The 144,179-nt window shown below is 41.1% G+C and overlaps 6 protein-coding genes across 10 annotated transcripts; all 6 read left to right on the forward strand.

Moving 5' to 3' along the window:
- Positions 1–8,244: 8,244 nt before the first annotated feature.
- Positions 8,245–32,118, forward strand: cfap20dc (CFAP20 domain containing). Its single transcript, XM_030091053.1, has 16 exons — positions 8,245–8,265; positions 8,390–8,479; positions 9,228–9,321; positions 9,414–9,486; positions 10,523–10,637; positions 10,761–10,908; positions 11,134–11,280; positions 13,414–13,559; positions 13,709–13,799; positions 14,711–14,821; positions 16,479–16,801; positions 19,965–20,309; positions 21,826–22,059; positions 26,606–26,667; positions 30,961–31,055; positions 31,918–32,118. Exons 1-16 carry the CDS (start codon positions 8,245–8,247, stop codon positions 32,034–32,036), a joined length of 2,214 nt encoding a protein of 737 aa, XP_029946913.1. The 3' UTR covers positions 32,037–32,118.
- Positions 32,119–35,216: 3,098 nt separating this feature from the next.
- LOC115389223 (protein FAM3C-like) lies at positions 35,217–45,085 on the forward strand. 2 transcript variants are annotated; one of them, XM_030092696.1, is made up of 12 exons: positions 35,217–35,388; positions 38,165–38,271; positions 38,356–38,467; positions 38,600–42,817; positions 42,890–42,985; positions 43,073–43,105; positions 43,209–43,332; positions 43,425–43,483; positions 43,988–44,038; positions 44,126–44,210; positions 44,295–44,421; positions 44,573–45,085. In XM_030092696.1, the coding sequence occupies exons 4-12, from the start codon at positions 42,805–42,807 to the stop codon at positions 44,669–44,671; spliced, it is 687 nt and encodes a 228-aa protein (XP_029948556.1). In that variant the 5' UTR covers positions 35,217–35,388; positions 38,165–38,271; positions 38,356–38,467; positions 38,600–42,804; the 3' UTR covers positions 44,672–45,085. The 2 variants fall into 2 exon arrangements, with proteins under 2 accessions (XP_029948556.1, XP_029948557.1); XM_030092697.1 differs by having other exon boundaries at positions 38,600–38,661.
- A 1,910-nt stretch (positions 45,086–46,995) lies between these two features.
- Positions 46,996–54,028, forward strand: LOC115389332 (protein FAM107B-like). Its single transcript, XM_030092824.1, has 5 exons — positions 46,996–47,528; positions 48,838–48,889; positions 50,751–50,943; positions 51,047–51,203; positions 52,205–54,028. The coding sequence occupies exons 1-5, from the start codon at positions 47,505–47,507 to the stop codon at positions 52,307–52,309; spliced, it is 531 nt and encodes a 176-aa protein (XP_029948684.1). The 5' UTR covers positions 46,996–47,504; the 3' UTR covers positions 52,310–54,028.
- Positions 54,029–56,969: 2,941 nt separating this feature from the next.
- Positions 56,970–64,790, forward strand: LOC115389331 (protein shisa-5-like). Its single transcript, XM_030092823.1, has 5 exons — positions 56,970–57,105; positions 57,592–57,748; positions 57,840–57,994; positions 58,101–58,298; positions 63,664–64,790. The coding sequence occupies exons 1-5, from the start codon at positions 57,039–57,041 to the stop codon at positions 63,783–63,785; spliced, it is 699 nt and encodes a 232-aa protein (XP_029948683.1). The 5' UTR covers positions 56,970–57,038; the 3' UTR covers positions 63,786–64,790.
- A 31,244-nt stretch (positions 64,791–96,034) lies between these two features.
- Positions 96,035–131,388, forward strand: itga7 (integrin, alpha 7). Of its 4 annotated transcripts, XR_003931491.1 has the most exons (26): positions 96,035–96,498; positions 111,220–111,347; positions 112,271–112,350; positions 113,272–113,527; positions 114,705–114,836; positions 118,560–118,767; positions 118,940–119,136; positions 120,061–120,149; positions 120,301–120,428; positions 120,521–120,616; positions 120,736–120,797; positions 121,045–121,214; positions 121,396–121,542; positions 121,620–121,735; positions 123,043–123,229; positions 123,474–123,548; positions 123,784–123,863; positions 124,000–124,077; positions 124,429–124,531; positions 124,834–125,049; positions 125,823–125,939; positions 126,155–126,268; positions 127,482–127,580; positions 127,672–127,797; positions 128,705–128,875; positions 130,578–130,684. XR_003931491.1 is itself a non-coding variant. In XM_030091886.1 (25 exons), exons 1-25 carry the CDS (start codon positions 96,290–96,292, stop codon positions 130,731–130,733), a joined length of 3,369 nt encoding a protein of 1,122 aa, XP_029947746.1. In that variant the 5' UTR covers positions 96,035–96,289; the 3' UTR covers positions 130,734–131,388. The 4 variants fall into 4 exon arrangements, 3 of the variants coding, with proteins under 3 accessions (XP_029947746.1, XP_029947747.1, XP_029947748.1); XM_030091886.1 differs by lacking the exon at positions 128,705–128,875 and having other exon boundaries at positions 130,578–131,388; XM_030091887.1 differs by lacking the exons at positions 114,705–114,836; positions 128,705–128,875 and adding an exon at positions 115,511–115,618 and having other exon boundaries at positions 130,578–131,388.
- Positions 131,389–135,649: 4,261 nt separating this feature from the next.
- On the forward strand, positions 135,650–138,009 carry npffl (neuropeptide FF-amide peptide precursor like). The gene is made up of 3 exons (XM_030092226.1): positions 135,650–135,914; positions 136,717–136,832; positions 137,889–138,009. Exons 1-3 carry the CDS (start codon positions 135,765–135,767, stop codon positions 138,007–138,009), a joined length of 387 nt encoding a protein of 128 aa, XP_029948086.1. The 5' UTR covers positions 135,650–135,764.
- Positions 138,010–144,179: the final 6,170 nt, after the last annotated feature.

The raw sequence follows: 144,179 nt of genomic DNA on the forward strand, positions 1-144,179 counted from the left end.
ATCCCAAGCTGTGTTACCCAGGAAGAGATGAACAGCTGCTGCATTTTAGGTGCACCATTAGTTCAGACAGTGTATCGCCTCAAAACGTGAGAATAAAGAATGAGAAGGGCCGCCTCAATGCCGCACCAGCACAACCAGGGGATGTGGACCATACTTGAATTCACTGCTGAATTTGAGGGTTACGTGGTGACAAAGGTCCATGGTCAAGAGGAAGAGGAGGAGAGGGGGAAGGAGGAGGAAACATACCTCCTGAGGGTAGTATGCACTGTTTCCTCAGCAAAGAAGGGTTTAAGTTTATCTTGTTAATGTGTGGTGTTTATGAGATTTACTTGATTTATGTTCATAGTTGATCACAGTTCATGGTTGATCCATGATGTGATGTATGCATCAATTGCTTTACTAATCAAAGCTGTAATGACTTAATCACAAATAGTCCACGATGCACATCAATTTTGGAAAATATGACATATTTTTAGTTTTGGTAATGAATTTCTTTAAACAAAAGAATCTGCAAAAATCATATGCATGGTAATTTTAAAGGTGTCTAAAGGGTTAAGAAAAGTAAATGAAAAGGAATAAAAATACACTTGAAACTAGATTACCATGCTCTGTTTTTTTGTATTAACATACTGAAATTGTCAACTGTGTTCTGATAAAATAATGACTTTGGTTAACATTAAAAAAAAACTGATAGTGTATTCTTTGCACAATGACAGCTGCCCCCATCCCCGAAATAGATGATTAATAAGATTCTGTATAGTTTGACATATTTAATCATGCCTATTTAATCACTGTCCAATATGTGATTAAATTCTACACAATGCACAACATAAAAATATACAATCGAAATCTAAATTTTACAAAGGTCCAAATTTTACACAGGTTTAACAGCTTCTCAACAAATACAGCTAATCCACTAAACGCATGACTGCAACACAAAGCATTTAAACCTGTCGACGGAGTCCTACTGAAGTTTACAATGAGCATCACATCAAAGAGTATCATGACATAATTGTTGGTGCAAGCCTGATAATTTTACAAGGTAATTTTTAAGGATTCTCTTTGGTTAACGGCGGAAAAGGCATAAAAAAAGATAAAATATAAAGTGAGCAACAGTATTCTGGGCGAAGGTGCCTTGTTATTACCAGAGGTCAGCGCAGGATCAAACTGAAACAAAGGAACTAGAAGAGGCATCACACTGAATGCACAATATCTATTTCTTTATCTATTTGCTTGTTTTCATATCTCGCTGCATGATGGAAGAGTGGTTAGCAATCTTGCATCATTGCAACAATATCCTCACTGCAAGAACTGGATTGGCGTCGTTTCTGTGTAGAGTTTGCATGTTCTCCATGTGTGTGCTCAGGTTTCCTTTAGGCGCTTTGGTTTGGTTCCACAATTCAAAAAGCGATGATTAAACTGTTTCTAGGAGTGAGTGCAAGTGTGTGTGAGTGTCTGTTTGTCCTGCGGTGGACTGATGACCCGTCCAGAGTTTATGCACCCTGCCTACATTCATAGTCAGCTCCAGCACCCCGTGACCATCAGTTGGATTTAGCGTTATAGGACATGATGGATTTATTTCAAGAGCACTCTTCAAACAATGTTAAAAAACACTTCACAATAAAATTAAAAAACAATACCTGGAGTGCATAAAAGACTTTTCAAATGGAAAGTTCAATCATCTGCCAAGCCATTAAAAACATTCGTAAAAAGAAATGTCTTCAGACGTGATTTAAAATGCTGCTAAGAATTGTGCTGAATCTGGGCTTAATAGTCAGAGTTCCAAAGTGTTGGTGCTTTGATGTCAAATACTCGACTACTTTTCCTCAATAAACATGACTTTGGGGTGACCAGTAGAGCTTTATCCACAGATCTAAGTTGTCTGCAGGGTACACAACAGGGTGATAGGCCAGAGATAAAAGGAGGTGCAATTTTCTGCTATCAGAGAAAAAAAAAACAGACTTGGTAGCAATCATGTGAGCTAAGAATGATTAACAAAGATTGCAAAAGCGTTGCACGGTTACATGTGAAGAGTTGTCTTCTTTTTTCTTTTTTTTTTCTTTATTCTTGCAGCAACAATTGAATGATCGGGTCACAATTTTGGAATAAACAACCTGAAAGCATAGATCCAGCCTGCATTGGATAAACTGTTGAGGCAGGCGGTGAGGGAGTTATTGTGTGAGGGATGTTTTCTTGCCACTTTTTCATTGTTGTTCACGATGCCAGATCCTTCTTAACCGCAGTATACCATCTTCTGATGGATATTTTCAGCAGAATAACACGATATGTCACAAAGCTCTAATCATCTCAAACTGGTTTCCTGAACATGTCACTGAGTGCACCGGACTCAAATGGCCCCTGGAGAAACCAGACACATTTCAGATTCAGCTCTCTGGGGATATGTGGGAAAGAGAGATTAGTATCATTGATGTGCAGGCAACCAATGTGGAGCCACTGCTTGACACCACTGTGCCAATAAAAATATCAGAGGGATACTTCCAGCACTGTGTTTAACCCTTATACAAAGAATGAAGACAGATCTGAGGACAAAAAGCAGGCCGATCTGTACTAGCAAGATGTACTTAATGTTCTGCTCATTGATGGTCAGTGAGTGTATTTACGGTAAATTCCAGTGTTTCTATAAGAGGATTCGCATTAAAACCTTCACAACTCCCTGCTGGCTTACCTTTCACCCGGCTTTGCTTTTTTACTCTCATTTTGATTCTCATAGCAAAGCTGTAAGTTTCCAAAAGACTCAGTGAGTGTGTTTTTCTAGTGGACGGGGTCACATTGACCTACTGGAGATCCGAGTAAACTGCCTTGAATAAAATCTTATGGAGACTAAAACAAAGAACAGAGTGACCTAAATATGTCTTCAGTCATAGAAGAAAAATTGGCCTTCAAGGTGATGCTGTTTATTAGACCAGAGGCTGAGCTCCTTTACGTGAACTCCTGGTGCGCTTTTAAATTACTCACTATAAAATCTGGCACTGTTTGTAAACAAAGTTTAATTGAATGCTATGCTGCGGATGCAAAAATATCACCCATGATGACAGTAAGGGGCTGAGTCAGAGCAGGTGCAAGCATTACCATAAGACGAAAGCGCCTTTCAAGGGTATGCCATGAGATGTAGTGCATGCTGTATTAAAAATACTAAGCACATTAGGAATTGTTTGGGAATGTGAGCAGACATAACGTACATCGTGCTTTGTGACTTTACACCGAAGGTTAGAACAACGGCTTTGTGAAACACAAAAGGTTTTCGTGGTTGAAAATGTGCCCCACTTGCCACAAGCAAGGTCGGGAGGTGAGGATGTGAAGGATGTTATGACCCTGATTGCTGACATCTCACTTTGATTAGTCTGTCTGTTTGAACTTAGGCCTGTAGCGAGTAAATCCAAGGCTGCACATTTATTGTGTCCCCATACTTTTAAGGTGACCTCAACAGCCCACGCTCTTGTTTTTAATTTTACTTAAGTGGGTCACTCATGTTAAAGTGAAACGAGTCCATAACCCAGGTCGGTTTTAATGTTCCTGGCAGATTGGTTGTGTCAAAAAAAAAATGTTGAAAAGGACCAAAATTCTAAAATGTCATCAACCCACTTACAAGTATTGATGGTTTGTATGGTGTTGCTGAATACAAATACAGCCCTGACAGGTCTGTTCTCAATTCATCAAGGTTATGTTTCATTCCAAGAGAAAAATTAGTTCATTACTTTTTGCAACAACAGTGTGGTTGTTTGTGTGCAATGGGATTTTTTTTTTGTTGTAAACTTTACAGCAAACAGCAAAAACCTTGTGCTCTAACAACAATTGCACAGAAAATGATGAAATGAATTATGACAATCTGTGCTCTTGTACTATTGCGAATACGGTAACTACCTCAAAGACATGAGGAATATCACACAAACATAAAATCTGATTATATATATATAAGAACAACAAAGTTAGTTCTGAACACAGATACAGGCCGCATGTCTGCTTTCCGACATTAAGCATGCAGACCTGCAATTTCTGACTAATCACCAATAGTTGTGCAAAAAATTCCACACAAATGACGTGAAACTGTAAAAGAACTCCACAACCAGGGAGAGAGAACTGGGGATGCACGACACCACTTTTTTTAAAGGACGAGGACCAACCTTTAGCTACTTGCAAATAGGAGCACCTATTAAATGCCATAAAGCCTTTTTCACACTCCATACGCAAATGATATGCAAAGGCTATGCACTGCTGAGCCACTTCACGCAGCCTCTGCGTCGATTCTACACGCAGCTCCAACACTCTGACAGCGATCAGTCTGCATACAGCGTCTATCGACTCATTGTCCTCTGTGGACTAAACTGTAGGCTGAGGAGCCCAGCATGCTATGTGCTGCACACACACACTCCTGCTCACGGTTGTGTGAGTGTATCAGTCATACTTTAATCATCTTTAGCATGTGGCATCAGCGGTGTGTGAGCCCGAAACTCTTTAGTATGTAGCACATGGCACGGCTCGGAGTCGCGTGACAAGCGGTTAAAATAATGAGCGACATCGGGCTAGCTCTGCTGGTCCAAACGCCACTGCTGATTACGTTTCTGGTGTTGCATGAACTGGCGTTCACCTCCTCTCTTAATATTTTGGCAGAACATAATCTTATGTCTGTCGTTCACTTTAATATTAAAAAGAGTCTCCAAAACCACGGACGCTGCTTGTCCTCTCTTGCATGCAGGCGATGTTGCAGACACTTGACGTTACACAGAACTTGCCGGATGGTATCAGGGATCTCTTTCTGAGCACCAGTATACTGGTATCAGTATTTCTCTTCCCTCTTCGTGTTTGAGTGTGGATAAACCTTTGCAATGTTTATGATGATGATGCAATCAACAAAAACTTAAGAATGTCAAATCTTCTGATGAAAATTGGAAATGTACTTCAAAAAGGAAAACCTTTTCTTTTGAGTAAATATTTATTAAAAGGAAATCTAAATCCTGTCCAGCAAAGTGAAGCACTTTCCTCTCGATGTTCACTTAGTGCCCGAATGCTGCTTTTTATACTGTATTGCAGTGGAAATTTACATTACTTTTATGTTGAGAGAAGCATACATTTGAATTGATGGCAATTTGGCGAAAACACCCAGATTGGATAAATACAAGTAGCTTTAAGGTATAAGTCTGCTGCTGAGTAGTTGTGAATTCATATGCATGTTGTCCAACAAGCTCATATAGAAGGGCCGCCATTTGCATGTAATCATTGATTAAATATTTTTGCATTGTGATGATTACGACATTCTGCAAAACGACATTGAGTTTCACCTTAAACTCAACATTTTAAGAATATCATAAATATGGTCATTACAGTTATTCACAAAGGAAAACAACTTGTGTTACTGTCACACAAGAGCACTTCAAAACCAACATTGTCTACTCTAATTGATATGTTTTGACAGATGCAAATGAATAGATTCTTTTCAAAATAATGAGTGAATAATTACTCATAATTAAGTATGCTAACAAGAGCTGATTTATTAACTGATTTCTCCATACCGGCTTCGTCAGTGTTCACTGCACGCCAGGCTTTATTTTAATGACACTGTCGGTCCCAATCAGCATCAAGCCATTTCTGCACTGCGGAAAAATATAAAAAAACAAAAAGAGTCAATTATGAACCTTTCAAAGTGCTACGAACTGTTGATGCTATTTGTATCACATACCCAGTTTTGCATTTCTGATCACAATAAAGTAAATATTCAGAAGAAGACGTTTCAATCATGATTACACATCCATGGATAATGCAGTTTACTAAAGGCACCGTGTTCGACAAGATTCACCAAATGGTTCTTCAATCACTTTAAAGAGGTTTTACAGAGAAAGTAATGAACACTGCACAGATTTAGAAAGGATTCCAGGAGAAGCAAGAGCAGAAAATGTTTCAGCCGCACAGGAAAAGAGTAACAATGAACCTGATTTTTGCAGTCATTAAGTTCAAGTTTAAACTTTTTTCTCATTTCAGCTGTAAAATAGTTGTTCCAATGATTCATTCTCAACATGCCTTACTTACAGCAATGCTGAGTTTCTTCACTGTATCCGAAGAGCCATTTTGGTGCTTCTCCATTCAACTCGCTCTATGCGTAACCTTTGTATTGGTGTTGCTCAAGAACAGTTAAACACATTTCAATTATAGATGTGACTAGACCGATTTCTTCTTGTGATTTATGTAGATTAATATCTATAAATAGCTGAAACCACTTTGTGTTTGAAGCCAGACAGGCAAAAACTATAATAAGTGCCAAGACATACACTTCTGCCTGTATTCTCCCTCAGTAGCTAATTAGAAGACATCTTTTTGATCTCATAATAACCCTGTTGCCAGCATAAACAAAGCCAGGGACAATGTGACAATAACGGATTTTCACATTTCAAGAGCGGATAAAGTGGTATTACATGTCTCTCTTCAGCTGTTTTGTTTTTTGCAACATTTTAAGATATTTAAATATCAGTCTATCTGAAACGTGATTCCAGGTTATCAAACTCTGAAAATCATAACAATAACATAACAGCTTAACTCTGATATAAACTTTGAAATCAACATTGGAGAACACAGAATGCAGAAAGACCAAGAGATGAAGGTTGATTTTGGAAAATAAAGACTAAAAGCAACTGAAATTAAATAAAAATGTATGTCCATAACCCTTTGTTGGTCATGAAAAGCACCACAGAAGAAATACTTTTTTACACAACAGATTAACAGTTTAAATAAAATACAGTATGTTCTTCAAAACTTCTGAACCCCTTTATCTTGTTCAGGGACACAGGGCGAAAGCAGGTATTTCTTTGAGCATTCATATCTTGTCAGTATTTCTTTACACAAGAGGGAAACTTTTGGCTGTTGAGGTATAAACAAAAAAAGTCCCCAAAGGCAATGTGATGGAGTTCACAATTAGTTTTAATCCAGAAAAGGATTCAGAACCCAATTAAAAAAAAAAAAAAAGTGTATGTTGTTGAATTGTCAATGGTGTGAACTTGTAACATATCAACCAAAAAGTTTCTAAATAGAATATGAATTGTGATTATTACAATGTCAGGTTAAATTCTATATTTTTTGTGTCTGTATTTCTGACTTCTATGTTAAATTGACAATGCAACTAAGAAAACTTAAAATTTTACTTTATGTGAAAAAAAATACATAGAAGTTTAATCATGTCAATTAAATCCTGAAAAATCTTGAATTGTCTATTTTCTTATCTTTAATATTCACGTACACACGCAACTAATTTATAGAGACCACTGTGTCAGTCAATCAATCAATCAATCAACCATGTACAAGACCCTATCTGGTGACTGACAAAGAATAAAATTAAAGAAAAATAACACAGAAAAGACAAACAGCATAAAACGATCAAATATAAATGATAAAAAGAAAAACCAAATGAAAACAGAGTGGAAATATAAAACTACAAAGATGGAAAAAGGAAGTCAGCTGGGGAATATAAATAAAGTAAATAGAATTAATGAGAAATGACTGAAAAGCCGTTAATTACAGGATAACATTGAATAGGAGTATGCAATTATAAATTAGTCCGCAACTCTTCAAAGCCACTGAGAAAAGGTAAGTTGTCAGCTTTTGTTTTAGGTGGTATTAGTGTTTCCAGCTTGTCAATAGTGCCTCACAACAATGCCACAAACATAATTACAGACCATTGTTAGTATAATAATTGCGTTTTTACACAGGAGAGTTTTAAAAGGAGTGAATAAAAAGCAATGCCTCGCTCGACCTAATCAAATTGCAAGTTAAATGAAACAAGTGCACTTTCAATGTAGTGTCAGCTGCTAATGCCTGTGGATGAACTACACTCACCTTCAGTGTTGGCGAAAGTACTTCATTTTGCTCTTGAATTCCGTCCTGTGAAGCTGCTCTCGTACTCTGCTCCTGTAAGGCTTGTCAGAAGGTGGAAAAAAGTTGGCCGGGCCAAACAAATCGCCAGGTTGAGCCATTTCCACTGGTCTTATGTAAAACTACATTACCCACAATTCATCACGCGCGAGCTCAGGAACGTGCTGTGTGGGGAAGTGGTGTCTGGTAACCATGGTGATATGTCTTACGTGACCTGAGGTGGCGTCTTGCGGCACAGTGTATACCTCTGTTTTTTTTTTTTTTAAAGATGAAATATGCGGTTTCCATCGGTTTTACTTGGAGCAATTAGGACGAAGACCCCAAGTGACATCTGCAGCTCGCGGTGAACGTTTCCTTACACGTGACAACATGTTCAGAAATAATTATCAGGTAAGCAAAGTGTAATCTTACTGCTGACGAGATGGCGTTCATTACAAACCATTCTCAATTCGAATAGCTCACTTTTCAGCCTACAAGCGTTAGTTTTAGTGAATACTGATTGTATTTGTTTCAGGGTGGAGCTGTGGTGGAGATCTTCAGCGGGCAGGGAAAAGACCCTGTGGCTAAGTGGAAACTTTATGGAGGACCCTCGGCCATACATAAAGTGAGGCATTGCAGATCATGTACTTTGTTTCTGTTATAGTAATTGTCTACGTCCAACTAGCCTGAGTTCATTCACTTTTCAAAATGGGAATATAGTCACCCCTCAGTTTACCTTTGAATAATGTGCATATAATCTGACTTAATCATTTCTTAAAAAAAAAAAAAAAAAAAATCACAATTACTTAAATCTTTTTAATATAATGCTTACAATCAAGAATGATAATATAAATTTGATATATTATCATTATTCTTGGTTTTATTGCAGGAAGACAATATAAATCCTGACAGAAGAGGACATTAGCAAATTAATTCAATAAACTATAAAAGTTCACTTCACTAAAGCACTTCTCAGTTCAGATCAAATAGTGACTAAAAGCATGGTTCGGCCTAAACGTCGTGCTGCAGGTCAGACACTCTGTATCTGTACAATGTACCTCATCATCTTTTAGCTGTAACACAATTGCTCAATAGAAATGCCATTGTTTAATGTAATTGTAGCTCACTTATATGTAGGAATTGTCAGTGCCTTAAATCACCATTACCATCATTTATTATTGCAGTTGCAAGCAATACTTCACTACATTTCCATAATAAGCACTTGACACATGTACTTAGTTCGAATCTTAATCATATGCCCTCACATGAAAAGAATATATTTTACCATGTCTGAGCGCAGACAATGCTGTTCATAAACATCAGCAAGAACGTAGACACACCAAGGCCTCTTCTGAATTCTGTTTCTGCCTCAGGAGTATAATAAAGAAGTGAAAGGATTTGTTTACTGTCTGGATGGGAGCAGCCAGACAGTCAAGATGCAAATGCCGGAGAATGCCAAAATGTCTCGTAAGTTTTGTAAGGTTTATTATTTTTTTCCTCCCCATTTCTTTATATTGAAATTCTTAATGTTGCATGAATTCTCATCTATTTTCTTCTAGTTGGGCTTCTTCAAAGATTTTTGGTGCTTCAAGTAAATATACCTCAATGCAGTGATTTTTCCACTGAGCTCTTGTAAGTACATAAGAAAAGGGTTTTTTTAATTATTATTTTCATACAATTAATGAATGCTAATTGACCTTGATAGAAATAATTTAGAATGTTCACTGTTGTTGATCTGAATGTTTTTACCTTCTTTACTTTGTGGTGGATGGAATAGAGACTAAATGGCAAATTCTAAGAGGTTGAAAAACACTAAAAAATGTAACATTTCAGAGAACGCTCAGAAAATAATGATTGAATACATATGAATTCACAAAGAAATGAATGCAACACAGCTTGTATAAGTCGGTGTAAACCCCTTGAGCTGCTTGAAAGATTAAATGCACTGCTTGTTAGGACATTGTTCAACAATTTTTCACATCTGCCACTGCAAATTATAAATGAATAATGACATGAAAATATATGCGTGTGTCAAATGCTGGTTATTATCTTTCACGTTTAACTGGTTGTGTGCTTGATAGCGTTGGCCAATGTTTTTATTTTTGTAGCCTTGAATTTATTCACAGTGAGAAAATCCACACTATTGGGGTTTTCCGTTGCTGTTCCATCCATAAAACAATCCATATTCAATGTCTCAATAGTCTTAGTTCTGCTGAAAAAGTCTTGAATATATTGATTTATGTCATTGTAAACTTCCATTGATTATGAAAAACAGTTCTGTGTTGTATAAAGTTGATACTGCTTTCTTTAAAATGTATTTTTTAATCATGACAACTCGATAAAGGAAGCAAAACAGAAACAGAAGCACATTGTGTCCAAGAATATACATGGTATATGTTCTACTGTTGAATTACTTCTCTACTCATTTATTTGCACCTAATAGCATATGTCAATATGTGTAAACATCCTTGCCCGTGGCATTTTTTTTTTCCAATTCTAGAGAGTGTCATGACAGCTGATTTCACATCAGGAGATGAAAATAAAAACACATTCACAAGCCAACCTCAGGGACGAGTGAAGTTTTCTGATTTTCATGGCCAAGACTTCGTCATGGCACCACTGGTGATCGTGATAATTTCTCTTTAATTTTGTTACCTGTTATTCACAGAGTAACTGATTCAGAGCATCTTAAAAGAAGACTGCATTTATCAACATTGCATAAAGAGTTGTCTGCCACACCTCTGCATGCAAGGATACCTTTATTTGGACTAAAACGCAACATTGTGAGTATTATTTAACCCTTGTACTTGTATCCCAAGTATTCAAAATGCGTCACAGTGGGCAATGAAATTATCTTATAATGCAGCGAATTTAATATCAAAGTCATGTTGTGTCTGTTTTCTCAGTGGTCTACTTTGTGCATCGACCTTGTATCGTTGACCAGTGAGCTGTTCAAGGGATTCCTGACTCTGGATGGCATCACTTTGTGTGCTACCTGTAAAGTCCGGAGAATATTCACAATGAAAGCAGAGCCTAGGGTAACATCAGATCATGGTAATACATTAAGATATTGGATTTGTTAACTTGCATACAATTAGAGCTTCATCATCAGAGACGCTAAATTTTCAGTTGTTTAGCTATGAACTCAGATCAAGGGTGTTCAATGGTGATATGGTTTGGTGATAACTTAATCGGTTCTTTATGGAATGGAACGTGATGAAATTCTGTTTTCTCTTTATCCACTTGAAACACAATGTTTTCCCCAATTTTGAAATCTAGACATGTCCCTATCTGGAGCCAGTCTGGTGGACTTGATTCCTCGCAGTTGCCAGTACCCGCCAGATGTGAACCAAGTCATTCAAGTGTTGAAGATAGAGAATTTACCAAAGGCAGATATGAAGACTGGCGTTTGTAACTCTGACTGTGGTAAGTGAGATGAGATTATAGAGCAAAAAAAGGAGATGGATGGATGGATGTATGGATGGATGGATGAAGGAAAAAAAAACAGTACAAAAGAAAACAGCCGCTTCATTTGAAACAAAAGTCATACCCTTATGACGATAATGTGATTTTCATGTGTTTAGACGTGACCTCTTCCTCTATTTTGATAGCAAAAGTTTGGGAAAGGTGCTTTTGTGCTGCAGCAGAATTGTGCCCCATGGATTAAACCAGGTTTATAAAGGAATACACTTTTTGGCTTTGTTGTGTAGGACCCCAGTTGAACTGTGCAACGCTTAAGTGCAACACTGTCCAACTCTATTGGGAGTGTAGAATGAAAGGCCTGCCTTTAGCTCGGAGATCTGTGTCTGACTCCACCAAGACTGCTGCGGCTCAAATCCCCGCAGCCAGGTTGAAAAAAAGTCTTTAGAAAACCCCGGAGTAGGAGAGATCAGTTTTAAAGGGGAGGAATGCTCATCGTGAAATGCTCAATAAAAACAATACAATGCAATATTTCTAAAGGCATTTACTTTGGCTTGAATCATCCTTTTTTTTTCTTTTTTTTTTACCATTTAGTCTCTACTTTCAAACACAGAATCAATTTGTTATTCTGAGAGTATCTTATGACTGTCAATTGAAGCATTTGGAGGTACAAGACAATGCCAATGTCTGCCCATTTAAGACATTGTTTGCACAAAAATACAAAAAAGAAAGGGTGGGAAAATGATTGTGTGCAGAAAAGCTGCTTTTTTCACAAAAGTACTGAGATGATAATCACTTTCCTTGCGTGAAATTCCTGTGGCCGTCAATTTCTGTGTTTATGCATACCCCACCTGTACTCAAACAGCTGCAATTATCTCCTCATGGGAAAAGACACGCACCAGCGATCCGATTGTGTTGCCTCTGTGGCCCTTTTTTATCAGTGTTTATTTATTTGTTCTGACAGCTATCTAAGTGACATTGAGTCAACCGGCGATGTCCGCAGAAGGGAGCGGTAGCCACACGAGGGAATTATATTTTTTTCATAATTAGCATCTGCATTATTAGCATAACATCCCTAATCATAATTAAAGCGATTGCTATTAGAGTCGGCATCTAATTTCACTGTGACATAGTTGCGTGGTGTGTGTTGTTGCTTCAGCGCCCAATCTGTCAGAAACTGTTAAAAGTAAGCGACAGGGTTTTCGTGCAGCAACAAACAAGCCCTGATTATCTCACGCCAGCGACATTCTGGGTTTCTCACAAGGTCGATACATTTTCACAGAGCACAATACAAATTCAGAATTTATTTCTTTTTTGCTTTTCAGCTCTCAAACATACATGTAGTTTTTTTTTTTATTCCCCTTTTGTGATTCAGTTCTTAATTGGCTTTAAAGATTTGAAAGCATTATAATAAATCGGCACTCTCGTCTTAGCTGACTGTCTTTTATGTCTCAGTACATCCAACTCTTGTCGATCGTGTCTGTTTTGTGAAGCAGAGGTGGTTTTTCTTTTTTTTTTTTTTTCTTTTTTTTTCTGTCATCGCTGATGAGTAGCAGGGTGGAAAGCTGCTGTTTCTGTTAGCATTAGCAGCGGCGGTCCTGATGCGCCCCGGCACGGATACAGCAGGGTCAGGTCGTCGCTCTATCACAACTTCCACAGCGGCCCATTATTTTCACAAGATAAAGTGGAACAGATTGTTCGATTAAAGACAAACTTTATCAGCTCTGCAGAGGAGTCGAATTAATATTCAATCATTCATTTCCTTTTGTGTGTGTTTAATTGCATATCATAACCATTAGGGCTGTGCGCTCCAGCTCACATTATTATGCATTGAGAATCAGCACAAAAAAGTTAGAACTGAAACTTTGTTGTAGTTTGTAACTTGGATTTTATTTGCAATGTAGTGCAATACATGTGAAATATACGCTTCAGTTCATAAGCACTAACAAAAGCTATGTTTTGTTGTCTCTATACAACGAGACTTTAGAATACTTTTCTGTATGGGCAAAAGAAATGTTTTTCACTTACGCTAAAAATTCTACTTGATGTCCTTCAAACTGAAATGGCCTCATGTATCAGTGTTAGGTTTAAGAGAGACATCAATAAGCACTGTTGTGTAATCTGATTTTCTTCCTGCAGTTTCCACTGGCAAATCAAGCAGCTATCGAAGGAGTGGGTCCCAGGTTGTTGTACACACAGCCTCAGGGTCTAGAGCTTCAGGACCGGCCTCTCAGACTGGAAGAAAAGGCAATGCAACCTCAGACAGAGTCTTTACTCACAATACGGTAAGAGAGAGAGAACAAAGTACACCTCTCCTTTGATTTGTATAAATTTGTCTTCTATAAATTGTGACAAGTGGAATAGTAGTAAAATCCAAAGGCCACATAAAAAGTGTATTGCCTTTACACTTATTTCTTTTGGCTGGGTCCCACAGGCACCTCCATCTGATAGAATGAAACAAAAGGCAACGGTGGAGAGTCAGAACATCTCCGACATGGGGGAGAATGTATCAAATTTGCATGAAGGTAAGCTTGACAGTGTACTATATTCCATTTCTATGTTTTTCGGGTTTTCTTTTAAATTTCAACTCCCACACATGTTCCTCCTATTGGTCTGCTGTAATTTCACTCAGCATTATTCTGTTCTTACCACATTTGTGCATGTACTAATGCACTCCCTTAAGCTGAAATTACAGCATTGTTTCTGCATATAGTTAAATATATGTTAAATTGTGCCAAAATGCAGTGTAACATTTGAAAGCAGCGTGGTGGAAAAAAAGGAAGAAAAATTTAAAAGTGAAAATATTTTGCTGAATGTAAATGGAGGAGAACATGAAAAGCTGTGAAATAGTGGGGGTTATTTCAAAAAGAGTGGATCATATATGGAAAAGAAACTGAATATAAATGTGAGTAATGTTGCGTTTAGAGCTGGGAGTCCTCACATAAAAATTCAGTATGTTACTCCTAAACATGAATGCCTGTGTGAGTGGATAGTGCTTTCTTTTTCCTTCTTTCTTTTGTTTTCTTCGACTTGGAAGGTAGATTTTTTTTTCCTCATGCATCAATAAAAACATTACATATGAATCAACAAACAAAACAATATGATTTAACGCACTTATTTCTTTGTGTAAGTCCCCTCAAGCAGCTAATAACAGCTCTCACCAGTTTGTCATACTGAATCTTTTGAACATGACTGGATGCAACAGCGACATGATTAAAAATCCCTGAATTCAGCTGAATGTAATGTTTTTTAGATATATTTTCTCCGCACTGAATACTGTAATGTAAGAAACTCTGCTCCTGAAATGCCTTCATTAATAGGGATTTTCACGGTGCATAATCGGTTCACAGATACGCTTCTGGCAAGCTTTAATAACATTGTTCTTTAACTGCTCTGTGTCATAAATCTTTTCGACTCTTATAATCGGTATATGTAGGAGCATCCGGCAGCTTACAACCCCGTCCACCCCGTAAGAGGCCATTCAACAAGCAACAGTCGAAGAAGCCGTGGGTCCTTAGTGCATGGAGAGACGACCCGGCATCAGCAGGTGAGTTTTCTGCACCAAGTATTTTTATTCAGTGTGTGTGGCTGTGGTGTAAACACTTTGTTTTAATTATGACGAGAAGTTTGATACTGGTTAAGCAAGCCCTCTACATTCTTGTCATGCTTTCTATTATAAAATAGGATTAAATGCAGGGAAAATGCACCCCTCTGTCCAGTAGGCTAAAGAGCAGGCAGCCGCTTGTGATCCCAACAGAGAAGTCAGAGATCCAAACACAGGTTCACATCGGCTGTGAACGGAAAGGATTTAGGACAGCAGGAAGTGACAGCAGGAAGCCATGTTCACACTCAGCGATGGTTGAAAAAGGCTAGCAGACAGTCGGGGATAGGAACAAGAGACAAAATAGCACGGTATCCGTGTTCACTCCTGTGCATGCTCTGATTTTAATAAAGTCTTTGATTTTTTTTTTTAGAGAAACAATTATCCTTTTCATTGAAAATATTCCATACATTTTAATGAGCTTCACTCTATGCTTTTATTCCCCGTTTGAGTTTTACCTTGCCTGTACCGAGGCTATTCACCGAGACCTCCCCTCCCCCAGTCCATCCAGCACATGCACACATACCTACGCTCACACGGGCCTCACAAGAATGAGTGCATGTGCTCTGAAAGCTCAATTATGGATGTTTCTCCACAGCGGTAAGCTCCTTTGCTGCAGCCCTGCCCACAGACGGGAAGTAGTTAGTTCATTAATGGTAATGTGGCACATTAAATAAAAGTCAGAGGGACATCTCCTGGGCCCAGGGTTTGCCACACAGTGGGCAATTAGAGAAAGTGATTATACTGTTGAGGGGTTCAAATGTGCTCATTCATTCAGATTTAGGTGCCTCTTTTTTGATCTGGAGCTTATCTCGGAGATGGAGAATCCATTGTGTCTGGCATGCACATGTGAATGGACATGACTTTCATTTAAGGCTGAAAAGGTTTTTATTCTCCTGGGCTTATGCTGCAAAACTTCATGTCAGATGTTTTCTCTGTGCTCTCAGACTTTCTCTTGCTGCTCTGACTAGAAAATAAAACTAAGATGAAAAATGTATTCAAGCATATTGTGTATAACTTACCTACCATCTAATTAATTTGACCCATCATCCTGAAATAAAGGCAGAATAAGAATGAAGAAGAAAACAATCATTCTCGCTGTCAAGCCGCAAATAGAGCTTCATGAACATTTTTTGCACATTCTTAATTAAAATGGTTATTGCCCCAAAGTTTAACCTCAGCAGTAGAAATATGTCTTTGACTTTCCTAGCGGTAAATTATGTTATGTATTACTGGTTAGATTTATTTGATTCAAATCTCATCAAATATATTATAAGCAATACAGGATTAATAATGAAACACATCATTGTCAGATGAATTAATTTACATTCATGGCAATAAAGAGAAATAATTATGACCGTGCATATTGTTGCATATGTTTATGTGCATATAATCAAGCTAAGAATTACACTGATCACATTATGGAGCGTCAGGATTTGTTCCTTATTGTAATTAGATCCACATTTAATTGCAGCCACAAGTCCTTCATCAGTAGGAGTATGTTTTGAACATTTCAGATATCTCTGTTTTATAAGGGAACATTTATTTTTGCAAGTCATCAAACTAAATTACTTTAATCTTGTTTTCTAATCTTTTCTCTTAGATGAGAGTATCTGCAGAGCTGCCGAGGAAGGTTCAGGTGTCACTTCCATACCGGCGGAATTTCGGCTCCGCTCGATCCAGACGGGTTTGTCTCCTGACCTGCAGGTCTGGAGCAGCTGGGAGAGTAATGAGGGGTCCGAGCCCCCGCTCGGTCTGCAAGAGGAGGTGTTCACTTTCTCATCCCCGCCTCACTCGCCCAGACGAGGGCAGGGGCAGAGTGACCAGGGGAGGATGGAAATGGGAGACGAGCAAGTTCACAGTAAAAGTCAGGGGCGCTGTGTTGCCCAGCCTGAAGACGACTTTATCGGGAGTGAAAGTGATGAGGTGAGTTCCTTCTATGGAGTGAACGACAGGAGCATGCTGTGCTTTCACGTTCAGTCACATTCAGATTATGCTTTTGTTATTCAGTCAGTACACCACAGATGTACTCCAGTATGAAATTATGAGCACAGACAAAATCACAACAGAAAAGAAAACACAATTATGCACACATTTGAAGCACTCTTATGTTGCTAAGACTTTAATAACCATCTGTTTGGTGAAAAAGAAAATCTGCATTGTAACACAAACACAGTTATCTCTGCCAAAGACCAGATTTTGCATTGAATTTAGCCCAGAGGGGGGCACTCCTGATGCAGGCAGGCTACTGGCCTGAATCTTTTATTTTCCTGCCATAACTCATCTGATTGTATTGAAAGTGTTGTTATCAGGCTATCTGCAGGACTTCCTGATGACTTATTCATTCAAGCCAGTAGTGCTGGAACAGGAAGACACTGAAAAGATGGAGGATTGTGGCCCTTCAGTTCTGGAGTACCCATCTCGAATTTTGCACTTCATAAAATCTTACAATCCACTCACAGTGTGAATTGATTCAGTATAGTGTTATTGCGTACATGGTACATGTAAATTTCCAATTGTTCAAACTATGAAAAGTACTTTCGCTTAAAAAGTCAATGGGGTGATTTATTATCAGATATTTTATTAATGATTCTGAGATTTGTGATAAAGAACTTTTTTTTTTTCTTTACACTGAGCTGGGAAATTAAACTGCTGAATTATGATTATGAGTCTTCAAAGAAATGCTAATTGCTTTTACTTATTTAAAACATTGTAATAAGTATGAGAATTCAAAGCTGGGATCCTCGTTTCGTTGTCTGGTTGAATAGTTTGATTTAATACCGTCTTAAAATATGTCTGACATACAAGTATCTATCCTTAAATTCAAACATTGTATATTGTTCAGTCAGACAGTGGTGCATGCTTGGATTTCAGGGACAAGACTGATCGCTGTTGTATAAAACATGCGTGTTTCAGAAAAGTGAATGTTTTCATGGTGACCTTTGTAAACTGCATGTGCAACCTTTTCATCCATAGTACTGTTCGGTTGACATTTTCCTGTATATATGATATATTCTCTGAGCATTGTACAATATCATCTTTTCTTTCTGACCTCCTGATATCGAAACCAGCATCATGACTCACAGAGCTGCATGACAATGTGTGTGTTTCTATGCTATTGATTATTACTAATTCACTTTGCTCTCTTGTTTTTTTTTAATTGGTAATTCATTTGGTTCCTTCCCTCTCCACTTCTGCAAATAAATGTCACCATAATGAAGCTTAATTTTAATTTCCCTGGCAGCAACGAATTAGGTGTGACCGGGAAAAAAAAAAAAAGTCAGACCCCCCCCCCCCCCCCTCCCCCCCCCCCCACCATACCAATATTACAGCAAAAACCAAATTTCCAACATGAATACTTGAAATCTATAGCTGCCAAGCTTACACTTTCAAAACAAAAGCAATCATGCTGCATTGTAAAGACCAATTTTGTCATGATTTGCGCTCCACAGTGACCGCTCGGGGGGGCAAGCCATTGACAAAGAGCCACGTGTGGCCCATTTAATGCCCGGTTCTGCGTTTAAGCTATTGAAGTCATTAATAGTCCATTATCAATGGAGCACAGTTTGGGGGACAGTGTGTTGGTGTTACTCTAGCTCTCTAAATTACCACGCTGTGCTACCCAGAAAACAGTAGCAAACCACACTGTGCTCAGGTGATGTCTGAGACAGGTTGGCCTGATTTTCTATTTGATTCATTTATGGCAAATTACTTATTTTTTTTCCCGCTTGGAGCTTTATTATCTTTCAAGAGGTTGCATCAGGTTTATGCAGTTCTTTTGAGCAAGTGTTTGTACTAAGATATAGAGAAACATTAAAAAGTTAAACAAAGACATGTGCTTTAGGTGCTTGAAATGTTCTAAAAAGGTCGGAAAACAGTAGATCTAATTAAAGTCTATTTGATTTCAGTTGAAACAGGTTCATTTTAGTGCAGCAGGAACTGAAATAACGGACGAAGGATGAATTACATTTATGGTTCCAGCCACATCCTTAGCAAGTGCTTCAATAATACATGTGGTCTATTGTTCATTCACTTACCATCAGGAAAATGACAAGGCGTTGAAAGAGATGAGAAAATAAATAACATATGGAGCTGGAGCTGGAGCCGGTGCGCGAAAACCCTCCAAGGGTTTATGATAACCTTTCACCCCCACACAAAGCTTCCAGATGAAAGAAGGCCCCTCATGAACAGACAGGCAAGCAAGGAGATACAGAGAGACGCCTCCGCCATTGAAAGCCGCAATCAGTTTAATTCAAGAGAGAAAAAAGTGTCTGGATTTTGAATCTAGACACTTTAGAATGTATTTGTGTTGGTAGTCTGACTCTAAGTACCACTACTGCTATTCTCTATACAGAGAATCTTCAAACACACAATAAATTATCTTATGCTTCATAAAAACTGAGGTTTATGAAAACACATTCTGTTTTGTATGCTATTTTCCAATAACTAACTGAAACATATTCAATTTTGCTTTTTCATATATTGACTACCTTTGTGTAGCTCGGCATAAAGGTTAAAAACTGGTCAGGTTGATCACTCATTGTGTGTTATATGAGCTTTTTATTTCTTCCTGTGGTCATTTTGAGACTTCTTTTTTTCCTTTTTGACTGGAAAATGGTTTGCAAATAACCCTTGTTCACTGTTCAATAAAGAAGCAAGCTACAGTCTTGCAAGTGGAGAAGCAAACATGCTTTAATTTCGAAAGCGTCTTTTCATTGAAGTATATCTCTGTGTGAAATGGAGGGTTAAATATTAGCTTATTTTTTTGAGTTTTTTTCTTAATCTTTATTTATATATTGCTCAGAGTTAAACTTGAACATGTTGGTGGTGCAGAATCGCAGATTCAAAGAAATTGTAATTAACCTTCGTAAATGTGAGGTTAATTTGATCCTGAGCCACCAAACACCTGGTCAATTTCAGCGATTGATCTATTATGCTCACATCAATTCAAAGGGAAGAACACAATATTCTGAAAACATTATATTCTAGATCTGAAACATTCAAAGCAATTAAGGAAATTGTGCGATAATCATCATAAAAGCGGCTTTATCTGCAATAACACTCATTCTAAAAATGTTCTTTTCTTTAGGACAACAGCTACACTGCGTTGCAGCATCAAGCGAAAACCAGAGTGTCCAACTCTGCTCCACCCAGAACGCCTGCAGCAGCTATGGAAGTGCAAGAGGATTTACAATCTTTTACCTTGAACCAAACATCACAGAGGGTGCCGTCTAACACCAGCGTGCCGGTTCCACCCAGGGAGAGAGCTGCAGCGCCTGGGTTGGTCCCCACGCGCTGCCTCTCACCCAGCAGGCACCATCACAAGTGTTTTCCCAGAGAGTCGGAGGAGGGAAACTTACACCAGAACGCCAGCATCTCAGTTTGCAGAGGACTCCTACAAGAAGTGAAACTGAATGACTCCAAGCAGCACAAGGTAACACTTTTAATATCCATAATCTGTCCTCCAGGGTGCTTTGACTCTTTAATATAAGTTCGTCGCGTCAGCACAATTATTATTATTTTGGAGTTTTCCCTCAAATTTAGCTGAACAGCTGTCAGTTCTCTCCTGATTACCAGTGACATTGGGACTGTGACATTCACATGTTTAATACTACATCATGTAGCTGCATAAAACATTGTTGATTGATATTAGCTTCAAGGCATACACTCACAGAGAAAGGTCACACACACCATCAAAAAACAAACTTTCTCACCCCAGGAATCCATGGAGTCAGGTTAATAACTTTTCCATCAAAGCTTTTTTTCTACCTTTTTTTATATTCAAAATCTAACATTATCCCAAATATAAGGGTTTACTTATAGACTTGAAATCATCAGACAGTTAATAATCAACATTCTCAAACTGTTTGGGATTTCTGCTGTGCACAATTACTGTACACCTTAGTCTCAGCCACCTTCAGTGACACCGGCTGGCTACGGTTTCCATTGGAAACGGTCCTTGATAAATCAATGGTACATTATTTCTTCCATTCCAAACACCAGACAGAAAGATATCAAGTGGAGAAAAGAAAAACACTGAACACCTGGCAGGGTCCAAAGATATGACACAGATATGTTTGTTAGGAGTTCCTGGAGGACTGGCAGAATAATGAAGGGACTGAATGTTACTCTCTGATTTCAAAACTAATTAATGCAGCTTTGTGTAATAAACTGCACATTTGGCTCAATGTGCCACTTATTAAAAACTCTGACGATAGTTTGCCTGGCTATCTGTCTTTTTGCCTGTAGTGACGTGTATTCACTGCTGATTTGGACAACGAACGAGGTCTGTGGCAGAAAGATTTGAAGGATCAGAGTTTGGTTTGTTATAAATTGAGGTAGGCCTCTGCTTCCAGTTGAAGAGATTCAGGATCAGAGGAGGGTGAACTGCAGTGATCACAGGGCCTGAAGGGAGATCTGTCACTTGGCTGTTGCTTTCTGCATTTATACAGCTCACTGCTGAGTGATATCTCAGCATCCTTCATCAGCGCAGCTCCTGACTGCTGATTTGTGCCAACACCAGCAGGCAGCATGCAGTGAATGCTTTGACTGAAAGGTTGTCGGAGAAATATGACAAGGAGTTTGTTTCCCTCCCAGTAGTCGCGGTTTATTGGCTGCCATTGACTCACCACCAGGGCAACACCAGACTGTTTAACACTTTGTCACTCAAACCACACAAATCAAGTTACTATAGTCTACTAAACTAATAAATCCACCCTTAAAATGCATTTCCTCCGACAGTTAAAAGAATTACAGGTGTTCAGTTCTGCTTTAAGCTTTTTCTGCTCTGCTGGGGACTGTAACTCTGTTATTTTCACAAATTTAGTCGCTGCAATTTCACTTGCTTTGAGGATTTATTATGGAAATTGGAGTAGGACTAAATACTAAGTATCATATTTTGGATGACGTCCAAGTAACAAAGCGCTGTCCAATGGATTATGTATCTACAGGAAGAAGACGTTGAGGCGCTTATTGATTCCAGTCATTACAACGTACACCTGCTTGGCAGTCCACGGATGCATGGGGATGATGATGAGGAGCTCCGAATGCTGGCGAGCTTAAAGAGGGAGCAGGAAGAAGATGAGTGTAGAGCCTCGGGCTTCAGTGCATCCCAGATCCACCAGTGCAATGTCAGCATCAGCATGAGCAGCGACGACACCTCGACATGGACTCACATCTCAATGGTCCGTACTCCCAGACTCTGCTCCGTTTAATCTTTTATTGTTGACGCTACACTAACAAGTACCACATCTGCAACTCAACTGCCACTTCCAATTACAAGCAATGTGTCCTCCTTTCTTTCTCCTTTCTGCAATAGAATTTTTGACCCTAGTTGATCCTTCCTTTTGCTAATTTCCATTTCAAGCCCAACTTGAACCACAATGATGTGCTAATGTATGTCTTCCTCCAATGTGTTTTCTGCATTTAAAAAAGGTTATGGAGATAGAAACACATTAATTGGCCTCTTCCAGCTTTTAAAGGTGCACTGAAATAATATTCAGAGTCCCCCCAGTGACTCTGTATTATTTAGGTCACTTAAAATTATCCCCAGAAGTCTTCTTAGAATTCAAAGATTGTATAGTTTGCTCCTGGCTACTGAAGGTCATTTAGATCTATGGTCCATTAGCATAAGCATGTTGGACTTACAAAGGGAGAACACTACCCCGGATGGCTCCACTGAGTCCACTGTGGGATCCCAAATGAATACTGTCATTACATATACTTGAGTTGAATGCCTTTTGCCATTTCCGTACACGCAGGTATCTATTAATGTGGCCAGATTCGTGCAGCACACAATGAACAGTGGTATTACCGCAGGGATTATCATCTCACGCTCCCTTTTGAGGACATACTGATGTAGTCACCATTAAAAACATGTATCATTAGACCCAATGTTAGTTGCAGTTCCTGCAAGGGCAGGACAACATTTAATTTCAGGCGCTGCAGGGATGTTGTTCGATCGCCTGCAGTGTTTACCATTCTAAATACATACTGCATGGCAACAGCACCACCAACAGTGTTTCAAGAAAATGCCTGTCAATAGAAATACGAGTATCCAGGTAGACACTTAATACAAGGCATTTTTTTAAATACAGATATAGTTTAGGAGACATTAAAACAAAATAACCCTTCAAACTAAAAGGATGTAATACATTTCTGTCAAAGATAGAAACAAGAGGCCGTTATGTAAGTTTTAAAAAAAGGAGTAGTCATTGTCTGTGGATTGGACTCCTTCATTCGAAGTGACAAGCCATTTCTTTTCTCTGGATTCTGGGATTCAAGTGGTTCCCACCGCTGTCATTCATGTCATTGTTGCTATTTTCACTGCTGCAGTGCCGCTGCAGCTCCAGCCAAGGCACAACTTCACCCCCAGGCAATTGTGTGTGCTGTTTGCTTTGCCAGGTTGGACACAAAAGACCCAACTTATTGACTGAGTGATTGTGTGAATTTCGATTTCAGGCACGTTGGTATGTGATCTTTGATGACTTACATATTCTCTCTGTGGACCCATGACTGAAGTAAGAACTGTCATGTTAGAAAAGTAGAAAGGACGGCTACAAACGAGGGAGTGACTCAAGAAAATGTAAAAAGAGAGCTATTGATTTGTTAGCTATATGTTGATATAGCTGATTGCACGTGACACATTTTTATTTGTTGATGAAGACAAAGCAGCAGATTTGCGATGAATTATGGGTAGGTAGTCTTACATGACGGAAAAACTGTCAAATACATTTTGAGTTATGATGTATGTTTTAGAAATATTTAGTTTAATCAATATTAAACTGATTTCACAGAGTACTTAATGAGATCAAACCTTTAAATATCTTTTGATAGGCACATCTGCATCATACGTCTCAATCAAATTTCTGCTGTAGATAATTGTTATGGAATATTCAGCATAAATTCCTTTCTCTCTTGCAACAGATGGCATGTTTCTTTATATTTTATTGCTAATGATTTTTATAGCACATGCTGCTTCTATTCTAAATATCTTGTACAGAGCCTAACGACAATAAGAATTTGTGGTTATCTATAGGCTTTAAAGGGTTTTAATTTTCATAACTTATGTAACATGTATAGAAAACCTAATTTTGAGGAAAAGTTGGGAGCGGTTATAAAAATTGCTAATACATTACCATCTGGTGTGTAATTTAATACCAGATACAACAGGATAAGCAGTTTGGAGAGAAAAAATATAAGAACAATGCATCAGGGAGGAGTTGAAATTCTCATCATATCCTGGAAACTACCTTGATAAATATGCTTGTAAGGTGTAAAATAATTATCTGGTACAATACCCTTGTGCAGTGCACTTCCCCGAACATTCTCTTAATTTGACAGTGACCAGCTTTGCTGAGCTTTATATATGTTCACTGTTGCCACCGTTGACAGATAACGACGGCAGCACAATGTTGGGCAAAGACAAAGATAACAGTCTTTTGTGATCGTTGCTGTCTCATTCGACTCACGTATAGGCGACAGATGAAGAGGAAAGCGCAAGGAATAATTAGGTCTTTCGACTGAGCAGTTTAAGTATCAACAAAGAAAATAGCCTGAACAATGCAGCGCTGGACAAAGAGTTAGATTGGGTTCGGTCTTAACCGCACACACACCATGTCTTAGATACTGTAAATCATCACATGTATTCACAGCCAAAAGCAGCCTGCGCTTCAATCTCCAAGGCACAATATGCTAAAGTTAAGAGGGTGATAGTTGTCAAAAATAAGATATATACTTCATTCTGCGGCAGATTTACTTTCTGTTTTTTGAATCATTTATGTTTTCTGTGAAGGTCCGATCCATAGATGTATGAATGGCCACGCGAAGCGCTGGCTTTAATAAAACACATGTAATGTAGGAGCGCTCCCGGGTATTCTTCTGCAGGTATCTCATCATCATCAGATCATATCAGCCGCACAATCCCACAGGGTGTAATTTTGAGACTTGTATTATTTTAAGGAAAAGGATTACCAAACGAAACCAGGGGATCACACAGATAGCTAAAATTAACTCAAGCAATGCAAGGACGACAGCTACAACATGACTGCTTCTTCATCAAAGCCGTGTAATTTTATAGCCTCGAACAGGCGCTATGTTTGAAAAGCCTCCTGAGGCCATATTATGGTCTTTAGCTTTGACAAGATGGAGAGCGTAATATACTTGTGCTTCTCACAGCTGAAAATGACTTTGTCACGAAAGGAAAACTATCACTGAATTTTACTGAGCACTCTCATACGGATAAATGTAAAATGTTACATTTTAAAAGACCAAGCCCACTATTGTAACAAAACACGAATATTTAGTTTTAATACAGCAGTTACGGGACCTTGACAACCTAAACAGAATTAAAGTTTATGCCTGTGCTGATCTTACTTTGCTTGCCTGTTATTGGCCACACTAGTTTTCGGTGTCATGCTGCTGCAGGAAAATCTGATTATTTGTGCTTATTTGTCGCCATGGCACACAACAAAGACGTGGACCTTTTGCCCTGACCTGATCAAACGGCATAAACATAAAAAAAAAAGCAAAACATTAAATTGGCAGATCTGAAGATTGATGTCAGCCTGCGTCTAATCAAAGCCTTCCTCCCTCATCAGCTTGACAGTATCCCTCTTTAAAAAAGTGTCTGTTGGGTTAAGATGAACAGGTCTCTCAGTCAATTCTAAAAATGCCTTAATTTAGCGGTGCCTGGGCTGGAATGTTAATGAAGTTTTTATTGTCTAATTTTTACTTTCTTAAATGCATTTATGTCAGTAAAAATCATTAAAAATAGAGGCATTATACTGAGCAACTAAGATAATGTCCAACATAGTTGTTTCTCCCACGTCATATATTTCCACCAGAAACGACATGTTGTAGGAGATGAAGAGATAAAGACAGATATAACAAGAAATAATCTTTTTTTTTTTTTTTTTTTTTTTTGCATTATGAGAATAAGCTTGAAATATTGTAACTTGAGGGATAGTAACATTCAAAACTGAAGAATTTTGGAGAAGTTGAAGCATTAACTTTAATATTGTGATTTCTTTTTCTTGAGATGTGAAACTGAAATAAATATTCTTCATTTAGGTTTAACAAATTGCACAATAATTTACATCCTGAATGGCACAAAATCAATCTTTAACTTTTTTTACTGCAACATTTTTGCACAGATTCCTCACAGAATAAAATATAATGGCTTTTCATTTCATTCATTTTCATTAAAGGATGCAAGCTGAATTGCAGAGGGAATGAAATGTCAGGGTTTACACAGCCTCGCTTTACCTTTGACTTAACAGAACCTTTCATGGGCACAACAGTGGCCAAAAAAAAAAAAAGAAAAAAACCTGTGACACATGTGTGCAGAAAACACTATTTTCATTGAGCAGAATCATCATTTGTCAACCATTTGTCCCTTGGTGGTTGGTTTGTGGTAGACAAGATGACCTTTATTTCTGGCCTTGATTGAATGAAACAGGTTACTCTGAATCTAAATAATACATTTTCATTTCAGTTTGTGTGTGTGTGCGTGCGTGTGTGTGCGTGCGTGTGTGCGTGTGTGTGTGTGTGTGTGTGTGTCTGTCTTCCTATATTGTGCTTTAACCGAGGACTAGTGGCCTTACTTTTGACTCAAGGAGCAAAGCAAATTCAATAAGAGTTTCTTTGTTTTGGAGGTACAGTTTGAATTTCAGTATTTGATGACATTTCGAAACGGTTTTTGCTTTTCTCCCTATCGTTCTTGTTCGACAGCCAGCTAATCAGGGACACCACTATCAAAAGGAAATGAACCCCCTCCTCCAGTCGAACCCCAGGTAAGAAGCATGCGGCGCCGCAGTAACGTCAGCGCCTCTGCTGAAGGCTGAACTGATCCGCACAACCTTCTCAAACGCATTCAATCATAAACAAGGTAAAGGCTTCCAGACGTGAATCACGCTGCACTCTGTAAAAGAATCTATCAGCATGCACTCCAGCAGTGTTTTGTATGATCAGGAGTATTCCCACATTTTTTCCATATCCATCACTGAGTGAAATTCACTCCTCGGTGCAACCTGTGAGTAGATCAGTGTCAACTTTGGACCAATTTTTAAGCCTTTCTATCAGGTCCAGGATGTATTCTGTTATGCTTTAATGCAGAGTAAAGTTTCAAATTTACAGAGTCTGAGTTGAGACAACAGCTCTGCTATTTCTTCTCCTGTAATTTTTACACTATATACATAGACAAGTTTCTGCCATTTTCATTTTCAATTTCAAGTTTCATTAACAATGCCGGCACAGTTTTGACATGCCTATTTCTGTCTCCTTCTCATGTAAAAAAGTTTAAAAGACTTGATTTTTTTTTGCCTTGATCCTGTTTGTATTGTTTTAATCGCCGAACACTGGCACTACTAAGCCTTAACTGCTATTGTCGCACAATTGCAGGCAATTTCTCACCTCCCTAATGTTCCTGTCAGATGTAATTACTCAGAAGGTTCTTGTTCACTGTATCATTATGGGGGACATAATGCTGAGTTTTACCAGAAGCACAGACTAGGCTCTCTGCTTCGGAAGAGCTTGAAAGATTCATACTGTAAAACAGCCATGGGAAATATCTCACCCTGCTTTACCTAGAAGAATAACTGAAGTAAAGTTTCGAAAACAAAAACAACAAGCCTATTGGTGACTGAGTCAGGACCGCTGCAGGGAAAGGAATATTTCAAAGTGCTCCATACAGTATGAGCGTTAGGGATGTGTGTGTATTTCTGAGCAGGGAACAACCATGCAAACAAGAAAATCCACCAAATGAAAAAATTAAAGTAATAAAGTAACCTGACTGGTCCAAAAGGTAAGCTGGTAATAAATGTGTGAAACACGGAAGAGTGTGATTAGGTGGTAAAAAAAAAAAAAAAAATAATTAGAATTTTTCATTTGAATAAGTGGAATGAGGAGTAATCAAGAGAAATGAGAACAAAATGATCTGTTGTGCAACCCCTCGTGAAAGTTTCCAGTTTTTCTAATGTTCGAGAGCCAAAATAGCTTAGTGGAAGTTGGAGTGAAGCAGCTGTTGGAAGAGGTTCAATGTGTTGATTTAGAGGTCAAAGCGAGAGGAACTCTAGAAGAGTTTTAATGAAATCCCTTCAATACGGCCTTAAATAAAGCCACCCTGCTGATGAACTTACTGAACATGTTACAATACACAGTGCAATCTCGCAAATTCAATCCCCGCTATTATCTAACGCTAGCTTTTACAAACGCTGTGTGTTCGTCTGAAGATCCGACTGTGGCGGCGTTTGGACGGAACCGGTCCTCCTCGGAGGGTTCTGGAAGACGACGTTTCGCCCCGCGGCTCGCTAATTCACAGCCGTGTCGCCGTGCGTCTCCGTCTCTTTGTGGGCGCACACAACCATGTGGCGTGTTACAAAAGAAGACAAAGGGATTGCATCACAGTTCCGCTATTGTAATTATGCAACCTCCTCCTCGCAAACACTTCTGATTTATTGATGAAGAGCAAGGCGGCGTGCAGCGAACATATGTAGAATCCCATGTTTTTAATTGTTTCTGCTTGTGTTATTTCAATCTATATTTATTTCATCCAATAAACACCAGCATCAGCAAGAAAATCCTATATTGAAGGTTTTTTGGATTTTTTTTTAATGACTTTTTGACTTTTTCTACCAGCGAATTTTCCTCCTGCTGTTGAAATATTCACAAACATGATGCCGTTTGAGTGGATGTCCACTGAAATGAATATGACTATCGATAACCACCTCAAACAGGCTCCTCTCCTTGTCGCGCGCAGCCTCTACAGCCTCCACAGCTGTACCACTGAAATTAGACTTTGAAGCAAGCCCCCATTTGCATATTGAATAGCAGCTGCACAGGATTTGTCGTTGTTTTCTTTCTTTTCTTTTAGGCATTGCATCCTGAGATGCCCTTACAGCAGAATTCTATCGTGGTGTTTTTCGAGCATCCTGGCACCGCTGCAAGGCTTTCTTGCCGTTGAGAGCTACAGCTTCCTTGACAGCTAAAATGCTTCTGTTGCTCTGCATTAATGTTGCCAGGCCTTTTCGAGCATTTTAACATGTTTCTTAGCGCGTGATAATTTCTTTCTGCCTTCGGCTTGGGTAGCAAATGTAACACCAAAAATAAGGCTGTCAGAGGAATTTTTGGAAGCAATTATGTTGTTTGACTATAAAGACTGTTGTGAACTTTAGCACAAGTGCTACACACAATGCTTTCGAATTGTAGATAGTTACAAAGCATTTTGTTGTAGTTAATTGATGTGCCGCACTTTCTAAAAACAAATCACACATTTTTTTTCCCCCCCCTCTAATTTCCAGACTTCTCTTGAACATGTAAGAATTTAATCACTCTTGAAAAGTCCTGCTTTCCAGTTTCAAGTCCAATTCATAGTTGGGTTTCAGGGGTCCTTGTCCTTGAAAATTGCTTTCATTTACTTTTTCTCAATGCTCCTGCCTATCAAACCCTCAAAGGGTGTTTGAGTTTCCAAAAAAAAAAAAAAAGAATCTTTGTTGAAAGGGGGAAAAAGTCTGAGCTTCAGCGGAGACAATGTCCTTTATCACTGTTGCAGGCATAAGGTTAGGAAGAAAGAAAATGGAATGAACTCATGCTTAAACACACAGAGGGATACGATCAAAATGAACTGACCTGTTAGCAAATGTAATCCTGTCGCCCGTCCCTGCACTCCTACTTTACCTTTGACGATTCATATTAAACGGTCCCTTTTCCTTGAAAATTTAACACAATTAATATGACGAACATGGCGATGGAAATACTACAAATTTCTCTCTGAAGATTTCCTGATGATGTTTAACTGGGCAAAGCTGGTTCAGTTTATTTTGATGTAAGGAAACAAGAAAAAAGTTCAGCAGTTCTCAAATATTTTCATTCTTTAAACCGGGCATGAAAAGAAGCAAATGCAAAGCGTGCAGTGAAAAGGAACAGAACAATGATGAATCATTCAAACATTTCAACGTTACAATTGGCCACTAATTCTCAGAAACGTTTTATGAATTAATTTTCTTTTGTACAGCTCTAGGAAAGTCTCTAAGTTACAAATCTTTAAAAGTTACATTTCACTGTTTTCCATCTCTTCAGCTCCAGTTTGACAGTTTGTGAATTGTAACCGGAAATAGCAAAAAAAAAAAAAAAAAAACCTCAGTGTATGCTTATTGTAGGCTTTTTCAAATTGTGTGTTTTTATGGAAATCAGCTTTAATTAATGACATCCCGCTGCAAAAATTAAGCTGTCAAAACTTGAAATTCCATGGACCTGACAGCACAGTCAAGTGAAAATTGTTCCGCGTTGCACATCACGCTGCTTTTTGAAGGTGCTTTATTAAATGTGTCCCAACCGTGACCGCTCTGCCTGCTTAGTGAATGCACTTTGTTTTCGGTACGAGTGACACTATCAGTCACCGCACATCTTGATGGCGGGATTCTCCGAGCAGAGGCGACCGCTTGAATCTTCTTCTGTTAGCTGAATATTGTACAATAAATACGCTCTGATGTGCACTTATGAGCTGTTTTGTCCAGAGGCGAAAGATGTTAATGGATAATTGCACTGCTGATATCGAGCCAAAATGATTAGAAAAGCTGTTTAACAAATGAATCTTGCATTGCTTTCAAGTTCTGATTTATTTTTGTGATGTTTTTTTTTTTTTTTTTTTTTTTTCGCTTTTCCTCTGGCTGTAATCTGTTACACCATACTAAACCACACTTAAGGAGTGGGATTTTCATTTACTGGAAAATGATTGATGTGTAGTTGCAGCATGGGCACATCACAGTCAGGGAGGATAAACTCATTTAGAGAGAAATGAAGTCACGCTCCCACAGAAACAGGCAAGGTTAGGACCCCCACGCTCTGCCAGAATGTGGCTACTTGGAAGTCACAGCTTGAGTTCGAATCTAATAAGTGATCCTTCAGGTAAAGCTGTGAGGTTGAGAGGCTGCTTTCGGAGGAGAAGTGGCTCAAGGACAATGGAGGCTAAGATGGGCTTCTGAGAGAGCACGATGATGGGACCTCATTGTTAAAATGTCATATAGTAGGGTGGCGACTGTAATGGCATGTGTTGTCATGACTGTCTGCCTTTATGGTCTCGTCCCTAGGGAATGGATGGACGTGCTTAGCCCTCCTATTATGCCCCCCAGCCAGCAGAGAAGGTCAGGCAACACACCGACTGGCGGCGAGAGTCTAGTCCGAGGTACAGTACCCTCCGTTTTAATCCCTTTCTCCCCCCCCCCAGATTGCATTTTGTGCCCTTTGACGTTTAGAATACAGCAAACAATTCAGTGCTTCTAACATTAACACTCATTATGCAAATGTATACAACTAATGAGAACATTCACTGGTGGCAGAGCTCACGACAAAAAAATACCAAAGACCGCGCATAGCATGGCGGCAGAACAAATGAAACTGTATCTAATTAAAGGTAAAAGCCCATGAGAGTGGAGCTCTCTGTCCTCCACCTAACGCCATAGGTCAGGGGAGACAGGCTCATTACAGGTCCGCCCCCCCGAAGACACATCGACAAGGTTAATTGATGAAACCTTTCCAGTTTACAACATCATTTTTTAAACCCCTTACACAATGTGTCTTATAATTAGTTTTCATTATTGTTGCCCAAGTTCTGATAAGATAAAATGTTCAACCCGGAGCCTTCCATAACCTTTTTAGCGTTTAACAGCCTGTCAATTTAACAGCTAAATTCGGGTGCTTTAATGTAGTGGGGATTACAGGGAATCTCTTTACAGCTGCAATAATGTGGTACTGGGTCTGGGTGTCTCAGGTCTTGATTGATGAGGAAAAAAATGGCAGCGGCAGAAAACTTTTAAATCCACCTGAGTCTGAAGGTCACCTCCCAACCCGATCTTCTCATTTAATTCCAGTAACACCTAATAGAGTAGGGCTTTATTCATATCTGGCGTAGCTATGCTAGCATGCATAAAAAATGTGAAGTGTTACATTAATGTATTTTATATGCAAATTTAATTAGAATAACTTTTACATATGCATGTTTTGAACAATGCAAAGTGTTGCAGAATGATTTCCCGGCTTTATTACAGGACGGAACAAGTCGCTGAGTGAGGAAGAGAACGAGGATGACTATTTGAATCTGCTCTATGATCCTTGCCTGAAATGCTATTTTGATCCAAAGACGGGGAAGTACTATGAACTGGCTTGATTAGAATCAAAATTAATAAAAATCTATTGATGGCGAATAAATGACTTCTTCTTCTTTGACTCTGAGCTTTTCCTCATTCATATTGGGGGAAAAAAAAGCCTTTTCTGAGTTCCTGCTTTTGTTCTTGGGAGAGTAATGGAAGCTTTGTGTCGCCATATGCAGTGTCATGCTGGAGCGTTCAGGACCGGGACTCAGGAAATCACATGCAGGATTTTCGCTGTTCTTGCTCTTCATTCATTGGCACATCTGATGGTTAAAAGGGGCTTTTCACGAGTTTTGGCTAGCAAATTCATCTGTAACTCTTTTGAAAGAGCATCCTGGAGCTCCTTTTAATCAGAAGATTTCTGACTTTTCAGTTCTACAGGGATTTGTATTACAATTGAGGCCATTTTATGCTCCTTTTAAATATCTTTTTTTTTTCCAAGTAATAAAAAAAACGCTGATGAGTGCATGTATTTGAGTCATATTTAATTTGAAATAGCACTTTTCACCTGGATTTACAATGTGTACTGTCTGGACAGTAAGAAAGGAGGATAATGCTTCTTTTTTTCTTGTGCAGTGCATTAAAATACAATTTGTGCAACACATTACCGTAAAATACATTTGAAAATTTTAAAGTTTTGTTTTACCTCTCATAATAGCTGTACCCACAAATAAACGTGTAACTGTAACTTGGAGTGACAACAGGCTGGCAGCTCATGAATTTGGCAGATATTTTCAACAGAGCTGCCAAAACACTCATCACACCTGATGAGCGCCTGACAGGAGATTGATTCAAAGTGCTATGTCTGAAATAAGCTGTTGATTCACAAAGGACAGGGGCAGAATTAAAAAAGGAAGGCAAAACTATTTGTTTACTACATTCTAATATATTCCCATGGATTTTAATTAAGCTATATCTCCATAATAATCTTAAAAAAAAAAAACAGCTGGCATGTGCACAGGTGTTTGTCTAAATCCAGACTCAATTTGATTGTTAAAAGTAGAGTACAGTAGATGATCTGAATGTTAAATCAAGGAATGTTTTGACAAGTATAAAATTTGCACAAAAATAAAACTACCGTTGCATTTCCTTAAGTTTACTGGACAAGTAAATGCACTACTGTGAATGAAAATACCAGAGTGAAAATAAAAATTGCTCTAAAGCTAACTTCATAATGCTCGCTTCAGTTTTAAAAGATTAATGTTCATTGAATTTATTGGTTTGAATCCCATAAGGTGACCAAATATCCTATGTTTTGTTTTTTTTGTTTGTTTTTTTCTGATTGTGTCAATACTGTGTTGTGGTCGAGGTAATCCCCCGGAGGCAGGCCTGCGGACAGCTCCACTCCGCTCGCATACAGAGCGGGCCAACGTCCAGGGCTCAGAGCAGCTTCACTTCAGTCCTCAAAATGCCACAGAACAAGTACTGCGTTTTAAAAGAGCTGAAGGAAAACTTTCACATTTGCCACCCCAGATTGGACAAATGGGTGGCTGAGTGCACTGTGTGCAAAGCAGGCACTCAGTTGTCAGTGTGTAGACTGACGTCGCTCACACGCACACAGAAAAACAAAAGAAAACTGAAGATTGAAGGGTAGCTATTTGTTGTTTGTTAATCAGTAACTTTCTGCAGCTTGTTCTGTTTTATTGTCTCCATTATTAGGTTTTTGTTTCCATGTTTTTTAGTTATAAAACAAAGAAATCTGTTAGAGATTTTCAATGCAGCAGGGACATTATTTCTGTATTTATTTAATTCCAGAGATTTTTTTTGTCATTTTTCTTTCATTTATTGTCGACGACAGGCTATTTAGGCAGAGTAGAACACGTTGAGTAACCTTGAGGATGCCACAGTTTTTTCTTTGATAATAAAAACATTATTTTTGTCGCACAGTTGAATTTTATGATGTATATTGACTGTGGAATATATTAAATAGATATAATTTACATATCTTGAGGCTGGCACAGGAATTCTCTGTCTTGGAAATTATAATATCGTCACTCCAGATAATAAAGGCACAAATTGTGGTTGTGTTCAGTAACTTGTGACTGTGGAAGTGAATTTCACTGTGTAAATGGTACCTAAACATGAATAAATTGAGGAGCAGTACAGGCAAGTGACCGTAACCTGAGGAGTTGCTGTTTTGTTTCTATCATTCAGGCTGAGCTCATGCCGTGTTTGACATGCTGGAATGTTTAGACAACAACCATTGCACTGCACAGACCTCCTCTCTAATCTGATTTGTGTTAGTATGGGGAAGAAACAGCAGCTGACATATTAAAGTTTCATGACAAGGTCACATGTTGGGTCCTGCGCCAGGGTTGCCAGATTGGTCAAAGCAAACAAAAACCATGGTGTAAAAACTGTAGGGTCTAAAATACTGACAAAATGATAGCTATTATATGGCAAAAAGGAAGAGATTTCAGCGAATCACTATAGTAATAGTACTGATCGCAGTCGTGATTTTTAATTTGAAAGAACGATCAGTTAAAAAGATGAGTAATCAATTCAACAGAACAGTATTTCAAGGTCATAGCATGATAAATACATGCAAATACAGAACTCTAAAGTATGAAAAAGCAAGAAGAAGTGAGCTAATAGGCCAATCTACATAAAACCGAAATATATAATGTATATAACTGACATTAAGCATTCAGTCATTCATAGACAATGCATTTTATGTCGGTCTCAGGACACCCAAGGTCACTGTCCACAGTGAATATGATAAAATACAGCTAAAACATCAACAACAACACCATCGAAACAATATTAAAAAAAAAACAATCCCTGAATGTTTTTTAATGCAGTGGAGCATTGTTTGACGTGTGGTAATGTACAGAGAGAAAAACAAAGTTTGTCTCCATCCAAATATTTATGGGCACAACTATATGTTTGTTTAAAAAGTTTCGTTTTGAGATGAGTTTTAAAAGTGTTTCTGGACTGGATGTTTCAGATGTGTGAGGACAAACGAGTTCCGATGTGGGGGGCCAAGCGGCTGAGGGAGAGTCATGGGAAGTATCTATCTATCTATCTATCTATCTATCTATCTATTCACTCATTCATTTAAGTCCATTTTATTCATATGACACTTTCCACAGATGAAAATTACAAAATGTTTCACACCAGGCCCCGATTTAACACATTCTTCCAAAACAGGACATAAGTGTTTGGGCTGGAAACTTGTTCTGATCTGGCAACCGCGGAAGCAGGTGCGAGAGCAGTGAAGAAGGAGGAAGTAAATATGTCGGAATGTCTGGTTTCTTCCTTGTGTCGAGCCTCGTTCAGAGGTGGTAAATGTGCTGATCTCTGAGCTCCACGATGACAGCAGGATAACGAGGCTCTGCTCTGCCGTCAGTGAAGATGTCCGCTCCACAGGTAGGGCTCAGTCACTGGTCTGCAGACCTGATCTGGAATTTACACAACAGCCGCGTTTCCAGCGGGGATTAGGGTGAAAGTTTGCGTGTGTGTGTGTGTGTAAAGGAAGTTAAACACGACAAAATGCTTCTATATTGCATTAACTTTAGTACATGGCATGTCTTTTCTCTGCACGTGCACAACACACAGTGAAGACATCAACAAGTCCCCGGTTCAAGTCTGGACTTGAGGTCTTCAGACAAATGACATTCCTAAATTATACTTGACATTTGCTCAAAGTTTGCTTCTCTGTTTGGACAGAAAATAAGGGACCCGTTTACACATAGTTTCAAGTTTTTTTTTGTTTGTTTGTTTTTTGTTTTAGAAATGTCTTGAAAAGGATGTCTATTTACACTGAAATGGCAGAAACGCTGAAAATGATGTAATTTTCATGTCTGGCCTCTAGTGGGCGCTGTTTAATATAATGAAACCAAACGTGATTCTCTTTAATGAACTACTGTCATACTGCACATGCATAGGAGCAGCATTTTTAAAAAGTTATTGTGCACACAGTTCTTAAATTATACAGAAAATATGTTTCTATAACTGAAGACACAAACTGAGATAGTTTCCCAGAGGTTACTCTTTATTATGCCTGAAAAAAAAAAAAAACCCTGTTTTCCACAGTCAATAGTACAAAATAACTTAGAGCTATAGAATTGAATAATGAAAGAAATGAGGCCTCTTCTTTTTAGAAATTCAACATACAGCGGTGAAATAGCAGCTCCCTTTACAGGGAAAAAAAGAAATAAAAAAACAGGGTATATTGTTTCGTCAATTCAGCCTTAACTAAATTCTTCTTGCAGTTTCAATGTAATAATGTAAACAATAGACCGGTAGTCTCACAAATACACTCGTTTAATAGATAAAAATATCTGTGCTTCTGACAGTAAATGGGGAAGCTTTTCTTCACTTCCTCTGAAAGGCAGCACTTGCGTTTTGTCACTTTGTGGGCCGATTAGACACAACGCTGCTCTGATGTCTATTTGTCAGATATTATATCAGCTTCAACTATTTTTGTGCGTAGTAGAGCACACAGCAGCCTCTTGGGGATTATGTGACACACAGCAAAGATCGGCGTGTGCAAAGTGTCACTCAATTCAAATATATGTCCTCTGAGAAAACAATGAAAACTGGACAGTTTCCATGAATTCATAAAACCGCTGGTTACAGGACTTAAAAAGTGGACACGTTTGGCTAAAAAAAGGGCGTTTGGTCATCCACTTCTTTGTGGAGTTTGCCTGATTTTTTTTTTTTTTCCCTGTGTGCTTCAATTTCCTCCCCAAAAACAGTCCGACAGCATGCATTCCAGGTAATTGGTCACTCTAAATTGCCCCTCGGTGCCACTCTGCTCTCCTGTTTGAGGCCTAAACACAGATTCGTCTGTGAGACTCTGCCCATCAGGAACAGGGTCTTTCAGCACACTCTGCTGTGACCCCCCCCACAGAGGAGAGTCGCTCTGACAACAGCACACAATATGCTACATGAACTGAAAAGATAGTCAACACTAATTTGCATACATGCAGAAAATAATTTTTGGAGGTACTGTGCAGGAAAACTAGACCGTGACCAATAAACTCAGTAACTGAAGATGTCAAATTATTTATAGGAAAAACAAATAGAGAGGTTTAGCACTTACCAGTATAATGAAATCATGCATCATTCTAAACACTTGTACCGTTAAATCCACTCTAAATTACTGCAAATGGGTATATTTTCCCTTTAAAATGGTTCCACTGTGTTTTTTGTTCTTTTTTTATGTTGTAAATATTGATAGGTATTTATTTTAAATCCTCAATATTGCCAGCATCTTCTTCTAAAATATGATATTTTAATAGTTTTTACTTTAATATTGTTCTTTTCATTTTGTGTAATATTGAGCTGCTGTTGTAACTGAATTTCACCCTGCTGCATGAATAAAGTAAAGGCTTATCTTATCTTATCTTATCTTATCTTATCTTATCTTATCTTATCGCACTCTGGCTCCATTCTTATGATAAACCATTCTTGGTAATTGCTTAATGTGTTTAATGAGGCTTAATGTTTGTGTGAATGGATGAATGGGACCAGCCGTCTGCTTCTAGTCTGCTGACGCTGTAAACATGTGCGATACAACTGAAGTCCATTTACATGCAGGTAGGTTGTTTATCAAATTAGTTGCCACAATTCCATAAATCTTCGTGGTGGATGTGTTTGTTCAGAGCTTGGCCTTCTGGTGGAGAGGATGGCGTTTTTATGAGGCTGACGGTGACTCATCTCTTTAGAGGCTGAAAGGAGGCAGACGGACGGACGTATGGACAGTTGAATGTGAAAAGATGTCCTTCCACTCCCAGTTATTTTCATCAACGCCACGCGTGATGAACTGCTCCTGGTGGTTTGTGGCTTCGTGGTCGTGCTCCAGATGAATCCTGGTTGTGGTGACATGTGTTTTCACACTCTGATCCTGACTTTGGAAATGACCTTTGCCCTAACTTTACAGAGACTGATTGTCGTTTGTTTTCATGAGTGATTGTCAGGAGCGTGTCAGGTTTTGTGCCCGGTCAGAGATTCAGCGCCCCGCCGCTGAGCTTTCGGGCCGTACGGTCGTGTGATTTATAATGAACAACTGTTCGGCTGTCATATCTTCCGCCTGTATTTCCTTTTTATCTGCGCCACACATCATGAACTGAGCTGTTAGCTTTATGGGCTCTTTAACTACCCCACTGTTCACTCTTATTGGATTCATTTGTCTTTTTAGGCCGGGTTAAGGCTTCACCCTGGGATTATTGCGTCGGTGGTCTTCGTCTGCGTGGTGGCGGCGGCGGCCGCCGTATTGATCATACGGAAATACTGCTTCCCAGTCAAGTAAGCAAACTTGCTTAATGAGCCCTGACGCGATTATTTAAAAATCCGGGTGCAGTGAAAACACATTGTCCCGCTTCGTTTCAGTGAGGCCACGTACAGATACTCGGTGCTGAGGCAGATGGAGGACCAGCATTCCGGGGTGACGGAGGAGGACGGCGACAGAGGGCCCTGCACAGTCGGAGAGGAATCAGACGAGGTCAGTGGGTCATGGCCTCCCTGATTGTGGCTTTCGCTGTCATCTGTCCCCCACTACAAGTCAGCTCACTGGCAACCTTCCTCATCACATTAAATGTCATCTTACGCTTCTTTTTTTTCTTTACCCTGACAGGAGCTTCTGGAGTAAATCTGCAGCCGGGCTTTAGGTGGATTCACTGAGAAGGAGGTTATAGAGTGGGTTTTCTATATTCGTTATTTATTTATGAACTGATTACAAACATATATTAAACTTTAATGGCAACGTTTAGATGCAGAACAAGCAAATGGAGCCAGTTGTTACATCTCAGAGGCTGGAACCACCATATTGCAGTTGCTTTCCATCTATTTTTTTTCCCCCTGAGATAAACTGATCTCGTGGCTGTTAAATATTTTTTCTGAGGATCAATTGATCGACTGGTTTCATCTGGGTCATATTGGATTCACACTTCCTGAGAACTGTTGTCGATGTGCTATTTCTTGGTGTTCTTATTTTGTCCGTCACCAAGTCAGATGAAGCTGATAAGTTTTTAAAAATCAGTGTCCATGCTTCTAAAGTGACCTTCAGCTATTGATAAGCATCTATTTCTGTTCCAGTTCTCACCTCTCAGGGGACGCCCATGAATCCCCCTGATCCTTTGCTTGATGGAGGCTGCAGGCTAAAGTGAGAGCAGGAAAAAAAAATAAAAACCCAAAACAACCTCGAGTGTTTATCTGAGCATAAAACTTATCTATATTTGTTAGAATTTATATTCCTTCTAACCAGGCTTTGTTGCATTATCTAGTGCTAAATATAGACTGATGTGCTCGGTATAAAGAAGGAATAATTTGATCAGCAGTGATACCTGATGTCGGTCTTCCAACATGCTGCTACAGTTGTGGTTATTTTAGAAGAGGAGCCTGATTGCAGATTTTAATGAGGATTAAGACGCAACTATTCGGATTTGTTATTTTTTACTTGATCTTCATATGAAAAAAAAAAAAAAAAGCCAGGCTAATTAACTTGGAGAAGTAAACTCTAGTTGAGTCTTTTCACAATACGTACCTTAAAATAAAAAACAAAAGCCCCAAATTTCAAGAATATTCATTTTGTGCAATAACTGTTTTCAATAGGCAGAGTGATGCTGATGAACAATGCTTTTTGTCTCAACCTAAGTGCGTTTAAGTCTGATGCAGAGCGCGTCAATATAAGACATTATCCAGGGAATAAACCCTCTTTTCACAGCCGCTGCATTAAGACTTGACATTTCAGATATTTTAGGCCTCTAATTCAGCGACAGCTAATAATAGTCATTACAGGACTGCAGATATTTACCAATTGGCCCATTCCTTTTTGAAAATATTCCCTTGTTTGGGCCAACGCCAACCCATTTAAGGTGTGCTCATTCTTTAATGGATGCCGAGTGCTGAGTGATGTTACGTGATGTTTTTTTTTACAGTCGCGCTCGCCTCCAAAGAGGAAGAAAGTAGCAGCTCCACATGCTCGGGAGGTGCAAGTGAGCATCAGGATGTGAGCATCTAGGTGACAGGATGCTCCTGGCAGCTCAAACTGATTAATAGATAATCAGAAATCAGTATGGTTTCTCTTTAATTGTTATTTGTGTGATCAACAAATTAAGCTGTGAAGCCAGTCTGTTGTCACCCATCTCTTCTTGTTAAGATTTCTTATTTCAGGGTTTCCAGGCACTTTGTGGAAAGCGGTTGCTAATGTCGGCCGTGATGGTGCTTAACTCACACGGAAATACGTTTCCCATTAAATATGTTTAACCTGTACATTGACTCAAGTGTGATGAATGAATACGAGTGAATATATGCTTTATTATAGGGTTCAAAGTCATTACCGCTTCTGAATGCCAGGTGAAGGATCTGTGAAGAGCCGTGTGTTGAAAATCTGTCTTATGGCTGTTCCATTAACCCATAAACACTTTCTGCAATTGAACCAAATGCAATCAAACACGAGTGCTTGAAGCTCACGGTGATGTGCTGCTTTCTGAATGCTTAAATGTTCCCTGTGATTGGTGAATGATAGACCACAATGACCCTCTGCTGGTTGTCTTTAGTATTACACCTTGAATTTCAAGACATGATTACTCAACCATGAACAGTGCTCTCACTAAAATATTGAGAACTGAAAGATGTGACCCTGAGACGCTGTTGAAGGATGTATCGAAGAATTAAGACGTTTAAGTCCCCATAAAGATACACATCATGTTAATTTACACAATCTTACACTGTAGTGTAAAGGTGGCCAAAGTCATGCATATTTTACCATAATGAGTTTCAATAAAATAATGGACTTTAGTTCTGTTTCAATATTCTCTGTACATTATTTAGTGCAATGCAGTGTCATTTTTTATACAGCTAAAGAAAATATGTCTTTCTGGACTCATTGGGTACCTGTTTAAACTTACAGCTGTTTCAGTTTGCAGATGTTCAACCTGCAGTGTTTCATATTTCGAGGAGTTAAAACTCAAGATTCAGGTGCTACCTTGTTGAGCAAATGGGCCAAACTGTTGTTTTAATAATTTAATAACTTTACTAATACCACAATTAGTTTTTTGAACCAATCATGCTTAGTTTAGCAGGAAATGCAAATAAATGCGTATGTTAACAAATATGGCACTGTGGCAAAAGAAGTGTTAAGATGTGCTATATAACAGCAATTTCATATTTTGTGTAGTGTTTTTTTTCGTGTGTGTGTGTGTGTGTGTGTGTGTGTGTGTGTGTGTGTCCATAAGATTTCAACTGGATTTGACAAAATTACTCTGAGCATTTATACTTGTGCCTTTTTACATATGTTCCTTCTTTTATCTATGTTTGCACCTCCACCAAAACAAATTCCTCATATAAGGCTACTGTACTTGGCAATAAACCTGTTCATGATTTTGATAGCACATTTACATCTGCATTGGATTTTTGGCTATAGGTTGAACACACATTGAGTATTACGTATATCGTGACCCACAGGTTGATGCTGACCGTCGTGGCTTTAGGATGATCGACTGTGAGAAATAGACGGTTGGTTCATTAGTGAGTAAATACTGCTTGTTTTGTTGTTGTTTTGTCTGTACTGTCGCCATGTCAGTGCAAACACAAGGGAAAATTACACGAAATTACACTACTTAAGCTGTAACAACTTTAGAGCTCACACTCGCGCTCGGGTGAGCTAACTGGTGCAGATTTTCATTCTAAGTTTCAGAGAATATTCTCCTCTGTCAACACCGCTCAAGTGCTCAACACAGATCTATTAACACTTTACGGTGCCCGTAAAGTTCAGAGTGTTGTTGAACCTGTCAAGAAACACTGAAGGAGATGTTTTGTAGTTTATTTTTGTAACCCATTATACAATTGTGTTGATGTCAAAACAGGGCTGAGGAAAAGGCTGTTTTTCTTTGGAAGCTGTGAGACAAATAAAAGTTCAGAGTTTAGCTGGAGCTGAGGGATCAGCGGAGGGGATGCCAGCTGAAAGGAGGGCTCGACCTTCGCTTCAAGAGATTATGGGGTGACTGACCATGTAAACAACGCTGTGTTGCTTTGAGCCGAAAACAAAAGTGACTGTAATGATTCTGTCTTTAAAACTAAATCAGTTTATTATTTCCACATCATGCTGTTTACCGAATAATGAGACTGACAGGTTCGGGTAGATTTCTTGACCTTGAGTTTTGGGGACCCGGGTTTGAAACCGCAGTGGGATATAAAAAAAAGAAAAGCAGACAATACTTGATATCTGATTCTTATTTCTTCTGTAATACTTTATATATGTATGAGCTGCTTTATCCAGATAATCCCTCGTATCATATGTGTTTTACAAAAAAATTTCCATAGAAATGGAAAAACCAAAGAGGTGCAATGATTTTTCTTTACACCCTTTTTTTTCATTTACACATGCAATTTGTAATATGAAGCGTTTGACCCTTTTCTCTCCTCCTCCTCCTCTTTCTGCCATCTCCCTCTATGGGTTTCAGCTTTGCGACCAGCGATGCACAATCTGCTATTTTCAAACCTCATTGTCCGCCTCACACAGTATTTCTTTTCTGGCAGACACCTTCCCTTGTTTGACATTATAATACACAGAAACCTGATCATCTAGTTCACACTGTCAGTGTCAATGTCAGTGTGTGTGTGTGTGTGAAAAACTACAGTAATGCCACATCCCACATAAAGTAGGGCTCCTATATCCCGACACCTCGCCTCCCATAAGGTGTGTTTGGAACTGCTTCACAGATGAGACGACACAGTCGCTCTGCTGCGTCTGTTATATATATTGAGTGCCTCTAGTACGTATAAACCGCCGTAGCGTTTCCTCATCTGACACAAGAAGCTCTGTGATTGGTGGAAGACATGAAATGTCGAGGTAAGATTTCACTTATGATGTAAAGTGTCCATTACTTCAAATTTGCATCTATCTTGTCCTACTTGTTGACAGTGATTTGGAAACTTGCGCCTGCGCTTGCTGTCCTGATCACATTGGGAATCTCCATCAATTATTACAACGCACAGGAGAAAGTCAAAAGTTTGCTTGGTAAGATAATTTTCCATGACATCCAAAACTGTGAGGTACATTTCAGCCTCTGATCACAACCAAACCACCTCCGTTCTTCTGCTTCAGGCTTTTATAATGAGGATCAAAAGTTCAGAACAGGTGAGGCAAACATTTCCACTATGAAAGCACTAAATGTTGTCGTCGCTGTCAAAACGTATCTCCTAACGAGACCCTCACTGTCCCCCGTGACCTGTGCTTTCAGCCCCGACCTCGCCTTCACCCCGGTGCGGCCTCTCGGCGGTTTGTCCATCCGACCGCTTCGCCGTGCACATCAGGAGCGGAGCGGCAAACATCGTCGGGCCAAAGATCTGTTTTGATGGTAAAACGTATGTGTGAATGGAAGGTGGAGCGGCGTCTGAATATATTACATTCAGCTCGGGTGAGATGGTGAAACTGGTCGTTTCCTGTGTTTCAACAGCATCATGAGTCACGTACTGAACAACGTGGGGCCGGGGCTGAACGTGGTGGTAGCCGACGGTGAGTAAAAACATTCTCATCTTCTTTAAAAACAATGACAAATTGATCGCATACAGGATGCTTCATCATTTTTAGAGACAAATTATAGCTCTAGGGTTCACTTCTGTAACTCCAAAAGAAAAAAGTTGTGCTGATGTGTGCAAATAAATACAAAAAGCAATGATTTATAATGTTCATAAATCCCCATTTTACTCAACAGTGAACATAAACATCCTGTGAAATATGGAAAAGGAGACTCTTTCATGAAAAAAAAATATTTGTTTACAGTGGGATAAGAAATGTATAGATGGATGGAGTTTGAATACAGCAATACAACGCTTCTCTGAAAACAAAATAGAAATGTTTATATGTAACTGCAAACATTGCGACTTGTGTTAAACTGTGTTTTGGAGCATTTTTGGAATAAGGGAAATATTAACTGGCTTCTCAGTTCTATTTACAGGGTCACTGTACAGTTTGCATGCGTCATATATCAGCTCTACATGTTTATTTTTTTCCTTATAGGTGAAGATGGAGTGGTGGTGAAACATGGCTATCTTGATATGCAAGACGGAAGTAAGAGTCATTTTAAAAGCAAATGTAATCAGGAGCATTTTATGTAACAGTAATTTCACTAATTGTTTATTTTCCTCATGACAAAAGACCCAGAAGATATCCTGGACTACCTAAAGTCAATAAAACCAGGATTGATAGTTTTAGTGGCCTCGTTTGGCGACGTGACAAAGAAGTGAGTCCAAAAATCTCAGAGATTCAACATGTAAGAGTGACTTTATACAACAAAAATCTGACCCGCTCAACTGTTTGGTGGCAGGATGACACCTGAAATGAGGGAGATATTTGTCGGTATGGGAAGCACTTTGATCAGGTCTGTAAAACAACGAGACAGCTGGGTGTTTGCTGGGAGAGCAGGGACGGAAATCAAAAGCCTCTTTGAGAAGGTTAGTGAACCTGCTCAGTGCATCTTTCTTTGTTCTATTAGTGTCAGAAAAGACCATCTATTTTAAAATACGTTAAAGGTAAGGGGAGGCAAGGAAGAAGAAAAAAAAAAGATGATGAAAACAAACGTTCTCTTCTCTTTTCACCTGGCAGCGAGCTGTTAATGATGAGAAAACCAACATCTATGAAGGATGGCCAGAAATAGTGGAGGTGGGCGGCTGTTTCCCGAGAAGCCCAGCAGCGACCGGCTGAGTGGCACAAACTTTAATTCGTTTGTGATGAACTGCAAATCAGGATGGAAGTGTCTTTTGAAAATAGCCCTGATATTAAATCCCGGCTCTCACACACAGTATTGCTTCTTTCTCCACATATAAAAGCTGTACGTGTCGGCCTTAAAACTCTGTTATCTTTTTAAAGTATTTAAAGCATCTTTTTTTTTTCCAGGTTTTCCCACAGTTACATCTACGTGTTCAGCTAATATTTCCTACATTCATGCTTTTCTCCCTTTTCTGCCGCTTTGCCCATTTATGTTTATTTTCTGTTAGAACAGACGAATAAATTGGTAATTATTCTCATTAATAGTAATCGAAAATGCTAAATGAATGTCCAGTAAAATAACATTTTTAAAAATCCCTTGGCTACTGTGCACATTTTTGATAAGACTTGCCTGCAGTTTTTTTTTTTTCTCACCCCCTTTGAAATAAATTACTAAAAACATTTTCAAGCTGTGCTTTATGGTTCTTTGTGGGTCAAAGCCAATTTAATTTAATAACAGCTAATTAGTCAAGTGGTTTCCAACCTCTGGGTCAGGCTCCATTAAAGGGTCACAAAATTAATCTGACCACTGGTGAGATAATAAACGAGTGAAGAAAGAGAAAATGATTGTCTTTGTAAGCATGTTTCATGTGCTTTTCAATCTCTCTGTGTGATGGGTCCAATTTGGTCTGGGTTTTTACTGCAACAATGGCCGACAATTGAAAAAATCTTTTAAAAAGATTTCGTGAGTACTTTTTTTGAGTTTTCTGAAGGTCTATTGCAAGTCCAACCACAAAATAAGCCTTTAAACACTGTTAGAACTGTATAAACTGTAATGCACATGAAGCCTTGCATTTTTGTACTTATAAAATGCTTTCCATTCAAATTTAAGATAACTTATTTTACATAAACTCCAATGGTTATGCTGGGAGGCTGCTGATCAGTCTGCCTCTGACAGCTTAAAGCTATTTTCAAAGAACATAATGTATTGACATAACTGCACAACAGAACCATCGTGGTGGAAGTTACTGAAATTTGTCACTGATTATTACAGTTTTGCAAAGTTACTTTGAGTCATTGCAAATAATTAAGCACAAGATCTCTCAGCACTATATATAAAGGATGCACATGGCAGAAATAATGAAGTGTTGCTGTTCATCTGAAGTCACCTCAGGTGGCAGAAGTTCAGACAAGTTAAACATTTATTCTGGGGTTAGTGTTCATTTATTATGTTGTCAATAGGACTTAAGCTGAGGATGGATGAGGCGTTCGTCCTTCACTGAGCCAGAGTTTAGTCAAACAATACCAGCTGTCTTTCACAGGAGACAAAAGCTTTATGTTGTGCGAACTGAGAAAGACAGAGAGAGACAGCAGCTCTAAAACTGACTTTATACATAACAGTAAAGAGTGAATTAAAAAAAGAAACTACCGGATGAATTTCAGATAGGGAAACAGTCACATGTCTCGGCCGCTCCTCTCAATAAGCAGAAGACACGCTGCGTGTGGAGCTTCACGTTCCACTGGGAGCATATTTTATCAACAAACGCTCAGAAATCAAGCACTACTGTAATGATAAACCGCTAACGTCTGACTAATCTAGACTACAAACTATTTGGATCCAAAATGAGAAAGAAAAAGACAAAAACAGTGAAGTCAGTCAGCAGTGCTATGTGTAAATACAATACAAACACGAATTAAGAAGTGTCACGTGTATTACTTCGCAATGTTGGGGTTGATAATAAATGTCTGCTCACTGCAGCCTGCTAATGCCTCTGAAGTTCACTTCTTTCCAGCAGCAGATGATTCGAGGCCTTAAATGTCCTCTTAAGTCTCTGGCTGCTGACATTTACATCGCCCCTGCAGGAGCGTGTGCGTCGGAGAATTGCATTAGCCGATATCTGATTTTTAGAGTTGGATATTTAACTCAAACGGACCAGACATGTGCTCTTGTGCCCCACTGTTTGACTTCAGGCCGACTGTCCAGGTAAATGCAAAGACTGAATCAGTGAGTGGAAGAGAGAGAGCGAGCGTTGGCCTGGGGATTCCCTTTGGTTTAAGACTTCCATTTCACCAGGGATGACCCTGCTAGCAGTAGTGGCGTTCTAGTAACTTCTTACTTAACGATGTGCTGTTACTGGATGAGTTTATGACGTCTGTGTCATTATCATTACGATTTATAAAAAACACCAAAAAAAAAAAAAAAAAAAGGGGCAGATGCATCTTTTATATGCTTCTCTTTCTCTGTTTAGGAAATCTTATTTATCGATTTATCTGGATGTTCATCTCATTGTATACTCATGTTTCATAGTTTTCTGTAAAAGTTTGCATTACATCAATTAGCACAGATCAATAATTTGACCTCTGTCTGACCTTGACACCACATTAAGATTGACATAATCTAAATTACTGTGTGAGGAAATATCTCTCCGGTTGAACACTTTCAGACTCGTACATAATGAAAAAAAGAAGACCAGAAGTCTTACTCGGTGCTTCTTATGAACACATTATAAATGTTTTCTTTCATAAATTCCTAAACTGAATGCTGAAGACAATGGAATGATGTTGCGACAAATATGTCATAAGATATATGTTTGGCTCTCGATTCCCCACTTCTGCTATGTGTTATGTATTTGGAGCCCTTTTGGCCTTTTCTTCAGAGTTTGTCACACCTTCAGTGGGAGCTTCACCATTGGTCCGAGTCCAGAGTCCTTTCCCCCCTCGGCGGTATTTTTGGCTCGTGAGGCAGAGAGAGAGTGAATAACCTCAAATTATTCCTGAGACTGTGCACTGTGAGCCCAACAGGCTCCGGGACTGGATTTATGCTGAGGACATGGGAGTCACACATGGGAAGAAAGTAAGTTTAAACTTCTCCTCTTCTTTGACCTTGCCGTTTCTCTAAGTGTCATTTTTTTTTGCAGTAAGTCACGTCAAACTAATGCAGCAGAAGTAAATTACCTGACATGCACTTAATTTTACAAGTGATAAAGTAAAAGCTGATAGGAACCCCAAATGTTAGATGTTTTCCAGTAGTGCAGAACCATTTTCTAGTACCTTTCTGCTACTCTTGCAGTCTTTTCTCTTACTCTTCCCTCTAACTCTTCCCCATTTCCCAAAGGCAGCCGAAAGCAGGCCTTTATCCGACTGAAAAAAAGGGCCACTGAAGACTGGGCCTTGGAGACTGTTTATCCTGTCATGTCCTATTAATTCTCCTCCACACAATATCCACTGTGTGAGATTTAGCCAAACAGCAGGACTCCCCTGCACATCAACCCAACAACTAGCTACAAGCTTGTTGTCGTTAAATTGCTCTCGGTTCTCGTTGGGATCCGCTGGTGTTCTGAGATTCAGTCCTCTCTCGTTGAGTTTGGGTGTATTTAAACACCGGGGCTGGAGTTTGCACCCGTTTCGCAACACTACTACGTTTATTTTGTTTGCAGAGGGTGAAGCTCGAATCCAAATAAAGCTGCAACAAACACAGTGAATCAATCCTGACTGAAAAGAAAAGAGGTCATCTGTTACACTGTATTTTTTTTCATTTTTTTTGCTGCATATGCAAAGAACATTTCATCAAACAACGTATAACTGAAAGTAAGTGAGCAGTGTTTGTGTTGCCGTCCGCTCTGATCTTCACAGAGAAAGAATTCATTCTGCTCAAAACTACAGCAAATGAGGAGCTCAGAGGGAATCAGGCTCTGTTTTGTCTGATCCCATCATTAATGAGGTGGCAGCCTTCCACCTCGCCAGCGAGGCCTTCGCTTCACTGCACATGTGCAAGTAGAGCTGACACTATACTGCGTCACAATACCAGTTCTGGGGGGCTGCCATCTTGACGGCAGGGACTGTTAGTTTATTCATTATTATCATTTTATTACTTAATGTTAAATTGGCCTTCTGTGTCTGTGCTGTGTCAGCGAGTAAAGCTGTACAGTTGATGTAGGAATTGATATCTCTGATGGATTTTACATATTGGTCATGCATTTTTGGACAATTGTACGTAAAAACAATTTCCATGATTTTGAATGCTTGTTTCAATCCTTATATGAAATTCTACTGTATTTTCACACAATGACAAAGAAGCTTTTCGTTGTAATTATATTGAGAATCAGCCAGGGTTATACTGCTGTCATATACACTAAGATCAATATTATTCTCTCTGTTGACAGAAAGACCTCCAACGGTTTCCAGCGAGAAATGAGGCACACGTTGACCAGCCGGGTGAGGAATAAAACACATCAGTGCTGTTAATGATGCTGTTATTGTGTATATATAGATTTTCCAACCGCAGTATCAAATAGAACATTTCTATTTTTCTTGTAATGTAAAAACTCACAGATCCTGAAGTGGGGCTTCACAGTAATGGCCGCTGAGCCAGCGCGTCATTCGCAATGTTTACAGTTATTGTCATGGGGAGGCAGGGTGAGTTCTTTGTCTCCTTCGCTCTTTGTGAGACTCCGAGGAAGAGAAAGACGAGGCAGCGGGGGCATGTTTGAATTTGTGTGACTCAGTACAGCTCAGGTGAACTCTGTGGTATTTGTAGAGACGACATTTTTATTGATTTGGACTGTCATTAAACAGCAAAAGGGTCAGACATAATTTGTTAAGTCAATGAACTGTTATGTGGCTGTCAATAAACCATTTGCTTAGTGACATTTAGCTGCGAGGATTAATTGTGCTTTGAAGACAGACTATGTAATTTCTAAAGGAAGAAATGAGGGCCTTCCTCTCACAACTGAAAGGCTGGATCCATAACTTACGTATGTATATATAAAAAAAAGACACTACCGCTCGTCTCCGGGGATTTTATTGCTGCAGGATTTTGTAATAAGTACCGTACCTCATGGTGCGTAAGGTTGGTGAACTTTACACAGAAATCCCTGTGCAATTGGCATTTAACACTCCATTCACTGACTTGTGACCCGACTCCATTTGTGCTTCTGTTATCTTATATTTTACCATTTACCATTATCCACCAGCTGCTCATTGTTGGCCACAAAGGTTAGCTTTATAAGTCTTTGAGTATCATTCAGATGGATCTACAGAAAAGTGAATGGATCTCCACCGATGAATAAATGTCGCAAGTTTGAACTGAAGTAGCCTTGAAATGGGTATGTGCAAAAAAGAGAGTAACCTCTGTAGGATGTAATTTTGCTAAAGATGCAGTATGTAAATATTCTGCCTCTTCTGGGCTAAAATGTGGCAGTATTGAGCCGCTGAAGCAGTTGTACCCCCAGTGGTGTTTGTTTTTAGTTAGTTTTTATTGTATAATATGCAGTGTGACATTTTTCCTGTGGAGCCGAGGAGAGATTAAATGCTGAATTTAGAGAATCGTAAAGGTTAACTTACTCATGGCCACAACATAATAAACATCAGCGGGATCACATCATGACTCTTTTATTAGGTTTTTTTTTTCCCTAAAAAAACAACAACAACAAAAAATCCTTCAAGGTTCATGGTAGAGTTTCTGTCCAGAGTTTGTTACTCTATATGTTTCAATTGTTGAGCATTTTGAGAGGACAAGGCTGAAAAGGGAGAAGGGCCGGTGTGATGTGTGCTGATCTGCTTGGTTACTGCTTTCAATGTGAGCTTCTTGCTTCATTGCAGTAATTATACAGGGAACACAGTGGTGTCAGGATTTCTAAATCATGGCAAGAAGACATTTGATTTAAAGCTTCGGGGCCTTCTTGTTCAGTGTTAAATGCCTTTGTTTACCCTGTGATGGACCAGAGACCTGTCCAATACTCTTCCTTCAGCTTTAGTCAGCTGGGATTGGATTGAATTGAAAATCCTTTATTAGTCCCACAGGAGGACATTTACAAGCCTAATGATATTAAATTAGCATTAAAATAAAACATCCAACCAGCAATATGATATAATTGTTGTTTGTATCTGATGTTATATCTGATGTGTTTCAGGAACAGTTTAAAAGAAGAATTTTTAGTTCTAAATGGTCATTTATCATGTCACTGAAAGATTTTCACCCCTCATAACAAACCGTTTCAACCACATAAGATACTTTTCTCAAGCAGAATCCGTCTTCATCTTTGGACATTAACACTTTTGTTGTTCGTGTCTTCAGACCTTGTGACACACCAATCACGCCACAGTGAGCAGGAGGACCGACTCCCAGGCCTTAATGCTCTCTCATCCGAGCTGCAGTGTGAAGAGGAGGAGAGCAGTGATCTGATCCGACCCCACAGACCCGTCAATCCCGCAGCCGCCTCCAGGAGCCACCAGGAGCTCCACAAAGAACTGCAGCTGACCCACAAGAGGTTGAACAGAGAAATGCCGAACGCAGAATGAATTAAGTCAGAAAAACTTGCACACCGGTTACAGGATCATCCAAGTCATCGGGCTCCACTGTGTTTCTGACAGGAGGCTGTCACAGGAAGGAAAGACTGAACTCCAGAGAGCCCTGGAAAAGAGGAAATGGGAACAAAGGATGAAAGCGAGCAGAGATCAGGAAGAGGCGAAGAAGAGCACTTCACCACTTCATCAGGAGCTCCTGAAACGACATCAGAGGCTGGAAAATGTTTGTCTCTCCTTTATATTTGTGAATAGTTTGAATGGGTAGCTTTGGAAATGTGTTGCTGTGACAACACATGTTGTAGGAATATCATATCATCGACAAATTTAGGTTTTTGAGTTTTCCTCATCATCATATCTGACCGTGTGGGGTCTGTGCTCGTGCTTTATTTAGCCAGAGGAGGGCAGTCCTATCTAGTTCTGGTTTTTATATTGAATTTGCTTAAATGCCTTTATCAAGGTTTTGTCTTCTCATTGTTACTGTTGCTTCCAATTTTTGAAACTTAGACAAATCAAACAAAGACAATTATTAAGTATAGATATTTAAAATGCCTTATAATCTAAATTTCATAGTTTATTCCTATTTAAAGAAAGGATTAAATTTATTCAAAATTACATTGGGGTAAAAAAGGACATTATCACACTGCAAAATAAGATAATACAAAAATAATAGAGAATCCAAGAAATGAGCCACTTCAAGTGTTTTATCACCAAGCTGTTGAATAATGCAAGTTTTAAGAAAAAAAAAAGGTCTTTCTAGCAGTTTTGTTAGGTAATTCATTTGTGGAAGTGTTCATGTTGAAAATCAAGTCTTGATTTGCTACCACATTAACTCTAATGTGACTTGATTGTGTGAAAACAGCATGGGCAAAACAGAATCAGTCTAACTTTATTGGTATAGCATGTCGGTCGATACAAAGTGCTTTGTTGTGGACTGGGTGTGACTGGCTCTGAGACCTGTTTCCTGACTGCCTTCATCATTGTGTTAGTTTATTTTGATTGTATAATGTAGGGTTTTATTTACACCTTTCCTTAATTATAATTGATTCTTCAGCTGCCAGATAATGTCATATTTAGAATAAATTTAAGATGTTGTTAGTAAAATCACAAAGGTCAAAATACATCATCCAGATATTAGTCAGCTTAAACAGTTGTCTTTAGCTGCTGTTAAACTTTTCTTTCTATGATATTTATACAAACTTAAATTCTATTTTAATGTATCCACAGTTGGAGAGAGAAGAGAAAAAGAAGCAAGAAGAGCCAGAGTTCCTGCAAGTCAAAGAGAGACTGAGGAGAACCACGTCTCAGGAAACGGGAGAGAACAAAGTGTGACAGATGTGTGGCTTCAATGCGAGCTTGATGTTGGCTGCCAGCACAAGATAAGTGGCAAAGTGAAGAGGTGTTAGAGCTTAAGTGTCTACCATAATAGTTAGATAAAAACGACACGTTCGGATGGCTCTGGATAGTTGACAAGAAGCACAAAAAAATATTTGTGTTGTTTATGGAGCTTTCAATGGGGTAGACTTCTGAAGTAATAATGACGTTCATCATTTGAATGCTCAAATCAAGACACGTGTTGGTTCATCATGTCTGGAAATGGAAGTATTGACAGCTAGGAACAGGCTGTGCTATGTATACCTCTGTACCTTGTGTAATCTGTTTCACTCTTCTTGTCTGCGGTGTGGATTGGGGCAATGGAATTGTCAGACACTGATGGTCCCTGATCTGTCTATTTATTAAGGGTTCTTGAAATGAAAGAAGATTCACAATTCTGTGTCGATACGCATTCAAACAACGGGCAAAGCTTAACATTCATACAGATCTTGTAATTATAGATACTAATCACTACTTCAAAAAAGTACCAGAGATACTGAGTTAAAATATTTTAAAAGTAATTAATTACTAGGCAAAGCAACTACTCGTATTTCATTACTTTAATAAAAAGTGCTTAAAAAATATCAGAATTTGGATCCCCTCTCAATGGAACTGCAAGATGCTGTGATGTTAAAGATTCATGTACAAACTGAATATTTGATTAATGAAATAAATGGACACTTGACAGAATAAACTACAAACAGGAAGTGCTATATTAGTGTAAGTTATTCAAATAATGCTGTGTGCTAATATGAGACAAGATACTGATCAAATTTCATTTGCAAATGCAGACAGCATTTCTACATTTGTAAAAGAATAATAAAACACTATAGATGTCAATAGATGTCCATACTTCCATTAAAAGCTGCCTTTGAATGATCAGGGGTCTCTATGACTGTATATGTGTGTTTGATGTGATGCAATTTGGACCAATACATTTTCTTCTTTCTGTATGATGACGTCATTCAGAACGTCCCGGACTGACAAGTTCGCAACAATGTATCAGGTTTTTAAAATGGCGTCATCGTCTAATTTGACCAAGATATGCAAATGAGCAGATATGCAAATTAGACGAGAATCTAAGCGTCTGTAGAAAGGAAAAGACCATTTTTACAAGAAAGAAACCTTCCTTTCAAAGGTTAATAATTAATGAAATAAATTGACACTTGACAGAAAAAATTACAAAGAGGAAACACCACATCAAATGTTGCTGTGTATGAGACAAGACACAAGTCAAATTTGATTTGTAATTGTAGGTAGCATTTCTCCATTCACTGACATTAATCTGTAGCCATAGATCTCTGTATGGCTGTATACATAACTTGACGCAGTTTGCACCTTCTTTCTGTACACAAACTCCATTCTCTGCTGGCTCAGCTGGACGCCGGAGGAGGAAAAACCAAACTGAAAGCAGTGAATTAACGGAACTGTTCCTCATATTATTGTCAGTAACTAACAGCGTTGTAATGCTGGGAAAAGCAATAAGTTAGACGAGTTATTACTAAAAATAGCAATGCTGTTAGCAACGGAGCAACAGAGGGAGCAACCACTGCTCCACTGCTCCACATATCATGGACTGCAGACAGAAAGTAGCTTTCAGCTCTCAGTATTTCTTTTTTTTCAGTCTGTTTAAATGTATAAACATACATTTTCATGAAAATCAAGCCATGCTCAACAAATTTCTATTCAACTATTCAAAACTATTTACTGCGCAGTCCAGTTTCACATTACAAAATAGCGAATTCCACTGTGTAGCTCCTCCTATTGTCCACCAGGTGGCAGCAAAACCACAACTTTCCAATCTTCCTTCCTAGCAACCTGAATCCAGACAGTTTTCTGATTGGTTCGCTTTCTAAATTTGTACACTAATCGAGGATCTTCTCTCGATTTTGTTGAGGGTCCTTCAATTTCAGACACATACAAGGCTTTGTTTAAAAGGATGGTTTTGTTTGGTATTGCCAAAAAAATCTGTGAAAATCCGTGGTATCGGACATCAGTAGTCTAGGCAGTGGTGTTGTGTGAAAAAGAAAGTGATACGATTTCCAGGATGACACAGGATGAGAAGAATGTGGGTCGTGTGAGGACTTTGCAGAGCCGGAGGCACAGCTGGCGCCGGGCAGGAAATAAGAGGAAAATAATAAAGAAAAATAACAAATTGTGCATGTTTCACTTGTCTTCATTCACAACCTCGCCATACTTCACAGTTCCACATTGCTGCAGGAAGATCCGTGTCGGGCGTCATCTGGGCACCTTGCGGAATTTGTGTCACTCGGGCTTAAAGATAGGGAATAAGAGACACCTTTCATCTTTTGTAACTTAACTGAAGTACCAAACAGGCATGCATGCTGGGATGAGCAAAAGCAGAACGTGGTGCAATCACGCTGCAAGAGCACATAATAAAAGTTCAATACTATTTGTATTGGATGAGAGCAAATTATTTGAACGATTAACTTATAAATACTCTCTGTGATGGACCAGAGATCTGTCCAGCGTGTACCTGCCCTCGTCCATAGTTAGTTGAGATTTGCTAGGAGGACGGATGGGTGGATGGATGGATGGAGATATTCTCCTGTGGCCCTCCTCTCAGGCCTTCCCATCTGCCTTAATTTCATTCAATAACTGGGTGCCAGTTTGGTCAGGATCTCATGACTGAAAATTTTCCAAGCTGATAATTTTCGATTGATCTCATATTTCATATAAATGTTATTGTATCCAAAAATTACTGTGGAATATTCAACCCTAATCTTCTTTTCTTGTTGACACTAAGACTTTAAAAGTTGCTCATAATCTGCAAGTGTTGTTCAAACAGGCCATGGATGAGGTCTTTACATTTCAATAGATACTTAAAATATTGTTCAACATTAAGAAACATCTAACTTTTAAGACAGTTGGCCCACAGCTGCATATTTGTAAAGCGACAATGTCCAAGAGTTTTAAAAAACAAAACAGAAAACAAACACACTATATGCTGCTATGATGACATATTAGACCGTCCTCTCCTTGAAAATAACAGCATTAGACTTTCTTCATGTCCCAAATTTCGACAAATAGGTAAGTTTTAAAATAAAGCCGTGGCCATGTAAATAACTAATAATAGCCCTGCGACAGACAGACCTGTCCAGGGTGTAGCCTGCCCTTGCTCTAAGTAGCTGGGACTGGCTCCAGCTCCCCGCGACCCTGAAAAGAACCTCTCTGCTTCAACACAGCTGATTGTAATGAGGCTCCTTATCTGGCTTTCTGCTGGACTTGGCCATGAATCTTCATGAGATTCAGGTGTGTTGAAGCAGGGAGACATGGAAAACATGCAGGGCTGCGGCCCTCCAGGACCGACTTTGGACACCCATATGCGAGGTGTTCCGCACACAGCGGCCGCTCACACATAAAATACGGAATGCTGCATTGCTTGTTTGGCAACCTCGGGAACTCTCATATGATTGGCTTTGGAACCAGGAAGTGTGACTCTAGCCCCACCCACCAAAGTTGTCCCATCCAGGAACTCTAATATTGAAAGAAAAAAACTTGACCAGACACTGTTGATGGAGAAGACAGACTGTTCAAAGGGAATGTTTCTTCAATGTCAGGCAAAAAACTGAGAAGGATTTTTTTTAGTCTTTTTAAAGTGAATTTCTTACTTATTGCACCTTTAAGAACAACTGCTCCATGATAAAAAAAAAAAAAAAGGAAAGAAAGAAAAAAAACCACTTGGTTCTTGGCTTGGCACATGAAAACATGTTGTTTGAGTTGGAGGGCTTGTTGTGATATTTCCATAAAATGTAAAGCAATGATGGTCTGAGATGTTCAGCAAAGACGACTGAAGATTACACACAAAATGACCCATATACTTTAATCTCATTCACACATCAGCTGAGCCAGGTTTCTTACATGTTGAGGGACTATAAACCCACACAAACCAAACACGGTTTTTCCAGTTCCTCCACTTTACTTGAAACTGTAAAATTAATTCAAATGTGCATTTCAATTGTGTTTGTGCTGAAGAAACATATTCAAGTGATGCTGTGTGATCATTGATAGCCCATGGCATTTTTGGTCACTTAAAATTGCCACAGTGCACAACTTCTCTGCTTCCTGTTCTATTTTGTCAGTATCTATCTCTCCTTTCAATCCCCCTAAAATCCCCTCATGAAGAGGAAGTGGCCTCTTGACTTATTCATTTAGTTTATAGGTCATTAGAAAATTAGATTACCACACACTTTCCATGGTTCAAGTTCTTGTACAGCTTTTGTGATTGTTTACATGCTTAGCTAGTTCCGCTCAGGGAAGTTACAATTATTTATGATTAAGATAAAGCAAGCTAAGATTAACATTTTCTGAATTAGAGTGCACTTTTAGCTGTAAAATTTCCAATAAATAAAATTAACAACATAAACAAGCAATATTCATCACTGGACTGTGATTTATTGCATTAAAAAAGAAAACATCAGTAAAATCTGTTTAAAATGTGTTTTTTTTTATCAGGATAGCACAAGGAGTTGACAGATTAAAGAGGCTTGAGACACAAGGTGTAAAGTTTGCAACATGTTCTTGGACGTTAATGCCATGATGAATCGCTCCCATGCAGGAATGTCGTCGGGTTACTTGTTACAGGGAGGGACAGAAGCACAGGTTGAGACAGTTGAGCCTCTTCATAGTCACACTCATTTCCTCACAACACAACTTGACAGCAGTCATGGTCTCCAGTGTGGTGCTCACTCTTTGGTGTGCCTTTTGTGTGGCGGTGGTCCCTCTCGCATGGGGTGAGTCTTTCATTCAGTTTGTGATTCCAACAGATCTTTGCATCTTCTGAAGTGAAAGCAACATGTTCCTCTCAGGTTTGTTCAGCTGCTGTTGCGACAACAGTGTGTTGCAACAGTGTTTCTTTGCAATAAATATATCACAGGTAAGCTTAATTTTTAATTCCTGTTAAGGAGGAGCCATTGGTAAGAAACTGAGAGGCTAAAGTGAGCGCACAAGATAAACTACACAGCGAGAGGGGGTGCCATGCTCTTCCACACTGAGGCTCCTGCTTCATAAAAATATAAGTTGTGGCAACAAGTCTTTATTCATCACAGTTCTGTTATCAAGACCACAGTAAAATAAAGCTGCTTGATATCGTTTCAATGGGAGCAATACATATAGAGACAGGCCGCAACTCTGGTGCTCATCCCACAATGCATGTTCAGGCAGGTACTGCTTAATCTCACACCACTCAACTCTTTCATATTTTGATGTTTGCGTTACAGCCGATTACTGCAGCAGCTATGTTGACAAGTACGGATTGAAACACAATTCACAGCAATGTGGTGTGAAGTACTGTTGTGGAGACTGCAATGAGAGGTACTGCTGCAGCGACTGGAGTGACCGGATAACTCAGGAGGAGCAGAATTACTGTTCTGACAGGTACAGGTTTGCAACTTCATTTCCAAACAGAAGAAATATGATTATTATTTTTTTTTTACTTTCATCCATATTTTGTTTTCTTGTTTTACAGTCCCTCCCTCAGTAAAAGCAAGCGCATTGCTATGATATTGGGAACTGTCTTAGGAGTTCTTCTTCCACTCCTATTCTGTGTGGGTCTTGTTGTCTGCTGTGTAGCTCCTTGTTGCATTATCTACAAATGTCGAAAACGCAACCGTCAGCGAGCAAGTAAGACATGATTTCAGCAACTTTCTAATTTATTGGCAACAACCATTCTCAAATTGTTCAACAGGTAAAGTGCACAGTATAAGTAAAGTCTATATACTTTCTGTAGCTGTGACAACCACCACCATAGTCCACCCGCCTGAGCAGCCAGTGGGTCCATCTGGTTATCAGCCATCCTACCCGAGTCAACCCTCATACCCGAGCCAACCATCGTACCCGGGCCAGCCAACCTACCCTGGCTATCAGCCCGTGCCTGGATTCGGCCCGCCCATGGCCTCAGCACCACCACCATCATACATGGAGAGCAGTAAGTGGCTAAACAGTTTGACATTCAACTCACCCTATTGCAGATCCATAACCTTTTGCAAGAACAATCACAGCACTATGTATGTGTTCTGTAATGTGTATGTATTGCTCTCATCTACACTCTGGTGTTTCTTTTAATAGACTGTCAAGTTATGATTGTTTTATAAATCTTTAAGTGGTCAAAATGAATACTTTCATACTCATAATCCACCAAATCTATTTAAAATTTCAACTCAAAACTTCAAGCTATATATTTTTCACCCACAGACAGTGGAACATTTCATAATTATAAAGCATGGAACTATAAAGCATGGAACAGTCCAAATATTTGCAAACTGTGCAGAAGCATCTGAATCTCTGTATAAAAGTCAGAGGACAGAACGAAGCCAAACAGCAGATGCAGACTGTAGCTTTCATGTTGCAGATACAGCTCTTGTCTGAGGGTGAAACTGGCCCAACCCTTACCCCGTGTTTCCAATGGACGAGACGCGAATTTTTCTTGCGATGAGATTACATACAAAGTCAATGTAATGACGCGATTGTAGCTTAAATCGTGAGCGGCGCACGTCGAGCGGCGAGTGTTTCCAGCAAAAATTTGCGCGCTGGTCGACACGTGCTGCCACTTGCCGCCGCTCCCCGCCCGACAATCACCTCATCGCTTGACGCTCGCCATACGAGTTGAAATAATTGAACTTTTCAAGCAAATTCGCGCCAGGACAGCCTATCAGCATGGAGGTTGTCGTTGACGTAGAGCATGCAGGGCTCCAACCACGCAAAACAGTTTTTGGCGTCATGCCGCGGCAAGCAGCGTGCGGTGTGAGCGATCTCATTTGATCACAGTTTCTGGTGGAAACACAGCGTCAGCCTGAAGTAGCGCTGGGACCGGCCGTCGTCCGGGCGCAGATCCTGCAGAAGACAGTGGAACTCACCGAGCTCATACCGCCTCCGTATCGTAGCATGCATCCAGAAGTGATGCCGGCGCCTCACCCGCAGCCGAAGCTGACTTCTCCATGCCAAATACAGAGCAGCGATGGTGGTAGTCGGAGCCATCTCAATCTCAATCTTTATTTGTAAAAGCACTTTTCATGTTCATAAAAAAAAAACACAAAGTGCTGAACAGTAAAAACTGTCATAAAAACCAAACAAGAACAAAAACTGCACCATCGATCAGTATGCGCACACACACACACACACACACACACACACACACACACACACACACACACACACACACACACACACACACACACACATACAGCTGGGTGCACACAATCCTGCCCACTGCTGCTGTGCAGGAGATGGTGATGAGGAGGGTTGTGATGTTTCTACAGGATGCTTTGTTTTGCATATTCGTAAGACGCGAGCATCTAGCACGGCGCCATTTTGATGCGCGAATGAATTTTCACACCAGCGATAAAACTTGCGCATCTAGTGCGGTGCAATTTCATTTGTCGTGTGAATGCAGTCGAGTTCAACACGTCCAGTGGAAACACGGCATTAGAGAAAATATACTGGAATCTGTGTAAGTTGAAGATTTGACCCCTCAGATGTTGTTCAAGGATATTTCCATTCACACATTGTAAGAATAACACTGAATTTAAAAAAAAAAAAAAAACACTGAATAGTCTACCTTTTCAAGATAAATGCATTGATGAAGTGCAGAGATGCAAATGGGCCAAACGTTACTATGCCATTGATGCAATTCAAAGAAATACTACAAAAATAACATTGATCTTAATGACATAAATCATATAACACAACAATTGAACTGCCACCTTAACGTGGTGGGGGAGTTTGAGAGCCCGCATGATCCCAGGAGCTATGTTGCCGGGGGGCTTTATGCCCCCTAGTAGGGTCTCCCATGGCAAACAGGTCCTGGGTGACGGGCCAGACTGAGAGCAGTTCAAAACCCCCTATGAGTAGAAAAAGAACAAAGGTCGTTACGTCGCCCGGTATGGCGCAGCCGGGGCCCCACCCTGGAGCCAGGCCTGGGGTTGGGGCTTGTAAGCGAGCGCCTGGTGGCCGGGTCTTTGCCCACGGGGCCCGGCCGGGCTCAGCCCGAATGGACGACGTGGGCCTGACCTCCGGTGGGCTCACCACCCACCGAGGGAACCGTAGGGGCCGGGTGCAATGTGGATTGGGTGGCAGCCGACAGCAGGGTGCCCGGCGACCCGATCCCCGGACACAGAGACTGACTCTAGGGACATGGAATGTCACCTCGTTGGCGGGGAAGGAGCCCGAGCTTGTGAGGGAGGTTGAGAGGTACCGGCTAGATATAGTCGGGCTCACCTCCACACATAGCCTGGGCTCTGGAACCCAACCTCTCGAGAAGGGCTGGACTCTCCACTTCTCTGGCGTTGCCCGCGGTGAGAGGCGGCGGGCTGGTGTGGGTTTGCTTATAGCCCCACAGCTCAGCCGCCATGTGTTGGAGTTCACCCCAGTGAACGAGAGGGTTGCATCCCTGCGCCTTCGGGTTGGGGATAGGTGCCTCACTGTTGTCTCGGCTTACGGGCCGAACAGCAGTGCAGAGTACCCGGCCTTCTTGGAGTCCCTGGGAGGGGTGCTGGACAGTGCTCCGACTGGGGACTCCATTGTTCTACTGGGGGACTTCAACGCCCACGTGGGCAGCAACAGTGAGACCTGGAAAGGGGTGATTGGATCGCACGGCCTCCCAGATCTGAACCCGAGTGGTGTTCTGTTATTGGACTTCTGTGCTAGTCACAGTTTGTCCATAACGAACACCATGTTCGAGCACAGGGGTGTCCATAAGTGCACTTGGCACCAGGACACCCTAGGTCGGAGGTCGATGATCAACTTTGTTGTCGTGTCATCTGACCTCCGGCCGCGTGTTTTGGACACTCGGGTGAAGAAAGGGGCAGAGCTGTCGACCGATCACCACCTGGTGGTGAGTTGGATTCGCTGGCGGAGGAGGAAACCGGACAGACTTGGCAGACCCAAACGTGTTGTGAGGGTCTGCTGGGAACGTCTGGCGGAACCCTCTGTCAGCATGGCTTTCAACTCCCACCTCCGGGAGAGCTTCTCTCATGTCCCGAGGGAGGCTGGGGACATTGAGTCCGTGTGGACCATGTTCTCCACCTCCATTGTCGAAGCAGCTGCTCGGAGCTGTGGTCGTAAGGTCTCCGGTGCCTGTCGTGGCGGCAACCCCCGAACCCGGTGGTGGACACCGGAAGTAAGGGCTACCGTCAAGCTGAAGAAGGAGTCCTATCGAGCCTTGCTGGCTCATGGGACTCCCGAAGCAGCTGACGGGTACCGGCAGGCCAAGCGAACTGCAGCCCGAGCAGTTGTGGAGGCAAAAACTCGGGTCTGGGAGGAGTTCGGGGAGGCCATGGAGGAGGACTATCGGTCGGCCTCGAAGAAATTCTGGCAAACCGTCCGGCGCCTCAGGAGGGGAAAGCAGGTCCCCGCCAACACTGTTTACAGTGGAGGTGGGGAGCTGCTGACCTCAACTGGGGATATTGTTGGACGGTGGAAGGAATACTTTGAGGACCTCCTCAATCCCGTCGCCACGTCTTCCGTGGAGGAAGCAGAGGCTGAGGTCTCAGAGGTGGACTCGTCCATCACCCAAGCTGAAGTCACTGAGGTGGTTGGCAAGCTCCTCGGTGGCAAGGCACCGGGGGTGGACGAGATTCGGCCTGAGTACCTTAAGTCTCTGGATGTGCAGGGACTGTCTTGGTTGACACGTCTCTGCAACATTGCGTGGCGGTCGGGGACAGTGCCTCTGGATTGGCAGACCGGGGCGGTGGTCCCCCTGTTTAAAAAGGGGGACCGGAGGGTGTGCTCCAACTATAGGGGGATTACACTCCTCAGCCTCCCCGGGAAAGTCTATTCCAGGGTACTGGAGAGGAGGATCCGACCGATAGTCGAACCTCGGATCCAGGAGGAACAATGCGGTTTTCGTCCTGGTCGTGGAACAGTGGACCAGCTCTATACCCTCCATAGGGTGCTCGAGGGTTCGTGGGAGTTTGCCCAACCAGTCCACATGTGTTTTGTGGATTTGGAGAGGGCATTCGACCGTGTCCCTCGTGGTGTCTCGTGGGGGGTGCTCCGGGAATACGGAGTCCGGGGCCCCTTGTTAAGGGCCGTCCGGTCCTTGTATGACTGGAGTAGGAGTCTGGTCCACATTGCCGGCAGTAAATCGGACCTGTTCCCGGTGCATGTTGGACTCCGGCAGGGCTGCCCTTTGTCACCGGTTCTGTTCATAATCTTCATGGACAGAATTTCTAGGTGCAGCCAGGGGCCGGAGGGGGTCCGGTTCGGGAACCACAGGATTTCATCTCTGCTTTTTGCAGATGATGTTGTCCTGTTGGCTTCATCGAACCCGCACCTACAGCATGCACTGGGGCGGTTCGCAGTCGAGTGTGAAGCGGCAGGGATGAGGATCAGCACCTCCAAATCCGAGGCCATGGTCCTCGACCAGAGGAAGATGGCTTGCCCCCTCCAGGTTGGTGGAGAGAACCTAGCCCAAGTGGAGGAGTTCAAGTATCTTGGGGTCTTGTTCACGAGTGGGGGACGGATGGAGCGTGAGATTGACAGGCAGATCGGTGCAGCGGCTGCAGTGATGCAGTCGTTGTATCGGTCCGTTGTGGTGAAGAAGGAGCTGAGCCGAAAGGCGAAGCTCTCGATTTACCGGTCAATCTACGTTCCCACCCTCACCTATGGTCATGAGCTTTGGGTCATGACCGAAAGGACAAGATCCCGGATACAAGCGGCCGAAATGAGCTTCCTCCGTAGGGTGGCTGGGCACTCCCTTAGAGATAGGTTGAGGAGCTCAGTCACCAGGGAGGAGCTCGGAGTAGAGCCGCTACTCCTCCACATCGAGAGGAACCAGCTGAGGTGGCTCGGACATCTGTTTAGGATGCCTCCTGGACGCCTCCCTAGGGAGGTGTTCCGGGCATGTCCCACTGGGAGGAGACCCCGGGGAAGACCCAGGACACGCTGGAGAGACTATGTCTCTCGGCTGGCCTGGGAACGCCTTGGGATCCTCCCAGAGGAGCTGGAGGAAGTGTCTGGGGACAGGGAAGTCTGGGCATCCCTGCTGAGACTGCTGCCCCCGCAACCCGGCCCCGGATAAGCGGTAGAAAATGGATGGATGGATGGATGAATAAGTCTTTCAATTTAGCTTCAAAGATTTAGCTTCAAAGAAAACACAAAGATTTGAACAAGATGCCAACTTGAATAAGTGTCAAACCAAACTCTTTGAAATAAAGAGTGGAAACAAAATCACCCAGAGAGGGAGTACACTGCAGCATTCAAAAAATCATTTGGAAAATTTATCAACTACAACTTACAAACCTTTGATTTCTGTCAACAACAACAAGATAAATATTTGTTCTCTGTCTTTTCAGCCAGTTCGACCCACATTCCAGTTGCTTACAATGACGGGCAGCCCACCTACCCCCTCCAGCCACTGCAGTCAGACGAGCTCGCCCAGCCTCCATACAACCCCTCCTACGGAAAGAACCCCTAATGTGATGATGAGCTGGCACTGCATTTTTGTCAAATATTCTAATAGGAATGATAAACTGGGAGGTGCGTCGCAGGACATGATACTGGAACTCAGGGCTTTTTGCTTTTTATGCGGAAATGTCTCAAAGCTGCATCAGTATTCAATAGCAAAATGTAAGTAGACAATAACAAATTATCTTTCATCACTCTTTGAAACATTACGGAGTCAGTTAAACACTTTTTTTTTAAAACCTATTCATTTGCTCTCTTAACCTGGTCTTTGTATTTTATCAGTAATGGTTTCAAACCCTTCTTGAATTATGCACTATTTGCCAAAGAATGTAACTCTACAGCAAAGTAAATTTATTATATTTTATATCATAATTATTTATTATATTTTGACCTTGTGGTCTAATCTGGATTTTTTCCAGGAGTTGAAATTTTTCAAGTATCTGTACTTTAAAAATTTTTACTTTCACTTTCTATATTTAAACGTAATTATGCCCATTTTTACGGTTTACATTCCTCAACCTGCCTTGTTGCTTCACTAAACCTCAGTGTCAGCAAAATCAATTATAAAGTGGAATGTGTCAGTGTGTGTGTGTGTGTGTGTGTGTGTGTGTGTGTGTGTGTCGGCGTGGGCCTGCTTATGGCCCCCATCACCGTTACACTGAAAATAATGAGATAACTATTAACAACATGAATTTTTCTTTTTTTACTTATGTACTTGATTTTTTTTTTTTTTTTTTTTTGCAAAATCACGAAGTCAAAGCAGTGCTTCATTTTTTTTACTTCTATATTTGTACTTCTACTTTACTTTGTTGTTCTGAAAACTCCTATTTTCCCACATGTAGAACAAGTTTAAGGGATTTACCTCTGTAATATGGTTTTTCGTCTTTATTGTCATTTCCATGTTTCCACCTGTTAAATGAAATGTGTGACTCAGGACCAGCAGCGTATGTGAGCACAGAAGAATAAAAACAACAAAAAATATAGACTCCAGGTTAAATAGTGAAACAGAATGAATGGATAGTCCCGCCTGACGGCATGGGGCAGCATGAGGGTTTAGGCATATTGTTGACTTTTTCCTGAGGTCAGGAGGTTAAGTTGTCTGTTTGCTGGGTGGGTGGATTCACTAATGATTCAGGATGCTCTGCTCCTGCAATCATAAAATATTTATATATACTAAAGTATTTCTACTTTACTCTCCATACATTCCTCAGTAATCTTTTGGTGAAACATTTTATGTAATAACATTGAGTGGCCAGCAGAAGGCACCGTCACTCTGCTTTGATTCTGTCTCACTGTTCCTGCAACAAGTTTTTAAAGAAAACCATATTCTGAATAAGTGAAATAACGTTGCACTGTATTGTACAACTACATTGTTATTTATACCTTTTGCTTCTATAACAACGCTTTGAACAGCTAAGATTTTACTAGGCCTGTTTTGTCATTAGAAGTCATTAAAAAATATTCGATTAAACAAATATAATCTCTATAGAGTCCATTTTCATACTACAAAAGCAGATTCAGTTTCATTTATTGACTGTGATGTAATTATACACAAACTGCGCACCAGAATGAAAGCGTTAAAGTAACCTGCAGATTCTAAATTAAGAGTAAATGGCCTCATCAGTTTGGATAGTGGGGTTTTTCTGCGCCAAGTGGTGGGCTTACGAACACCTTGTATTATTAAAACCATACTTTTAATTCCACCTATTTTTGTTGTGTGACTTCAGGAAATTGGTGTTGTGAGAACATTCTGAGGCTGACAGTGCACAGTTTACAAACAGCTAGAACTGCACGATTCTGGAAAAAATGAGAATCGTGATTTTTTTTGCTTAGGATTGCGATGACGATTCTCTCACGATTTTTTTTAATATAAATATTAATTGCACTCACAGTCAATGTAACAAACACATGGTGCCCAGCACATTAACTTCAGTAAACAGTCATGTTTTTCTCTCAATTACAAGCTGATACTGAACGTAAACACAATAAACTCCTCTTTATCTTTTTCACTTCTCTCTTAACCAGGTAAAAAAAAAATCGTGATTTCGATTCATACATCTCAATGGTGACGACCCCCCCAACCAAAAAAAAACCAAAACAAAACAAAAAAAAAAAGCGCTTTGACCACAAATTGATCCGGAGCATAATCTGCATCAAAACAAGCGCTCCCACTTTCTCCTTCAAGTTATATTTTCAAGTTGTCTTCTTTACAAAACAAGGATGCGGACTCAGGTAGCTGCTTATACCTTTATTAATTAAGCACACCAACTTACACTGATTGCTGGATGAAAACTCTGAACACTGACTACATCACCCATAACGCCTTGGGTGTCTCGAAATTGGCGTGTCGTCACGCACCACGTGATCGGCCTTAGTTACCACTACGGAGGGGAAAACAATGTGGAAAATTCAGACCGTAAAGGCCTCAGTGTGCTTCCCCGTCGCAGCGACGCCGTTCTTGCGCTGTGTACGTAGCACCCTACACAGCGCCTATGCTAGGGCTTGACGCGTACCTCCCAAAAATCCTAACAACGCGTCGTGGCGACATCCCTATATTGTTAGCAGACGGAGCTATGTGTATAGCCGCTCCTAAAACGGCTTTAATCGTCCAAAAACTCTTTAGTTTCACCAACATTTCATCATGGTCCGCTCACACCTCTCCTCCACGACAGCCCGGTGTCACCAGATATGTCATATATGCAGATATATGTTTGGTAAGTGCACGCGTGTCTCGATATCTATGTATATAGATCCATGTCTAGGTAAAGCTGGAGCTACGGAAGCCGCACTGTGATATGTTGTTGTGTTGTGTGCTGCCGATTGCAAAACAAAGACACCGCCACGCAGGCCAGCAGACAGCTTTGCCTGGGCCCGGGACAAGACAATGTTGTATGGGCCCCCCCCTTAATTCCTTAATTTAATGAGGGCCCGGTTCTGGGCCCCCACCAACCCTGGGCCCAGGACAACAGACCCATTTGTGCCCCCCCCCCCCCCCCCCCCCCCCCCCGTCGGCGGGCCTGCCTAGCGGCTTGGTGGTGAAATTGCAGAGGAGGGCGTTCCCTTGACACACAAGCAAGATATGTTCAGTGGCGGCATAGGGTTGCCGGCGTAGGGTTGCCGGCAACGTCGCTGCGACGGGGAAGCATGCTGAGGCCTTAAGGGCTTCTCAGTAGATATTTGTACAGTTATAAAAACTTTTAGCGTTTTGTTTTGTTTTGTTGTAGAACAAGTTTAGTGTTGGTCACTGGTGCCAGGTATGGCTTACCAGTATCAGAATGGGTTGAAGCCTGAAGCTTTTAGCAAGATATAAGGCAAAGATTAACATCGTCAGGCTGGATTTGTGTCAAGCACACAGCTGATTCCTGGCTAAATAATCCAAAACAATGGCCTAATTTGTGGTACCCAGATGTGTACCACTACCTCATCAAAAGCTCCTGGTAAGTACAAATGTTGCTATAAAAGGTGTCTAAAAATTTTTATTTGACGAATGCAGTTTGATTAAAATGAGGATTTTAACAAGCTAGCGTTAGCTCGCCTGCTAGCGCTTGTTTGTTACCACGGTTAAAGGAACAGGCTCATATCCTGGCACGCCAGACTGTCTCTCCATGGGCAGAGATACATGGGGAAACACGTATCTCTTTATGTCTTTATATGTGTCTAATACATAAAGTCAGTCTGGCATGCCAGGCTGACAGGCTCAGCTCACATCCACCCATATAGTCTAGAAATGGAAATGTCAGCTCTAAACTTTCCTTTCTTACCAGTTACAAAGAACAAACACGTGTAGTCCAATTTCGGTAGCCACAGTTTTCTCGATGATTTGCTGTCGGCGGTTCTGTTTATAGCCAACAGCCACTTTCTCCACCTCTCTGGTTCAGTAGCCTCGCTCGGTATCATATAAAAGGACAACTGAGACTGTCGAGCTACATTGTTGGTGCAGTTGAACACACAACAATTCTTCGCCATCTTTTATGTATCTATATCTCTCAATCTACAACAAATATTGAGCAAGAACAAACTCCACACAAACACTTCGCTGACCGCAGTGTCCGTGATTGTTTGCCCCTCTGCACTGGTTGCTAAGGACCGCAGCATACCCGGATGTGCTTAGTTGCCCGGATGTCCGTGATCGAGAGATTCTCGACTACTGCTATTCTCGACTTAGTTGTACAAAATACACACAACACCTCGTAATAATGGCGGAGCCCGAAATGAATGGAGAGGAAGACCCAGCGGAAGGTAGTAAAGACGACAACTCCACTCTGCTCCCACTGAAAAAAAGCTTCTCATTCCGTGGTGTGGAATTTTTTTGGTGTAAAAGAAGACGAAAAAGACATAATTTGAAGGCAGTGTTTTGCCAAAGAGGCAGCACCGAAGGGTAACACAACTAATTTGTTCAACCACCTTAAACATCATAAAACGTTGTTCTACCAGCTCTGTACACTCAGTGTCGAACAACAGTGGAGACAGAGTTGCAGTCCAGCCGAACTATGGAACCATATTTGAGCCTGACACTCCATTATGTTGCCAGCGACTTCACCATGAAAAGAAGTTGCCTCCAGACTGCATTTTCCCCCCGAGGATCACACAGGCGAGGCTCTTGCACAGGGCCTAAAGGAGGGTCTTACCTCTAGGAGTTTGAAGGAGGAAAAAATGGTCTGCATAACGACAGACAGTGGAGCCAACAAAGTAAAAGCAGCATCCTTAACAAGTGGACAAGGCTTTTGGGCACAGGCTCCACCTGGCTGTTGGTAAGCTGTGTATTGAAATTCATCATTCATGTTCTGTAATAAAAAAAACTAGATGCTATTTATCTGTATGTTACAAACAACAATAACAATAATAAAAGCAGCAGTAATAAAATATGAACACTATGATATAGTTGATAGTTAATAATCCATGTTTCAATGTAATTAGTTACAAACCACTTTCGATATTACAAAAATTGTGGTAAAATAGTTGATGATGACAGGAGTTTTATCTTTTTTTTTTTCTATTTTTCCTCCCTAGAGAATGCAATGAATGATGTACAGTCCATTCCCTATCTGGGCCTGTACACTTTGAGTTCCTGAGGGTGTCTGCATGGCGCATCAATCAAAAGGTTCCACACTTCGTCTGTGTCTTTGGGTGCTGCGACCCATTTATTTCCTTTGGCACAGAAATCCACGGTTCACAGGTGAAAGTAGGAGCCAGAAAGCTCCCACTTATTCCACTTCCAAAAGCCGCACAAACACCATCCACACGCTGACTAGACACAGTCAAAAGACTATCAGCCCTCTGCACACCTGCAGCTAACCACCTGTGCACCCCTAATATGCCTTCACCCCTCCTGCTCCCCCTGGTGGTCAATTAAAGAAATTATATATGGCTCCTACAAATGATCTAAGAAATGATTGTGCTGTAGGTGTATGTAAAAAGCTAGTGGACTGCTTCAGTTACAGTTGGAGAAGGAAGAGGGAGCTTGCTGATGCCCAAAAGGAGCTCAAGCTACCTCAACACAAGCTTAAAACTGAGTGTCCAACAAGATGGGGCTCAAGACAAGGTAGGGTGCTGGAACAGCTACCTACCTGCTATTTCACGTTCTCTCCTCTGATCGGAAGGCTAGACACCTGGTTCCCACGTGGCAGGATGTTGAAGTTCTCGAGGCAATCATCAATACACTGAGCCCACTGACAGACTTCACTGATGCCCTTTCAGGAGAGCAATACGTGAACATTCCACAGTTAAACCAGTTCTCCATCTCTTTGAAACATCAGTTGTGGCAATGCAGGAGGATGACTTGGATCTCACACGATCAATTAAGTCAAGAATCCTGGGTTACCTTCAGGAAAAGTATAGTAATCCAAAAATGCAGGAGCTTCTTGACATCTCTAGATCCTAGATTAAAAATGATATACATCAGTGAGGACAATAAAACCAGTCATGGCCAGACCGACACATGAGATGACTTCCATTACTTCAGTTATGGTAATTATGTTTACATCAGATCACACTAAAAAATGATATTCATACATTTTAAATGGTTGGAAAAATGTGTTAGTTTAGTGTTTAAGTGTTGTGATATTATATTGGTGCGTGAAATAGAATATTAAAATGAGCTTTGTCAATTATTTTCACTTTTTTAAAGGAAAGTCCCCCCTCAATGCCACCCCCACATGAAGAGGAGCCGAAACGGAGTATATTGTGGCTTCTTTAAAGCAGCTAAAGGCAATGAGGCACCATCCCAGCTTGAGCAAGATGTTGCCTCAGAACTACAGACATGTCTGCTCTCGCAAGCAACATCGACAACAAACCGGACCCCTTAGTCTGGTGGAGGGAACACAAGAGAGAATTTCCAAGACTATCTGTACAAGCCAGGAAATACCTCTGCATTCCTGCCACAAGTTCCCCTTCTGAAAGGGTGTTCAGCACAGGGGGGAACATTGTAACATGTCTTCCGTTCCTCACTGAAGTCTCAAAATGTTGACCGACTTGTGTTCTTGGCAAAGAACCTTTAAGCAGCGAGTTGCATCAAAGGAATATGTTCCAGGTTGTTGTCATCCTGTCATGGACAACTTGTGTTGTCATGTCAAATGTCATATTTTGTTAATTGTGGTTTTCATTTAAGAAACATACAGTAGTTATCTCTAATCACCTTACAGAAAAATACTGTTCAAAATGGTTATTATTGTGTTCAAAGGTTGAGAGAGAAGTGAAAAAGATAAAAGATAAAGAGAAGTTTACTGTATTTATGTTCAGTGTCAGCTGTTGCAATTCAGATAAAAACATGACTCTTCTGTTTACTGAAGTCATTGTGCTAGTTTTATATAAGGCACCATATGTTTGTTAAATAGACTGTGAGTGCAATAAATATTTATATTTGAAAAAATAAATCATGAGAGAATTGTGACCGCAATCCTAAGCAAAAAAAAAAAAAAAAAACAAAAAAAAAAAAAAACATGATTCTCATTTTTTCCAGAATCATGCAACCCTACTCCATTGTATGTTGGGGAGTGTTACGACCACAGCTCTTAAAGGAGGAAGGAAGTAACATAAAACCCAGATGTTGCAGGTAAACAGAGGTGTTTAATAAATAAAAAGGGTTACAGAAACTAAGGGACACCAAAAGTCGAGCTCAACAAAATGAGGGGAAACAAAACTACTGCCAAAGGTGTTCCCTAACTAATATCTAAACAACACAAAACCACTGGCTATCTTCCTGAAGCTCAGAAGGAGCACACAAACACAAGCAGTTAATCACTGCAACCGAGCCAGACGAGTGGGGAGTGTTAGGCCACCACACAGACACAGCCGCCCCCAGACTGATCCTCCCGCCAGGCTTTTGAAGAGCAGGCTCCTCCCATGGCCACTCGTGATTGGAGGCCACTGCATCCTCTCCGATGGTCTGGTGCCTCAGCCAATAATCCAATTACCCAATCCTGGAGAGCCTGAAGGTGAAGCAGAGGGAGAGAAACAGCCACACCTGCATGTGCACACACACGCACACAACACAAGCCACAAACAATACGGCAGCAGCCGTAACAGGGAGGTTCAGATGCTCATTTGTTTAGTGAGGGATAAAAAGATCCAGCGGGAACTTGACGGTGCTGCCCGGTATTTTTCAAGACCTCCTTGAGTCCGACCACAGATCCCACTGGATCTTAACCCAGTGCCGAGAAAAGCTGAAACAACAAAGACCAGAACTCAAAGAGCGGGACCGAAAAGACATGGAGATGGTTTCAACTGGTGGATGCAATCTACAGCCACCAACCCGTAAACACTGGAAGGGACGTAGCCACGACTCGGCTACAGCGCTGCTGGAGTCACGGATGGAGGATAATAGTGAGATTATGGTGAACAGAGCTTGTTATAAGGTAGAAAAATGTGTTATCTGGACTGACAGTTTGTGTAAGAATGCATTTAGACGCTACTGTCAGGAGTTTACAGTTATTGTCCTCAGAGTAATGTAATCATGCTCAGAATGCCAGCAGTAAACACTGCTGATAGCAAATGCAAAGCCTGATATTTAATAAAACCACCTGACAAATTCTTATCTTCTGATGCACTTTTAAAAAAGGACTTGAGATAGTCAATATTAAAGCCCTTGTATTGACTGTAAACTTACTTGTTTTTTTTTTCTTTTTACAGTATTGCTCTACTAAAGTTATCAAACATGTTACATTGTAACAATATGAAATATTGTAAGGCACTGTTCAGTTAACACCCGCCAGTAGAGGGCGATCTATCGCTTCTGTTTTGATTAAGCCAGAGAGTAAAGCACTGACTGGACTTTGTGTATGGCTTTAATGAATAAATGCTGACCCTGTTGGGCCAGACAAAGAGATATGGACTCCAGTTTTATGTGAAAACCCACATTATAACATGGTGGCAGCGGCTGAAGATTTTTTGTCCAAGTTTTGAACGTTTTTGTTGTGGAGTCTGAGGAGGATATAGTGTAGGGTTGCCAACTCCCAGAGATTGAAATAAAGAACACCTCTCGCGGGCAGCTGAAAGAAACTGGGTTTTTGGGGGGGTGAAAAATGCATATCTAACAGCATTTTGCCACAGTTATACCTATTACAGACTATAAAAACACAATAGGCTACTGCATTACACCTACAGTAGCAAGATTGCAATAACTCATGATCAGCTTGATCTGTTTGTATTTGAGGCCTACAGTGAGACAGTTATCATTCAAGTATCATCATCATGGACAGCAGCTCTCAGCCACTGCACCGGACGGTACAGGAGCTCAGCAGCGCCTTCAGAGGCCAACTGAGTCACCCTCAGTGCAGGAAGGAGCTACCACAGGTCTCTCATCCCCACCGCTGTCAGACTGTACAATTCTACTGTGTGGAATATGTGCAATAATCCTGGACATTATAATATCCTGCACCCCCCCCTTTAAGAAATTCAGCAACACTTTATCATCCATTCACTCTGCTAAAACATATTGTACATATTATATCATACTGTATAGTTATATATTGCATCATATATTGCATATTGTATTGTATATATTGTATATATTATATATTTCCTGTTATATTTTTAAGATTCAGGTTGTACATACAGTTAGATCTTCATTGTCTTTAGCTTCTGTCATCAATCCTACTATGATTTGCACTATAACTTGTTAGTTATTGCACCATTCATTACTTTTGCACCCTGCTGTGGGTTCAATGAGCCTATACACCTGTACATTTCTCCACTGTGAGATTAATGAAGTCTTCTATTCTTATTCTGTTCTACATTTATTGCTAAATGTGCAAAATAACATCAAACAGCTGCTGTCTCTTCTGGATTTTAACATGTTCTTTTTTTTATTTTCAACTAAAAAAGTGCAAAATCAAAACTGAAAAACCTTCTGATCAAAAAAACCAACAAGGTTCCGTTTCTAAACTGAAAACACACCACAGTCTGCAGCAGCAGACATACATCAATGAACTAAACATGATATATCCGATATGGAAACGGCACAAACTTACATGTCAATGGAAGCCATGCTGCGCACTGCTTTAATGTTTTCATTTACTTCTTCCCATGCGCTCTGTGACGAAACTGAGTATTGGCCAATGAGCTGCCGTAGCCTCCAAGGAACGGTCTTTTTTTGACCAATGAGATGTGTTGTCAAGCCATCTCTGTCAGCTCATTGGCCACAGAACGTCAGAGAGCCGGTGAACAATTTACCGTAAGTTTTCATAAAAAAGCGCATGTTCCATTGCTCACGTTTTGACTCTCACAAAAATACGGAACAAAGTGCGTTCCTTTTCAGCTCAATACGGAACGCACACTTTTACATCCAAATACGGAACGATTCCGTTTTTCAAGGAACGGTTGGCAACTCTAATATAGTGCTATGGTTAGCGAGGATTAGCATCAAAGTGAACAAGCTACCGCTAACAGCACGGACGGCCTGAGACCTCCACAAACGTTGCGTCTGGACAACAACAATCTGTCGAAAACATGGAAATCCTGGAGAGATGAGTTTCTACTGTATGTTGAATTTACTGTGGCCGAGGATGACGAGAAGAAGAAGGTCAGGCTCTTCAGCTCCCTGGTCGGGGAGAGTGGCAGAGAGCTGCTAAGTACGTTAATGGGAGACACAGAGGAGTCCAGCTGGAAGATAAAGAACATTATTGAAAAGTTTGATAACCACTGCAATCCTACAGTGAACGAGACAATGGGAGCGGTTCAAATTTTTCACAAGGACTCAAGGTGCCAGTGAATCCATAGATGGCTATGTTACTGAACTGAAGCTGCTCGCTAAAACATGCAACTTTGGGACTTTGAGAGACTCCCTCATTTGTGACAGGATTGCTTGTGGGATTAACATTAGCAGCATGAGAGAGAGACTGTTGCGGGAGACAGCCATGACATTGAACACCTGTGTTCAACTGTGCAGAGCTGCCAAGTTGTCAAGGGAAAACTGCAAGGCCATAGCGGGACCCTCAGTGGAAGAAGTTCACGCTTTGCAGGAATCCTCGCGCCTCAAGCAGAGAGACAACACTGTGGATTGTAAGTTTTGCGGCAAGACGCACGAAAAGAGCAAACAGAAATGTCCGGCCTTTGGAAAGAAATGCAAAAAGTGTGGTAAGGAAAACCACTTTGCGGCTAAATGTAAAGCTCGCTCTGAACCAAAGAAAAAGAAATCTGTGCACAGAGTTACAGAGTGTGAACGTGAATATGAGGACATACTGTGTGTTAAAGATGTGATTGAACATGACAATGTAAACACTGTTGAAACTCACAAAAGTAATGATACTATGCTGTTTGCAGGCATGCTGTTAGAAAACAACATGGTGAAGTTTCAAATCGATTGTGGAGCTACATGTACTGTTTTACCTATTCATTTGCTTAACACAGATGCTAAGTTGGAAGATACTAATACCGTATTAGTGACACACAATGGAAGCAAAGTGAAGCCACTTGACAAATGTAAAGTGAAACTTAAAAACCCTAGAAACCAAAAGCTGTACCGGTTAGCCTTTCAGATTGTTGACAAAGATTGCACAGTGCCATTAATTGGTAAGAAAGCCAGTGTGGCTATGAAACTTATAAAAGTGCACTATGAAAACATTATGGTGATTGACAGTATTGTGACAACTGAGAGAAACACAAATGGACACTGAAACAGATCAAAACATACTTTGCTGATGTGTTCACAGGGGGCGGTTGTCTGGAAAGTCAATACAAAATGGAAGTGGATGGAATTGTGAAACCTGTGCAACTCCCAAAGCGACGTGTTCTGGTCGCCATGATGAAGCCACTGAGAGAGGAGCTTCACAGCCTAGAGCACAGAGGTATTATCACACCAGTGGACTATATTACAGACTGGATCAGTAGCATGGTGGTCGTGCAAAAGCAAAATGGTAAACCAAGAGTATGCATTGATCCAAAGCCCCTAACAAGGCACTCAAACGCAGTCACTTCCCACTACCACCCATTGAAGATGTACTCCCAGACATGTCTAAAGCTAAGGTGTTCACAGTCTGCGATGTGAAAAGCGGTTTCTGGCATGTCAAGCTCGAGGAGAAATCTAGCTATTTGATGACGTTCTACACTCCATTTGGCCGCTACAGATGGCTAAGAATGCCCATGGGAATAAGTCAGGCACCAGAGGTTTTCCAGCGAAAACTAACTCAAGCTCTGGACGGGTTGCCTGGTCTGTACATCATTGCCGACGATGTGCTGATTAGAGGCATGTGTAGCGGACTGCAGGTTGCGTCGCCCATTCGCTGCTGGGGCTTGCTCGTTGTAGCTCGTTGTGGCTGTTTCCCCATCTGCAGGCCCTCTGTGTGGCTGTAACTATTAGGGGTGTAACGATACACATAAATCTCGGTTCGATACGTACCTCGGTTCTGAGGTCACGGTTCGGTTCGGTTTCGATACAGTACGGGAACAAAATGCAAAACCTAAATTTTCTTGTTGTTTTCACACTTCACACTGCACTTCACTCTTTCTTCACTCTCTCTGGCACTCTTTGTATATGTGGGAATGGATCTGTGTGACCCAGATTAGTTTTCTTTCCTGGGGTGAAATTCTCCAGGTGGCATTGTCTGCAGTGCCAATCTAAAATTGCCACTTGCCACCGCCCTGCCACACAACCAAACCGAGTCGAGTCGAGTACAGTGGGGTGGAGTCGAGTAGCATAGAGTAGGGTAGATGGAAACACGCCATTCTCACTTTTGGGGGGAATGCGGTTGGAAGAATACAATAAGGTTTTTTTGTAACCCCCGCACAGAGAAAATATGCAGACTGTAAGTGTTGGAGATCTTGTGGTGCAGCTAAGGCAGATCACTTCCACATCTTCTGGGGGTGCCCCTTACTCACTTAATACTGGACAGAAATAACAGTTATAGCAATGGTTCTGAAAACAAAGATTCCAATTAATTTAGAAATTATGTATTTGGGGAAATTAGAAAATTTTAATTTAAAAAGGAGGGTAGACTATAAATGATGAAGAATTATGTTATTGGCTAGCATAAACGCAGACACCAAGAGATGGGAAAGTGATCAGGTACCAAGGGCGGATAATGGATAGATATAATATTGAATATTTATAATATGGAGAAGTTTACCATGTCAATTAGATTAGATGTAGATAAATTTAATAAGTACATTAAAAAACATAAGTCAGGTTTTATTGAGGAGTAACCAAATTATTAGGAGAGGGAGAGATAATATTAAGTGTATAAAGTAAAGGTCTACAAATAAATGAGGGAAATTATTTACTTACACCCCAGTTCAAACCTGCTGTTCGTTGTTTTGTTTTGTTTTTTTTGTTTGTTTATTTTACTTTATTTTATTCTTTGTGAATACTGTAAAAGATGTTTAAACTAAAAGGACATAGCGTCTCTTGACAAAGTGAGTGTATGGTGATTTGACATGTCCTTAAGAGATTGCATAATTTTGGAAAAGTCAATAAAATCAACAAAAATATAAATAAAACAAAATCAATGGCAGCAGAGTGACCCTCTCACGCAACGGCGGTGGAGTCAACCTCTCGTTCTCTCGTGCAGTGTTTTTCCTGGCTTTGCCACAGCTTAAAGATGCGGGACCCCAGGATGATGCTTTCTTTGGCAATATTGATTTGCACCTTCGAGCAGTTCAGTAGGTCCAACCCAATAATGCACGGGGCCTGGATGTTAGCAAGCCAGAACTCATGTCTCACCTCTCGCTCGCCCACACGGACTGCCCGTGGTTTCTTCCCACCTATACCAATCTTTTCACCAGAGACCGTCATCAGCTGGACGTCGGTGGCAGCCCAGGCTGTAGAGAGACGGCCCGTCGTGCCAGGAAGGAGACCGGGGCGCACTAGCGAGATGGTAGACCCAGTGTCTACCAGTGCATGGCAGTAATGGTTGTCAATGTGGACAAATACAGCCCTTTAGCATGGCCACATCGTCCCACCAGTGTGGCTCCAGCCATTTCGCCATGTTGCTAGCTCCGTCTGAGCTAGGTACGGGGCGAGCTCTCTCTCTCTGTCGTACTTGGGCAGCTTGGCAGGCACTCTTCGCTCGGCGGTGGGTGACTTCCCGCTCTCGGTTTTCGGCGGCTGGATGTTAACTGCAGCGTTAGCCTCGGGCTCGATGGTAGCATTCTTCATGCCGGCAGCCGCGGCTGCTGCGACGTCTTCTTCGCCATCCGTAGTCCACCGGGCCGCCAGTGGTTCTTGGTGTGGTGGAGCTGTCAGGGCTAGCGGGAGCATGCTCTCAGCTGGCCAGCTCTTTCCCTCTTGAGAGTTCACCCAAGAGGCGGCTCAGCCCCCTGTCAACAGCTTGGTGAAGTTCTTCCAGGTCTTTCTCCATTTGTAGTCGGGCATACGCCATCTCACTTCTGACACCAGTGTCGCGTCAAGCAGCGACTTCAGGCTGGAGAAGTGACGGGCAACTTCTCTGTTCTCCATGGCTTTAATTTTGAAAAGCACACTGGGAATATACACACACATAATGGTGACTTGCAGGCCCCGAGTCACCCCCATAGCGACCCCACCCACTCACTGTCCGAGAGAAAATAAGACAAAATGAACACTGGGACACAAGAACAAAACTAATAAGCACAAGTAACAAAAAGAAACAACATGAACACAATAAACACTTAAATGGAACCTAACGGCCCAAACACAAACCCCTCCCAGCATGCCCCGCGGCGTGCGGAGCACAACAGCGACCCCCAGGTTACTATAATCTGTTTAAAATGTTTGTTTTGTTGTTTTTTTTAAATCAGGATAGCAGAAGGATTTGAATGACTAAAGAGGCTTAAGACAGTTAGAGTAAATGTTGCAACATGTCTTTCATCCATCACCCATTCAGCTCTGTGAAACTCCTGTGTATATATTTTTTGTTTCTCACATTTTTCTATTATATTGTACATATGTGATATCTGTCTTAAATGTATATTTCAATATATTTAATTCATATATGTTATGTTGTGCATCTGTGTCAATCTTAAATGTATATTTAATTTAGATTTGATTTATGTTATTATTACTATAGTGTACATATGTGTCTGTCTTAAATGTATATTTAAATTATATCTAATTTATATGTGCTAGTGTATATCTGTTAGTTTATATCTGTTATTTAATCATATCTATCGTAAATTTATATTTGAATTATGTTCAAGTTTTCTATGTATGGGCTTTGTAAATTTTCACATTTCTATTCTACGCTGTGCTGCTGGAACACTGCATTCCCCCCTGAGACAAATAAAGGACTTTCAGTTCAATTCAATTGATTGTTGAATGTTAATGCCATGATGAATCGCTCCCATGGAGGAATGTTGTCGGGTTACTTGTTACAGAAGCACAGGTTGAGACAGTTGAGCCACTTCAAAGTCACATTCATTTCCTTGCGACACTACTTGGCAGCAGTCATGGTCTCCAGTGTGGTGTTCACTCTTTGGTGTGTCTTTTGTGTGGGGGTGGTCCCTCTTGCATGGGGTGAGTCTTTCATTTTATTTTATTTTCAACAGATCTTTGCATCTTCTAAAGTGAAAGCAAAATGTTTCTGTCAGGTTTGTTCAGCTGCTGTTGCAGCAACAGTCTGTTACAAAAGTGTTTCTTTGCAATAAATATATTACAGATAGGCTTAATTTTTAATTCCTGTTAAGGAGGAACCATTGGTAAGAAACTGAGAAGCTAAAGTGACTGCGCAAGATAAACAACATGTAGCGCTTCTTCAACCCCCGTTTGATAGGTCAGCGCCTCGAGTTTAAATCTTTTCCCTTTTGTTTAGATGTGTTAACCCCTTAAACATAAATCACTCAAGGTTCTTAGAAAAAATACTTTTAAATGTATTAAACAGAATTAAATTGTAAATGATCTGATTGAAAAAAATAAAATAAAATGTAAACAAAAGACTCTCTTTGATTCACAAGGAAATGTGATAACCCCCCAAAAAATGCACACTGTCGCCTCGTGACACTCACTGGATCTTTAGAATTGAACAGGCAATAAAATTAACCAGCTCCCCAAACAAAATCAATTTAAACCACAAAATGTGCATTCCTGAACAGTTTTAAGTTGTGGGACGCTGGGGCATGTGGGAGCCAAAAAAAATGTGGAGGCCCTTTATGCAGCTTGAGCGAAAGAGGAGGTTGCAGTACTCACACTTTTTGAAGAATGTCTTTGCTTTCACCTCCAGACAGCTTGGAGTGGAGATGTTGGCTGAAGCAGCATGAGAAGAGTAGGAGAGATGTTCACCGTGGGAATCTTGCTGATTCCCTCACCGCCAGAGGAGCTAACAGGCTTTTCCGGGTCACCTGAAGCGCTGTCTTGGCTGCCTCTCCGTAGTTTGCTGAAGCAGTTAGCATAGCCTGCTAACTCAACAACAAAGTCCTCTCTGGATGTCCGTTTAAAACTTTACAAAATGCTGCAGTCTCTTTCACTGTAGCAGGTAAAGCGTGGCCACTTTTCAGCCCAATATCCTTGGGTTGAAGCCATGCTTTACACCGTTAATTCCTCCGGAAGTGCCGCCGCAGTCGAGCCGAGCCTGCTTCACCAACTCCCTCACACCATTCTTCACTGGTGTCCACTATCACCTTGCACCTACCCCCCAGCCAATCAGAAACCCCAATACTAACATGACAGCTCCACAACCAATCATAGCTCGTGAATCGCGCAGTGCTAATTGAACTCCAGAGCATTAGGTTTTTGCATTGTACACACTCAAAAAAAAAAAAATATATATAATATAATAAATACCTCTCCATGGAAACTACAACGTACACATAATGAATTTCCTTTATAAAAAAAAACCTAAAACAATATGAAATGCTAAATTCCTCAGGGGTTATAATAATATAATTATTATAATAATGCATTGGTTTTATATAGCGCTTTTCAGGACACTCAAAGACGCTTTACATTGCATTATTCATTCTCTCCATACTGGGTGGTGGTAAGCTACTGCTGTAGCCACAGCTGCCCTGGGGCAGACTGACAGAGGCGAGGCTACCAATCTGCTCCATCGGCCCCTCCAACCACCACCAACCATTCACTCTCACAACTTTCATACTTAGGCAGGTGGGTGAAGTGTCTTGCGCAAGGACACAACGACAGTTTTACGCCTGCAGGAGCGGGGCTCGAACCACCAACCTTCTGGTTATAAGACGACCTGCTTTACCACCTGAGCTACTGTCACCTCGTATTGTGTGCTTTGCACAATACTGCTTTGCACACAATACTATGATACTTTGTTGCACGATGTAATTACCGAGAGGCAGTTGTGAGCCGATCTGCGCCGCGGGCTCACACACACACACACACACACACACACACACACACACACACACACACACACACACACACACACACACACACACACACAGACGGAGCGGAACAGACGGGGCTGTTCAGACAGCGGAGCACGGCATCTGATTGGTTTCTTAAGAGCGGTCCGCGCCTTACAATTGGTCGGAGTTTTTACAGTCCTTTGGCTGCTACAATTGTCAGACTTTTTCCGCACCTTTTTCCGTACACATAATGTATTGACTTCTCCCAGGGGGCAAGGAGCATTTCACTCAGTATGACAAAAAGTGCTTTTGGACAACATCGTCTACCCTAGCTTTAATGTCTGAATGTCTGCATCACACTCAAAAGAGAATACACAGAACTGTTGATTGTCATCACAAAAGTTCGCTTTGCTGCTGAAGATTGTTTTTCAATAACTTAACTGAATCAGCATCCCTCTGTACAAAATGGAAACAGGCCAGTCAGTGGGCTGACCAAGCTCATCATAACTGAGGCATAACACAGGCTTCACTGTCCTCTCAGCTCAGAGCTGATGAGATGAATCTGCATCCACAGCCGAGGTGTTGGTGATCGAGACATCTCCCTCCACTAACTGTGTGTTTCCACCGGACGCGTTTAACGCGACTGCATTCGCGTGACAAATTACACCACGCCGCGCTAGACACACGAGTTTTATTGCTGGTGTGTGAATTCATTTGAGCGACGCGTTACGCTGGTACAAATATGCAACACAAAACATCCTGTGAAACATCACAGCCCTCCTCATCACCATCTCCTCACAGCAGCAGTGGGCAGGATTCTTCTGATGTTTGTCCCACAGTCCTGTGTGCATCCGGCTATCTGTCTATCTGTCTGTGTGTGTGTGTGTGTGTGTGTGTGTGTGTGTGTGTGTGTGTGTGTGTGTGTGTGTGTATGTGTGTGTGTGTGTGTGTGTGTGTGTGTGTGTGTGCGCGCGCGCGTGTGCGCATTCTGATCAATGGTGCGGTTTTTGTTCTTTTTTGTTTTTATGACTGTTTTAACTGTTCAGCACTTTGCGTTGTTTTTATGAATATGAAAATATGAAAAGTGCTTTCACAAATAAAGATTGAGATTGAGATGGCTTCGCCTGCCACCATCGTTGCTCTGTATTTGGCATGGGGAAGTCAGCTCCAGCTGCGGCCGCTTCAGGCTGCATGCTGTCCTACGGAGACGGTATGAGCTTGGTGAGTTCCACCGTCTTCTGCAGGAGCTGCGCCTGGACAACGGCCGGTTCCAGTGCTACTTAAGGCTGACGCTGCGTTTCCAGCAGAAGCGGTAAACAAATGAGATTGCGCATGCCGCAAGCCGCTCGCCTTGGCATCACGCCAACTGTTTTGCGTGGTCAGAGTCCTACATGCCCTACGTCAGCATGTCCATGAAGACCTCCACGCTGATAGGCTGTCCTGGCGTGAATTTGCTTGAAAAGTTCAATTATTTCAACTCGAGCGACAAGCGCAGAGCGATGAAGCGGCGAGTGGCAGTGCGCTGGAAACGCTCGTCGCGTCATCGCTCGCCCTCCGCCGCCTGCCGCTCAAGATTGCGTGACAATCACGTCATGACTTTTTATGTAATCTCATCGCGCGAAAAATTCACGTCGCGTCCGATGGAAACACACTGTAACTCTGTGTCCACCACAGGGTGTCGTTGTGAATCTCCAGATCCCTTTCCAAGCACCACTGTCAAAAGAAGTTCAGACAATTGTTTTTCCCCAATTGGTAAGTCTTGAATGATGCTATCACCAGTAGAGGGTAAGTTATCCGGTAGAGGCAATTTTTCCTACCTGATTTCTTGGGTGTTACCAGCAGCAATTTGCAAGTAAGGGATGGAGCATGTGGCTTCCTCTTCAGATTCAGATGATCATTAATCTACTCCGTGTTCTGCAATGTCTGACACATTTTGTTGATCACTTTTGGCTTTTTGTGCCCTTGTCCGTGGTTAATTTATCTGTGTCTCTTTCTTTGTGTGATCAGATAGTCTCACTAAATGACCAATGGGGAGTAAGTGGTCTCTGTGCACTGTTTTTACCACACCTGTCCCCTTCTCCAGTTTAACTCTGTAGACTGGGAGATTAGGCAATTTGGCAATGACCTTGTATGGGACTGAGTTCCATCTGTCTTGCAATTTGTGTTTGCCAGTAAGTCCCAGTTTTCGGACCAATACACAATCTCCTTCCTCAAGAATCTGATTTCTGACTCCAGAATCATAATTACCTCCGCCAGGAGGTTATGTAATCATGTCGGTTTGTTGGTTGGTTTGTTGGTTGGTTGGTTTGTTAGCAAGATCCCGGAAAAAGTAATTGATGGATTGCAATGAAACTTTGTGGAAAGGTGGGTCTTGGGCTAACTTAGAATTGATTAAATTTTGGTGATGATCCGATCACTGTCTGGATCCAGGAATTTTTTAAAGGATTCTTTATCATTGAGAGATAAGGAGTCTTTCACATGGTTGGGCAGGACTGCCGACAGGGGGCGACAAACGCCTGGTTCACACAGGACGTGCCGCCTCTGACGCGGAAGTGGGAAGCGCCGGTTCATACAGGAGACGTGGGGGACCGCGGCGTCCGTACCGGCTCGCACCGTGGACCGCGGCCGCTCTGCTCCTCTCTATTTTCTCCGCGAGCTGCGCGCCGTGCACTGCCAGTTGTAAAGCTGGACAGAGCAGATCGCACCACACAGGAAGTCGGGAACGGAAAAAACGAGAGAATCCGGTCAATTTTCCAATTAACATTAAGTAAAATAACATAAATTATGTCGCTTTTCGGTTTTCCTTTTCAGATAAACACACACACAGGGAGAGAGGGCGACAGAGAGAGGCACCGCACGCTGCAGCGCTCTGCTCCGATCACACCCCCCCAATAACAATGATGTGCGATTATATATGGTGTTCTTACGGTTGTTGGTGACTGATTTGAGCTGTGGCGGAGGTCTGCGCTCTCTGAGTGCCAATTTCTAGTTTCTTTTGTTTCTCTCCTGATTTTTGAACGCAACATCAGTCACCAGCTGATAGGCATTTTGAAGCTCCTCTCTCAGTTTGGCTATATACTGGTTGTACTTTAGACCCTCCTCCTCATCTGACTGTATGCCAAAACACAGATCTACTAGCAATCGGGCCTCTCTGCCAAACATGAGAAGTAAGGTGAAAACCCAGTAGCATCATTTCTAGCACATAAGTCAAGAGGTCACTTATGTGCTGGCTCCATTTGTGCTTCTGACCAGGATCAAGGGTGCCTAGCACTGACAGGAGGGTTCAGTTGAACCTCTCAGGTTGAGGATCTCCCTGAGGGTGATCAGAGGAGGTCCTTGATGAATGCCCAACATGGTAAGGAGCTCTTTGATAGTTTTGATCTCAAAGTCTTGCCCCTGATCTGAGTGTATGCGGGCTGGCAGGCCATAATAAACAAAAAACTTCTCAAAGAGTCACTGTGGCCACTGTGAGGGCTTTCTGATCTTTAATTGGGAAAGCCTGAGCATACCTAGTATAATGATCTGTAACAACCAATACATTTGCAGTGCCCTTGGAATCAGGCTCAACAGAAAGAAAATCAATGCACACCAAGTCTAAGGGTCCAGTACTTGTGATGTGTTGTAAGGGTGCAGCTCTTTGGGGAAGAGTCTTCCGAACTATGCACCTCCAGCAATGCTGGACATACGCTGCAATCTCAGCAAACATTTTGGGCCAATAGAATCGGTCTTTGACCAGTTCCGTGGTACGTTCAATGCCCATGTGACCGGTATCATCATGTAGGGGCTTGAAAATCATGGGCCGGTAAAGATCAGGTAAGATCAGCAGGCTTACCTCTTTTCCACAAGGTCTTCTGGTTTTTCTGTACAGGAGATTGTTCTTGATGCGGAGCTTTGGGAGGTCTCTCTGAAGTGAAGCCAAGCTAGGGTTGGTTCCTCTGGGTATTGTGACACATTTCCCTGACTTCACCTGCTGCAGGATAACACAAATGACAGAATCTGAACTTTGAGCCTCCGGCAGCTATTTATTTCTCCACTGATTCAGTGGGCTCATATTTCTCATTGTTAAATTGGCATAAGCAGCTGGAACAGCATCAAGGGAAGCCCCAAGTTGATCCACAAATCTGCCTGTATCATCACTGATAGTTTCTGCAGTGATCTGACGCCATAAAGCCTTAACTCCAGAAGGGGGAACATCCACCCAGCCCTCATCATCATCTTGCATGTGTCTTGACAGTAAGACGGCATCAACGTTTTCATGACAAGGCTTGTACTGAATGCTGAAGTCATAGGTGGAAAGTGCAGCTAGCCACCTATGGCCCGCAGCGCTAAGTCGTGCTGTGGTCAAGACATATGTGAGAGAATTGTTATCTGTTCTGTTCTCACTGTGAATTTTGTGCAGTGCAAGTAGTCATGGAATTTGTCGACGATGACCCATTTTAAAGCTAGGAACTCCAACAGGTGGATTGGGTAATTTCTTTCGGCTGGACTCAATTTACGGTTTGCAAACGCAACAGGACGGAGTCCTTCAGCGTATTGCCAATTCACAACAGCCCCAAGCCCATTCCAGCTTGCATCTACATGTAAATGTAAGGTTTTGTTGGGTCTGTAAAAGCCAATACAGGTGCATGTGTGAGCTTGTCGATGATGCAGCGAAATGCTTCATCACATTCTGTTGTCCAGCGTTCATCAAAAGGCTCCGACACCTTGAAGTAGCTGGATTTCTTTTCTTTAGCAAATGCCTTTTGCTTCTGTTGGGTAGGCGGGTACCCTTTTGTCAACTCCGTGAGAGGGTGGACTATGGTAGAATAATTTTCTAAGAACTGCCGATAATAACCACAAAATCCCAAGAATGACCTAAGGGATTTTAAGTCAGTTGGTTTCTTCCAATTTGAGACAGCACTCACTTTCTCAGTTGCTACACCGGCAGCAGAGACAATGTGTCCCAAAAACCCCACCCGAGGTTGAAGAATTGACATTTGTCAAGTGAAAGTTTTAGGCCACGCTCCTCCAGCCGATTGAATACTTTGAGGAGACGCTTCTCATGCTCCTCCAGAGTTTTTCCAAACACTATGAGGTCATCTAAGTACACCAGAACTTGGATCAGATTCATGTCACCAACTGCTCTCTCCAATAACCTTTGGAAGGTTGCTTTTGCACCAGTTATGTCTTGAGGCATCTGCTCAAACTGGAGGAAGCCAAGGGGACAAATAAAGACTGTTTTTTCTTTGTCCTTCTCTGACATCTCCACTTTGTAGCATCCACTTCTCAAGTCAAGAACAGAGAACCATTTGCTCCCTGTTAGACATCATCTGTGCCAGGCATAGTGTACCGGTCAGGAATGGTTCCAGAATTGAGTAGCCAATAGTCAATGCACATTCTTACTTTGCCACTTTTCTTTCTCACGATGACGATAGGGGATGCATAAGGGCTCCTGGACTCTTTTATGATGCCGGCAGCCAACAGTTCTTGGATGTGGTGTCTCACATCCTCAATGTCAGCAGGTGCAATCCTGCAAGATCTCTCCCTAAAAGGGCGAGAATCTCTGAGCCTTATGTGGTGTGCCACTCCCTTTGCACAGCCCTTATCCCATTCATCTAATGAGAAAACATTAGCTCTCTGGGATAGTTTTGTTGCTAATCGGGTCTTCCATGCTTCTTGGACAGGTGAATCACTAAAGCTAAACAACTTTGGGTCCACTTATCTCACAGTAGAGCCTTTCTTTAGCTCAGTGGCCGTGTCCACTAAACAGACTTGGGCAAGAACTGTGCCTGTGGGGAGTGCAGTACCTTTCTCTGACTCATTCTGAAGCAAAAGAGTAAAGTTGATAGTGTCCATGGCCAAGGGGGATAACACTACAAGAGGAACCAGTACACTGGCTGGAACATTAGGTGTTTCAACACTGTCCACCATCAGGATGTTACTGTCCATAGGCTGTAGCTGTTCGACTTTACATTGGGCAAAGTGCATGCCTCCTGGGGTCATAATGAGTGGACCAGGGCCTTGCCACTTCACTTTGCCAACTACACCCATATTTGGATCACGGGGCATAGTTTGTTTTTGTTGGTTTGAGCACAAATTCTAAAGTACATGAGTTTGGTAGATTATTATTCACCCCCTCTAGCAGACAGCTAGAGGGGGTGCCATGCTCTTACACATGCTGATGCTCCTGCTTCTTAAAAAAATAAGTTTTGGCAGCAAGTCTTTTTTCACCAGACTTCTGTTGTCAAAACCACAGTAAAGTAAAGCTTATTGGTATTGTTTCAGTGTTGGCAATACACATAGAGATACGCCGCAACTCTGCCGCTCATCCCACAAATGAATGTTCAGGCAGGTACTGTTTAATCTCGCACCACTCAAGTCTTTCATATTTTGATGTTTGCCTTACTTACAGCCGATTACTGCAGCACCTATGTTGACAAGTATGGATTGAAACACGATTCAGAGCAATGTGGTGTGAAGTACTGCTGTGGAGACTGCAATCAGAGGTACTGTTGCAGCGACTGGAGTTACCGGATAACTCAGGAGGAGCAGAATCACTGTTCTGACAGGTACAGGTTTGTAACTTCATTTCCAAACAGAAGAAATATGACTATTTTTTACTTTCATCCATATTTTGTTTTCTTGTTTTACTGTTCCTCCCTCAGTAAAAGCAGGCGCACTGCTTTGATATTGGGAACTGTCTTAGGAGTTCTTCTTCCACTCCTATTCTGCGTGATTCTCTTCGTCTGCTGTGAAGCTCACTGCTGCGTTATCTACAAATGTCGAAAACGCTGGCGTCCACGACCAAGTAATACATGATTTCAGCAACTTCCTCAATTTTTTGCAACAGCCATGCTTAGATTGTTCAACAGGTAAAATGCACTGTATAAGTAAAGTCTATATACTTTCTGTAGCTGTGACAACCACCATAGTCCACTCGCCTGAGCAGTCAGTGGGTCCATCTGGTTATCAGCCATCCTGCCCGAGTGAACCATCATGCCCGGGCCAGCCAACCTACCCTGGCTATCAGCCCGTGCTTGAAATTTAGCCTACCCATGGCCTTAGCACCACCAGCATCATACATGGAGAGCAGTAAGTTGCTAAACAGTTTGACATTTAACATACCCTATTGTTGATCCATTACCGTTTGCGAGAACAAACACAGCAACATGTATGTTTATTGTAATTTGAACGCATTGCTCTCATCTTTACGCTTGTATTTCCTTTAAAGGAATGCCAGTTTACAGTAATTTCATGAATTTCTATGCTGTCAAAATAAATATTTTCATACTAATTTTCCACCAAATCTAAAAATTCAACTTTTCTCAAAAACATCTAGTTATGTATTTTTCACCCATCGATGCTACTATGGCATTGATGAAATTCTAAGAAACACTAAAAAAATAACATTGATCTCAATTAAAGGTGGAATACAACATTTTCTCGAAAAGACGAAGCCCCACGTCTGTTACTCACTTTTTGAACAACGCGCATGCGCCAGGCCATCCGCCCGGCTCTCCTGCTTCTCCCAGGAAACGCGGAAGTGTACGAGCGCGATCTCCTCTTCTCCGGCGTGCACGGCTCTGTACAGTTTCTGCGATCCGCCTCGCTCATAAATGAAGCTTTTTTTTTCCGAAACAGCTACAGTTTCATTATGTCAGACTCGCCGTCGGTAAGTACGAGCTCAGAAGCTCACCGGCTACATAAACACTCTGAATGCGCATGCGCAAAAGGGAGAAGCTGATTGGGCACAAGCACGGAGAACCGCCTTACGAAAGCAGCTCGTCAGAATGATTGACAAACAGACCCACCAATTATTTAGGTGATCCACCCGGAAATCAAAATGTTGTATTACACCTTTAAATAAATCAGAACAATGTCATGTAATGTAATACGTCCTTCAATTTAGCTTCAAAGAAAACACAAACATTTGAACAAGATGCCAACTTGATTAAGTGTCAAACCAAACTCTTTGTCTGAAATGAAGAGTGGAAACAAAAATAGGGAAATTACATATACAGAGGGAGGACATGCAAAGTCTGTGCCGTGAGTCAAACCCTCAGACTTTTTTCACTTCACACTGCAGCCTAAAAAAAAATCATTTGGACAATTTCTCAACTACAGCTTACAGACTTTTGATTTCTGTCAACAACAAAAAGATAAATATTGGTTCTCTGTCTTTTCAGCCAGTTCGACCCACATTCCAGTTGCTTACAGTGACGGACAGCCCACCTACCCCCTCCAGCCACCGCAGTCAGACGAGCTCGCCCAGCCTCCCTACAACCCCTCCTACGGAAAAAAAACCCTAATGTGATGATGAGCTGACACTGCATTCTTCTCGAAACCTGGGTGGACAAATATTCTGATAGGAATGATAAACTGGGAGGTGCATTGCAGGACTTTATACTAGAACTCAGGGCTTTTTGCTTTTTATGGGGAAATGTCTCAAAGCAGCATCAGTATTCAATAGCAAAATGACAGGAATAAATTATCTTTCAACAACCTTTGAAACATTACAGAGTATGTAAATACTTTTTTTTTTTACTTTTTCAGATTTGCTAAATTTTTCTTAAAGTGACTGGAAGTGTTGCATCCAGTCCAGATTTGCACTCTTAACCTGGTCATTGTATTTGATCAGTAATGGTTTCAAACCCTCTTAAATTATGCACTATTTGACATAGAATGTAACTCTACAGTAAAGTCAATTCATTATATTTTAGTGACCAAGGGGGGTCGCTGTGTGCCCCATATGCCGCGAGACATGATGGGAGGGACTTCTGTTGGGCCGTTGAAGTGTTCATTTCTGTTCGTGTTGTTTATGTAATTAACAGTTCTGGTTAAGTGTCTTGTTCTTGTGTTCTAGAGTTCATTTTGTGTTATTTTATGTGATTTATGTGTCGGACTGTGAGCGGGTGGGGTCCCTATGGTGATGACATGGGGCCTGCGAGCCGTCATGTCTGTGTGTTCCCGCCGGTGTGGTTTACAAAATAAAAGAACCAGTGACAGAGAGAAGTTGTTTCTCCTGCCTGGAGTTGCTGCTCGACACTACATTATTTTAATTCATAATTATTGAATATATTTTGACTTTCTGGTCTAATCTGGCTGTTTTCTAGGAGTACAAATTTTTCATGTATCTGTATTTTGATCATTTTTATTTTCACTCTCTATATTTGTGTCTATTTTTAGTGTTTACCTTCCTCAACCTGCCTGTTGCTTCACTAAACCTCAGTGTCAGCAAAAACAATGTGTGTGTGTGTGTGTGTGTGTGTGTGTGTGTGTGTGTGTGTGTGTGTGTGTGTGTGTCTGTGTACGTGTGTGTGTGTGTGTGTGTGCGCGCGTGCCTGCTTATGGCCCCCATCACCACTACACTGAAAATAATGAGATTTGAAATTCGAGAATGGAATTTCCCTCTGTAATAAAGTTCTTGGTCTGTAATGTCATTTCCATGCTTCCAAATGTTAAATGAAATGTGTCACTCAATACCAGCAGCGTATGTGAGCACAGAAGAATAAAAACAACTAAAAATATAGAATCCAGGTTAAATAGTGAAACAGAATGAATGGATAGTCCCGTCTGACGGCATGGGGCAGCATGAGGGTTTAGGCATATTGTTGCCTTTTTCCTGAGGTCAGGAGGTTAAGTTGTCTGTTTGCTGGGTGGGTGGAGTCACTAATGATTCAGGATGCTCTGCTCCTGTGATCATAAAATATTTAGAAGTTATTTCTACTGTACTCTCCATACATTCCTCAATAAACTTTGTTGAAAATTTTTATGTAATAACATCTAGCGGCCAGCAAGAGGTACCATCGCTCTGCTTTTATTCTGTCTCTGTTCCTGCAGCAAGTTCTTAAAGATAATCATATTCTGAATAATTGAAAATATGTGTTAATTATAGATAAAGTTGCACCGTATTGCACAACTATATTGTTATTCTTAATACCATCTGCTTCCATAACAACGCTTTGAACAGCTAAGACTTTATTAAGCCTGTTTTGTCATTAGGAGTCATGAAACAAATATTTGATTAAACAAATATAATCTCTGTAGAGTCCACTTTCATACTACAAAAGCAAATTCAGTTTCATTTAATGACTGTGATGTAATTTTAATCATACACAAACTGCACACCAGAGTGAACGCATTGTAACCTGCAGGTCCTGAATTGAGAGTAAATGACCTCATCAGTTCTGATAGTGGCGTTTTTCTGCAAATTAAAAGTGGAGTTTAAGAACACCTTGTATTATTAAAACACACTTTTCTTTAAACCTGTTTTTGTTGTGTGACTTCCGGAAATGTCTAAAGTGAGAATAAACGGAGGCTGACAATGCATATTGTTCAAACAGCACTCCGAAGGAAAACATCTCGTCTTCTAAAAGTGCAGAATTTGAAATTAGAGAGACAAAAATATGAAATACAGTTTAAAACAGAAACTTAACATACATAGAATGTGTGCTAAAATGTGTGCAAGCGCCTCCTGAAACTCATAGAACTATAACCTCACACTTGTTGGCACTTTCAATGCTTTAATATCTGACTGTGGAAAATTCTACATTTCTCTCTTTTACTTCCAGATCAACAATTGTATTAATTTTGGTCTTAACATATCATTATCAATAGCACTAAGTGGTATAAAATGTCCACAATTTTGTCAAGAACATCTTAGATCTGGCCTGGATTTGCCCTGTATGTTAGACAGCAGTGTAAACACACAGAAACAGACAACCACACATTCACATTTAAGGGAAATTCATGGGCACCTTTAAAGCGACACTAACAAACTTTTCAACCTTAATAAAACATTTTAATATCTTTTGTGATGATACATCGACTTACAACTAGTTGAATGACCCCTCTGTCACGGGCTGAGGGCGTCAGTATTGCTTTCACTTGGACTAAACAGCTGTGACGAGGGTGGTAGGAACCCTGCACACTAAAAAACTCCAAGTGCTTTACGGCATGGTCTCCGAGGGGGGAAAAGCGGTACAAAAACAAAGTTACGTTTACCAAAGTTAAACGTTTATTTTCAATATCATGATATAACATTGTTTAGCCATCATTAGATTCATTACCTCGACGCTATCCGTCCTTCACACAGCCACTGGAAACAAATGTAGGCGAGTTCAGTCCGACAGCATGCCACCGGGAGCAGCATTTTACGACGCCACGCGCTAGTCCTCATGGGAACTGTGGTATTCGTTCAGGCTAAACACTACCACTTTTGTCCACTGGCGCCGCCAAAATCAACGAAAACTGAAAGTTCCTTAGTGTCGCTGTAATTCCACATGCATGTTTTTAGACTGTGGGAAGTAACCAGAGTACCCAGAGGAAATCCATGCATACACAGGAAGAACACGCAAACTCACAAACAGCATTTGAACCCATGACTTTGTCTCTGTGGAATGAGAGAGCTAACCACTGCACTATGCAGCCGATATTGGTCATCCACGCTGCAGTTGATTTCAATGCATATAAATGACAGAAATCTTTTGAGAATGTTCATGCAGTGACAGAAGTAATAAAGTAGCTTTAAAAAAATAGAATATGCAATTAAAATCTCATAACAATATCCAAGTATTTACATTGCATGCCCAGTAAAATGTTAGCTCCTCCCACCAATAAAATTCAATTAATCAAATAAAGTTCTTTCATAACCTTACAAATATGTCAAACATAGATATAAAGCATTTTTTATCCTATAGTATAAACATTTAGCACACATAAAATATCAAAAATAAAAATATTTTGATTTCTCTGTCACATGCTCTAGTCACGTGGCATTGCATTGCCTCACTGCCCCGCTATGGCCTGTATTAAAGCTAACACTGCTGCAGTTTGGCTCAGGAAGCACGTGGAGACAGGTTCCACGGACAGGTGAGCAACCAGGTCAAGAAATGGAAATCTAGGTATATCAGCAGGTGTAGACTGACCTCAGTACTCAGTGAGGGGTCTCTCTTCTGTCATCAGAAATTAATGACTAATGGTGGCTTTGAAGAAAGTGACATAGTTAATGTTATACTATACGAAATGTCACAGGTTTATTATTACTGCCATATGACTTTGTGTAACATTGCAATGCTGACTGAACTGGGATGAACTGTTTTCATGCATTGTGCATTCATGCTTTGCAAATTGGACATTACATTTTTTTTTTTTAATTGCGTATTTAACTACACCTTGATTAGCTTCCAACCCTTTTGGATAAAAATGTATAGAAGATGTTTGTTATTTTTGTCACATCTCAGCAAGTTGTTTATCAGTCTGTCTGAAAAACTAAAGTCTAATATTCACCAACCAGTTGCGTTAGCCATGCTCTGTTCCTGTGGATGAGGAGAACTGTATGCTTTGTTTAATATAGCTTGATTATGTAAATCAAATCAGGGTTAGTTATAAAATCCATAAAGTTGCCACTACATGTTATCATCACTATGACAAAACCCAGTTTAGCCCATTCCTTTGGGATGGTGTGCAGCCAAATAGCTTGAGTGGGTGTGCTTGCATTTAATCCCATAATAACCAGCGCCACTCCCTCCTATAGCATCTGGGTGTATCCATGAATCAATACAGTAATAGTGCTGACTGCGGCTATCTCAGTCATCGAAGTGAATGTGCAAAATGACCCTGGTTGTATGAAGAGCTGCTGCTGCTCCTCTGTCTAAAATAAGCTCTCTCCTTGAAGTGTGGGTCAGACTGCTAATGAGCACTTATGAAGGGATGCAGGTGTCATGAAAAATGTGGCAGATAATCTTTATACTCCTTTATTAGTGCTTTCCCTCTCTGTGTCCATTTCTTCTCCTTTTTCGCTCCTGTCTTTATCTCTCACGCTCTGACTGAGCTTTGTTGTCTGCAGGCATTCTTGTCTGGCCTCCTGCCCGAGCTGCCATTAGGAAGTTTTCAGCATTTTTCTCGACATCCCACACCCATTCCTTTTTTCTGTTTTCTTTTCTTCTGCAGCGTGAGGTCTGTCTGGCATTTGTTACTTTGATCATCGGGGCTCTGCGCACAGATAATGGACAGGGGACACACCGTGTCATTGGATATCAGTTGGAAATCAACCTCTAGATCAGGATTTAGATGATGAAAAGTGGGAGTCAGGCGGGCTCCAGTGATTTGTGTGTGGGAGCAGCTGCTGACAATAGCACAACACTTCCCAGTTAGTGTTCTCGCTCTGACCGAGATTCCCCAAAGAGATAAAAACATGCTGAACTTTCCCACATGCATGGAAACACAAGCACACATGACAGACATATTTACATCCCAGTTCTCTTAAATTGTTTCCTTTACTATGGAAAACCAATGTTATTTGGCAGATTGGTATCTTGATATCCTCCTTAACTCTTTAAGAGGACTTATTTTTACCCTTTAAATTAAAGTAGAAAAACAGGGGATGTTTGTTTTATTTCCACTATATTGGCTTTGCCATCAGTCGATTGGATGTTTTGTCATGCCAAGTGACTGGTTATAGGTTTTTAGGAAATGGTTGTGTTGCAGAAGAATAGACAGAAATGGGGCATTGAACATACAAACATTTAACATGCAAATAACAGTAATAATAATAATGATAATAATAATAATAATAATAATAATAATAATAATAATAATAATAATAATAATAATAATAATTTGCCAGTTTCTGTAAAAAAGTAAAAGTGCAAAACTGTGACCCATTTGTAAACCAATAAATCATCAGCTACTTTGGTTGATGGTTGAACACTTGTTAAGGTTACCTCCAGAGAGGTGAGTGAACAGCTCGACAGGTGAAAGGTCATCAGCTCTGCAAAGCAAATACTGTACCTCACAGTGGCAGCAGGGGGCAGACTGACTGACATGAGGAGCTGGTCCATGGTGCTCCTCAGATCACATGAGGGGATTTCAGTCGCCGCTTTTAGGAAACTGGTGCGTGTAGATGTTGATGACACTAATCTCAGATGAGATTTAATCTTTCTCAATGAAGAAGCTTGAATTTTCAGTTATTAATGTCACACCAAAGAGCCTTTTTTTTTCTTTTCATTTTTTCAGCTGGAGCCTTGATGATTTGTTCTACAAGCCTTTATGTTCTTCATACAGAAGAAATTAAATTCTATTTTTGACTCACGTAGAAGACCTCCTTTTTGATACCTGGTGGTCCTCTATGTTCTCAGATTCAGGAACCTGTGTTTTCTTGCTTCACTGTAATTGAGATAAGTCTGAAAAAGTCTGCAACTTTAGCTGCTGGAAAAAAAAGCCACAAAAAAAAAAAAACTGTCTGAGTGTTTGTACCCTGCCTCTTGCCCACAGTCATCTGGGATGGCCTCCAGCCCCCTATGACCCTCAGTTGAACAAAGCCATATACTTAAAAATATGACTGGATGGTATCACTGTTTGTCTGTGCAAGTGATGGGCAACTGAGGAACAGTTTTTAGTTATTATTATCCCAGTTGAGATACTCTTGCATGATTTGTGCTGTTTATTGAAGTGATCATAGAAATATTTTGGTCATAATTTCTAATTGTCTGGATCTCCAAAGACAGGCATAAAGTTCAGTCGGCTCCACGTCATACAGCAAGTTGATGCGTTTGGCAGTAAAAGAGATGCATCTTTTCAGCACTTTATGACAAACCTGAAAGCTGTGACTTTGACATCAACTGTCAGAAACTCCAGTAGTTGGACCATGAAGTCCTCGGCCAAGCGTTTCACCTGTTTGTGTGGCTGTGTGAAGGCTGTGGCTGTGTGACGGCTTGTGCGACGCACTGACAGCTGCACACAGACTGACCGAACAGAGACAGAACTCTGCCGGTTAAAACAGTTGTGAACAGGAAGACAATGCAGTGAAAGAAGAACTGCGAAATGCACTCTGCTCTTTATTTTATTTATTTTATTTATTTTTCTCGGGAAATGACATTGAGGACCCTCTTAGAGAAGTAAATTATGTGACTAATAAGCTTTGTTGCGATCCTGCAGCTCTTCTGATCATGTCTCTATTCGTGTTGCTCGGTCACGGCACATATTCTGTGGCTTTTCAGAGCAGCTAAAGGTTGTAATAAAGTTTCCTGGGTCACTGTGCACATTTCTGCCCCCTTTGTCTCCCACATTCTTTCCAGCTCGCTACCACCTGAAGTGAGATGTCAGAGCTTTCAGGCCCAGAGTGAAAAAGTCATTCACTTCATTTGTCTTCAGGCTTATTCCGCTTCCAATGTTTTGTCCTCGTGTTTTTTTCCCCTACCTTCAACAAGCACCTGCAGCGGCCGGCGAGCGGCTGCAGGAGGAATCCGTTTGGACCGTGTGAACTCCCAAGATAAAACAGTCTGCTGTCTTTTTACCCTCTCTTGCTCCGTTCAATAGCTTCCAAGTATCCTGACAACCTTGCCTGGTATTTTGGCACAAGTCCCTTGAGTGTTGATGTCAGCTGAGAGAGGGGAAGGAGGGCGGAGGGGGCGGAGGGCCTGAAAGAGAGAGGGGAGGGGGAGGAGTGAGCGGGCTATTCAAGGCACTTGTCCTCTGTCTCCCTCTGAGCATAGAGGAGGGGGAGGCGCACATGCATTGAGAGAAACACACTGGCACACACACACACACACACACACACACTTAGTAGTAGCGGCTGCATTTCCACAGCCCGCTCTCCAGACTGACAGCAGCAAACGGGAGTTGAGAGGCGGCTCGGCGGAGCGAGGGAGAAAAAGGACTGGAAACAAGGGAGGCATCTGCAGAGGAGAGGGTCAGGAGAGGAGACTTCACACACATTTGCCTCTCTTTCTCTTTCTTTTCTCTGGCAGCCATAAAAGGAATCTCACCCTGTGCTCTTCTTGAACTGAACTTGCTCTGCCGAAGGACCTGCTCCCCGCTATGGCAGCCCCGGTGGGACACGGGAACTCCGTTTCCCTCTCATCTTATCATTGGACTACCTTAATCTGGACTCTGCTGACCCTCTCCAGCCCAGCCAGGGCCTTTAACCTGGATACTACTCACACGCTGCACAAGTTGGGAGACCGGGGGACCTTCTTTGGCTTCTCTCTTGCACTTCACCAGCAGCTTACCCCAGAGTCCCAGAGCTGGTGAGTGGCTGAATGCGGCACTGAGCGCGTCCCGTGTGCCCTGCGTCTTTTTTCATTCACTCCAAATGTGTCATACCTGCACTTGTCTCCATGCTCTGTTTACAATTAATCTGAAAAGATTATTTGTTCTGACTGAAAGCAACATTTCTGTACTGCTGCGCCACTCTTTTAAATTTGCCAAATCACTGCCTGCCTCATATCTGAGTTGAGTTTCTATGCAGCAGTGATTTAAGCGAATGGAGAGTGAGAGTGCAGCTCTGCTGAATTCCCCTGCAGGGTTTGACATCGTTACAAAAAGGGGGGGGAAATGGTTTTTAAGTGAATTCTCTGGTACTGTAGATCTGGTGAGAGAGCCAGAGATGAGCTGATATCGGAGCCTCCTTCAGAGTGTTGGCCTGTGTGTGTTCATTCGTGGGCAAGTGTTGGCTTCAGTGTTTGTTCTCTAATCTGCTGTTTGCCAACAGCTGCTTTGCTGTGTCTTTCAGAGTCATTGGGAGCTCGTGCCCATCCTCCAGAACTCATGAATAAATTATAACAACAGGTCTCCTCCTAAATCTTTGTAAATGTTTGCTGCAGGACTGTAAAGAGGAGGAAGACTCAATTTACTCTCCTTAACCTTCGTCATTAATGCTGAAGGGAAAAGGAAACAAGTTTTAAATAGATTAGGGAGTAAATCAAACTATTTCTTGCATACTTGGAAGTTTCTGGTGAGTTATTGTTCCATTAGCAAAGGGATGTGATGGATTTAAAGTTTTTTTGGAATAAGTATTGAACCCATCGGCACACACACACACACACACACACACACAAAAGAATTTATCTTTAAATGTGAAGTATCTCAAATCCGCAAACAAAATGTAACTTAAAAAGGAACTTTTCAAAAATGTTAAAATATTTAAATGTTGCATCTGTCATTTATTTAAGGTATTTAGCATCTTTATTGTAGTTTTGTTCAGCATTTCTGCCAAATTTTAAATTTGACAATGCATTTCCACTTGAAGCCTGCATTTTATCTAAGTTCCTGATCTGAAAACTTCATTACACAATCAATAATTTTTAAATGTCAAAATATTTTGTTGTCTTCTTAAGCTTAGTAGCGTAGCAGGAAACACAAGTAAACAATCTGATTGAAAGTTTCAGGGGGTCTGTGGCAGTGGGTCTTAGTCCGAGCTCCTGTTTTGGATCTCCATATTTAACTGCTGGCTCCTCAGTTTACTCGGGCGGGAGTCGCGGTGTCGCCTGGTGAGACCGGCAGAATGACATCAGAGTCCCGTCAGCCGTCTGAACCTGCTCAGTGTCCAACGGCATTCCTCCGCGTTATTTTAAAAACTCTGAGACTATGGTATTGTATCGCTCACCGCTGTGCCCCGCGTAAACCGGAGGGAGGGCTTTCCGTCAGTGTTACTGCCCGGAGGAAGTCGATAAAGGTCCGACCTGATGTGCTGATGCATCTACCGGAAGAGGGAGGCGTGAATAACGCTGCTGCCAGGATGCTGCGACATCAGCTTTATGTTGAGGTGATTCTGTCATGACTTCATCTCTGATCACTGTCTGATTTGAGCAGACTCTGTGGGCTCTACCCAGAATTTATTTCAGCTGGAAAGCAAGTATTAGTATTTCACAATTTTATTATTTTTACATCAAACAAAGTAAATCAGTTTTAAATATAAGTCATCTCTGTGAGGTTTTTCAAATTTGTGACAAGTAAAATTGATATATGAAAATGTAACAATGAGGTAATTATCTCAAGCATTGAATGTGATTTGTTGGACATTTGGAGGTGATACATAAATGCTTCTTTTTATTTGAGTTTGTGCATATTAAGCCGTCAACTGTTTGGCTTCAGGACTAACTACTGCTGTCAAAACATAACCTTGTTATGTGAATAAAAAAGAAATTTAGCATTCAGATTAAAGCTGCAGTGTAATGTGAGTCTTACAGGTTTGTTGGCGGCCCTGGAAGAGTCTCAAGTCACTGAGGGGAAAAGTTGAGCAGTGCATATTAACAGAGCTTCTTAACTGTAATGCATCAGTAACTGCTTACTTGAGAGTTTAGTACTGCATTTCCATTCACTGCAGTTTATTTAGACTTACTGAATACTGCTGTCTCTCATTTAATTGGCCTGTTTCTATTTCTCTAAACTCCTTTTAATTGAAGAAGTCGAACCTCATCGTCCTGAACTGATTTATTCCCGTTTAAAGTAACATCAGAGACAACTGTCTTTATGACTGGTATATTCACAGCGATAAATTATGGCTACATTAACTATTCCACTGCTGCTGACTATAAGTTGATATTTTACCTCGACTGTGTTGTTGATCCCGTCTGTCTGTTATTAGTTTACCAAACCTGCATTTAAAAAAATAATAATCCCAGATCACAGATTTGTGCTGATAACTTCACTAAAGTGTCACAGCAAGTACAATTACACAGCTGTGGGCCAGATTCACTGAGATGTTGCATGTAGCATATTAAATAACTCGCTCATGCTTTAGATTGCTTTTGATTACTTTTGTTTTGCGTGCTAAGAATAAGCTGATTTACATCTTGTGCAAACAGTCACTTGAATATAGCGCTGAGTCATTTCTAGTGCAAAAAAAAAAAAGTGTTTTGTTGGCATGAAGCAAATAAATTTGATGCAATCACATCACTTGAATAGGTCCAACTGAACAAAATAAAAAGTAGAGTTACTTTTTCAGGCAACTTGTGACTTTTAATTTGCAGTTACTCGTGTGGTAACTAAAATTACTCAATGAAGTAACTTGTAACCACTTATCAATTACCAATGTTGTGTTCAGTGACTTTCACAACACCGCTTGAATACACAGAGTTCATGTTCAAAAGCTGCTACATGTAATCAGGTCTTTATGAGTCCCAAACATTGTGAGGTAATAATAATGCACTTTCAGAGAAAGCTATTATTCTGGTAGGAACACAGTAATGATCTCTGCTGTCTGAATAATACATTTCCATTAAGCTTTATGCTTGTGCCAATTGTGTTATTGGAGTTTCCATTGTGTTGTCATCATGACCTCTCCCTCTCTGATCTACTGTCCTCCAACAGCCTCTCAGAAATATACCGTAATTAGATGCTATTGACTCGTTTTCTTTTTGAGATTTGAAAGTTTAGGTTACCGCTGCCGTTGGCCGCACTGCATTCAGGTCATTGTGTGCGTTATGTCATCTGATTCGATGGTGAATATGATATTGCTGCTTTGATGTCCTGTTCTGTGCTTAGTCATAACTGAATCACACCGTCCTTAATGCATAATGCTGATCGTCTTAGTCATGCGGTTCTCCTCGTTGGGTTTCATCGCTCGTGGGTTTGGACTGTTACAGGAAGTCCTCCAAAGAAAGATGATTCAGAAGAGATGATCTTTTTGTTGTATATGCTGCCATCAAGTAGCCGTGAAAACCCCACAGTTCCTTCTTCTGTCTTTAGTAAAATGTCAAGGCACACTCTGATCCGAGTGACCCGATAATCTCTTATTGACTGATGTCCGTAATGTGATCCTGCTCAGTGACGACATGTGTGGAGGAAGTGTAAGCATGCCGTGTTCGGGAGGATCAGAGCATCGGTGTGGCATCATGGGTATCTGGAAGCCTTCAACCTTGTCTTTACTGGCTGACTGGGATCAGCGTCTGGACCGAAGCTCAGGGGCCTTCCTCTTCTGCTGATACCAGACAGAGAATGAGATGAGATGAGATGAGATGAGAGGGGTATTTGAGTCTGAGTTATGTGTGTGTGTGTATATGTGTGTGTGTGTGCTATTTATAATACCATGAGAAGTGTTTCCTCTAATAGTGCCGTGCCTGGTGAAGACAGGAAGCCCCCTTTGCTTCATAATATCTCCGTTGCCAGTATCCCTGAGTTCAGCGACCGTGTGTTTTTAAAGTTTACCACTCTATCAACCATACAACACATAAACAACCCATCCAACACGCAAATCTTGATCCAAGCATCTGAGAAAGAAAACTGTTAGAACAAAGGTGTTGGGAAAGTATGGTGACATGTGAGCAAAAGAAACACCTGTTGAGTTCAGTTGTCATCAGACTTCAGGATCCCGATGAACAAAATTATAACTTTTTCTGTATTTTAACTTATTTTTCATACCTAATGTTAACACTTCTTTCCTGCATGCATCTATATTGCAATGTTGCAGTGGACTACAGTGTCGTAAGCATGTTTTTACAAGGAATTGGTCTTATTCTGAATGAGTGAGAAATTCTCAGACAAACGGAACGCCCCACAAAGTCTTACGCTTTCTTTTTTTCTGGAGGTATTTGCATTTTACTCTGCAGGTAAAATAGGATGTTTTTCAATTGTGGGGTTGCAGATTTGATCCCCCAAATACCATGTTTCTGTCAATGGTTGGATTGCCGTATGTAAGCACTTTAGTGACCGCTGAAACAGTGAGAAAGAGATCGACAATTTGGACAGTTTAAAGAGTTAGAAAGTGTTTCTTCAACCAGAATATGATGCTGCACCATACAGGTTTAAGGTGATCAGCAAAGACATGAGATGCTAACTGAAATATTTTGCTGCTCACATTCTATAATAAGAATAATATACTGACTGTACTAATTTTGCACCCTGAAAGCTTTTAGTCCCATGCATCACTGTACTTGGAACGAGCCCCTGACAGCATGATATAGCGTGCGGCTTTCTGTGTTTAGCTTGCTGCCACAGGCATGTAAATCTTAGTGTGGGCAACGCTGCTGCAGAGCCTCCAGATTTACACTTTGGTGTCTTTTCTTTAGGTTAATCTGTGTTTCGTTGTAAAGATTTTTCATGTTTCAAAATGCTGTCGCAAAAAAGCTTTGATTTTTTTTTTTCATTTTCTGCCCTTGAATGACATCTTCTCTGCTGAGAGCCATTTGATCCTCTTGTGCTACGTGTGGATCGATAGAAGTACTTTTGAGCCATATTTTTGTCAATCTCACATGACTGACAACATCGTTAGACCATGATTCACCCCGACGCTGGATAACTGAGTCAGTGGACCTTGAGCTGGCTGTGCTGCGCTGCTGTCATGAGGGAACAGAAGTCTCAGGTTGCAATGAGGTTCATGTTTACATGTGGACCTGCTTTGGTGCATTTGCGAGCAGGAACACTCGGTGTCACTGCCTGGGGGGGCCTCGGGTCGCCGATATAGTCCCAGACATCTTGTCTGGAGTTCGGTTTCATTGGCTGAGTGAGAATCTGTAGCGGAGCTTTCTGAGGCTGAACAAATCCTCTTGTGAAGCTGCAGGATTGATTAACACGACTTAAATACCAACACGGGAGGACGGAGGGTGATTTTTGGATGACTTTCAAAAAGCTTGTGGAGATAACAAAATAAGTGAAAAGAAACTGAGAAGATTAGAAGGTAATAATGATTAGCGCCGAGTCTTGAAAAATACACAACAGGTTTTGTGCCAAATTCCCACTTATTGTCTAAATATGACACTGCAGCCCGCTGCCATGTATCAGTGTTGGCAAAAAGCGTTTTCATTTTTACTTCAGGCAGCAAATCCTAAAGTGTGGGTCAGGCTCCCCTTTTACTTCGGGTATCCAACCATAAAAGAACTGCTTTTTTCAGTTCTGAAGTTTTAGGGATAAGATGTGCTTTAAAGATGTGCAGCACTTACTGTATACTTTATCCACCATGAAAAACACAGCCGTCTCCCCATATTTATGGATGGAAATGTGTTTAAACGGGGCCTAACTGAAGTGCCCTGGACATTCATAACACAAAGAAGAATTTCTAGGTGCTGATTTACATCACAAAAGCCAGATAAAAGCTGCTTTTTCACCCCCAGCTTAGGAGATGAGAATGAACCTTCCCCCTTTTCCCCTTCCTAATTCAATTCCTGATTTTCTCCTCCTCCTTCTTACCGTTTCTCCAATGCCCCTTACAACTTGGTCCCACAGTAACTTTCCTGCTGAATCTCAGGGACGCCATTCACGTTAAAGCCTCATAAAAGTAGAAACGGTTGCAGAGCTTATTCATATGGGAGATCAGAAAGAGCAACGGGTATATAGCACAGGTTTTACAGTCTGGCACACACACACACACACGCACACACACACACACGATTAATGCCCTTTACTACCTCCCACTTACTCTCTGTCTATTTAGCATTCTCCCATTCCTCCACTGGGCTGCAGAGCCCTGACAAAAGCTCGGTGGGAAGCAGTGCTGCTTGGCCGAGAGCTTTCAAGAATATTACTTTGCAGACCACGTGCTCGGTGAAAACGGGGGCCAATCTGCAGAGTCAGGAGGAAACATGCGATGAAGAAACTGATGGGAGTGCAGAGGAAAGGTGCAGCTTGGCAGCGTCGATGGAACAGAAGCTGATTCCGCATCTGCCCATCAAAGAGAGCTGGAAGATAATGCGTTAAGGTCTTCCGAGAACGTCAAGTGTTTGTAGCTTTTCATTATCACACAGCCGCAATAACTGCGGTGATCGGTTCTGAAAATCGTATGTGGGGGAGGTGCAGAGGGTCTGATGGGGATGGGAGCTGCAGGGAGGAATAAATCATAGCAGGCTTCCCTTTTGATTAATACATGTGTGGCCATTTGTGTGTGTGTGTGTGTGTGTGTGTGTGTGTGTGTGTGTGTTGTGTTGGCTCCGATAAACATGCAGTTTAATCAATCAAGTGATGGCAGCCCTGCTGGGAACTGATACAGAGCTGAGTTCAAAAAGAAACCATGAAAAGCAGACAGGAAATTAGAGGGGAGGTGAAACCATTCAAGTTATTCTATTCATCAAAATAGATTTGCTGTTTAATTCCTCTGGCGATCTTCTATCTCATCAAATTATACAACCATTTTAATCTTTTTCTGAGTGTTTATTTGAAGTATTGCAACCTCTTCCATCTTTTGCAATTTCCTAGAGTTATATGAGGACCTGATTGATTTGTGTCATAATGAGTCTTTATTTTTAGTTTGAAGATGTAATATGTGATGTTTTGTTTGCTTTAAATCAGCAGAACGCCATATAATACGCAGAATGGGATAAAACAGCATTTTTGGTGTCAACAAACAGTTTTGTGAGATGCTGCCGGTCAGAACGTTTTCCAACTTGCCCTTGTCTGTTTGGCCTTGTAGTACCAGGTTGCACCACAAGATGGTGCATTGAGGCAATCAAGTTTAATTTACATTGTGAAAAAAAAGTGCAAAGTACTCTGGAAAAAGGGTCAAACAGGAAAAATTCTAAAAGTAGAAGTGGAACTTGGAACTCTAAATGGATCAGTGATAGATCAATACATTTACAGGAGGCTAAGTGGTGAGAAAGAACTGGGAGATCAAAAGAAACAGAAGGCTTGAGTCCTCTTTGGAAACGTTGGCCAATCATTACCGCGTCTGAGCCTGAAAATGACCGTTCACTTATTGATTAGCAGGACAGGTGGCAGGCACCGCCGCTGGTAAAGACGTATGTGCAGTGAGGATGGATTTTCCATTGTCCTCAAAGACAGTAGATGAGACAGCAGTGTGATTGATTTTCACTGCTGGTCAGTTCTTCTTTCTCAGATTGATACACCGCCCTCAAACACATCATTTAAGCAAGACGTTGAGTCACGTCCGTGGGCAGTGACCCACAATCTCCCAGAGGTATTCTGTCAGCGCTGGCAGCTGTTTTTGTCTCTCTTTTACATCTGTGTCGTGCCCAACCTTTTCCTCTTCTGCCGTTGTAGTTGGAGAGAGTTGAGACGTTAAAAACATGATGATTCAGAGCTCCCTCACCTCATTCTCAGCTGTCGCTTCCTCATCAGCAAAACCAAAAGAGTCAGGTGTGAAATCGGCCTTTTCTCAAAGCCGGTCCTTCAGTTTATGAGTCTGATTGTCTGAGTCGGCATTGTTGGACAGGCTGCTGCCAGCTTGCTGAGCTGCAGTTTACACAGTTGTTGCAAAGCCTTCTGTTGTCTGCAGTGTGTCCTTGTGTGTGTGTGTGTGTGTGTGTGAGCATGGGAGTTTATGCATAGATATTCATGCCATTTCTACAGTCATTTCTCTATTAAAGTCTGCATTCTTGCACACATTTTCCATTGCATGCATGTGTGTGCAAATGTGTGTGTGTGTGTGTGTGTGTGTGTGTGTGTGTGTACAGGTCAAAGGTGACAGTCTTGCTCCAGGATAACAGAAGGCCTAAAAAGAGCCTGAGGGCCCCATGCTGATCCTGTCTTTAGAGGAGCAGCCTCATTCTGCTCGGTGATGGACAGATGTTGAAGGGGTGTGAGCAGACAGGTTAGGAGGTGGTCACGTCTAGAAATTTAAGTGTTCGAATCTACTTTTCCCAAACTGTATCATCCTTTGTAAAGTCAGTGCAGGAACATTCCAGGGTAGGGTTGGGTAACAACTGCAAGAAACTGTTTACATGTGCTGTTGAAGGTTTTACCAGTTTGAAACAGCTTAGATTTTAGTCTTCCTCTAAAGATTTAGCCTCATAATGAGTCTCTGCTTTTAATTTTTGTGGAGTTTTAGTCTGGCAGGCAGGTTGCTGAAATTATGTGTTTTTGTTTCGAGCATATACATTTTTTCTTTAATCTTGTTTGAATTGATGTCTTACATCATTATGTTTTTGTATGATTCCATCTGCCTTCCACTCCGGGGACCCTAATTATTAAATGATTCTTTTATTCTGCTAAATCCCATCTCGGGTTTAAAGTGGTTCTCAGTCCTATCTTTATTAATACCATAGAAATTCTGTTTTTCTTTCCATTTTTAGTGTGACTGCCACTACATGTTATCAATTAAGAAAACAAAACAGTCTTGTATTTTCTCAGGATTTAAAATATGTTTCGGTGGATTCTGGGATATCTCAACGGACTTTGTGTTTACTGTGTTTAGACACAGATGTGTTTCTCATTTCTCTCTTTTTTGGTTTTCTTTCTATCAAGAATGCATGAAATTTACTTTGACATTTTTTTTTAAACGTCATAAGAGTTAGGGGAATTTTGAGCATGAGCATGTGATCCTGCAAGAGGAAAAAAAAAAAACAAAAAACATGGACACTGTCACTGAACAAGTTAATAGGCCATGATTAAATATTTCTCTGAGGCTGTGAGTCATTTTAAAAAGCTGGGACAGGCCAAAACTGATTATGAAAAGGTCTTTTCTTCTGCTGTTTGCTACTAGTGGTGATATGTGCGATCATTACTGTCCAGTTTTCCAGCAGCTCTCCTGCCTCTGTGCAGGGATGTGACTTCACATTTCGGAGGAAAGGAGGATGTACATGTGCTTATGCATGAGTGTGCACGTGCGTGCACATGAGATCTTGTTGGGGGGGCTGAGGAGGTGGATGGGGGAGGGGTGGACAGGACTGTGAAGAGTGTGTTGGGGTCACTGCACATGCTCCCCTCGTGGATGAGGGTGCAGTGTACCGAGCGTCTGTGTTGTTTTTGGGATGAACCACTAGAAAAAACAGAGATGATGACTTTGGCTAAATAGAGGGGTGTACATTTTTACATTGATGGTTTTTGGTTATGGCTATCTATTTTTGGGGGGGGGGTAGGGGTGTTTTTTGCCTTGTCCCCTCTTCGCATAGTTTCTCCTTGATTGGTGTAATTACTTGATTAAAGAATGAGTGATGGCTCCGTGGTTGGAGGGACACCAGCCTGGTGTAAATCTCATGGGCTATTGGGGGGTGTAATTTTCCCTCTGTGCTTTGTTCTTCCATGAAATGTGATGTCGCTTTTGTTGAGACAAAATTTTTCAAGCAACCAATTCTTAAACATTAGCTTTTCTGATGGATGCTGGATATTTCCAGTGAGAAATGCTCCACAACATGTGTATCACAAGAAAAACACACATGTGATGCTCAAGGATTTTTGACTTTACCCTGCGTTCATCCAATCTTGCTGTTTCAGATCCTGTGTTTGATCCTTTCTTTGCATGATTTCTTCATTTCCGTGCCACATCGCTCTACAATTTGTACAGATTTTAGAAAATGTATTCACCTGTCCATCTCCCCGTTCACATCGAACAGGGAAGGCAAACTGACTGGTGTGTGGCTTTAGGAAATGAGCTGCAAATGACGCAACATCAATACGCCACAGTTCGAAGCTTTCCCAGGACTGGCCAAAACATTTTTTCAAAAAAATAAACTTGTTTAATTTTTTTATTGTAAGGCAGACTGGCCAGAACAGTCCTAGATCAATCTCCAATATCTGCAGTCTGGAATCAACTTCTCCTTCTCCTCTTCCTCCTTGATTCATCTGTACTTACAAACTTTCTTTTCTGCTTTATTCATTTATTCTTCCTCATTGTCAGTCAGTAGATAAGTAGCCACAGTACAGGTACTCTGATGATGTGAAATAACTTCTTCGAGGTTAACATCCATCGAGCTGCAGTTCAGGTACCTGCCTCCTCAAAATCACAGGTAGAAATGAAGATTCACCAACTTCTGACACCGCTTTCCGCATGCACACATTGACGTGTGGGGCAATCCGCATGGAATTTAATCCGAAACACCTTGAAGGGGGTATGAGTCAAGGTTGCAGAGAGGCGGCATTGTCAATTTGGCAACTTACTTGCTTCATGCGGGGATTTTACAAATCCTTTTAGGACTATTTTTGTTATTTTGTTGTTGGGGTATTGGAGACTGATGTGAAGACATTGTCATTTTTGCATTCCTCAATAAGCTGTGGGTGTTACTGTGGGTACGCCCCATCCCCGAATCATTCACTACAATTGTATGCAAATATGAAAATGGCATTATGTCTTATATCCCCTTGGGGAAATTCCATTTCTTCTGGCATTGACCTATTCCTAATTCTAGGATGCAGCGATGCAGCCACAGTAGAGTCACCAGCTACAATGCATTACCAGTGATTTGTAGGAATAACATGCAATCGCCACTCAAAAAACTCCAAGTCTGGAATTGAATCAACTATCTGAGAAATTTAGAATATTAGCTCCTAAACATCAGAATGTGGCTGTATTGACATGTTGGTGTTTGCATAGTTGCTACAACATTTGGGCTTATGAACAGCCGCGGCTCTCTTTATTTAATCAGGCTGTAAGATATGGAGGAGCTCAGAGAGACAGACAGAGACCAGGTGCTTATCTAATCTGTGTGCATGACCTACACACACACACACACACACACACACACACACACACACACACACACACACACATACCACACACACACACATATATGCCGGTACTGTGTCTGTAGTGTCTGGATTTGTGTGGGTTTTCCACTACAAACTATCAACATCACTCTCAGCACCCTGATATCTCCTCCAGGGTCATTGTGCTGCAACAACATGCCCCAAACTACTCATGTTACTCTAAACACGCATGCACACAACCACACACCCACACACACACCATGTCGAATGTTGGTTTACAGAAAGAGGAGCATAGCGTAGCAGATCATGATCACTCAGTCTGATTCAGTCCTGAACAATGGTCTGGAGCTGAGATGAGGGTGAAGGGCAAATTATTGAGTGTTACTCAGCTGTGACGATGAATCGGTGTGAAATTCAGGACATATGTGCGTGTCAGAGTTTGGTACTGTTTGTATCTGAATGGGCAATGTTAATAGTGTTTTAAGTGTGTTTAAAGAGTTGTTAGATTCTTATTTGAGAACTGAAGCATCATTTGAAATGTAACATTTACGCCTTTACACAACTCATTTACACAGTGGTTGAAGACTCATTTGGACTTAAAACATTTTCAGTCCATGTCTATTTATGAAACATATCTGTTTTATTTCCTGTGTGTATTGTTTGAGGAGTGCTTCTATATATTATTTTACTCTGCATGTCTTATTTGTTGTAGGTTTTCAGAGCAGGTCATGATAAAACTGAACAAGTACAATTTAAATGTTGTTTTTATTCTGTTAAAATACATATTCAAAAATAGAATGTAATATGAACACAATTCATACACAGTCTTGTAGGAATTTCATCCAAAGTCTGAGATTAACCAAAACCTGTTCTTTAACGTGTAATTTTAGAGGTGAGATCGTGATTCTCACTTTCAACATAAGAGTTTTGATTTAAAATACATTTATTTCATGCAATTTGTTTGCTCTGCTGGTGAATCGACAGAATGACTTCAAATCCATTGCCCCTTTCCGGTATGTGAACAGATATCTTGTGAACAGAAGCAAAATTTATGTTCATTTCTCTTTTTGAATATTTTTTTATTTGAATTTTTTTTTTCCATTTTTTCCATTTCGATTCCGCTCAAAGATTCTTTTTCTTAAATTTGATTGAACACATACAGTATCATGCACCGATTTTTCTTTGACTGGAATTTAAAATTCACTTCATGAATATACATCACGCCGTTCTTTGGAAGGTGTTTTCTGCAACAAGATGCGTCTCCTTCCGAGAGGGTGGTACAGCCGATGCAGGCAGACGTGTTGGGAGCCGTCCGAGTCTCCGCTCCAAATAGTGGCGATATAACAGATTAACAGACCTCCCAGCCTCACACCCTGACACCTGCCCTTGTATGTGCACGTGAGCGGGGGCGCGGGGCATGGTGGGGGGGCAAGGCATCGTCGTAAGTCTCAAACATAAACCAGATCCTCCAGGAATGTCGAGCTATAAGAGGAATCAGATCCTATCAGACCAGATGTCCTTTGTTCAACACCAGTTTTCATTTGCGTTACACTGGTTGGTGGGCTTTTCGTGTCTTCATGTAGACCGCCACTGACACCCCAGGAGCATACTTTAGGTTTCCTTTGGGTGACTGTTTTGTGCTCCTGCTTGTTAAGGTGAGGGGAGTAATTCCTGAGGTATGCACTGCTGCAGACCGACAAAAATGTTTGTCAGAAAAGAGAAGGCAGGAGCAGAAAATAGAAAGTAAGCCTGTCTCACAGCCCGGGTGGTGTCAGTCCCGGTTCACATGTCTTCACACATGAGATTTGCAGGAAATCACTTTTAGTTTTTTCATCATGTTCATGTTTTCTGTTTGTTTTGTGCATCAAACAATTCAAAATAATACTCATATCTGTAGCATATATAGACGTATCTACTGAAATTAATGCCTCGTAAAGAGTGTGAAATGTCATCAGTTGTATAAATTCATTACCTGCCACACTGTGATTTGGATTTTATAAATGTGATCAAACTTGTTTGACTACACAGTGTTTCTCTCTAAATCAGAGGTGACAATATATTATACAGTTGGACACAAGAGATATATTTTCTGGTACATACATCATTATTGCCTTGAGGAATAAAACTTTCTTGCAGCATTTATATAGTTGGAGGTGAAAGGTTTGGTATGGGAGGATAAGAAGATATGGATTTTTTGGGCATTTTATTTCCTTAGAAATGAAATGTCATTTATTTTTGTCACTTTTCTGTGTTTGATTTCTGTATTTTTCTGTGTTGGTAGCTTGTAGCAGAGGTCAGACTGTGGTTTAGTAAGTGTGTAGACGCTGTCAGGAGATGATCTCAGGCTGTCTGCAAACCCCTCCCACTTCCCACTGCATGACATAAGACTACAGACTACTGCTACCATCGAGGATATTGCCATGATTACCCATCTTTTGTCTGAAAGGATTAAAGTTATACAGGGTGTAGCTACTTTTATGGATAGACTGTGTATTGAGGGGCTGCATAAAGGATTAGATTGATATGTATACTTTTTGAATTTCAAACTTTCGTTTTATTCTTAAATACTCTGGCAGTAGGGCTCTCGAGACAAAACAAGACGAAATTAAACCTGCAAGTTCATTTTTCCTGTAATTCAAACAAATTTAACACTCAAACTCTGCAAAGTTGATTTGAAAACAACACATTCTTTCTATAATATACATTCACGCCGTTCAATTTTCTTTATGTTATTTAATATTATTGTGGATCAACTGGCAAACTGTTCTGTTTTTCTCACTAAAACATTAAAGTGTGTTGCAGTCTGTCACATTTCAGTGTTTCTGATCAACCCCAGTAGGAATGGATGCACCTTTGATTCACATGATCAAGAACAGAGTGCAGCCAGTGTTGCAGTTTGTAAAATACACACAGCACTACTGTTCCTTTGTTACAGCCTCCTCTCTGGGAACACTCTGTAGATCCACGTCTACATGATCTGCGTTCCAGCTACAGCATGTACTGTATTTATAGGTAAAATACCCCACTGCCATAGAGATAGCTCTAAATTAAGTGTGTACATAATACAGCAGATATGAGAGGAGCCGCTGGTGGGAGTTTACTGCTAGTTTGCTGTCATGCAATCGAGCCAAGCATTTTCATTGCTGACATCCCTTTTATAATTACACTTAAGCTGTGGGGACATTTTTTGTTGAAGTCAGTTGAGGTCAGAGATTTGTCTCTCTCTCGTTTGTTGTCTTTTCTGTTCTGCACTGTGCTCTCCTCTCTTCTCTGCCTCTGTTTCCCCACGTCTCACTTCCATGCCTCGGCCACGGCTGACGGTGTTGGGTGGAATGTGGCTCAACATTCAGTTTTTAAATAGCATGCTAGCCTGAATCAGCCACTCCTAATAAGGCAGAGGGCAGTGACAGTGGACCCAAAATATCAGCAACCACTCACTGAGAATAAAACTTTTTCTGTTGATAGGGCGGCTGCTGATAGCTACTGTATGTTTCCTCAAACAAGACACGAAACACATGGCTCTGAGATCTGTTGCATGTTTTTTGCGTTTTACAGTTAGTGTGGTGACACTATCATCAGTGAGGATGATTTTCAAACTTTAAACACCGACAATGAGTCTTTGAGAACAGATGAATGAATTATGTGTGGCTTTTCTCCAGGATCCTGGTGGGCGCACCGCAGGCTGCAGGACATGGCCTCCTGAGGGGCAGTCGACCGGGAGCCCTGTTCAGGTGTCCGATCACGCCGGAGGAGTACGACTGTGAGAGGGTCGACATCGATGGAGACGGTGAGTTTCCTGCACACATAAAACAAGAAATAAATGATGGTTAAAATCAGCAGAATCAGCAAATACAACTCAGAGCTGTTGGACTCGTGTGTCTTTAAAGATGTTTATCCGGGCTGGCTGGTTTAGTCAAGGGAACAGCATGAACTGATCTACAAAGAAAAGGGATGAAAACATCTTCTCGGACACAATGAAGTCTGTTCGCCCTGATCTAGTTCCATTGAACTTTGACACGAAAAGCAAGAAGAGTATTCTGTGTGAAAACTAGCCAAGTCTACAGGGAACTTTGCAATGTCATGCCCTGGCCAGAAGAAACAGCCGCACAGACAAATACATTGTATTTAAGTATGCAACTGTGCAGAAAGTTTGTGACAAGTTGAGGTCGTATTATTTGGTATCTCTGTAGTAGCTGTAGTCAGTTTCAAAAAGGTTGAGGAGCACAGCTTTAAGGAAACATAATGAGCATTTTCATTGTTTCTCTCCACCATCAACTAAACTTACTCATATTGGTTTGTTTGGTGTTTCAAATGGTAAATGCTCTAAGACAGCTGTGCTGTTTATCATGACCATTATCATTATCGTCATTTTACTGACATATCAGTTCAGTGCGATTGCAAAGATGCAGTTTAGATATTTGTGCGAGACGAGCTCAGCGAAGCGACAGAGTTACTGTAATTACTTACAGTCATTGATTTTTTTAATTAGTATTTACTTGTAATTAGGTCGCAACAAAAGAAAACAATAAAATCTTTGGGTTTTAATTAGAATTTAAAAGCACATCCCTTCCCTATTGGTTTCAAAGTTTTTCAAATTGGAGCAAGTTGAATATAATTTCATATTGCACCTGAAAGGGTTTTTTTTCTTTTTCAAAATGTAATTTGTTTCCAGTATGGAAACCATCATTTCCGTCTGTTTTGCCCCCCCAGTGAGCCTGGACAGAGAGAGCAAAGACAACCAGTGGCTGGGAGTCACGGTGAAGAGTCAGGGGATCGGAGGCAAGGTGGTGGTGAGTAACCGAGGCGCCGTGTAAAACCATCAGAGCAGCAAGATAAGTACTGCAGAGCTGCAGGTCAGCAGGTCTTTTAACCATGCCAACACCGCTCGTCTCATTTGTATTATTCATGTTCCTATAAAGAATTGGAAGCAAAGATCTCTTTTTTCCCATGATATGAATGTTCTACTTATAAGAGCAGCCAGTGTTGTGTGAATTAAAGAGTTGTACACATTTGTAGCCACTAATTACTTTTGTAAACATTATCATTCATTTCACTGGTTCCAAAAACACTAAATGACTGATTGGAAAAAGTAATTTGTCCTTTACTAGTAATTTTCTCCATCTGGTGGTTGTAGTTGTGACGTTAGCTGAGCTGTCGCTGCTGTGTGGGTCACTCAGCTCTTTTCATGGAAAACACAAGAAAAAAGTAACAAGCCAATGGCCGGCTAACTGTGGCAGCATTATTAATCTCATAATAGTAATCAATGATAATTGGTAATTATTGTGTAACATTGCTATGAACATTGGTGTGCCATTGCTATGAATTTTATTAACAAAAGACAAATTGATTGTTGCCTCACTACAATATGTTTTATATTTTCCATACCAGAAATCTAGAATTAAACCAACATACTGTATGAAACTTTGAGGTTAAAATACATTAAAATGATGTGTTTTGTCCACTTTTCTTTTAAAGTAGCTTTACTGCCTGTGGTTTAGGTAAATATTATTCTCATCCATGGTATGTCCCATGCATTCCTCCCAGCAACTCCCCCTCTGGTTACTCCCGTCACCCAAAATAACGTAAACTAGGACCATTAAAATTTGACCAGATAAAACACTCCTATGGATGCGACAACAAACATAGAAGCTGCTGATATTTCTGATGTGCTTGGATTCAGGTTTTTCTGTAATGTCCCCATCTTTCGCCAGACCTGCGCTCACCTGTACGAGCTGAGGCAGCGAGTCAGCAGGCCCTCCGAGACCCGCGACCCCATCGGGCGCTGCTACGTCCTGAGCGAGGACCTGACGGAGCGGGACGACTTGGACGGAGGGGAGTGGAAGTTCTGCGAAGGTCGGCCTCAGGGTCACGAGCAGTTTGGCTTCTGCCAGCAGGGCCTGTCGGTCAGTTTCACCCCAGACAACAACTTCATCCTGTTCGGGGCTCCGGGGACGTACAACTGGAAAGGTACTGTGTCTGTCATTCAGTTCAAAAGGGCATGTCTTCTTACTCCTGTGAAAGTCCAGTGTTTTCTTCCTATGGTATTATGAGTGTTCCAGCATTACTCTTTGGAAATACAGTATGTCGGTTAAAAATCTGAAAAAGAAAATTAATTAATTAATGAATTAATTAGTTAATTAATTAATCTTGTAATTACTGTGAGCCACAGAAAAAAACACACCTCTCGGAAATACTGCAGTTAATTTAAAAGCTAATGAATGAGTAGCATGCACTTCATTAAGAAAAGCTCTGCGATGTATCCGGGGCATAAATTACAGTGAACAGATTGAATTGTGTTGCATGAGACAGATGTGCTGTGCTGTCGATTCATTCTAACTGCTTTACATTCAGACATACTGATTTATGCAGGAATTCCATGTTTGTGCAGGTAAGTGCAAATGATGTCAATGTTCTTTCACTGTGTTTAACTGAACAGGAGCCGGACTTCTTTAATTTTTTTTCTGAAAAAGTTATACAACAAAACTTCAAAACACATTTTGCTTCAATGGTGTGTTCATGCATTGAGACAAAGTATATCACAATTATGACTGTATTAATATGCTGGTTTGTTTGTTTTTTACCATCAGTCCCATTATGGTTAACAACAGACATGAAGGAACATTTAGTGTAATACATTCCTGTTTAAGGTGATCAAAATATTTGTCGATTACATATACGTTCCTGAAATAAATGGAGAGACCACCGCAGAGTTATTAGTTTGTTTGAGTTAAATGGGGATTTTTTATTTATTTCATGAAACAACCAACTGCATTAGTATTTACCAAATAACACAAATGGTCAAAATGACCAAAAACAAGTGTTTTCGGACCTTAAAGCGAAAAAAAAAGAAAAAAGAAAAGTGTGTTTAATATTTAACCACACTTTAATGTCGACTACCATTTTACTATTACATGTTGCTTAAGTTCTTATGCCAACCTGAAAGAAATTAGACTCAAATAGTGTAATTACTTTAAACTTTGACCAGAAACACATGTTGATGTGAGAATCAGAGTAGAGAGCAGGTATTTTGTGGAGCAGTAGTGAATTCATGTCTGTTCAAGGTGCTTTATCTCTTGTGTGAGGTGACGTGCAAATGTTTTCTTGTTGCTTGTGCTTTGCCCGCACCTTTCCCCCCCATTTCCAGGTGAGATGCGCGTCCAGCTCCTGAATCAGACTCTGCTTGACCTCGGTTTCTATGACGACGGGCCCTACGAGGTGGCAGATCACAAACAGCTTAATGCCCAGCTCATTCCTCTGCCCTCCCACAGTTACCTGGGTAGGACCGCCTGCTCTCCCTGCTCCCTGCAGGAGAGAGAGAGAGAGAGAGGGCCACAGGGGGAAGGATGGCGCCGGGGCTCAGACTGTACGCCCAGCATGCCTGACACGACCACGGGAACAAGGAACAGTAGCGACAACTGACTGCCTCTGGCCAGCTGAGGGAAAACTTACTTTAGTGTCCCTGTCATGCCCTGGAGATTATTTCTGGCTGAGCCTATCTGTGTGTGAGTCATAAAACCCTGAACATGTCCCCACCTCTCACTGAGGGCGGACATGTGGCCTGATATGAAGTCTTATGATGCCAGAACAAGGGAAATAGTGTAATAGTCCTCGCTCCAGCCATTTGAAAAGAAGAAAAGGAAAATCATGTCAGTTCTTTACGTGGGCGTTGTCCAGCATCCCGGCTCACGGTCTGAGCCTCAAACGTCATCTCTCCACCACAAACGCAGCGGTTTCACAGGGGGAAAAAAAGAAAAAAACCCACTGCGGCACCACAAAGCACCAATCAATCACAGCCTGTCTCACCTGCACCTCCCTCTCCTCCCCTTTTTTTTTTCTATCTTTCTTTTTTTTGCCCCTCACCATTTCACCACCCAATCACCGCCCCCTCCTCCCCCACACGCTCCTTCCTCTGTCTCCTTCTGCCTTTCCTCTCCCGTTTCGGGGCCATAGGGCTCTTGTTCATGGCTAGCCCCATTGAAGATGCACTACTGTACAAAACTCTGGAGCCCTCCACCCGGACTGCACCGTTTGAGGATGTAGCTCATAATAGCTACTTAGGTTTGTAGGCGTGACGTGTCGATGTTCGGACCGGATTGGGCTTGTAGTGGACCTAGTCTTTCACCTCTCTATTGTACGTTTGTCTTAATCCTCTCTGCTAATCTCACCTCGTCTGGAGTGCTGTAGGTTTTAGTGTGTTGTCTGTGTACAACGTCAAACCGTGTTATAAAGAGACAGCCATCACTAACTGTCAATTTGATGGATAAAACTTTGGTTTGATTATTCTATTTCAAAATAAAATGCTGATGGTTGTCTCTTTGAGTGGCAAGAGGGTGTTTCTTTGTCCCGTCCAGATCTCTTTTGTCTTTAGCCTGTCAGTCCTGTCCGTCAGTCTGCATGTATCTGTCCAGGTAAAGCTCTCCAGGGTAACTTGGTGGTGGGTTTTTGTATTGATTGTTGGGGTTTTATTAAAGTGGTTTGACGGTTTAACCCTTCACCCATGTACAGCAGCTGATCAGGTACAGCTCCAGCAGATTAGATTCTTCATCATATTCCGGCGTGTGAGCATGCGAACATTTTCTAATTAGTACAAAGCATCACTCAGCTTTTTAAAGCTTTTAAACTCTGACATGTTGATGGCTCCGTGCCCAGGGTAGTTAGCAATAAACGCTGTTGATTCATTTAGAGTGAAACAAATAATATCTCTATCACATTTATAATCAGTCTATCAAAGGACAAACAAAGAGTGACAACCACTTAAACTCTCATTCACTCCTGGGGTTAACCAGTTATCCTCAAATCCCTGTTTTTGGGCCCATGCATTCAAAGTCTGCACAGAAAGGCCCAACCGAGATTCAAACCCATTTCATTCTTGCTGTGAGTCGAGAGTGCTAACCACCATGCTAGTGTGTTGGCCCAGAATTGTAGCTTCTTCCAAACATGGAATTTTCTTACTAATCGTAGCATATGCTGAATTCCTTGTGGTAAAAGTTCCTCTGTTATTTTTAGTAATGCGCTCATAACAGCACTGTTATAGTGGATAAAGAGATGAGCTGCCGATCATCAGCACATGATGAAATAGTGTTTAAATTACATCAAGACCGTCGTGTCTCATTCTGCAGTTTAAAAATTAATCAGGTAATTTGCATTATTGCATCTTAAAAGAGGTAAATCACAATAATATCTAAATTTTGGATGAAAGAAAGTGGAACTTTATTTCTCTGAACGTGTTGGTATTTAGTCTCTGTTTGTTATTATTCCTGCTTTCCAGTTATTGTTTCTCACTGAGCGTCTGGATCGGCCATAAACGTTTTTTATTCACATTCCTCCGAGCCCGCTCACCTCCTCTGCCCACCATATTGAGCCGTCGCCGTGACAACACTAATTCCCACATGACCTTTTAGCCTTCATTTATAACTCACATGCTTCCATTGATCCTAACCGAATGATGTGCCACACCTTTGCATGCTCACTGAAATAACTGAGAGCGTGGCAGATATTTTTGACTTTTGTAGCTTCTCCAGTGTCACAGGAGTCCAGCTGTGGACGACAAACAAGGAATGCCTTCATTCTAACATGTGGCTCGCCGAATGAATGAAAACACCCTTTAATCTCCACCAAGGCCAAATCAAATTGAATGTGACTCTTTTTAGTGAGCTGAGGGGACAAAAGCTGTTTTACAGAAGCTTGATGCACCAAATGAATGGCTACAGTCCTTGAAAAGGTTGTTACAATGAATGTGAGAAAAACCTTGCTGCTCTGTTAATTTAATGCACGTTGTTACTGCAGTTCTTATCTACGCTTCCTCAGATTAAAAGAACATTGTGACACTTTCTTCAGCCTTGGTTTTACCTCGCTGACTTGATTTGACTTTACTTGGTGCAGTTGTACAAAAAGAAAATATGAGAAGAAAAGTCAAAACATATTTTGGAAATATGTATTTTACTTGTATTGTTTTGGATTACATGTATGCTAAATCAATGACTAAGCAGTAGATATTTCAAACCTGATAAGTATGGAAGAGATTGGAAAAATAAGTCAAGTGATCATGTGAATTGGAAGAAAACCCTCAACATTTTAAATGACAAACACTATTTAGACATCAGTCTTTTGTCTCATGCAATAAAAGCAAATGCTGTTATGGTTACCACAGTAAGAACCCCTCCCTCACACAAAAAGCTTTTGCTCCATTGAGCTTGCTCTCCCTGTTTAGCTTTACAGTGTGAACCCTGTTGACCGCCTGTGTGTTAAAAGCCACCCTGTGTGGAAAAAGCAGCACCTTTTGTGGGACTGCTGGGTTTATATGAGCTGCAATGTTGCATTCCGCACCTGCCGTCCTGGAGCTGCTCGCTGTTTGTCTCTGTTTTGTCTCCATCTGCATGTTTACTCAGGACTAACAAATGTCCTCCGTGTCCCCCCCCCACCCCCCATCCTGCATGCGGTCAGTCATTCATGTTTGGAATGATGTGTGTGATTTTTCACGGCACGACGAGGAAAAAACACGACTTTGTTACAAACTGCCCCCCTCTGCTCTCCTCACTCAGTCATCTGATTTACATGCAAGCACGTCCTCGCATTCCTTCACACACACACCACTCAGACATAAAAGTGTACATTTTTTTTGAAAGTGCACAAAGGAGGAGATCCTCTTGGCAATAAATCTGTTTAACGTCCACCCACAGTGTTTACTTACTGCCTCCACCAACATCGTGAATCTCACGAGACATTAGAGGGAAGCCAATATGTCTCCCTCTCTTACTGTCGGATGGGCCTCGCTGCTTTTCCCACACGGCACACAAGACATTTACGCCCATCATGAGTTTGGCATAAAATCAATGGTCACTTAAGGCACACATTTCATTAGTAGGAAGATGAGCAGAACATGGCACACTGAGAGGAGATGAGTCTCCGAGCCTTACGGTCAATAGTAACCTCTGACCTTTACCCCTCCCTCCTTCGCCCCGGCTCTTTCTTCCCTCCTTCCTCGTTTCTTTTCTTCTAGGATTTTCCGTGGACTCGGCCATGGGGATAATGAGCCTCGGGGAGCTGACCTTTGTGGCCGGAGCGCCTCGGGCCAATCACACGGGGGCGGTGTTGCTGCTGAGGAAGGACAACGTGTACCGGCTGGTGCCGCAGCACATCTTCTGGGGGGAGGAGCTGGCGTCTTCGTTTGGTTACTCGGTGGCCACCACGGATCTCAACAACGACGGGTGAGAAAAGCCTGAATAAATTCAGAATGATCATCATAAAAACAAATCTGAAGCAGAAATCTTCCACTAAATGTGTTTTGTTAATAAAAGTCTAGCATTTCTCAGGTTTGCTGGAGAGAAGCTTTAAAAATGGCTACTCAAACAAGTCTTTGTCTTCTGTTTTTGTTCATAGCTGGACTGACCTGATTGTCGGCGCTCCAAACTTCTTTGACCGTAAAGCGGAGATCGGTGGAGCAGTCTATGTGTACCTGAACCCCTTCGGTCACTGGGACGACCAGGCCCGGCCCATCCGCCTCAACGGGACGTACGACTCCATGTTTGGGATGACGGTCAGCAGCGTTGGGGATCTGGACCAGGATGGTTATGGAGGTATGAGAAACGCCTCTTGTTTCTACAATAAAGTTATGTGTTTGAAGCACTGAAAGCCATAAATGGAGAAATAATAGACAAGACCGTGATTCCAAAACTCCAAATATTTATCACAAAATCAGGAACATAATATTTATTCAGGAGTGTCTTTTCTCCTGTAGTTTGCATTTCGATGCTGCAGCATTATGTCCAGATAGAAATGAGAAGAAAGCAACAGAGAGGTCCACATACCTGCCCTTCTGCCAAATCATTTTTATTGCAGCGGAGATTAGATTTATACTTCAGCTTGGATTCTTTACAGAAATAAACACAGTTTGAAGACAACCAAGAAGAAAAAATCTTGTACAAACAACTTTTCTGAGTCCTGTATTCTGGAGACTTCCTTCACATGAATGCAGGCCCATCAGCTCGGTGCAGTGCAGACAGTCGTTCACGTTGCTCTCAGTGTTACCATGAACTGTCGCTTCAGGAGCCACCATTGTGAACTTCATGCTCTAGTCTCATGGCCACCTCTCAGGATAAGGAGACAACAGCGCTGGCTTGAGTTTATTTACAAGGACATATTGGGTAAACCAAAACGAGCTCCTTATCTGGGCCGCCTCATGTCTCCAGCCAGGAGAGGGAACAAGTCCCACTCACCACAACCAATCCTCTTCAGAGTTCCCAAATCCACTCAAAGCAGCAAGAATAAATCTGTTACTGACACAATTTAAATGGATTGCTCATAGTTGCCCCACCTCTGATGAAATCATCCATATGTGTACAGATTATACAGAAATTATATTTCTAGGCCACATAGATGGGAAAAACCTAAGGGTTTTTGTTTTGTTTTGTTGAATTTGTTTTTCTTGTCTTGTAATACCTCCCTTCAGGATATGTGTCTTTTACATAAATATACTGTATATATCTCTTTTTTTAATCTAGATATTGCTGTCGGAGCACCATTTGATGGCGATGGAAAAGTTTTCATCTTCAGAGGTTCAGATGCTGGAATTGAGACAAAGCCTGCTCAAGTAAGTTTATTATTATTATTGTTGTTTTTTTATTAGAACCATGAAGCAAAAGTAGAAAAGATAAAAAATAAAAATAAAATAAAAAAAAGACTGAGCACAAAGAGAGATTTGAATGAACCTAATGTAAATATATACTTCTTTGCACTATCAGGTTCTGGATGGCCGAGATTTTGACGTGACACGATTCGGCTACTCCATCTCAGGTGGTTTGGATATTGACAGCAACCACTATCCAGACGTGGCGGTGGGTTCGCTTAACGACTCTGTGGTTCTGTTCAGGTGAGGGTTTATTAGTTCTCAAATCGAAGCTTTGGAGGATTGTTAACAAAAAGTTTATGTGACACTTATGCGTGTTCCTGTGCGTCCTCCAGGTCTCGTCCAGTCATCCATGTGATCAGAGAAGTATCTATTAACCCTCAATACATTGCTCTGGATCAGTTTAACTGTAAGGGCAGAGACGGAGTCTGGTAAGAATCTACATGGCCTCCAGAAGGAAATTTTTTTAAGTATCTTTCAGTGACTAAGCTTCTGTGAAGCTCCTAAACAGGTGTTTTTTTTTTCCTCTCTTCCACTTTCCTTTTTTTAGCGTGGAGGTCAAGGCCTGCTTCACCTTCATAGCCCACCCAGAACACTACTCACCACGCATTAGTAAGTCGCACCTCCACCGAAGCCCCTCACGGTGACTGGAGTCATTTCTATTTACAGGAGAAAGTAACCCAAGAGTTTATTATGACTGAATCACAGCTGTGTAACACTGTACCCCTTCAGATGAGCGTTTCCTTCAAGTTCTTCCCCTGGCGGGCTTTTAAGTGCTCTCTGTGTGCATCCTGACATTTATTCCTATCAACCCCTCGGCATCCCTCGACGTATCCCACCTCTTTCTGCCCCCTCGCAGCTCTCACGGTGCTCTTTGAAGCTGACACCGAGCGCAGGAAGCTGGGCCTCCCGCACCGGGTTAACTTTCTGGGCCGCAGCTCACTGGATCCGGAGTACACCCAGACAGAGGAGGTGGATCTGCAGCAGCAGCGTCACCCTGTGTGCACCACCGCCGTCTTCCAGCTGCACGTCAGTAACTTACGTCTCTCTCTTCCTTTTACTCATATAGGCACCACACTTTGGGGACCTGTTTTTAAACTTAGCTGAAACTAAAGTGTCTTTGTTAAAACGCCAGCTGAGCATACACATCTGGATATAAAACAAGATTGTTGTTTGTTGATCATCGTTGTTTTATTCTCTGTTGGTCCAGGACAGCATCCGGGACAAGCTGCGCCCCATCTCGTTGGCGATAACTCACACGATCAAACCTGTGCCACTGCAACGACACTCTGCCAAGAAGCTGGCGAGGCTGCCACCCATCCTGAGCATCTCCCCGTCCAACACGCTGCACTCCGAAGTCAGTAGCAGGTGTTTCTAGTTCATGTTCAGTCCAGTGCAGCTCAACATTTGTCTGTTCTTTTTTCCTCCCTGAAGGTGAACTTCCTCCGTGAAGGATGTGGCCCTGACAAAATCTGCCAGAGCAACCTGAAGCTGAGCTACCAGTTCGGCACGCAACCCGTGAACACTGACCTCTTCATCCCTCTGCCATTGTTAGTCCCTGCCTGCTGCTTTTCTCTGTGAACACACGCTACACCATGCATTACCAAATATTAAATATATTTTTGGTATCCTAGAAATCAGCATTGCAACTTATATATTCCCGCTTTTTTACTTTCACAATTAAAATGTCAGTGTTAAGCCTTTAATTAAGGCCACAATAGATTAAAAACTACATTTAAATATTTATTGAACAGAGAAAAATCCATTTAACATTGTTTAATATAAAATATTCCAAAACACATGTAAAGCGCACAGGCTTCTACAGTCAAGGGTTATTTCCAAGTCCAACAGTTACTAAACAGTTCAAAAGGTGCAATGAAAGTGAAAGAAATTCAATTTTATGTAAAAGTCTATACATACAAAGATTAGTATCACAAGTAATATAGTATTTCGATTTTTTTTTTTTTTAATTCCATGTTTCTCTTTTGACTCATTTTGTTTCAAGATATTCTTTTGAAAGATGTTTTTGGACTTGCTATTTGCTAATTAATCAAAATTTTAGAGCATTTTTCAGCTTTCGTTGATATGAGAAATGATTGTTTTGGAGGCTGCAAGTTTGCGCAGTGGATGGTGCTCTCTCCTCTCTGTGAGACGGTTCAGATTAAAAAAAATGAGGCTACCTGGTGACTCTGAATGTCGTGTCGGTGTGAATGTGAGTGTGTGTGGTTGTCTGTCTCTGTGTATTTGGACTGTGATGGACTGCTAACCTGCCTCCGGTGCCCCTGTGACCCCACATAGGATTAAGTAGTATAGGCAGTGGATGGATAGATGATTTTGTTCCCTGCATGTTTTTTTTTTAATTTTTTTATGTAAATTCTTCCCAATGCAACCAGTTCTCCAGACTCTGGAAAAACCCCAGAAGTAGAAACATTCCCCTGCAGTGGCAGGCTTTCTTTTCCTTTTTCTTATTTGCCACATTTCGAGAAGGCACAACAAAAACATCCTCCTGTATGTTTTATATCAACTTTTGATATGATATTGAAGAGACTACAATCAAATTTTGGTCATTTGGAAGTTGAAACTCAAGTCTGGTGTCATCCTCATGAAATAACTTGATATCCAACCTCTGACTCAGCTTGTTCATCTTACATGATGGAGTCTTCCTGTCTGTACATCCTCCTTTCCCGTCCATTCCACACAGATTAATGTGAGTGAGCTGTTTGGACGGGATATGAAATGCATCAGATGGACAGCGAAGGTCGAGAAGTTTGGAGATAAACCGAAAGAATGCAGGTTGAGATGGTTTGGACATGTGAAGAGAGTTTCAGACGCTGATCCGGTCTTTGCTCCTCTGCAGGGATGAGGACGACGTGCAGGTGTTCTCTCTGTCAAACCAGCGGGTGGTGGTCCTGGAGCTCACCGTCACCAACATGCCCTCTGACCCCCTGAACCCCGAGGAGGACGGCGATGACGCTCACGCCGCTCAGCTCCTCATTTCCCTACCAAACACGCTGTCGTACGCCAGCTCGAGGGTCCCACCACAGGTAGGAAGGAAGATTTCATATCTCCCTCCTCATCATCACTTATTGCTTACACGAGCATTGGTCATTTTAAAATGCATGTAGATGTGACCTTGTATGTAGAATGAAATCTTATCCAGGGTGTAAGCGAGGATCAGCTTCCGCCTTTTCATGATCGCTGAATTAAACGAGCTGAATTAAACTGTTGCCTGACACACATTGAAAATATCATCATGTTTCATGTAATGAATGTTGTTACTTCTTGAAGATGAGATGCGAAGCGAATCCGAACGGCTCCCAAATTGAATGCGACCTGGGAAATCCTGTCAAAAGAGATACCAAAGTAAGGAGAGACCGGTACACTTTTCATATATTGAGTTGTACTTAGTGTCCGTGTTATTTCAGCATAACATGTTTTGGATGATTGAAACCAAACATAACAGGTGGATCTTGTTTTAATGAAACAGAGTTATTACAAGATGTTATGATGAGACATTACACTCTGCTGCTTTATTCAGTAATTAACAATGAGGAACATTAATGAAATATGTCTGTTGCTCTCTTTGTTTTTGTCTCAGCTGAAATTCACAGTCAACCTAAGCACTGCAAACATCACCTCAGCGATCACGGAGCTGAAAGCAGACCTCTTACTGACGACGTAAGCACTCCGAACTTTCTCTGATCAGATAGAAACATCAGTGTGACAGGACGCATCAGTGCTTCACTTCATCAAAGTTGCATTTTAATGCAGGTTCCCTGTTCTGATCTGATCTGAGTTTGTTTCTCTCCTTCAGTATCAGCGAGCAGCCTGACTTGACCCCAGTCACGGCTCACGCTAAAGTTGTGACAGAGCTCCCTCTGTCTGTCAGCGGGTGAGTAGAGCGATCCAGTGTCTCAATACAGCTGTGTCATGCCACAGACCAAGAAACCTCCATGTTTTTATGCATTAGATGGCAAGATTATATTACAATAATTCTGAATCAATACGTTTTTTTGGAACAGGTGGGGGAATCTTAAAATCTTTTGTATAATAAAGATGGCTGCATAGCAGATTAAAAAATGTATTTTTTTAACCTGAAATGTGCAGATCATAAGTAATTGTGTGATTAAAGTTATTTCCCCTTTTCTTATCTGTGAAAGCATCAAGATCAGCTCAGCTGTCGCCACATGAATGAGTGTGATTGCGCCTACAGCTCTGACATACTGCTTGTGTTTCACTCCAGACTTGCCCGTCCTCACCAACTGTTCTTCAGCGGCGCCGTGAGGGGAGAGAGTGCTATGACCAGCCTGGAGGACATCGGCACCCCTGTGGAGTTTGAATTTCTGGTAAACAAAAGTGTCACTGTGACATCTGACTCTTTGTAGATAAACTGCTGACAGTGTCGAGGATGCAGGGAGTTGAACTAGCAAACAGGTTAAGAAGAAACTCAAAGCAGAGTGAAACAGTCAGAGGGATGAGATTGAGGTGGCTTATGGGGAAGAGAGCTGTAAAGCTTTGCTGAGCCGCCAGAAAAGATGAGAAGAGGATGTGAGACGAAGGACGATATATGAGACAGAGGAAGTGCAGAAAGTAGCAGAAGATAAATCAACACTCTTTCTGTTTCTGTGTGTGTGTGTGTGTGTGCCAGGTTTCTAATCCCGGTCAGCCTCTTCAGACGTACGGCTCTGCCTTCCTCAACATCATGTGGCCGTACGAGCTGTCCAATGAGAAATGGCTCCTGTATCCGTCCAACCTGACGTTCGACGGCCACCCGGACACACCCTGCTCCTCCATGACAGCCGTGAATCCTTTGAAGCTTCAGAGCTCCTCTCCTGCAGAGCCTGTTCAGCCTGTCAGTCGTGTGGTAGGTGTTCCTGGGGAGATCTGACGTCAAAATCTGGTCAAACTGCAGAGAGGATTAAAAACCTTATACAAACAAGATGCACGCAGAAAACAATCACTTCATTTGTTTTGTTTTTTTGATAAAGACTTTATGTTCTGTTGTGCTTTAGCAGGTCCAGAGAATTGTAATCGGACACAAAGAGGGAAAAAAAGTTAAACGTGGGTCAAGGGGACCCAAAACTGATAAAAGTGAAGGCTGTCACTGACATTTCATTTTAGTATTTAGTCTTAGTGGGCAAAACAAAACAAAACAAAACTTTAAGCATTATTTTTCCACTCTTTTTTAGTGACAAGGATTTATATGGCTTCTTCATTTTTTATGTTCAACATGAACATATATGAGTTGTGCATATCCTCTTGCATAAAATTTTTTCCCTCAACACCTGGCTCTTCAGTGCCATTTCAGTAGTAAAGTATTTAACAGAATCCCAAGCAGCACTATTTTTTCGATTATAAAATTCACCCTGAACCCCTATGACCCTGAATTTTATAAAAGTGTATCGGGCCTATCGGGTCTTACACCTCCCGGTCAAATTACTTGCAAATGTAATAATTTTTTTCAGTTCTGTCATACAGTGTTGGATGGCACCTGAGGTGGCCAGTTGGATTACTGGCAGGGTGGACATGTGCCCCCTCTTGCCACTGTTAAATCTGCTTTGAGAATAACCTCTATTGTGTCTGCACAAACTTAAGCGCCTCTTTTTATAATGTTTAAAAATGCATCACTCCTAACAGGCCGGGAGGACTCGGCGCTCCCACCCGGAGGAGAAAGGTCAAGTGATGACAAAAGGCAGCGTTGGACGCACCACGCCGGCTGTAGCAGCCTCAGAACGGCGCAAGTCACTCAAACTGGTGAGAAGGACGACGACGGCGACACAGAGAGAGAGAAGTCATCAGAATGCATGGTTTATTGATTTCTCCCTGACGCACTCAGCCAGTCAACAGCTTTGAAATGCAGATCCGGAAATGACAGAGATGCTTTGTTCCCTTCCTCGTTCTCGTACATTCAGCACCGGTTTAATGGAGAGTAGAACTCCCCAGAGCTCAGTTGTCCTTTTCGTCTTCAGGATTGCCTCCTGGGGTCGGCACGCTGTGTGCTCTTCCAGTGTCCTCTGCACAGCTTCACTGGTCAGGCCGTCCTCAAGATTCAAGCCTGGCTGTGGAACAGCAGTTTTATAGAGGTAAACAAGAATAAAAACCTGTCATCCTCACGTCGGCAGCACTTTGCTCATTACTCTCCAGCTCAGCTGAGCTGTTAGAACCGCTGCTGCTCATGCTCACATTCATCTCTGTACATGACTAATGCCAGTGAGTGAGTGATAAATGCAGTAAATGCAGTCAGAGGGTGATGGATGAAAGACGTTGGGCTGAGTTGATGTGTCGGGAGTCGGCAGGCGGCTGTAATTTCTGGTGACGGTGCAACAGAATGTTCACTGCTGACTTTTGCTGTGCACCAACAGGCAAATGGTTTTAATCCTTGGAGGATTCTTTAAAGATGTTTTGTTTTATATGTCTTCAGGTATAAAAAAATCTAATGTGAAATGTCAAACTAATCGGAATCTAATCAGAAATTACTAATATTTCATTATTTTCTAAAAATATAAAAGGGATGCATTAAAAGATTTCTGTCAATGTTTAAAAGGTCCTGTTCCCACACTCTATTGGCATCACACTGTTCCTGCTGTGCCACTTTTGGTTGCTAATTTTTGATAGGTGAATGTCTTGTTTGTTTTGGGGGTTTTTTTTACACCAATGAATGATATATAAGCCCAAGCACAACCAGGCCGGTGGGAAAACTGTCTGTGCTCCCCATGGCCAGTCTATCCCCTTGAGGAGGCTGTATAAAGTCACTGTGTCTAAAAAGGTTGAACAGTACAGTACAGCAGTGTTATTCAGATTTTTTTTATGCCACTCTTTTTTAATTAAAACATCTAAAAACATGTCATTATATTTAAATGGGGTTCAGTGGAAAACAAGCTTTCAAACTGACATTTCCTGTTTTGAATCCTGCTGCTGACCGGTCGCTGTTAGATAGCGTCAGGACGGCATCCGGTACGACAAACCTGGGGCTCTCAAGAACTGATGTGACGACGCCAAATGTCAGCAGCTAAAATCTTTGATTGATTAATGTAGTGAAACAAAGTCTGGTTAAAGCTTTTACTTTATTTATTTCAGTTGTGTTGTTCGTAGTTTTCTTTTTGCGACACATTACTGTAATACATACTGCACAATGTGAATGATGACTGTTTGATTCAGAAACCCCCCAAATCAAAATACCTCAAAGTGCAGCTTCTCTAAATAGAAATAAAAACACACACAGCGTTTATATTGTAACAGTAATGCCCACTCATGTTTTTTTAAAGGTTTCAGTACTTGTCTTTCTGGGTTTCTCAGGAGTTTTCTACAGTGAGCGCTCTGGAGCTGCTGGTCAGAGCCAACATCACCGTGAAGTCCAGCATCAAACATCTGATCCTCAGGGATGCTGCTGCACAGGTACTCTACACACTTCAGGCACAGATGTAGTACATGCAGTGAGTTAAAAAAAAATGTTTATTGTGATTTCGTCTTTTCTTCCTTCCTCCAGATTCCAGTGATGATTTATCCTGAGCCCGGTCTCACCGACCAGTACTGGATCCCATGGTGGATCATCCTCATCGCCATCCTCGCAGGCATCCTGCTGCTGACCCTGCTGGTCTGCATACTCTGGAAGGTACCTCACTCAAATATATCTCTCTCCACATTTCAGCAGCGTACGGTCCACTTTGGTGAATTTGTCTGCGTATTGTCAGTTTTCAGTTGATTGATATTTGCATTAGTAACAAAGGCTTCATGGTGGAAAAGTCGATTCAACATTTGGGAAAAGTCCCTGAAAAACTAGATGTCTAATGCATTTCAGATAACTGAGGAAAATTTGAACATAACAGATACATTTTTTATCAACATATCAAAACAAAATTGTTATTTTTTGCTGTAATAAAAGGGCGCAAATTATTAAAAATGAACTTAAAACATTTTTCTGTTGTTTTTTTTAATCAATGGAATTTAAAACACATGTTTGCAGAAACAAGATGTTTAAGTATGAAAAAATGTGTTGTTAGTTAAAGTCATCAAGTAAAAGACAACTTTGTCGAAAGTAACTCAATACTTCAGTATTGGGACACATGGTTTTTGTAAAGTTGATCATGGGTTTTGTCAGAATATATAAATAATTCAGAAGTCACTATTATTTAATATACAATACAGTTACACTTTCAGTCAATAACTGAAGATTAAATGGGTTTGACAGTTCAGGTTAAAAGTGAGTGTAGCTTTGAACTAAACGCAGTTGGTCTTTTCACTTGAGGTACGCAGCTTCTACTCATTCAAGTAGTTAATACAAACATTTTCCCAATATAATTTCTTTCACTGCACTCCTGTATTTTCCCCTCACTCCTCAGCTTCTCCTTTGCTCTTATCTGTCCTATTATCATGCTACCAGTTCAGTCTCACCTGCTTCTATTTTCTTTTGCCCTCTTTGTCTCTTCCTCTCTTCATTTTGATCACTGTCGGGGATCGATTGTCCCTAAATTCTCTCCATGTTTCCTCCTCTTCTCCCCCTGGCGATCTGTCGCCCTCAGTGTGGGTTCTTCAAGCGCAGTGAGCCGCGCAGACACTATGAGACGGAGTACTACCGCGCCCACTTGGGGGTCCAACCCTCGGAGGCGGAGAAGCAGGCATCAGAACTATAATACGACAAATATCTAGAATTTCCCTCTGGCCTGCTCTCCCCTCCTCCTCTCCTCCAAGCGGTAAAGATCTTGGCGAATGATGGCTTTGTTTCTCGACCTGTTCTGAGGCCGGTGGTGTTCATTAACGCATGAAATCTGAGCACATGTGTGACCACAGAATCCCGAGGTGATGATTTAACAATAATTAATGCTTGAGATGGAGCCTGGATTAATTTGAATTTATTGGAAGGCTTTAGATATGTCACATTTCATTTTCCAAAAGGTCTTACATCACAGCAAACATACTAATTTTGCTTTTGCTGTAAAATAATAAACCATTTTAAGCAGGATGTTTCTATATTCATTTATTTGGTGTTGGAGTTGTGTTCAGAGTAAAAATGGTGTAAAAACTCTTATAATCGAGGTTCTCCTGTGGGGCCCTCATTTTTAAAAGATTAATTCTAAAGATCCTTGACAGAGAATGACAAAAAGCGTTGACCTACATTTTTCATCGTATGATTCCTTCTTATCCAACACTGGATTATCATGTATTCAGTTTCTAGTCCGTATGACACCCAACAGCCCTGGCAGATCTGCATGGTAATTTATTCTTGGTGTGTTCAAGGTTTGATTTCCTTGTTAGCGTCTCAGCGGCAGTGCGTCAGCCTCGAGTCCAGTCAGCTGCACAGTCAAACTCAGTGTGCAGATCCACATTGGCGGGCTCTCTCTCCATAAACCATTAATCCACACATCAAAAAAATGATGAAAACCCGCACAAAGAGAATAGCAAAGCTTCCTACCAAACTGAGTGGATCTGATCGTCTCACAAAATTTAATGAGGCTGTAAAATAGTTTAATTCAAGCAGTCTTAAATCAGATGTAAATATTAAGCTTCATGCGAGCCGTAAGTATTAAATACATCTTTGCTTTATTGTTTTATGAAGGTTAAGCTGAACTTTAAACTTTTAAGTGTCTGAGTATTATACTTGATGTCCTAAAAAAGGCTTAAACATATGGAGAAATTCAAAGGTTGCCTTTGATCGTAACTCATAATAACATACGATTGATTCAAAATCAGTTTTTTCAAACATGTTTTGGTTGTAGCCAGTATGCAGGTTATTGATGATGGTCAGGTAAACTATATAATGTATATCTACAGCATGTCTGAATTAAACAACTGTTTGGAAGGACATCTACCATTTCTCTATTGTTTTAGGGTTTTTCAACTTAAATTTAAATTTCAGGTTTCACTGTTTTGAATTCAATCTGTGCTTTTTGAACACCATCCAGTTTTCTGTCCTTCAGGGCGATGAAATGCCTGCTTTGCTGTGCGGTGCGGTGCGGTGTGCCTCTTGCAGTTTGATTTGATCTGCACTTGCTAATTCTGGCACCTGTCTTTGAACGTCACTTATTTTCATCACGTACTCAGCTGTTTTTTTGTTCATTACTGCAGTCATTTCACTTAAATCTCACGGTGTGTTCAGGTGCCAGAATGGTTATTTTATTTTTTTTTAATGAGTAGAATTGTTCTGAATGTCACTGCAGTGTGTTGGTGTGTTCGTCACAGACTCTTAAGAATGATTCATAAAATGCCGCATGTGTGGATGTGGATTTGGGGTTTTTCTTCAAAAGTCACCTTCACTGAAAAACTTTAGGATTATGGTTCTTACTGATCTGTGGTGAACTACAGTTTATATCACTTAAGAGTATCTGTTGATGTCAAATCAAAGATTAGTTTTAACAATGATAATTCTCTCCCTTTCTCTTTCTCTTACCGTCACAGTGTGGCTTCTTCCGACGGGCTCACTACAAAGACAAACTGCCTCAGTACCACGCGGTGAAGATCCCTCGCGAGGACCGGCCACAGTTCCAGACTAAGAAGTCCGGAGGCGTCCATAAAAAGGAGTGGGCCACGCACTGGAGCGACGGGACCTCATAACTCGCTTTTGAAGCACCGATGGACTGAAACAATTCGAATCACCGTGTGTGGCGCTCATTCTGTCATTCTGTTGGAACTAACGGACTTAAAAAAGAAAAAAAAATGTTCAAAAAAAAAAGTGCACAAAGACTGGGATCCAGACATCACGTGCACGCCTTGCTGTGACAGTACCTGGATCTTTACTCTACATACCGGCCTTACATACTCTGTTCATACGGTACTTACTGGAGACCCGTGGTTACTTTACACACAGTGTTGCTGCTCGTTTTGTTTCTCGGCCTACACAGGAAGCATTGATGCTTCGCTGACTGTCAGCCGTTTTGACTGACAGAACAAAGAAGGACTGAAAATCAAAGACATGCATGAACGCACAAACATACAGAGTAACATTAGAGGCATACAGACATACTGAACTGTTTATGAGGAAGCCACTGCCTGTGACTACGACTACTTTTTGCCTTAACTACTGTAAGACTGCAACTGATATGGGCAAAGAAAAAGCAATGCATTTTTTATATTAAAAAAAAAAAAGGCTTGGGGGTTTTCTTTTATCCAGCATTGGTAAACACTGGGAATATTTTTAGAACATTACACAAAATGTACTGTTTTCTGAACTTGCTGATTGGTCTGGGCTTATTGAACAAGCCATTCAAGGGAAAAAAAATGAAACCTTTGTAGTTTACGCAAGTCTCTTTGATTATTTTTTTGTTGAAATGTAAGTCGAACCTCCTTCACGTGATTAGTCAATCACCTGAGTGAACTTGAATGAGAAGAAGAAGCCACATTACGGCTGATGTCTAAGCGTTGGTGTCACATGAAATCCAAATCTAATCACTAGATAAAATACATCCGGATTATTTTCAAGGTTAAAACTCATTAACTCATGAAACAAACATGCATTGAATTTTAGATGTTGTGTATTATATAAGTTAGATCTATGAAACATACAATACTGAGTGAACATTTGAAGCAAATACTGCAAAGAAGTTGTTCCAAACATCTTCATCCTCAACCACACAATGACTTCCAGGATTCACCGTTCTTCTCTTGACAGTACTTGACTTTTGACATCAGTTATACATTTGGGGTTAAAAAATGAATTTGAAGCCTATCAGACGCCCTCCTGACTGCATTACATGAAGCATCAGGACACTTTGACCCCACACCTTCCTGAAGGTTTCACATAGTGCTGTATGTTTGTATTAAAAATGGGCATCTGTAGTTCATGTGTCAAACACAAGCTTTTCAAGTGATGATAACACAGTATCTTTTTTACTTGGGTGTGTAAAGGTAAAGATAATTCACCTGAATTTATCATGATCTTTGTAGACTGTTTATTCTCCGGTTTGTCATCCTGTTCCTTCACTCTTACCCCACTCGTCACATCACAGTAATACTTTCTGTTCTGATGTCTCTAATTTTGCACAAGTGCCTTATTGTAAGTGTGGCAGGGGTCGAACTGCTGGTTACAAACACAAGGCTACCACAAATTAGATCTGAGAAATGACTTTTATACACCAGAGGATGAGTGAACAGCCCTCAAACACTGAAGCAACACACTGAGAGAGGAAATATTTGTGCAGGAACCGGACGAACTTTATCTGGATCTACTCTGAGTCAATGAAATGCAAAGCATGAAGAGTCAGCTTGATTTGTTTTTTGGTATTGCTGGACAATCATATATTAGCTGCATGAAGGTCCTGTCGCTGTTCAGAGGTTCCCACCAATGTTTTTCTTTTTCCCCTTTTCTTTCCTTCATGAGTCGGTGTTTAATTTATTGTTGTGTTTGGCTGCACTGTTTTAACATTGTAAATAAAATGATCCGAGATAAACAGATCAGGCACCTTCAGCTGTGTCATGTTACGTATGTGTCCAGTCTGTAGGCTGCAGATCATTGATGAAACTCAAGGTGGCGCCAAACCTGTGAAAACTAAAGTAACCTTTCTTCCCCTGTTTCATTTGGGATTTTTACAGATGAAGAAAATACAGATGCAGAGAGGAGTGGATGGTACACTTGTTTACAGCGAGAACGTAGCCTTAGCTTGCAGCCATCTTTGCTGAGTTAATATGTTTCCCTGTACATGTTTGACTTTCCTCCCACAGGAAAAAAAAAATGCATTTGAGGAAGACTGCAGCGACTTCAAAACGGCCTGTCCGAGTGTTTCTCTGTTTGGAATAGTGTTGAAAAGTGTATCCAATCAGTCACCATTCAGCCTCCAAAGACAATAAATGAGTCCATGCTTTCACACTTTATAGAAAACAAATGAAGAACAAACCCAATATTTTTACTTTTATGTGGCTCCAGGTTAGTTTGACCTGATTACATTATTGATCCCAATTATTACATTTGGAAAGGATTTTTAAAGTGTCCTTTCAATCATTTAAAAACTTACAAAAACGTCACTATGATAATCAAATATCAGATCAAATATCTTATAACGCCACTTTATTGCTTTATTACATCAGAATCAGAATTTATTTTCATTGGGTTGCGTTACATTACTGGCCATTAACACATTGTTGGTTGATTTCAGGTTTTTAGCTTGTTGTGCTCATTTTCACTGCTTTGAGCAGCCTCAAAGCCCCTGCTGGGCTTCACACACATCTGTGGACAACATTGGGAGATTTGGACATCACTGCCTTGCTTAAGGACTCCTCAACACCTGAAGAGAAGGATTGGAGGTCAAACTGTTTACCATCAGAGAAACCTTACAAAATTGCTGCCTTCAATCCTCAAACCCCGTCCAATGATGCTTTGTAGCACTAATACCAACAACTTACCCTTTGCTATAGCAGCACTCAGATACAATGACTCCATCATCAACATGATTTCTGAATGTAGATATTAACTTTTATCATTTTTTTAATGTGGACAAACTTGAGCTAAATCAATAATATGAGTGACATGATCACATTAAACATTTGACATTTTCTAAAAATGTGGATTGTTTTTTCAGTGTCAGAATGAGTTAATTATATTTTTCTCTAATCCAAAACCTTGTGATCCTATTATAGTAATGAAAACTAATTCCCAGCAGTATCCTGTCGCTCCGGTTGCCATGGAAGTAAAACATGGACAGTTTGACGGGGTGCGCGCTCCTAAGCCGATTGCCGCCCATTAGGGGCTTTGATGAGTCAAATCTGTTGACGTCTCTGGATGCCGCTTTGAGAATTGAGGAGATGAGTAATTATTTTACACTCAAATGCACCCTCACATGTAAGCAGCACACACACACAAGCTCACACAGACTCACAAGGCAAGGACCAACTGTCATTTCTACTTAACACCAGGAGAAAAAAAGAGAATTATCTGGCCCAAAGATAGACGGGAAGGAGCCAATTCTCTCGCCCCTGTTTCTGCTTTTCTTTCCCAGCATTAATTCTTTCATTAATTTCAAATCTCTGTTTATTTTCTGCTAATTAATCTAACTAATGTCACTCACAGTAGATCTAAATGAAAACCAAATGACAGTGAAAAGTTCTTCACTTTCCATAAATCCATCCATAAAATCATTTGTATTTTGCAAGGAAGAAATATTGTTCAATTTAAATTAATTTCGAAATGCAGTTTAAAGTGTTTTTAGATCCTCCTTATAATAAATTATGGAGTCAGGGCTGTCTTTGATCTTGCATAAAGCATGCTAATCCACATGCTTGTAAAAGTAGATATTGGTTTTGATTTCTGCACGTTTTTGCAGGAGATTTTCCATGAAAAGCAGGACGTGTCACATCATGCACAAACATGAGTATTCAAATGAGGGGCTTGCATGTATTAGAACCTGTTTACATGAGACTGATCTGCTGGAAATGGTGTCGCATCTGTGCACGTTTGCTCACATTCAATCCTCCACAACCATGGATATGTGGAGTTGGCCACGTTGGTGGAGAACAAGCACCATATAATGTCAGTGTGTTACAGCAAATACAGCTGAATACGGGAAAAAATAAAAGGTTTCGAGGAGAGCTGTGGAAAAGTCGCTCATCAAAATAACAGCAGCATCTCTAACGGTGGCTCAGCCAGTTCGTACATCCTTTTAAAATGCAGTGAAAACAAGCAATCATAAACAATGCAAACAATTAAAGAGGTGCATCACATCACAGGTTGTTTGTTAATGTAGCAGCATATCTATTAACATAAACTCCTTACAGTGATTGCACAAGCGCACTCCCAATATTCTGCATTCATTAAGGCAAATGAGTTATTTTCTGTGTCTGTTGGATGTGATTCTACCTATAAGTTATTATTAGATTGGACAATTGCACCCATTTTATATGTGCAGACTTTTTGTCCATCAAGCTCTTATGTTTTATTAAATGTTTTATTAAATCAGATTATTGCACATTTTCAAGAACCTGCTGTCAAAGAACTGCTTGTAACAGAATGAAGACCCAGTCACACACACACACACACACACACACACACACACACACACACAAGTCAATCTGAAGTTGTGAATTGTTTTTCATTAAAAACTTTCATTTAATAACCTAACATAACAATACTTGCTAGTGACTCGGGTCTCAGACATTATGGCGGAATATGCCGACACTTATGGGTAAAATCAGTGATTATGTCGCTAATGAAAGTTTGTGTGTCTGTTTATGCACTCAGCATTATTGGACAAAAGGGACTGGTGGAGCAGAGTCCATTTGCAGGGATTTATCTGTTTAATAACTGGAAGAGTTGTGTTGCGCTACCCTGAGGGCCGCATAATAACACACTCTGGCGCTCAGTCATCACTAATGCTCTGATCCTGCTAAATGGACCTGGTTAAGTCTCATATGAGGAGCTCCTTCTCCTCCATCCAGTCCCCTGATCCCCAATGTACAGTGGCATATTTCTTCAACTCCTCTGGGGTTTCCACTCACTGACCATGAGGTGTATAAAAGAACCAACAAGGGCGTTACAGCCAGAGAAGTTTGACACCACACGCCGCAAAGAGGACACCCAACCCCAACCAGGACGAGCCCCTTTTCAGTAGTAATCTTCTTTCTGTTTCATTTGCCTGACCTCCTCTTCAGCCCGAGAACATGGAAACAGCGGCCGCGGTTACTCTTCTGGCTCTGGTTTTGGCGATGGCTGGCATCAGCCAGGCTCTTCACATCCAGGGTGCTCTGGAGAAAACTGACATTGTGCCTGGGAGCTCGGAGGAGTCCGTGGCTGAACGCCTGCTGGGGCCGGTAAGATGAGAAATCCACTCACTCACTTGAATTACAAATGATTCATTTCAGCTCATTTTTAGAATTATTAGTGTTGCCGCGGCTTCGAAATTCACCAATGGAGTCTAATAGAATAAAATAATACATTTGTATTGACATGCTAGGTTCAAAATAATTTTGGAAATATATATGTGATATTAATTGAAGCAAAACTGAAGCATACATGTTTTTCTTCAGAATGTTTTGATATGGACTGTCAGTTCTGCTACGTGACAGATTCTGTGCTCAATGTCAAACCATGCCCACATTTTCAGAGTCATCTGTCGCTCTGAGTGAGGCAGCATGCAAATTCAGCAGGAGGCTTTTATCAAATGAGACAGGATAAATCACACACCCCATTTAGATTGAGGTTAGCGTTCGTCTTCACGCAACACTGTGAAACACACAGTCAGACTGTGGAGTCAACAGTCAGAGCAGAACGGAGAGCCGGATGATGGCTAACTATTCAGATCACGAGCAGAAATACCAGATTTTCTCTTTGTGGCTCACAAGGAAAAGACAGATCTGAGTTCCATTTTGCATAACAATGGGGGTGAAAGCGTGTTCGGGAAAACATGAAGCACACTTCTCAACCTCTGCACTGATATCTTCATCTCAGGGCGTCTCGCCTCAGCAGGACACACTGTTCGGAGCGAGCAGCCCTCGGGTTTGTGTTGCATCTACAAAGTGAACAGAGTTAGGGTTCGTGATGTATTTAAAAGCGGGATTGTGTGTGTCTGTGGATGTGCGCATGTGTGTGTCTGTGCGCTTGTGTGCCCTTCAGGAGATGGAAAACAGAGAAAACAGTATTGACGAACGTCTGCTGGCCTCAGTGTTGAGAGCTCTGCTGCTTGGATCCCAAAGAGAAACCAGGAACTCAGTCCTCCATCAGCCTCAGAGGTCAGTGCCAGGCAGAGGCTGCATTTATCATCCAGCGCACACAAACTGAACACAAACAAAGAGCTGAACACATATTTGTGCTTCACACATTATTGTCACGTAATGTTTACATACGGATTTCAGTCAAATCGTAGTTTTCAATAGTGTCTGCCAATCTTTGAAAAGGGCTGTCACTGAATTTTTTGGTGAAATGTGCGATTTTTGTGAGGTTCAAACCCCTTTATGAGATTTGGTTGTATGTGATGGAATATTGTTATGCAGACTTTATAGGCTTCAAGTGTAGAAATATCCTTCAATCATACCTCTGAGTTTAAATACAAATTAAAAAAAGCTTTTAGTAAAAATTTAAGAATGGTTAAACTACATAGTTTGCATAATATTTTCTATAGCTCATTGAGAAATGTGTTTCTATTTACAGTTGTATGCTGTGTAGAGACATTTTGGAGATGTAAATGAAAACTCATGGTTGATTTGTGATTTTTTTTTTCATCTTTGCTTTTATTCCACTGTCTAGTCATATAATGATGGATATTTTCATCTACTATTGAAATTCATGTTTAAAAAAGAAACTTCCTAAATCATCCTGGTTATCAGTCAATTGTTATGTACTAAATGCAGTGAAGGTAAAAGAAAAATCAGTTTTTCCATTTGCAACTACTCTCCATATCTGAATTTTTAAGCAGCACGATATGAAACATTATTAATCATTATGTACTTGAAATATCCATTTGCACAAGTGGGTCAGGAGCTGAAAGCTCCTCTTATGACAGAGACAGATCACATAATTTGGTCTGATATATAGCTGGAGTCACAGGGGCTTTAACATTATGCTGAAAATGTCTTTCGCTTTTTTTTGCCTCTTCTGTAACAGCATCACCAGCTGTAATCACTGAACCAGTTCAACGACTGAAGAGTAAACTGAAGATGAAGTGTGAAAAACATGATAAATATGGCTAATGCTGTTCAGTTCGTTGCCAGATTCAACAGGTATTGAATTAAAACATCGTATTATTGAAACTACCGTCCCTTTCCCCTTCTTCTCGTCGTTTCCCACAGGTTTGGCCGCGGCTCACGGGGACCCGTCGTGTCAGAGGATCAGATACTTACCCACGACTGGGAGGCGGCCCCCGGTCAGATCTGGAGCATGGCCGTACCGCAGAGATTTGGCAGGAAGTAGATCCTCACATCACCGTCCTGATCCAAGACCAAAGACTAGGCTGGTGGGGAGGGATTCCATTTGAATGAGTGAATTTGAACTGTTTTACTCCCACTTTTCTTTTCCGTGTTGTTCGAGGCCTGATTTGACAACTGATGTTCCGTTACAGACAAAACGAGTTGGATTTCACTGTATTTTTTGGTTTGATTCCAAACACTGCAAAGCATGTTGAACGGCACCTGTAAATTTTGACCTAGTCATGAATCTTTACCATAAATATGTCTTGTAAATTAATTGCTGTAGTGTTTGCCATCGTTCGGTTCACGGGTCAAATGATGACAATGTAAATAAAGAAACCGCTTTGATTGTCAGAAATGCCAGAGTTATGCTCATGTGTGCTCATTATGGCTAACGCGCACGAGGATACATTTTACAAGGTTCATGAATCTTTGATGGAAGCTTATCTTGGATTTTTGTGATTAAAGAATATGAACATAATCCAGAGACAATTAGGACATTATGAGTTTAATTTGGATAATTCTTTAGAGAGAGAAAAATACTAATTATATTTAGAGGAAAATTTTGGCACATTCTCATAGTTTTCATGTCTGTCCTAGTTGAGGGACGGAAAGCTTCAATTATTGTGAGAGCCATGAAAATCTAATCTTTGCTAATGGATGGGAAATTGTGACCATGCACTCCTACCAGAAGGGTTTACCTTCTCTTTAAATGAATCTGGAAAACCGGTTGTTTCTGAGGATTTTTAAGTTGACGCTTTTTTTTTTTTTTCTTTAACATTATTTCGCAGTACAGTGATGACAAACATGTCACTTCAACTAAAACCAAGTGACTTTCCTCCTCTCATCCCCCATTAAGTTATTGGAATAATTTAGGAATATTACTTGTGAGATGGATCACATCTGCTCCAGTCAGCCACATGCTTCATCTTAAGTTCAGTTGTCTTTGTAGATGATGTTGTCAGTAACAACTATGACAATTATACAACTATTAGAAAGATGAATATATTTTTGAGCTGAACATGCAACCTCATAGACAACATAGGTAAACAATATTTTGTTCTTGGAACTTTTTTCTGTGAGATCTGCAGCAACAAAACAACAGTGAAACCCAGAACTGGACAATTACTGCAGCAAGATTACAAAGTGGATACTAACTTTTTACTTGTTAAATAACATCAAATCCGCGTTGAGGAGATGAAAGTGTGAAAACGTGTCAGAGTTACCTGAGAAACGACAGCAGTCCGAAGAGAATTACTGCACTTAGTAATTCAGGATGTGAACGTGCAGAAACAGTGCTGTGAATAACTGTTGCCCACTGGGGGGGAAGAAGAACTTCTGAAACAAACTCATAAAGATTTTCTCTGGAGTGTTTCAGAAGGTCTGTACCAAGGTGAAAGAAATGCACTAAATGGAACAAATTTTGATTCTTTACACTTTAACGAAAGGTCTCATATTATTTGGAGGGATTCATCGTCTCATTTCACTGGTTTTGTCCCTGAATTTATACATCCTTGCTTTAAAAGGTTGTGTTAGATTGTGGCTGCAGGAACACGCCAGTAGACGACGGTCAGCACGTCAGTTTGAAGGAGCAGACCTGTGTATCCACACATAGGCTTCATCTCAGTGGCCCTTTCCTCTTCTGCTGTATACAGTGGCAGCAAACCCACATTTTAACTCAGAAGACTCAATTTGCAATATCATAATATCACAATTTATTCAGGCATTGTCAGCTATGTGCAGTTATTAATTGTGAGGTACATTGAAACAATTTGCAAGAAATAACACACTGATGATGATAACAAATAAAATAAGCCAAATTGAACTCATCCATCCATCCATCTTTTAGAGTTTTATTGTGTTCAGGGTCACAGGGTCTGGAGGTAACTGTGGAAAGGTCTCTGGTTCTCCAATTAAGCTCACATGCATGTTTTTGGACTATGGGAGGAAACTGGAGCACCTGGAGGAAACACACAGAGAAAACATTCAAACTCTGCATGGAAAGGCCCAGCCTAACCTTCTCCACCACGTGGATCTTCAGTTCAATTCAATTATTTCTATTTGCATACACAATGCAGTCATCTCACAGCACTTTGACAGATTAAACCCAACAGTTCCACGTGAGCAAGCAGTGGCAGTCGAAAGGAAAAACTCGTTTTAACAGGAAGAAGCCTGCAGAACCAGGCTCAGAGGTGGAGACTTCCTGTTGTTCTGGTTGGGGTGGGGGGATAAAGGGGAGACAAGGATCAGATGGCTACAGAGAGAATCAAACAGTTAAGTTAATGATAGAGCTTGTTAGTGAGACTCTTGACTTCATACATCAGTCAGGACAACAAAACACATCTTGAAGTACAGAAGCTGCACACAACAGTTTGAACATGAAACATCAATTATATTGCAATGACGCTATTTTGCATAAGAACACTTTTTTTTTTCAAATTAGACACACTTTGAAAATGGTATAATTTGCTTTCAAAACAGATAAAAAAAAACACTGTCTTTCATGTTTTGTTTTACATGCAATTACTTTGGTTTATAAGTGTCCTTTTGGCAGGTGGATTTTCTAAAGGGTCGCCACAGGAAGTCATTAAAAACTTACACAACAGATCTGACTAGTTTTCTGTGCTGGAAGCCTTTTCCGTTCCAACCGGAGTTCAAACCTGGTGAATCACACTCAAGGTCCAAACTCAACACCACTGATACATGAAATGTGCAGTTATGATTCAAGATTTTCTTTTTTGAAATTCCTGGTGAGCTCTGTCATGTGAGGATGAGGCAAAGCATTGATTTTCATTACTTATGATATCTCAGGGCTTGAGGCTGGGCTGGGCCCTTCTGTACTGAGTTTGCATGTTCTTCCTGTTTGTAGGCAGGTTGTGTGTTCAGTGGATATTTCATGAAATCATCACTTTTTATGGCAATTTACAATCCAGTCATAAATTGATAGATAAATTCATACTTTATGACTTTTTTGGCTTGACATGAAAAACCTCGTGTGTAAGCCTGTGCTGGTATGACGAAAAGAAAAAATCCTTTACCACAGTTGAAGCGTCCACTGGAGGTCACCATAAATCTGTGGCTTCAGTAGGTGCATTTGATTTCAACACACCACATCTATGAGCCTCTTTAAACCCCACAGCTGTTGTTTTAGTTAGCCTTACAATGCCTTTATCAGATGAACCAGGGAATATGACAGTGGCACTAAATGTGTTTTATTATAGTGCAGCGTCACGTGTACTCGGTATCAGTGGCAAACAAGGATATTACCTCTAGCAAATCACTAATTAATAACCATTTCTGGTGCAAGAGCACTCACGAACACATTTCCTAAACCACCGACAAGAATGTAATTTAATTTGTACGCTGTGTCTCTCTCAGACATGACAGGAATAAAAATGTGGCGAGGAGATTAAAACAATAAACCAATGATGACTGAACATTTTTTGATTTCACTTACTTTAAATGGGAAAAACATGGATTTTCTTTTTCTTTTGGATGTTTTCTGTCTAGTTTTCTTCTGTGTGATGCAAAGTGATGTTCAACTCTTCACATGCTTGCAGTGGCTGTTGTGTTTGTGGATTTACAATCCACCTAGGGAAGCAGCATGCAGCAAGCCTGAGCACTAATTAAAACACAGCAACATGCAATTATTCCACACGCCTCCCACTGCCAATTACCGGGAAGGAAAGCACGTCAGTCCCTTCCTGAGAAAGCCGTTTATTACGCTGACCTCTCCTTTTTCCCTCCACAAGACTAAACGAAGAATGGCCGCTGCTGATTATAGACTATTGACAGATGATGTATTGATTTCATCATTTTAACACTTTTCAGTCCAATCAAGGTACACTGTTCAACCTTGATTACAATTTCAGTGAATTGTGGTCCATATGCTTTCTTAATATTGAAAATGTATTTGATGAAAATAAAACAGCTTTGTAGCAGCCCATAATGCAAATAGTGGCCAATAATGGAATCCTTGGCAGAACTGTAAAAAAAAAACAAAAAAAACAACAGAATGGCAGATTTAAGCTGTTTTATTGGGTTCATCCAGATGAAAATCTGACTGTGAGGGAGTCGTCTGCCATGAACCTCAATTCCAAACGCTGAATCCCAAATGGTGTCAGAGCATCTTGCATGGCAGCCATTACAGCGATGTGTGAGCGTGTGAACGATTGTGTGTGTGAATGACTGCTGAAGTGGTAAAATGGGCCATTATAAATGAGGTCCATTTACCGTTCGTTCACCGCGTCCTGGAGGTGTAGTGAGACCTGTCGTAACAGCGAGGACGGGTAAATCTGAGGTAACAAGATGCTCACAGAAACAAAGAGACAAAGTAGAAGCTGACTGGGGGCTGCTGTCAACACAGCTGCATCCTCTGATCAGCACAGCTGAGTTAGAGAGACACTCCACTCATGAAATTCATGAGTCTGCAGGGGGGCTCAGGCAAAACATCTGTGTGCACTAATAAAAGCAGACAAAGAAACAAAGAAACGGGGAAGGGAGAGGGAGAGAGACAGCTTTGCTGATTCTTGTCGGGACTCCACTGTACTTACCTTTGTGTCTTGCTCCATCTCTGACCTTTAACCCCACACTACCCCTCTTCCATTTTTCCTACATGGTCATCTTCTTTGAAAGGCAGCCACGCTGAACAGCTAAGAGGGAGGTCCCAAGCATTAGTGACCCTGGCACAATTTGTCACATGGAGTAGCTATAATGGCTGCAGGGTGGTGGATGGATAACAGCGTTTAAAGAAGCAGACAAGGACAGCGTGAAGGGTAAAACTGTTCCACCAAGCAGCTATTCATTTGCAGAATTTAATTTTTCATGGTGAGAAAACAATCATATTAGTTTCTTTTTTTTTTTTTTTTTTTGTGCCCCTTCCATGCCTGAGACGTCTCTTTAATAGGTTTTATTTCAATTTTATGTTGAATACGCATCAAGGTTTTTCCAGGATCTTTGCAGAGGCGCTGAATGGGATTTATTCAAACAATTTATATTCCAAATCTAACAGAAAATGAACTTTATCTCTGTCTGATGGGTTAAGAAGTACCATCTGCTAAATGTAAGAATAATTTGAACCTCATTTAGTGAGATTTTGTATGGATTGTTATATTACTAACCAACCAACTAACTGACTATGAATCACGTTTAGCTGACATCTAACACCCGCCTCTCACCTTTAGAGCCATCATCACAATGCATGTCACTTGCATTTATCATATATTTTAATATATATTTAATATATATTTGTAAGTACGTTATTGTTACATTTATTAAGGCTTCTTGTAAATATGTGTACATGACAATGTGGCTGTGGTTTTTGTAAGTTCAGTGTTTCTATTTGAAATGTTTTATCAATGCTGCCCCCTCCCAAAATAAATAAATAAATAAATAAATAAATAAAAATCCTTAGAGCAATAAAAAAATCTTTCTTGCTTCCTTGTGTTCCATAAGGAAGAGTTAAATTGCATACCTAGAAAAATAAATATTAACACCAGAAGAATAGTCACTCAAAAATCCTGATCATTCTTATATTTTTGTAATTTCTTACTTGATGCCATTCTAGTCAGAGTAGTCATATAATATTGGATTAATCCCATTTTTTCTTTTCAAATCCCAAGCCAATTTCAGTTTCTACCAACTCGTAGTTGACACTAATGTGAATTGTTGTCATCAGAAGGTGAACATAACTGTAATGACAGTATTTTTTCTTGCATGTCATAAAATGATTACTTTGTTATTCAACCTTGAAAATGTTATGCTGTGATTATACAAAATTGATTAATTCCTTTCTGAAGGTTTTCTGGGCTCTTTGCTCATATTTATGAGACGCGCTGCCTGAAGCCAGCTGTGAGCTCTTCCTCTCTCTCTCCTTCAGTCTCACAGAGCTCCTGACCTCTTATTAACACAGTTCTCTGCTTTGATTACGAAGACATAATTCAGGGTAAGTCCTAATTACATTGGCAGCGTTTTATTATTGCTGTCTTTCCAAGCTACAGTAAAAACGAAAATGCCTCATTTGTGTGATTAAAAAAAAGAAATAAAATGTCTGCTGAAAACTGAAGGAAAAAGATCGTGTATTTTATTCTTTTCTTGATTGGGGATAGTTGAAGGAAAATGATCGTCTACCCTTCTATTTTGGATTTACCAAAAAGGAGAAAAACAAAAATGCTT

This window comes from Salarias fasciatus, chromosome 5, assembly GCF_902148845.1.
Source record: "Salarias fasciatus chromosome 5, fSalaFa1.1, whole genome shotgun sequence".
NCBI lineage: Eukaryota > Metazoa > Chordata > Actinopteri > Blenniiformes > Blenniidae > Salarias > Salarias fasciatus.

Excerpts from the sequence above, each read along its gene's own strand:
- LOC115389223 (XM_030092696.1), top strand. Across the intron at positions 43,106-43,208 it reads GGATCAAAAGTTCAGAACAG|CCCCGACCTCGCCTTCACCC; the intron begins GTGAGGCAAACA and ends CTGTGCTTTCAG. Across the intron at positions 43,333-43,424 it reads ATCTGTTTTGATGGTAAAAC|CATCATGAGTCACGTACTGA; the intron begins GTATGTGTGAAT and ends GTGTTTCAACAG.
- itga7 (XM_030091886.1), top strand. The coding sequence starts at position 96,290 with ATGGCAGCCCCGGTGGGACACGGGAACTCCGTTTCCCTCTCATCTTAT. Across the intron at positions 118,768-118,939 it reads ACGGATCTCAACAACGACGG|CTGGACTGACCTGATTGTCG; the intron begins GTGAGAAAAGCC and ends TTTTGTTCATAG. Across the intron at positions 126,269-127,481 it reads GGAACAGCAGTTTTATAGAG|GAGTTTTCTACAGTGAGCGC; the intron begins GTAAACAAGAAT and ends TGGGTTTCTCAG.
- npffl (XM_030092226.1), top strand. The coding sequence starts at position 135,765 with ATGGAAACAGCGGCCGCGGTTACTCTTCTGGCTCTGGTTTTGGCGATG. Across the intron at positions 135,915-136,716 it reads CTGAACGCCTGCTGGGGCCG|GAGATGGAAAACAGAGAAAA; the intron begins GTAAGATGAGAA and ends TGTGCCCTTCAG. Across the intron at positions 136,833-137,888 it reads GTCCTCCATCAGCCTCAGAG|GTTTGGCCGCGGCTCACGGG; the intron begins GTCAGTGCCAGG and ends CGTTTCCCACAG.
- LOC115389332 (XM_030092824.1), top strand. The coding sequence starts at position 47,505 with ATGGGAGTCACACATGGGAAGAAA. Across the intron at positions 48,890-50,750 it reads GGCACACGTTGACCAGCCGG|ACCTTGTGACACACCAATCA; the intron begins GTGAGGAATAAA and ends TCGTGTCTTCAG. Across the intron at positions 50,944-51,046 it reads CTGCAGCTGACCCACAAGAG|GAGGCTGTCACAGGAAGGAA; the intron begins GTTGAACAGAGA and ends TGTTTCTGACAG.
- cfap20dc (XM_030091053.1), top strand. The coding sequence starts at position 8,245 with ATGTTCAGAAATAATTATCAG. Across the intron at positions 8,480-9,227 it reads GACCCTCGGCCATACATAAA|GAGTATAATAAAGAAGTGAA; the intron begins GTGAGGCATTGC and ends TTTCTGCCTCAG. Across the intron at positions 13,560-13,708 it reads GAGTCTTTACTCACAATACG|GCACCTCCATCTGATAGAAT; the intron begins GTAAGAGAGAGA and ends TGGGTCCCACAG.
- LOC115389331 (XM_030092823.1), top strand. The coding sequence starts at position 57,039 with ATGGTCTCCAGTGTGGTGCTCACTCTTTGGTGTGCCTTTTGTGTGGCG. Across the intron at positions 57,106-57,591 it reads GGTGGTCCCTCTCGCATGGG|CCGATTACTGCAGCAGCTAT; the intron begins GTGAGTCTTTCA and ends TTTGCGTTACAG. Across the intron at positions 57,995-58,100 it reads ACGCAACCGTCAGCGAGCAA|CTGTGACAACCACCACCATA; the intron begins GTAAGACATGAT and ends TACTTTCTGTAG.